Below are 144,179 nucleotides of genomic sequence, written 5' to 3' on the forward strand. Positions count from 1 at the left end.
AGAGCATTAATCCCATCATGAGGCCTGCACCCTCATGAGCTCCTCTAAAATGAATTACTTTCCAAAGGTGCCATCTCTAAATGCTTTCATATTGGGGATTCGGGTGCCAACATAGGAATTTGGAGGGACACAAACATTCAGTGCATAGTAAATATCTAGTTCTTGAATTTTCAAATCACAGAGCATTAATGTGGCTTTGTAATAATCTTCTCTACTGGCTTTCTGAAACACCACATTTCTTTCACAGAGGGAATGTTGTGAGTCAGCTTTTGGCATTTGCTTTTGTTTATATTTTGTCCCAAAGCAATCCTATCTATCAGATTTACTCTGAATGCAATTACTATTTATCTGGACTCCAAAAATGACTCAGGTTTTTCCCTTCTTTTCCTTTGGTCATTTCAATAAGGTTTGAGAAAAAGATGGGGGAAGTTGTATTCTTGGGCTAATATTTTTATTTGATATTTAAAATTAAAAATATTTCAGTATTACAACATATAGAAAAACATAGCTTTCAATGAACATCCAATTTTTCATCAAAATGATAGAAATAAGTAATTTTCATTTTATTTTCAGAGTTAAACTTCTACCATAGATACCACTGGCTTCAATATAGTGTCTTACTTGTTTTCCAGATCAATCATTCACCACATTTCCAAGTATCTCCTAGTTGTTAATTCTTGGTCACATTGTGAGGCTTTCTAACAGAATCAAACATCAGATAATATCAGAAAGAAGGCCAATGAAATTGTTGGTTGGGTGACTGATTTGGCAGAAAATTATTATTAAAAATCTGGATGCTATAAATTATTTCAAAATATCTGACAATATATAAACTGTTTACTCAAAACAGTGAAACACATGATACTGGGTCAATAAGAACATCAAGAAGTACAGATCTATAAAACAGAAAATGGCATGTGCTGATTCTTAGTCACTTATATGTGACAAAGTAGCTAAATCTTAGTTTGGCAGAATTCAAACACTACCAACTCCAGACCCAAAAGAGAAAAGAAAGATGTGACTATTGGTATAAAACTCAGTATGGAAATCAGACAGAGAAACAAGAAAATCCTACCAATTTTCTCATGTAGAAGAAACTGTTTAATCAGTTACAACAGATCCATTTATATAGTTGTAAAATATGGATGGTTCACTTTAAGTTACAGATTCTGAAAACTGTGCTCAGAATCTTATAGGAGTTAAATTTTTTTTATTTTATGCCATTGTGATTATATTTTTCCCTAAGTAGTAACTGTATATGCACAGTCCTCAAAACATGATAAATAAAATTTGAACTATCCTATTATATCCATCAATATAAACAAGGAAGTTAAATGATTTAGTTTTGTATGCATTACCTCTATTTTACTTGATTAGATCAGTTTAGAAGCTGAAACTATCTATCTATCTATCTACCTATGTATCTATCATCTATCTATTTTCCTTCTTCTATGTCATCTGGGTAGGCAAACCCAATTAGCACATGTTGAAAGCTAGCAACACCTTTTTCAACATTTCAAAGTTCTGGCAAACTCTAAAAGTTACTGTGTCACATAAAAGCTCATTTGGCACAATGAAGGGTTTGCAGTATGAATTTATCACATGAAATGATCATTTTTTAAGTGCATTGAGAACACACAGAACAATTGGATTTGGAAAGATCAGTTGAAATAAACTTCATTATTGTGATCCTAGGATCAATCCATTCAATCTCTTTAATGGAGTTCTTCACCTTCTCTACTTATACAAAAGAGAAAAAAAACATGATCCAGAAGAGCCCTGGCCTTGGTCTGAGATGGTCTCATTTCTGGCACTAAATCAACTCACTAAGAGAATCTGGGAAAGGATGGAGATGAAGGCTCCAAGTTTACACTACAGGTTTTATAAAATTCCCAAATTCCTAAGTCTTTCTCATTATGTTAATGGTTTCCAAATCTCCTCAGAGATCAGCAATCAGTTTTCCTCAGTAATTATATACCTGAAACTGGCTGCCAATTGGCCACTAGTTTTTCTCTTCTACTTCAGTAACATGCATTAGAGAAAGTCTCTGGTGTATTAACATTTGTCTGTTTTGATGTATATGCTATATTGCCTTGTTGGCCATTTGTTCCAAATTCCTTTAAGGGTGACTTCCTTTATTCAAGAGGCTGGACAGCAAAATATTACATTTCCCAGATTTCTTTTCACCTGGAGTTCCAGATGTAATTTAGGACCCTCCATTTAGATACACTTGCCTGAGCATTGGATCTATAATTAAGTTAAGTAGGGAGACAAGCAATAGCCCTTGAAACATGCATTTCGCTGTTGCATCTCAAGCAGCCATAACAGGGCTCTGGGGCCACCAGCTCTGACATCAACTCCCTATCCCATTTTCAAGATTCTGGATTGTGGCAGAATTGGCACTTCTTTTGGTACACCAGTTCTATGGTGTTCCTATGCAGGATCTTTCTGTGTATGAATCTCAGCCAACACCCTGCTCTGCCATCATTTCCAGTGATTTGTGTGAGCCCTTACTTCCCAGAATTAAATAGCTTCATGTTTAAAAGAAGTAGTTTTCATCTGTACTGGATTCTGACTTAAAAAGTCGTAGTCTACTACAGTGAGATTACTATGCCCTTGAAATCAAATTACCTTTATGAAGTGATTTAAGCTACATCACATATTCTCTTTTATCTCCTTCTTGCACACACAGAGATGAGAACATGAGGAATTATTTTGGAATTAACAATATCATAGTAATTCAAGAAGATGTCTTATTCTAAAACTAATACTTTTCCAGGTCCCTATCAGTATGAAGGATTATACTAAGAGCATATAACACATACCTTCATATACACATACCCATATTTTAACTACCCACTTCATACACCTGTTTGAAATCTCCGTTGTAAACCAGCCCACTCCTCATAATCTAAATCCAAATGTTCTCTAAAACCAAAAACACAACTGACACTGAAGCTAATGTTACCATTTCTCTACTTATGGTCATATTTTATTATTACTTTTAAATCATCCCTAATATCTAAACAGACTCTATGTCTTACTTACTCTTTTATCACAACCATTCTTCATTAAGGGAAGCATGATAGAATGGAGCCAAACAGGTCCTACTCTGCCACATTCTAGCTCTTTGTGAGTGGCATCCTCTCACTCTCCTTAGTTTCCTCATCTGAAAAATGGGCACACTAATGTCTACTCTATAATGTTTGGAGGCAATTAAATGAGAACACTAATATATCAGTGGTAACTGGCTTGGTAGGTGCTTAATAAATTGTTGCTTCTTGCCTGCTGCCATCATTCTCATTCAAGCTATTATCATTTCATAACCATGTATTGTAATGACCTCTGAATGTTTCTGGCTGGGGCAAAAGATGTTTAGATAGACCATCATATAAGAGGACTTTAGGTGGGAAGAGCAAGGTGCCTTATAGGAACACATGTAATCTTAGGTTTTCTCCATAAACTCCTCCTATAATGCCATCAAAGCAGCTGTAAGCTTTTACTGATAACACAAACCATTGGAAATCTCTTCCTCTTTCAAACATTTGTAATCTTTAACTCATGTAATTCCTACATTTTCACATATTTTTGTTTTCCTAATTATACTATAAGCTGGGCCCAGAGCTAATGCCACAGTGTTCATGCTCCATTACTTGCTGAATATCACACTATAGGTACCTCAAAAAGGTTTTGGTTGATCTAAACTGAAATCTGGAATTCTAGAATAAGCCTCATTCTTGAATCATTATAATAGTTTTAAGTTTCAAAATAATTCCTCATGCCCATATCTCTGTCTTTCATTTTACTTTTTGGTGCACTCTTAAAGTACAACTTCTCTTTTTCACAAATAGATAATTTGTTACTCAGACATTTTGCTACTAGAATTGAAATCTGTCCAGTCTTATAAAAATAGCTATTTCTGAAATTATACTCAGTCTCAAAAATTCTGCTTTACTAGTTCTAAAATGCCATAATTAGAATTATCACCTTGTTAGAGGTGACTAGAGCCATACTGAATGAAATCAGCTCATCATGAGCTTACATCAGACTGTCCCAATATGATCTTTTAAATGACTGATGCATCTCAACTGTGTTAAGTAAGATGTGTTAGTGCATTAAAAAAAAAATAAATAAATGTCAGGAAGATCCTTAAAAGCACAATGCTTGCAATAGATAAAATTTTGTACTGTTTTTTTAAAAAAAATAGATTAGAACCAATGATGGCTCAATATTTTAAAGCAAATATCATTTCTCATAATGTTTAGTGTATGGTTTTATGCGGTTATTAATAAACATTATTTACTGTTAGAGCTTAATAAAATATCACAGTGTCATATATCATCTATATTGTTCTGAAGAGACACAGTCATAGGCAACTCTGATGTGTAAAAGTTGCCTTAATGTTCATTTGGGATTAGCCAGTTTGGGGCTGAAATAACAATTTACCAATTCCACTAGTGGCTTAAGTAATTGAGCATGTCTATAGGGCTATGTCTTTAAAAGTGTCCTTGTTTTTCTTATACATCTTGCAAATACTTATGCAATGTGGGCACTGTTCAAAAGGCTAATTCCCACAGGGAAAAGAAGAAAGCCAAAATTTGAGTTACCAAACTGAATGAAAATGTGTTCATTCCTCCCACTTCAGGGAGGTGTCAAAAAAGACTGTCAGTTTCATAATTATGCCTCTTGAGCAGATGGGCGGTAAGACATTCTGTGACATTTGAGAAGAAAATAATTTTAAAACCCTAAAAATAATAACAAAGGAACTTCTAAATAAAGTGCATGCTCCAACACACAAGTAAAACATCTTAAAGTCGGAATGGAGCTTTTAAAATGACTAGAGATCCATTTGTTAGCTAGACCTTTCTATGTTTACAGTATACACACCATCAGGTTTACAGCAGGTCATAACAAAAGACAACCCTGCAGAATGTTCTGGAATAGCTACATAAGTTTGGAACCAATGAATTTATGTAGTATGAATCCACAGTTTGCTCCCACTTTGAATCAACCACAAGAAATAGCTGCTGCAGTAAACAAGGTTAAAGTTACAATATGAATCTGGGGTTTGAGGAGGGTTGGTAAAACTCACAGCTCAAATTCCTATCAAAACCTGAAGGATACCTGGCTTTCTGAACTGCCGGTCTATTGACAGACAATAAAGATGTCAAATCCCTAAATCATCACACCCTTTCAGAACATAGTATTTTCTTTACAGTGTTTTTTTGGGTACACTGGATGGATAAACACCACAGCTTTAGGTGTGAACAGTCTATCTGGAGAAGCATGAAAAAGAATATTGACAAGTCATTTGTTGCTTCTGTCTTTTGTGTCAGATTCAGAAAACCAAGGAAGAGCAAAAAAGAAAGCAAAAACAAAACCCAAAACAAACAAACAAACAAAACCAAAAAGATTTCAAAGCCCACATCAAATTTTGGTTGTTGAGTCCTGCAACCACCAGAACAGATGACCCTCAATTTTTCAATTTAATACATTTTTAAATTATGAAAGTAATGTATGCTTATTATAGAACAGATAGAAAGTAAAGATAAGCAAAAAAGAATAAAAAAAAAAAAATGTGTTCATAATTCCATTACCTAGTGGTCAGTCAGGACTATAAACACTTGGTGTCAGTTCTTTTGGTGTATTTTTCTATATACACATAACTATAATGAAAATATAAGATCATTTTTATTACTCTTCTATAGGCTGTGTGAAGGTTAAAAAAGAAAAATCTCGCTAAAATAGTCAGGAGACCAGAAGGGGGAGGTCTCACACACAGACCAATCCAGGCCAATACAGATCCCAATAGGAAGAGAGGTACCTTGCATCTCTGGCAAGGAAGTGACACTACTTTACTACCACCAAGAGGAGGAAGAAAGAGTTTTTCCCCTTTGCCTGGCAAGAGCTAAACCAATGAGAGACTGTCACAGCTCAGCCAATTAAAATCCACTATACTTTGAACTCCCAGTTTCTTCCAAAGGCTTTTTTATTTATAAGAGCCTCTTCCAACTTCCCCTTCTCCTCTGTAAAAGAATTTCCTTTCCTTTGTTTTAATGGGCTTGCATGTGGTTCTCCTCCTGTCCTGAACTACAATTCTTTGCTGCTCCTGAATAAACCCATTTAGCTGTTTTGTTTTTTTTTTTTAACCAACTGTCTTACTAGGTTAACAGGTGCTTTTTCCATGTACAGTTCTTGAAAACTGTAAGTGTCATTTGAGTTCTGTAATTTTAACAGCTATATATTGCTTATATGCTTATATAATATACTAACATAATATATAGGTAGTTATAAATATAGATATAGACAATTCCTATTACATTACATATGCATTTAATGTTTTGATATATTCCTACTACATTCCAAACAGCATTAGGTATTTCACTTGGATTATTTCTAATGATTTGATATAAATACTGCTGAAATGAATTTTCTGGTATATACAGCTTTATAAATAAATTTTCTGAATAACTGAAATTGTTTCCTTAGAATTCTTAGGAGTAGAATTGCTTGGTCAAAGAGGATGTATACCCACATTTACAAAGATTTTGATATATATTACTAAATTTTCTTCCAGAAAAGCTGTGCCAATTTAAGCTACCACTAGCAATTATTAGAATGCTCACTCTACACCTTGTCAAACCTGAACTTTATCTTTTCTAATCATATAAGAAAAATGCCACTCATAATTTTTTCTCTATTTATATTATTTGGTTACCAGTGAGGCCAAACAATTATTAACAGTTTTGTTGGCAATCTATTTCTTATTTAATGAAGTCTTGCTCATGACTTTATTACTTAGAATTTATTTGCATATAACAAAATAACTACAGCTCTTTCAAGCAAATGAAATATAATCAGGGTTTTACATGCTTATAAAATCATTAGAAGATCTGGGAACACAGACTGGAGGCTGAACATATACAGTAGAGTGGATGTTACTGATGACCCACATGATTCCTCTTACCAGTTAGGATACCATGCCACAGAAGTTGTGAGGGTTAGTTCACAGCTGCCTACTTCTTTCAAGAATTTTCTTTGGCTGAATGGGAACCACCTCACCCTGGTGGTTAGGTTACCCTACACCCCCAAAGAAGCTGGCAGGCAATAACTGACTAACATTACATATAAAAGGCCAGATCCCTTGCCTCAAGGTGGTGCAATTGATGACCCAGAGTTTCCCCCACAGCCAAAGCTCCCCTTAGATACAGGCAACATCCTTGTTTAGCCTCTCCCCACCTCATCCTGCTATCATAACTCTCCCTTTCCTAGGAGCATTCAATCAGTATATCACTCACACAAAAATCCCCATCTTGGCTCTGCTTCTGCAGATCCTGACTGAACACAATGACTGTGAGGACAATACTGCATAACTGGCCCTCCACGGAGGCTGGTGGACCAATTCAAAAGCTTGGGAGTCAGGAAGGCTGCTTCCCCAGTACTGCTCAAATTCCAATACATAACAGATACCCTGGATCCTGTGTCTTAATGTCTACAAGGCCATGGAGTATCCACTGTGGCCATGACTACTGTTGCTACCATAAAACCAATGACTTCCACAAACAAACTTGCCCACAGAAGCAGCAAGAACAGCAAAAACATGGCTTCCACTTCATTTCTGTACTACTTTTGTACTATCCACCTTCTTCACTGCAGCTTGGACCAAAGCACTAAGAGAGTCTGATGAAGGTGGTCTCTGGCTTCCCGGTCTCTATCCAGCTTTAAGGCTGGCTGCAAGAGTTTGAAAGCATTCCTACAATTCTCAGCTTGCCACTTGTGGCCTAATATTGTTTATGATAATTTTTTACATTCAGACATTTTTTTTTTTTCAAATTTGCTTTTTCCTTATAGTTTCTCTTTGATATCACCCTTAGAATGTCTTTCCCCAGAAAGTTGTAACAAAAATCTTTCCTATACTCAGTTCTAATCTTTTCATGGTTTTATCATGCATATTCAACTATTTGAAATTAGATGAGCATATGCAATAAGATAAAGATTCTACTAAACATTTTTTTCAAATGTAGGCAGCTAAACATATGGGTCCAGATTATTGTACTCACTACTTTGATTTGGCTTGCTTATGCCTTTTGTATTTTTTGGAAGTGTTATTTTTCTTAAACCATTTTATTGCAGTATGATTTATAAACAAAAAGCTGTCTATACTCAATGTATACAACTTGATGAGTTTGCAGATAAGTATACATCCATGAAACCCTCACCACAATCTATGCCATAAACATAGCCATCACCTCCAAAAATTTTGTATTTTTATATTGCCACTCATTCTTTGATTTTTAACCTTTCTCAGTTATTTCATTTAAAATGATGACATATAGTGGGGATTTTTTAACATAATCTAAGATGTGTAGAAAAAAGCAAGCACACTCACTTAACATGACAAACCAAAAAGGAGAGAGGAAAAAAGAGGTAACAGTTTGACAGCTGTGGGGGAACAAAATATTCATTTTGCACAGAAGGAAGTCCATAGATGGATTGTGAATAAAGTTAGAATGTCAAAAAATAACAGTGGAGAAGCACATTACCTAAAATTTTGAAATAGTTTGTCAGAAAAATCAGGTAAAATATTTAAAAGTTTTTAAAGTGAGTACCTCTGAGGAAGAGAATAGCATACTACTGTTCTTTATTATACTCCTTGTAAATAATTTCACTTAAAGTATGTAAATGCTTTATTTTGATAAAAATAAATTAAAAAAACAAAACAAAAGAAAATAAATTGATTGATAGATTGATAATTAAAATATTGCATCATTTAAGATCAAAATGGTAACCCTTTGAAGACTGAGAGACAAAAACCATTAATAGCCTTTGAGGAAAGGAGAGGGGGTAGAAAAATTTGCATTTCACAACTTCCTCTACTCTTTGATTTTTTTACATCATGCACACACATCCATTCCGTAATATGGGTGTTAGATATCTGTTTTTTTTAAGCTTTTAAAAAAAGAAAATGTAGGAAATTTTTAAAATAGAATAAAGGAATTTTGTTGAACTAGAGTAAATAAGCCTATTTAGAGAATTGTACTTTATTTTATGTTGTGGATGTATAGCTAAAATTTGTTCATAGTTTAAATTATTTTAAATAAATTAGGGATCTGAATACTTTAAAAAATTCTGTGTTACAGTGGCTTGGAAGAAACATGACCACAGAAGAATTTTCCTCTGACTAAAAGAAGTTTCAGAAGCGGGCGGGTGAAAGGGTGAGAAAAGCATGGGGAACTTTCATGGTTCCCCAAAGTAGCCCGCAGAGGATGGGGTAAGTTTCCTAAAAGGAACAGCTGCCTGGTGCATCCTGGCAGAGAGAAATCACAAACAGCTTACTCAGATGTGCCTCTGCCCCAGGTGGGCACAGGGCTGCAGAAGTCTGCTGGAGGATAAGGCAGAAATGAAGGGAACATCTCAGTGGGTTCCTGTGTAAAGCACTGAACAGTGCATAGCCCTGGATTGGTGGGGGGACCCCAGGAATGACTGAGGTTTCCTGCAAATATGAAAGAAGGTAGGCTCGCAACTGCAATTAAATTGATTTATAGAAAGTACAAAAAAAAAAATCTGTGATAAACTCAAACAGGAGATACATATCTTCTTATTTGTATGAAATTGCAACTAAGACTTATGACTGAGAGCTGTATTAGTTATATAAACAGTTGACCCTTGAACAATGCAGGGTTTAGGGGTGTAGTAAAAGATCCACTTATAAACTATAGTTGTCCCTCCATTATACAAGATTCCTTTGTATCCGGGGAATCTGCCAACCTCTGATCATGTATTATTGTAGTATTTACTATCGAAAAAAATCTACGTATAAGTGGACCTGCTCAGTTCACACCCATGTTGTTCAAGGCTCAACAGTATGTATGTATTATTATACTTGTCTTCATATATATGTATATATGTATAATATTTATCTTAGTGAACAAATAGATCTAAATCTTCCCTTAATTCTAGTTAGAACATCATTTCTCTGTTCTTGGGATCTTGGGGTCTTCTTTTCCAGTGATTCTTCTTTTCAGCTATTATGCTTCTTCAAATAATGTAGTATGAAGTTTACATAATGGAAAATATCCTAATGGTGTGCATATTTGAGAAGGTTTTTTGCTACCTTTATACTTAAGTAAAAACTTGACCTTTAGAATCTGTCCTGTCACCACTTCACTGAGAGAAAGGGAAATGAAGACAGGGCTGGTTTCTAGTTGTCAGATCTGTCAGCCTTTTGGGAATGGTGGGAAGGGATGAAGGTCATCTCAGCAGGACAGCTTCATTGCTGGGAGATTTAGTTTATGTATTTACAATACTTGTGACTGCTGTCATTTCTGTTGCTACAGCAGACCTACATACTCAAGAAGCACCACTGTTCTTTCCCCTTCCACCCATTTCTTTACTTATAGGCCTAGGGATTGTGAAGCTCCAACTACTTCAACTTCCTCATGCTCAGTGGGCAAATATCCTCTAAATGGGATGTTGACCATGGGTCTTCCTTACCATGGGTCACCATTCTTGTCTCTAGTCTTTGATTCTCTAAGATAGGACCTTGGGGAAAAAATCAACCCCCGTATATTCTCTATTGAATTCTGCTGTGTTATGATGCATTTGGGGAATGACGAGTTTCATGTTCGCTCTGAGTTCTCTTTATATCCTGTACCATTTACACTGCATTTGGTAGAAATTTTTAGGGTTTGGCATACAGATAAAACTAATTCAAACATCAATGCAGGGTTTTCACTCCCTATTTTTTTTTAAAGATTTGTGTTGGAAATAATATAATTGATTCTTTCCGGAAAACCCCTCCCCTCAAATATTTAAGAGCTACATTTAATTTATTTGCAATCTCAGAAGTTAGAAGAAAATTTATTAGATTTCACTAATTAGCTAGGTAAGCAATCTTTTTCATTTATTTACATTTAGATTAATTTATCACCCTATGGAGGTTTTACTTAATATAAGAGCAAAACTTTCATGTAGGAAGTATAAATGAGTTTATGAGGTGGATGGAAAAGGACTCTTAGCTGACTTAATTGTGCATGTGAAGATATTTTGTGTAAATAAATGGCTAGAACACTGTATTTGTTTTCTAGTGCAGTTACAGCAAGTTGCCAAGGGCATAACAGTTTAAACAACACAAATTTATCATTGTATGATTCTCCAATGATTCTGCAGGTCAGAGGTCCAGCATGAGTCTCACTGGGTTAAAATCAAGATGTTGTCAAGGTTAGGCTCCTCTCTGGAGACTCAAGGCAAGGATCTGTTTTTCTGCCGTGTCCAGTTTCTAGAGGCTGCCTGCATTCCCTGGCTCATGGACCCTCTCTCCAGCTTCAAAGGCAGCAACGTAACGTCTCTCTGATCCTGCTTTCATCATCATATCTTTTTCTCTGAGCACAGCCAGGAAGGATTCTTCGATTTTGAGGACTCATGTGCTTAGATCGGTCTCATCTGGCTAATCCAGGATAAGCTCCCCTACCCAATGTTCTTAAATTGATCACATCTGCAAGTCCCTTTTTCCACGTCAGGTAACATAGTCACATGTTTCAGGCACTAGGATGTTGATAGGTATGAAGTTCTACAAATAAATGTCCAAAAAAATTTTAGAAAAGTCTCTTGATCAATCTGCCTTTCAGACCTTAGTATGAATAGTTTTCAGATCATTTTCTCAGACAAAGTTTTAACTTGGAGTTGATGGGATGTTGCATTCTCCCCAACAGGAGAAGGTGGGGCCTTTGGGCACAGATAACATATTGCTCAGTAAATCCATAGTAATATTTCAGAGTTATTTTATAGGTAATCCTGTCCCTTGACAGGACCTCCAAGATTTGTTGATATTTAAAATGGTGCATTGCTCAGTATGAGAAACACTGGTATTTAGAATTTCATATAAATGTTCGTTCCACCACGCAACATAAGACCTGTCATGTTGTGTGGACTCTGATGGAGTTGAGCATGTAATGGTTCTCCAGAAAGACTTACTCCCTAGGCAAAGCAGCTCCCCTGTTGGATGCAGTGGTTGCCACACATATGATATCAACTCCGGAGTCTGCTCTTATGTTTCAGCTGCTATGATTACATTTCCTACACAGGCATCTTTCCAGTTGGTACCTAGATTGAGAGGAGTGTCTCTCTATCTTAAAGCACCCTCTGGAAGATTAACCCTTCATCAACTCCTCCCTCCCAAGCTCTGGGGAAAGCTGAAGGACACACATGCCCTCAAAGCCCTTGCTTAGTATGCCATGTCTTTGCTGCTCTCTTCCTACAACCTCACCACACGTGCCAAACATCGGGCAGATGTGCTCATTCTGCTGCCTGTTTATTTTTCTTGAAGCGGTTTGCACAGCAGATTTTCCAGTAAGTGTTTTCTCCTTCATCTCTTTACAACTTTGCTACAAAATAGAAACTGTACACATGCTATTTCCCTTCATATTTTCAAAGAGAAAACTCTTCACAACCCCCTTTATACCTCAGTGGAAACTACCCTTTTTTTCCTGGGCACAGATGTAACTTATTTGGAGAGTGTGTCCCATCATGCTTATTTCATCAGCATCTTTCTCCACTTCTAGGTGCCTTTCTCTACAGCCTGATTACTGCATAGTTATTTAATTTCAGATTTCTCTGCTTTTTCTAACCCAGCAGCCTGGTTAGCAGAACAGTTTTGTCATATCTGTCCTTTTCATCCTAGCACTATTCTTAGTCCTGCATGCTTATCACCCAGCTTTTGAAAATGGTATCACAAGTTCAGATACCTTAGAAAAAAAAAGCTCATTACATTAAGTGAACATCTCTGTTTATTATAGTAATATCACAATAGTTGTGGTTTAAATGATCATATACGTGCATTTTATATACTATTTTAATCAAAATATCAAATCCATTAAATAAGTTATTGAAATGCATTTACTCAATCATTCTACGAATATTTCATGAGAGGGTGAAGTTCTCAAGTTGAAGAGTCAAAGAGAGCTGAGGACAAAATGTTCATGCCAAGCATGGCTCATGTTAAAGTTAGGCAGAGATCTAAACAGTGAATGATGCTTTAGTATTCTCAAATTTACTTCAAATATTACACAGAACATACTTATACTTATTTGTGGTTTATGTGAAAATCAAATTTACCTGAGAGTACTATATTTTAATGGGCAATCCTACGCTCAGTTTATGAAAAGGTAAGAAAAATGGAAGAAGATGGTCTAGTGTGTTCAGCTGAGTAAGTGGGCTTCCATTAGCATTAGAGTCAAAGTCGTTGCTGATTTGGGGTATCGGATTTTTTGTTTTTGTTTTGCTTTTTGCTAAATCTGGCAACCTATGTGAGGAGGATTCCTCTTAGGTCATTGCTTCTTACCAGTATTAAAGGCATTAATAAAATCCCTTTGAAACCATGTTCATGAACAGAAAACAAGGACCTGGATCAGTGTGGCCTTAAAAACACCTCATGAAAACCATTTGGTTCATCTGCAAGTTCTAAAAAGAAAGTTCCTGAAGTGACTCCTATGCACACAAGTTTTGGAAAACTATCTAGCATGTGAATAAATAAGTTAATATTTTCAACTGTATTACCCCCATTAACCTTCACAAGAATCCCATGTGATAAATACAATTGTTATTACCACTTTACAGGTGAGAAAACTAAGGCAAAGGTATTTTAAATCCCTTGATTTGCCTAGAGCTGGGATTTGAGCCCAAGTTTTAACGTTTGGATTATGTACTTATAAACACTATGCTATTCTGTCTCCAATTAATGTAACTTAAGTAATAATATTCAAAATTTTATATAAAGACAAGAAATCATATCTCTTTCTACTATCTCAAAAATTGCTTGAGTATATTATCTAAGCTCATTCACCAACATGAGCCAGGTGACACAATATGCCAAATTATAATAAATACACTAGAAAATGCTTCAAATTGGTCTTTACTTTTATCAAGTAAATCTTTTGTTTCCACAGGTAAATTAAATTGTAAGTCCAAATTAACTCCCTACTCTCATTTTTTCTTATATTGCTAATTCCCATGCAGAGGGCCTATGCTCAGTCTTGTTTGGGCTATAACAAATGTTGCTTCTTCAGCAATAAGTGATCACTCTAATGCCAAATCACTAATGTCTCCCACATTTCTGAAGTTCCAGTGAATCAACAAAACACATATCATATACAAATATCAGAACATCAGCCCTGAGCTCACAGGAATTCTAAAATATGATCAAATCTCAAACTAGTTTCCTATCAGATCTCTTGAAGATATGTCATTCATTATTCATTTCATCTTTTATGTTTAAAAGCTTTTGTTTTCCCTTTGGCTTCTGCCTTTCTGGCATTTCAGTGCTGGATTGATATGAGCTCTGTATAGGGGAAACAGTCTTAATTCTTCTATTGTAAGAGATCCCCATAATTTGAATAGGCAACCTCCCTGACCTAGTATTCTTGCTTTGAAAAGTCCCCAAGACTTTTGTACCCCAGGCTCTTTCTAAGAGTTACTCCTAAAGCTGTGACCTTTAGTCAAGTACTCTTCTAGAAACCATGCCTATCCTTGGTTTTGGAAATTTGTTACTCCAAAGACAGCACAAGTGTGTCATTCCAATCTCATTTTTCTACTGTAGCATACCCCTTTATTTTTTTCCTGGGTTAACATTTCAGCCATTAGTCCCAAGAGGAAAGGAGAACTTTGAATTCTAAACACAATGTCACCCACTGTTGCCTGGACCCTCCAAGCCAGATCCCTCCAGTGAAGTTCCACAAGGCAATGCTTCTCTGTTTTAGGAAATAAAGCCCTAGCTCCATCAAGGCTTTCTCTCCATGGAGGACTCTGACTGAATAGCAGCTGCCTTGTAATTTGAGACCCTATTTAAGTCTGCCTCAAATCCTAAAATTAAATCTTCCTTCCCAGATCAGATTCCATCTTCTAATTTCTTCAACCCCACATGAGATCGTGTCTGCAAGAAATGCAGTTAGTTGCAATAGCAGCTTGAATTCTAGCAGAAACTTTCCCAGCCTCAAAACAAATATCCCATCCTCATAATGGCAAGATCCTTTTAGGGACATGTAGGCTATTTCTCAAGGAAAATGCTCTGTCAGCAGATTGAGATGTTATTACCTGTTGTTCAGGTAGGGGTTAGCCTCCCAGTTCCCAGTCTACTCCATATATTCTTTTTTTTTTAAATCTTCCAAGAACATTTGTTTATTTAACCTCCTCCTCTTCCTCCCAATAGCACTTAGTATGAACACAGCATTGTTCTGAGGGCTTTAAGAATATTAACTTGTTTAATTCCCACCCATGAAGTAGATCCTAGTATTATCCTCATTTTACAGTGGAGGAGCCTGAGGTTCAGAGAGAGGTTAAGACACTTGCCCAGGGCCACACAGCTGGGATGTGGTGGGGCTGAGAACTGAACCCAGGCAGCCTAGCCCAGAACCTTGAACATACCACACTGAGCTCTGCCCACAGACAGATCCATGCTGATGTGAGCTCTGGGCAGCAGTGGGCCCTGGTGCTCTGTGTGGAGTCATCCTCACTGCCCCTCACACAGACTGGTGGGGCTGGTACTGCCTTTCCCAGCATGCCCCTGCCTCACTGACTGGGCCCCCAAGCCCCTTTGGTCCAACATAGGCCCCTCCAGACCGTTGGCCACCAACAGCTCCACCAGGGGGCGCTGTGGTCCCACGTGAGCCGCTGCGTGTTTCTTAGGCAGCTCCTACCTGCCCGCCCGCCCTTTTCTCCCTCCCTTTGCCAGACAGACTGGCATTTTCCATCCCATTCATGCACCCTGGGTACTCACCCCTTTCATGGAAGGGCAGTGACCTGTGGGAAGCTACAGTCAGATGAGGAGGCTTAGGGCAAGGCTCCCTCCAGGAAAACGGGCTCTCCTTCCATCTCCTCTTTTTCCTTTTCTTTCTAAAGGATCCTAAGGGCAGAGGAGGGTGGGGTGGGATTTGAGGGGTGTTGGGAAAGCCCTGAGATTCCTCCCTTCACCAAAGTTTCACCTGAAATCCCATCTGCACCCCTTTATTTATGTCTTGCTGTCTTTGATCCTTTTTTAAAATGATGTGCAGAAAAGGCCATGGACTGAGTTCCAATTCAAACTGCCACATGTGTGAGTCAGATCCGCTCTCTGGAGGATCAGTTTTCCTACCTGTAAAATGTTTTCTTATCTGTAAAATAGAGGCCAGAGTGGAGAGGTGTGTTACAGCCACTCGTCATCATTACAGTAGAAATAACAAGCGTTTTGTAAATAAGCTCATTTGTACCATTTTTTTAGATTCTACTTATAAGCAAATGAAGTTATTTACAAAACAGAAACTGAGTCACAGATGTAGAAAATAAACCTATGGTTATGGGTGGTTGGGGGGAAGGAGGGATAAACTGGGAGATTGGGATTGACACATACACACTACTGTATATAAAATACATAACCAATAAGAACCTACTGCACAGCACAGGGAACTCTACTCAATACCCCGTAATGATATGTATGAGAAAAGAATCTAAAAAAGAGTGGATATATGTATATGTATAACTGACTCACCTTGCTGTACAGCAAAAACCAACACAACACCATAAATCAACCATAATCCAACAAAATGAATTAAAAAAAAAAAAAAGAACAAGCTCTAACAGCACTGTCAGGTGGGCACTTAGTTAAGTGTGGGCATTGGCCTGGGCCAATGTGGCCCAGGCATTGAGATTTTTTTTTGTTTAACACCTGTATTAGAGTATAATTGCTTTACAATGGTGGGCCAGCCTCCTCTTCACAACAAAGTGAATCAGCTATACATATACATACATCCCCATATCTCCTCCTTCTTGTGTCTCCCACACACCCTCCCTATCCCACCCCTCTAGGTGGTCACAAAGCACCGAGCTGACCTCCCTATGCTATGAGGCTGCTTCCCACTAGCTATATATTTCACATTTAGTAGTGTATATATGTCCATTACACTCTCTCACTTCATCCCAGCTTACACTTCCCCCTCCCCAGGTCCTCAAGTCCATTCTCTACATCTGCATCTCCATTCCCATCCTGACCCTAGGTTCTTCAGAACCTTTTTGTTTGCTTGTTTTTAAGATTCCATATATACGTGTTAGCATACAGTATTTATTTTTCTCTTTCTGACTTACTTCACTCAGTATGGCAGTCTCTAGGTCCATCCATCTCACTACAAATGACTCAATTTCATTTCTTTTTATGGCTGAGTAATATCCCATTGTATATATATGTGACATCTTCTTTATCTATTCATCTGTCGATGGACACTTAGGTTGTTTCCATGTCCTGGCTATTATAAATAGAGCTGCAATGAACATTGTTGTACATGACTCTTTTTGAATTATGGTTTTCTCAGAGTATATGCCCAGTAGTGGGATTCCTGGGTCGTATGGTAGTTCTATTTTTAGTTTTTATAGGAAACTCCATACTGTTCTCCATAGTGGCTGTATCAATTTACATTCCCACCAAAAGTACAAAAGGGTTCCCTTTTCTCCACACCCTCTCCGGCATTTATTGCTTGTAGATTTTTTGATGATGGCCATTCTGACTGGTGTGAGGTGATACCTCATTGTAGTTTTGATATGAATTTCTCTAATAATTAGTGATGTTGAGCATCCTTTCATGTGTTTGTTGGCAATCTGAATATCTTCTTTGAAGAAATGTCTATTTAGGTCTTCAGCCCACTTTTGGATTGGGTTGTTTGTATTTTTGATATTGAGCTGCATGAGCTGCTTGTATATTTTGGAGATTAATCCTTTGTCAGTTGCTTCATTTGCAAATATTTTCTCCCATTCTGAGGGTGTCTTCTCATCTTGTATATGGTTTCCTGTGCAGTGCAAAAGCTTTTAAGTTTCATTGGGACCCATTTGTTTATTTTTGTTTTTATTTCCATTTATCTAGGGGGTGGGTCAAAAAGGATCTTGCTGTGATTTATGTCATAGAGTGTTCTGCCTATGTTTTCCACTAAGAGTTTGATAGTGTCTGGCCTTACATTTAGGTCTTTAACCCATTTTGAGTTTATTTTTGAGTATGCTGTTAGGGAGTGTTCTAATTTCATTCTTTTACATGTAGCTGTCCAGTTTTCCCAGCACCACTTATTGAAGAGGCTGTCTTTTCTCCATTGTATATTCTCGCCTCCTTTATCAAAGATAAGGTGACCATAAGTGTGTGGGTTTACATCTGGGCTTTCTATCCTGTTCCACTGATCTATATTTCTGTTTTTGTATCAGTACCATACTGTCATGATTACTGTAGCTTTGTAGTATAGTCTGAAATCGGAGAGCCTGATTCCTCCAGCTCCGTTTTTCTTTCTCAAGATTGCTTTGGCTACTCAGGGTCTTTTGTGTTTCCATACAAATTGTGAAGTTTTTTGTTCTAGTTCTGTGAAAAATGCCATTCATAGTTTGAAAGGGATTGCACTGAATCTGTAGATTTCTTTGGGTTGTATAGTCATTTTCACAATGTTGATTCTTCCAATCCAAGAACATGGTATATCTCTCCATCTATTTGTATCATCTTTCATTTCTTTCATCAGGGTCTTATAGTTTTCTGCATACAGGTCTATTGTCTCCTTAGGTAGGTTTTTTCCTATGTATTTTATTCTTTTGGTTGCAGTGGTAGATGGGAGTGTTTCCTTAATTTCTCTTTCAGATTTTTCAGCATTAGTGTACATGAATGAAGAAGTTTTCTGTGAATTAATTTTGTATCCTGCTACTTTACCAAATTCATTGATTAGCTCTAGTAGTTTTCTGGTGGCATCTTTCGGATTTTCTATGTATAGCATTATGTCATCTTCACACAGTGGCAGTTTTACTTCTTCTTTTCTGATTTGGAGTCATTTTATTTCTTTATCTTCTCTGATTGCTGTGGCTAAAACTTCCAAACCTATGTTGAATAATAGTGGTGAGAGTGGGAAACCTTGTCTTGTTCCTGATCTTAGAGGAAATTGATTCAGTTTTTCACCATTGAGAACAATGTTGGTTGTGGGTTTGTCATATATGGCCTTTATTATGTTGAGGTAAGTTCCTGTTATGCCTACTTTCTGGAGTGTTTTAATCATAAATGGGTGTTGAGTTTTGTCAAAACATTTTTCTGCATCTATTGAGATGATCATATGTTTTTTCTCCTTCAATTTGTTAATATGGTTTATCACATTGATTGATTTGTGTGTACTGAAGAATTCTTCCATTCCTGGGATAAACCACACTTGATCATGGTGCATGATGCTTTTAATGTGTTGTTGGATTCTGCTTGCTAGTATTTTGTTGAGGATTTTTGCATCTATGTTCATCAGTGATATTGGCCTGTAGTTTTCTTTCTTTGTGACATCTTTGTCTGGTGTTGTTATCAGGGTGATGATGGCCTTGTAGAATGAGTTTGAGAGTGTTCCTCCCTCTGTTATATTTTGGAAGAGTTTGAGAAGGATAGGTGTTAGCTCTTCTCTAAATGTTTGACAGAATTTGCCTGTGAAGCCATCTGGTTCTGGGCATTTGTTTGTTGGAAGAGTTTAAATCACAGTCTCAATTTCAGTGCTTGTGATTGGTCTGCTTTTATTTTGAATTTCTTCCTGGTTCAGTCTCAGAAGGTTGTGCTTTTCTAAGAATTTGTTCATTTCCTCCAGGTTGTCCATTTTATTGGCATATATTTGCTTGTAGTAATCTCTCATGATCCTTTGTATTTCTGCAGTGTCAGTTCTTTGTTCTCCTTTTTCATTTCTAATTCATTGATTTGAGTCTTCTCCCTGTTTTTCTTGATGAGTCTGGCTAATGGTTTATCAATTCTGTTTATCTTCTCAAATAACCAGCTTTTAGTTTTATTGATCTTTGCTATCGTTTCCTTCATTTCCTTTTCATTTATTTCTGATCTGATCTTTATGATTTCTTTCCTTCAGCTAACTTCGTGGTTTTTTTGGTCTTCTTTCTCTAATTGCTTTAGGTGTAAGGTTAGGTTGTTTATTTGAGATGTTTCTTGTTTCTTGAGGTAGGGTTTTATTGCTCTAAACTTCCCTCTTAGAACTGTGTTTGCTGCATCCCATAGGTTTTGGGTTGTGTGTTTTCATAGTCATTTGTTTCTACATATTTTTTGATTTCCTCTTTGATTTCCTTAGTGATTTCTTTGTTATTAAGTAGTGTATTGTTTAACCTCCATGTGTTTGTATTTTTTACAGATCTTTTCCTGTAATGAATATCTAGTCTCATAGCGTTGTGGTCAGAAAAGATACTTGATATGATTTCAATTTTCTTAAATTTACCAAGGCTTGATTTGTGGCCCAAGATATGATCTATCCTGGAGAATGTTCCATGAGCACTTGAGACGAAAGTGTATTCTGTTGTTCTTGGTTGGAATGTCCAATAAATATCAATTAAGTCCATCTTGTTTAATGTGTCATTTAAAGCTTGTGTTTCCTTATTTATTTTCATTTTGGATGATCTGTCCATTGGTGAAGCTGGGGTGTTAAAGTCCCCTACTTTGATTATGTTACTGTTGATTTCCCCTTTTATGGCTCTTAGCGTTTACCTCATGTATTGAGGTGTTCCTATGTTGGGTGCCTAAATATTTACAATTGTTATATCTTCTTCTTGGATTGATCCCTTGATCATTATGTAGTGTCCTTCTTTTTCTCTTGTGATAATCTTTATTTTAAAGTCCATGTTTTCTGATATGAGAATTGCTACTCCAGCTTTCTTTTGATTTCCATTTGCATGGAATATCTTTTTCAATCCACTCACTTTCAGTCTGTATGTGTCCCTAGGTCTGAAGTGGGTCTCTTGTAGACAGCATATACACAGGTCTTCTTTTTGTATCCATGCAGCCAGTCTATGTGTTTTGGTTGGAGCATTTAATCCATTTACATTTAAGGTAATAATCAATATGTGTGTTCCTATTACCATTTTCTTAATTGTTTTGGGTTAGTTATTGTAGGTGTTTTCCTTCTCTTGTGTTTCCTGCCTGGAGAAGTCCTTTTAGCATTTGTTGTGAAGCTGGTTTGGTGGTGCTGAGTTCTCATAGCTTTTGCTTGTCTGCAAAGGTTTTAATTTCTCCATTCAATCTGAATGAGATCCTTGCTGGGTAGAGTAACCTTGGTTGTAGGTTTTTCCCTTCCATCACTTTAAATATGTCTTGCCACTCCCTTCTGGCTTGCAGAATTTCTGCTGAAAGATCAGCTCTTCATCTTATGGGGATTCCTTTGTATATATTTGTCATTTTTCCCTTGCTGCTTTTAATATTTTTTCTTTGTATTTAATTTTTGATAGTTTGATTAATATGTGTCTTGGCATGCTTCTCCTTGGATTTATCCTGTATGGACTCTCTGTGATTTCTGTACTTGATTGAAAACTTTCCTTTCCCATATTAGGGAAATTTTCAACTATAATCTCCTCAAATATTTTCTCAGTCCCTTTCTTTTTCTCTTCTTCTTCTGGGACCCCTATATTTTGAATGTTGGTGCATTTAATGTTGTCCCAGAAGTCTCTAAGACTGTCCTCAATTCTTTTCATTCTTTTTTCTTTATTCTGCTCTGCAGTAGTTATTTCCACTATTTTATCTTCCAGGTTACTTATCCGTTCTTCTGCCTCAGTTTTTGTGCTATTGATTCCTTCTAGAGAATTTTAAATTTCGTTTATTGTGTTGTTCACCATTGTTTGCTCTTTAGTTCTTCTAGGTCCTTGTTAATCATTTCTTTTATTTTCTCCATTCTATTTCCAAGATTTTGAATCATCTTTACTATCATTACTCTGAATTCTTTTTCAGGTAGACTATTTCCTCTTCATTTGTTTGGTCTGGTGGGTTTTTACCTTGCTCCTTCATCTGCTGTGCATTTCTGTGTCTTCTCATTTTGCTTAACTTACTGTGTTTGGGTTCTCCTTTTCACAGGCTGCTGGTGCCTAGTTCCCATTGTTTTTGGTGTCTGCCCCCAGTGGCTAATGTTGTTTCAGTGGGTTGTGTAGGCTTCTTGTTGGAGGGGACTAATGCCTGTGTTCTGGTGGGTCAGGCTGGATCTTGTCTTCCTGGCGGGCAGGGCCGTATCCAGTGGTGTGTTTTGGGGTGTCTGTGACCTTATTATGATTTTAGGTAGCCTCTCTGCTAATGGGTGGGGTTGTGTTCCTGTCTTGCTAGTTGTTTGGCATAGTGTGTCCAGCAATGTATCTTGCTGATTGTTTAGTGGAGATGGGTCTTAGCGTTGAGATGGAGATCTCTGCTAGAGCTTTCACTGTTTGATATTATGTGGAGCCAGGAGGTCTCTGGTGGACCCATGTCTGAACTCTGCTCTCCCACCTCAGAGGCCCAGGCCTGATACCTGGTCAGAGCACCAAGACCCTGCCAGCCACACGCCCAGGTATGTGGCGAGTTTCTTGGCTGTTGGGAAGTGTGAGCTCTTCTGTCAGTATTCAGTAGGTGTTCTGTAGGAGTTGTTCCTCATATAGATGCACCTGTGGTGTATTTGTAGGGAGGAAGGTGATCTCCATGTCTTACTCCTCTGCCATCTTGCAGGTCTCCTATTCCATATATTCTTAATCTGCTGAGCCATGCAAGACCATATTTGGCTGGGGAGATAATTGTATTACATTTGAAACTGAAAATACAATTAATTACAATATCATGGCCTATTATATTTAATACTATTAATATTCCATTATGAAATCAGAGCTTTATAAAAATTATTGCAGAATTACAAAGAATTTTTTATACTTGGTAAAAATGACAGATGGAACACTCATATTAAATTTGAGTCCCTCCTGAATTCCCATATAATATAAATAACAGAATTTTTTTGAAGGCATAATCTCATAAAGGAAAAGGAAAGAAATTAACAACATTCAGAAGCTGAAAGCAGAAGTGTGAGAGGTACCTGACTTAGTATATAGAGCCAAACTGGAAAAAGCTTAGAAATTACCAAGAAGCCCCAGAAGTTGTCAGCAACATGTCCTCTGGAAGTCAGAGTGAAGATGGGGCTAAAAACAGAAAGATCCAAATCTGGAAGAAAAACATTAGGAAAAGTTTTTAAGAACATTAGGAAAAGAAAAACAATATATTAGGGCAAGTAACGAATGTTGGCTTTTAGTATCAATACTGGGTACGCTGGCAATAAAAATTTCCCACCCCAACTCTGCAGCTGAGGGACTGCCCCTTCCTTATCCAGGCAGAAGAGGGTAAGCTAGAGTATGACTATAGAAATCACAGTTGACAGCAGGTATGTGTACTTAAAGAAAGGAATTAAATGAATATATATTAAATAGTGAGACAACCAGCCCTCTTCTCCCTCTCATGTCCACAGAATTACTGGCTAGATCAACACCCTCTTAGCAGGACATTGGATAGGTCCTCTCTGAGGAATCTGATTAGCTCCAGAGAAAGATTTAAGGAACCTGATATCAGAAAGGCCACAACAAAACAGCCCAGAGAGATGATCTTTCAGAGAAACTCATATCTCAATCCATATTTATAGTGCTGCTATGAGCTTTCTAGACAGAAACAAAGCAACTGAGGATCAACAGGAGTACAAGGAAAACCTCTAAGATGAAATTTAGAGGCCAAAACAGAGAAAAAGGCAGTAGGAAATTGGAGAAAACCATGAAGGGAGAAAAAATTCAAAATTTATTGTAATATAAATATAATATAAATTAAACAAATATATTTTAATCTATATACCTATATATAAACTGTATCTAATATAAATATGTAAAATTAAATGTATGAAATATTTTATAAAAGAAAAAAAGACTGACAAATGAAAAAATTACCATGAAGAGTGGGTTCATGGAACCCAATTTTAGAGCTTGAGAGTATTACAGAACTTTTGAATAAGCATGCAGTTCAAATGCCTCCTTCTTTAATCATTTTTTGAGATTGGGAGGGTTAATTTCCTCCTTTGTGTCCCTCATTTGTAATATAAGGATAATATATCTCTTCTCAGTGTTTTGTGGATTAAGTGAGAAATGAATGTAAAAGTCTGAGGATGGCTTTTGTTGAATAGGAGATAGTTTTGATAGCTATTATTTATTATTACTGTTATTGTTATTATTATTAGTCTTAATAAAAATTAAAATTAATCAACTTAATAAAAATTAAAATTAATCAACTTATCATTGCCAGTATAAAAATCCACGTTATCTATAAATACCTGTATATTTCTGACCACAAACAAGAAATCATGAACTCTCTTAGAATAGAGGTAAGTGCATTTTGAGGCCAGGAGAGTTCCTACTCACTGCCATCTCTCCATTCCTCAATGAATGGTGTTAGACTGAATTCTTTAATCTTCAGAGCAGGAAAGGCTGGAGAACACAAGGAATATATGTACAAGATTTAAAGAACACAGAGAATGTAGGAGGGTTCCATCACACTTCAGAGAGCCCACACTTGCCCTCCCTGACTCTGCTTTCACTCTCCACCCATCTTCAGAGCACAGTGGACTTTGAGAAGTGTACATTCATGGAGTGTTCAGCCCCTCACTGGAGTATTCTATTCTACCAGTCCTTCATCAGGTGCTTTGAGACACATTCACAAGTGTAAACTGAATGAGATTATATGGTTGAAACACAACAGATCTGATCAGTACTGAGAATAAAAGCAAAACAAATAAAAAAGTAAAACTCAAAGGAAATGTCCTAATGTAGCAGAATCAGAGATTACTATCTAAAGCACAGCTACAGCTATAGCCAAATGAATTCTGCATGAGTTAAGGTGATTTTTTTTTTTTTTTCCTGCTGGCATTGTTGTCAGGTTTGGCTGACCCACAGCTTATCCCATGATGTTTTGCTACATTAGTCTGCTGCTACTGTCTCACACACCAGAGGTAGCAGCCTTTGAGAAGTAAAACTACTTGACACAATTTGATAAAACAAAACAAACTGTTCCTTTTCTCAGTGTTTCAGGACGTGAACCCAGGCAGGTTTTTAGTCCTATCTGTTCTATTATTCGTTCTCTTTCCTACTCTTTTTGTCCACAGTGTAAAAGATGGATATATATCTATATGTCTATAGATATATGTCATAAACATTTATATAAGTATATTCATATCAATAAAAATATACATTTACATTCAAATACTGGAAAGCATCCCTATTACAGAATACGGTGCAAGTTCTGCTGCAAAGAAAGAAATAGAATTACTAGGTAGGTGTTTAACTTTTCAAACATAAGCAAAAGGGTTATCTTTTTTTCCAAATAGATATGTCCACACGAAGATTTTCTGTTTTGTTAAATGATAAGATTTGCATCACTGCAGGTGACAACAGAGATATCATGGAGGAAAATGGTACATTGGAAGAGAGTTTAGTCACTACATTCTCTTGCAATTTTGAGAGCTCCTTGTTGTGTAAATAAGCACCAATTTGAGAAATAAAAGGTATATTGTAATTTCAGATGCGATTGATACTGAAGAACCCCGTCGTCAGTACTTTTACAATTTGTTTTCAAGGCAAATTATATTTTAAGTTTACATAGGTCCATCGTCCACTGCCCTGGGTAGCAAATGTAATGCTACATCCCTTAATTCAAAAGAAGGAAAGGCAATGGGCTTTATTCACTATTGATTGCCAGCTCATTCTTCCCAAGGCACTGATCTGCTCTTGATACTTTCCAAAATTAAAGTACAGTTGACACTTGAACAACAGGAGTTTAAACTCAGAGTGGTCCACATATACCAGATTTTTTTCAGTAGTAAATACTACAGTACTACACAATCCACAATTGGTTGAATCTTGAATTGGCAGATGTGGAACTGTTGATACAGAGGATCCACGGACACAGAGGGCCAACTCTAAGTTATAGGGTCAGTGCCCCTAAATTCCCCATGTTATTCAAAGGCCAACCAGTAGTTCCAGACTTCTGAGCCTTCCACCACCTGATCATGTCTTCTTATCCAGCCACACATACCCATTTGCTCCAATCTCCCTCCACTGTCTCTTCATCTTGTCTTGCCTTTATATGTTTTAACCACTGAGCTAGATATTTTTTTATAGATTATCATAATACAAAGTCTTACAAAATATACATTTTAATCTTAAATTTCAACTCAGATCTGTCCAAATTTTTCAATGTACTATAGTGTGTCTTACTTATAGCTCACAATTTGTAAGATATCTTGGCAATTTTAGATTTTTCCACTTTTATGTGGTTAGAACATACAGTGAGGATATTAAAGGTAAAAGAAAAATTGTTATAGAAAGTCACAGTTATTGCTGTTATTGGCAAACATGTAAAATAATAGATGTTCATTCAGAACTAAAGAAGAAAAGCCACAGAATAATTTAAAGGCTATTAGTAATCTGGTCCCAAATGACATCACCACAGCCACATGACAGCCCCTAATGATAAAGACTTTTAAAAGCTCTCTACCAGGCATTTACAGGTCACACAACATCCCAGAACCAAGGCAGTCAGGTTTTATATTAAAGGAGAAGTGGAATTTAGTGTTAAGACACAATTCAAAATGATGAGGCTAATGGAGTATTTTCAGATATAAACCTGCAAAAGCCTTGGTCATGCATCTTTGCATTGCTGCAGGGTCTACACAGAGAAAGAGAGAAAAACAACCAGGCTGCAGGTTCAGACACATTCTACAGTTGTGCCCATTAACTCTTGGAGAGAATACAGACTCACCACCTAATGATAGCAACTTCCAGTCAATCTAGCAAAAGACATGACCTGTTCTGGGTTTCCTGGAGGTTATAAGAACATTGACTAATTTACTGAGCCACTATAATAAGATAACCAGATGGAGAAGCTAATGAGCTGAGACAACGACAGTTAAACATTATTTGCTAACATCAGTACAGTGGGAAGTGGAGTATATTATAGGCCAGTACTTACCTTTTAATTAAAATAATACTGTTTTCAGCATTATTTTAATACAGCAGTTAGGCAGCCTGGACTCAGACTACCAGCCTTATTATTATCGTTATTTTTTAAGCCTCTTTTGGGATGACTGAGCAAAGTCAGACAGCCTGAATGTCACAGTATTTTGATCCAGCTGTTTAAAGTCTAGTTTGTTGCTTGTTTAACCCTACCAAGTTAATATTTTAAAGAATAAGAAGCAGTATAGCAATATTCACAAAGATCGAAAATCTGAGAATTGAAAATAAAACCTTTAAGGATCATTAGGTACAATCTCTACATCCCATCTTTGAATACCTTCTAAGAGTTATTCAACAAACCATTGAAATTTAAAATATCCCCTACAGGTTTCTGTTTTTAAGTACTTCTAAGTTGTTTACTAAGCAAGACATGAAGACATTGCCTTAAGCAAATCCATTTCAGTGGCCCAACACTCTTCTACACCCAATTCTGTGATGAATATTACAATCTTGAAAAAAATATTCTCATCATCTTACACCCAGAGTCTGATCAAATCGTACTGACCACATGTGTCTTAGATATTCTCTTGTACCACAAAGCCTTGAAGGTATCTTTCTATCCCCTTCCCTTTACATAGCTTTTTCTTTAATCTTTACCTATGATCTTGTTTCAAACTTTTAGTTTGAACAAATGAAACACATGCTATCCCAGCTTCCCCTTTGTTGACTTATTCTATCCTCCATCGTTTTTCCTGTGTGCTTCATTCACACTTATTTTTAACTCATTCTGTCTCTCTACCCTTACTTTTACTACTTTATCCCTTTCTCTATCCCTCAATTATCCCTTCATTTCTCCCATGAACTACTTTCTCTCTTTTCCTCTTTTTTTCCCCCTTCAGTCTTCTGAATTTACTGTCTCATCACTCTTATTTCAGTACTTGGTTTTACTTTTACTTTTCTGGCTTTAAACTTTGAAAGGCAAACACACACTAGCGAAACCAGTGATAATAAATACACACACACACGAATAAAAAATCTTTATTTCTCTTTCCTCTTTTCCTTCTTCCTAGAGGTAGACAGAATGTGGTAAGAGCCAGTCTGAATTAATCTAACTTTGGCCAACTGAATAGTATTCGTAAGAGTAAAATTATAATTAAAGAAAAGTAGTACTTTTAGAGACTTAGTTTAAGTCGACTATTTTTCTCTGTGCATTCATCCAGTATGGGAGATAATATTCCACTATAGGTACCTTAAATAACAAAACTATATAGACCTTTTGTGTGGTCTGTGCTGCCACTACTGTATTGATTTGTTCTCCACTATTTTTTGTAAGGAATCTGTAAAGTACTCACTCTCTAAGGCTCTGGACCATGAAGCATTAACTCACCTTAAGGAAACTGTCATCTACCAACCTCCGAGTCACTTTGCAACTACTGAAGATTCTTAAACCTGACTGGAAGTATTTATCTCCACTCTTAGTTCTGCTGGTCATTTGTTAACTCTGTGGGTTTAGAGGAGAATGCTGGTTCTCTCTACAAATCAGTTTCTCCATCAGAAAATGGAGAAAAAAGAGTACTTATGTCACAGGATTATTGAATAAGACTTACTTAATGGCAGAATAAGTAATTTAGATGAAGATTTCTGATGAGGACAACTATAAAAGCTGTATAAAATATTTTAAAAATCCACATGAAGTCATCAGAAAACTAGCAAGTTTGTGAATTATTTTTGCGCCAAGATCCAGGAGTGGTGGACAGAGGTTTAGGGAATTGATCTCATTAGGCCCGCTCTTCCCTCTGGAGACAGTTGCTGTTATCAGAGGAAATGGTTGAGAGAGTTAGAAGCTTATAAACACTTTTGAGAACCTCATGTGACAAGTGAGACAAGAATTGGAATTTAGAGTCCACCTAAACGGGGATGTGGTCCTGGAGACACCCCTTTGTTTAGGTTGGAATCTTCAGGGGTTCATACCAGAAGTAAGAGTGAACTGGAAATTAACATCCTATTGCAGGGTACTCCAGTTCAAAATTCTCTCCATCTCTTCAATTGACGTGCAGGTCAATTGTCTAGGAAGGGACTCGCTGGTCATGTGGAAACTAGACCCACTACTGAAGATCTTGCTCTGTCTTTTCTCTATGTGAGTAGAGCATTGTTCTATCCAGTACTCAATTGCATTGTGTTTTCCTTGCTGATTCTGATACCAAGATACAGTAAGCAGAAGCACTCAGACTTTCATTCCTGGTGATAGGCAACAGATGTCCTTTGCCAACAATCCAAATTTCCTCAATTTTTACTTAATGTCCTTCTTCTACTCCAGGATTTTATACAGGATACCACATTATGTTTAGACATCATGTCTTTTTAGACTCCTCTTGGTGGTGACTATTTCTCAGATTTTCCATGATTTTGATGACCTTGATAGTTTTGAGGAGTACTGGTCAGATATTTTGTAAAATGCTCCTTTGCTGAGATTTGTCTAATTTTTTGTCTTGTGCTCATATTCAGTTATAGTTTTTTTGGGGAAGAAGATCACAGAAGTAAAGTGCCATTTTCATCTCATCATATCAGTGATATGTGACTTATCTCTGTTAATGTTGACTTTGATCACCTGGCTGAGATAGTGTTTGTGAAGTTTTCTGTTATAAAGTTACCCTTTTATTCCCCTCTTTCATATCATATTCTATGGAAGGAAGTCTCTATGCTTAGCCCACACATAAAGAGTGGGGAGTTATGCTTTACATCCTTGAGGAAGGCGTATCTACACAATTTATTTAGAACTCTTCATGGGAAATTTGTCTCTTCTCTCACATGTATTTTTGTTCAAAGATTTATTTCAGTATGAACTTATGGATATTTATTTTGTATTTTGGGTTAAATACAGTACTACTATATTTATTTGTTTCTCAAATTTTTTCCATTTTGGCCATTGGGAGCTCTTTTAGCTGACTTCTGTAACCCTTGACATATTCCCTCACTGTGTGTGTGTGAGTGTGTGTGTGCGTGTGTGTGTGTGTGTGTGTGCATTTCCTTACTTTCTGGCACTGAAAGATGCCCAGGCTTATTTTGTATAGTTCTTGTCCCAGCCCTAGAATAATCCATTTCTTCAAAGAGCCCTGATTCTTTTAATTGGAAAATGGTATTAGAGATCAACATCTGGATACTAACTGTGGTTATTGCAACTGAGATGTTGTTTCTAGGCCCTTCAGCTGATTGAACAAGGAATATGTGTATTATATATATGTATATTCATATATACACACCTAGAAATATTTATATATGTAACCATGCATCTATATTAAGATAGGCATGAGTTCATACTGATGTCTCCCACTCTAAATCATTACTACATGAATCATTTTAGATTCTTCCCCTTGCTTATTTGTAAACTTCCAATCCAACAGTGAGAATCACCATCAATTTATTTCATTATTCAATTCACAATACATGTAGAGTAGTATTAGAATTGTTCCCTGTGGGAAACAACTTTGTTAACTAAATACAATGTTTATGTTGTTTCTTTTGCCTTTAGTCTTACTGATTCTATTCATTTCCAAAGTTATTTAGGTCAACATCTTTTTCATTTATAGTACAGTAAAATTTTGCATTTTATTCAATAAAATGGCCAGCTAAATGATTTTTTTTTAATTTGCATACATTAAGATTTATTCCTTGACTGCGTGCATAGCTTCTCAGACCTTGGCCTCAAGGCAGAGACCACCATCACTCCAGGGAGAAGTGGAGGTAGTTCAGATTTGTGGCTCCAGCCCCTTGGGCCATGGTCCCATTCCCAACCAAGGTGGAGACTGCCATTGCTTTGAGGAGAAACTGAGCTCCCTCAGGGTTCATGTCCCTGAAAGGGCAGCAACTGCTGTCAAGCCTGGAAGAAACCCTGGCTCACACCTTGCTCTGGCTCTAGTGCCTCCAATTCCAGCCCTTTGCCTCACCAAGGTGGCTGTAGCCAGCGCACCCTGGTAGAAATCATGGCCAGTGACTTCAATCCAGCTATCCCCCCGAAACCATTGAACATATGCAGACTGCACAGTGATGCTCCCACATAAGAATACACCTCCAAGACCAGGATAGGTAACAGTTTAACTTAATTTTGAAGAGACAAACAGAGAAAGTCAAACAAAATGAGAAGTCAGAGGAATATGTTCCAAAGAAAAGAAGAAGATAAAACCACAAGAAAAAAAAAACTAATAAAAGAGAGATAAATAATTTACCTGATAAAAAGTTTAAAGCAGGAGGGGGATCAAGATGACAGAATAGGAGGATGTGGCGTTCACCCCCCACCCACCAACAAACACATAAAAAAAATACACCTTCATGTGGAACAATTCTCATGGAAAGTTAAGTGGAAACTGGCAGAAGAACTCCTATGCAAACAAACTAGAAAGAGTTCCATGTAATGGGTAGAACAGCAACCAAAAAAGGCATCAGGTCAGGACCTGTGCCTCTGGGAGGGATTTGTAAGGTAGAGGAGGTCTACATGGGTGGACCCTCATCCTGGGGAGTGAGCAGGCTGAGCTAAAATCTGGCATTCCAGGCCTGGAGGCCTGCATTAAGGAAACAAGCCCCCTTGCCTGTTAGGAAATCCAATGAGACAGATAAAAGGGCTGGAGAAGCCCAGATTCTAATCGTGAGGAGTGCACACATGCTAGATTGCTAACAATCAGGGAGGGGAAAGCTTTGTACTATTGGCTGCCATCTCACTGCACTTCCCAGTCTGAAGAGGCAGACACCTCAGCCTCACTCACTCTGCACCAGAGCCTGGCATGAGATCTGGGCAAAGACTTGATCTATCTATGCAGAGACAGACTGGAGCAACATGGGTATGACTCACGCAAATCCATGGAGGCCAGTGCTACACACTGGGCAACAGGTGTAGCCACAGGGACATTGTCAGAGAGCACACAGGGCAGTGCCACAAGGGCTTGCACAGCTAACTGTTGAATCTCCAGCAGACAGGTCCTGGGAGAAGACTCCATAGAGCTAAGCAGAGAGACAGCCTGGAGAGTCTGGGGAGTTTTCCAGCTGGAGCAGCATGAGTCAGCATGCTCAGGAATATACAGTTGTTCCTTTCCCAGCCAGAGCACTCAGATGAAAGCACTCCACACTACAGCTTAGCACTAGATCTGGGGAAGATAGGTCCTGGGAGAAATCTGCCACAGAGGCAGCCCAGATCTCAGGCGACAGCACAGCCACCTCAATGTCTACAGCCACATCACCCTAATCTCTGGCCCAGTCTATTCCACATCACATATTTGCACTAGATCTGGGACAACACAACAGAGAAAGGTACATGGCCATGGGCTGCTTTTGAATGTAACTGCAGATGCCTATACAGCCAGAGTATAGGTCCTCTGTGACTTCATGGGCCTCACTTGCTTCAGCAATCATCTCCTTTGTGGCAGGGCATATGCTCAGGGCAAGGAAGCCTGATTTAACATGACTCTCAGAGCTTCTACCTCAACAACTGGAGAGCAGACACCACCCCTAACAGGTGGTAATAGCCACAGAAGAGAGAGGGAGCCTTACCTCACACCCAGCACGGGTTCTAGATCCTACAACACCAACAGCACCCACTATTAAGGGGATAATGACCAGCACACCCTGAAGAAAGACTTGGCTGGTGTCTATACCAAAATCAGCACTTGCACCAAAAATACTGAACACACACAGGCTGCACAGGGACACTCTCACATAAAAACACCCCTTCAAGACCACAGTACGTGGGACTTCCCTGGTGGCACAGTGGTTAAGACTCTGTGTCCCAATACATGGGGCCCAGGTTTGATCCCTGGTCAGGGAACTAGATCCCACATGCATGCCACAACTAAGAGTTTGCATGTCACAACTAAGGAGCCCACATGCTGCAACTAAGGAGCCCACCTGCCACAATTAAGACCCAGCACAACCAAATAAATAAGTAAATAAATAAATATTTTTAAAAAGACCACAGTAGGTAACTGATTCTCCTTAATTCATAGAGACAGAGAAAGTTAAGTAAAATGAAAAGGCAGAGGAACTACTCCCAATTAAAAGAACAAGTGAAATCCCCTGAAAGAACAAATAATGAAACAGAGCTCATCAGTCTACTACACCCCAAGTTCAAAAAGGAAGTGATAAAAGTGCTAACTGAATTAAGAAAGATTATTGACAGAAATGCAGATCATTGTAACAAGAAACTAGAAGCTACAGTATAAATATGAAACAATGAAAAATAGAAATTCTAATTCTCAAGACAAAAACCAATCAAGATGCAATGAATATCAGACAAAATGACACAGAAGAACAAATAAGTGATCTGGGAAAATAATGGAAATCACCCAATCAGAACAGTAGACAGAAAGAAAAATTTAAAATAATGAAAGCAACGTATAAGATCTATGGAAAATATAAAACATGCCAACCTATGCACAATAGGGGTTCCAGAAAGAGGAGAGAGAGAGAGATGGGGAACAAAAATATATTTGAAGAAATTGTGGCTGAAAACTTTTTAAATCTAAGAAGGAAACAGACACCCAGGTACAGGAAGTACAGAGGGTTCCAAGCAAGATAAACCCAAACAGACCCAGACCAAGACAAATCATAATTAAAATGTTAAAAGTTAACAATAAAGACAGGATTCTAAAGGCCGTAGGAGAGAAAACAGTCAGTTAAAAGGGAAGCCCCATATGGCCATCAACTGATTTTTCAGCAGAAACTTTGTAGGCCAGAAGGGAGTGTCATGATATATTCAAAGTCCTGAACAGGAAAACCCTGCAACCTAGAATATTCTACCCATCATGATTATCATTTAGAAAAGAAGGAGAGATAAAGAATTTCTCAGACAAACAAAAACTAAAAGAATTCAGCAATTCTAAACCTACTCTAAAAGAAATATTGTAGGCTCTCCTCTAAATAGAAGGGAAGCAAGAATACATAGGAAAGTGAAAAATCACAATAGGAAAGGCCAATATATAAAAGGATTGAAGATCACATAAATAAGCAAGGGCACAGATTAAAAAATGATAAAAACTTGTAAAAGTGACTATAACTAGCAATAGAAGTATAAGCATGAAGATGTAAAATAAGACATCAAAATCACAAAATGTGGTGGAAAGGAGTATAAAAATGTAGATCATTTTTAATGTGTTTGAACTTGAATGACTATCAAGTTAAAGCAATTAGATATAGTTATAGGTCAACATACTTGAAAACCAAGGTAACCACAAATTGAAAGCACAAATAGATTCACAAAAACTGAGCAGAAAGGAACTCAAGCATACTACAAAAGAAAGGCATCAAACTGCAAAAGGAAAAACAAAAAGAAGAAATGATCAAAGAAGAACTACCAAAACAGCTGAAAAGCAAGGATTAAAATGGCAATAAGTACATATATGTAAATAATTACTTTAAATGTCAATAGACTAAGCGCTCTTATCAAAAGACAAGTGGCATATTAAGTAAAAAAACAAAAATGTATAATATGCTACCTACAAGGGACACACTTCAGGCTGAAAAGTATACACAGACTGAAAGTGAGGGGATGAAAAAAGATATTTCATTCCAATGGAAATGACAAGAAAGAGGGGGTCACTATACTCATATCAGAAAAATAGACTTTAAAACAATGGCCATAAAGAAAAACAAAGAAGAGCATTATGTAATGACAGAAAGATCAGTATCAAGAAGAGATTATTACTCGTTAACATATGAACACATAATATAGGAGCAGCTAAATATATAACACAAATATTAACAGATATAAAGTGAGAAACTGACAAGAATACAATAAGAGCAGGAGACTTTAACACCCCACTGACATCAACGGACAGATCATCCAGACAGAAAATCAATAAGGTAACAGAAGTCCTAAATGACACTGTAGACCAGTTGGACTTAATTAGTATCAACAGGACACTACATCCAAAAACAGCAGAATACACATTCTTTTCAAGTGCTCATGGGACTTTCTCTAGGATAGAAGAAATATTAGTGCACAAAAAAGGTTCAACAAATTTAAGATAATAGAAGTTATTTCAAGCATCTTTTCTGACCACAATGTCATGAAACTAGAAATCAACCACAGAAAGGAAAATGGGAAAATACTAAACACACAGAGACCAAACAACATGCTATTAAAAGACCAATGGGTCAATGATGAAATCAAATAAATCAAAAATTTAATACTTCAAGACAAACAAAAATGAAAACACAACCTGACAATTTCTATGCAATGCAGCAAAGGCATTTCTAAGAGGGAAGTTCATAGCTATACAAGCCTTCCTCAAGAAATAAGAAAAAATCTCAAATAAGCAATCTAACTTACTGCATAAAAGAATTAGGAAAAGAAGAACAAACAGAACCTGAAGTAAGCAGAAGGAAGGTAATAATGAAGATCAGAAAGGAAATAAATAAAATAGAGATCAAAAAAACGAAAGAAAAGGTGAATAAAACCAATAGCTGGTTTTCTGAAAAGATAAAATCTACAAACATCTAGCCAGGCTCACCAAGAAAAAAAGAGGGAGGGCCCATCTGAACAAAATAATAAATGAAAGAGGAGAGATAATAACTGTTACCACAGAAATTAACAAATCATAAGAGAATACTATGAACAATTAAATACCAACAAATTGGACAACCAAGAAGAAGAACTGGACAAGTTTCTAAAAGCGTACAGCCTACCAAAACTGAGTCAAGAAGAAACAGATAATTTGAACAGACCAATCACTAGAAGTGAAATAGACTCTAATAATAATAACAGTAAAACTCCCAACAAGCAAAATCAGGACCAAAAGACTTCACTGGGCAATTCTGCCAAACATACAAAGAAGAACTTATACCTATTCTTCCCAAATGATTACAAAAATTGGAGAGTCTGAACACTCTCAAATTAATTCTATGAATCCACCATCACCCTGATATCAGAATCAGGCACAGACACTACAAAAAACAAAAATTGCAAGCCAATATCTTTGATGAATACATATGCAAAAATCCCCCACAAAATATTAGCAAATCAAATCCAACAATACATAAAAAGGATCATACAATATGATCAAGTCAGGTTCATTCCAGAGTTGCTAGTATGGTTCAGCGTACACAAATCCATGAATGTGATACACTACATTAACAAAAGGAAAGACAAATACTGAATGATTATGTCCATAGATGCAAAAAAAAGCATTTGACAAAGTTCAACATCCAATTATGATAAAAACTCTCATCAAAGTGAGTATAGAGGGAACATACCTCAACATAATAAAAGCCATTTATGACAACTCCATAGCCAACCTGACACTCAATGGTGAAAAGCTGAAAGCCTTCCCCCTAAATTCAGGAACAAGACAAGGATGCCCACTCTCACCACTCCTATTCAACATAGTATTGAAAGTCCTAGCCACAGCAAGCAGACAAGAAAAAATAAATAAACAAATAAACGGTATTCAAATTGGAAGGGAAGAAGTAAAAATATCATTATTTGCAGATGATATGATATCCTATATAGAAAACTCTAAAGTCTCCACCAAAAAATATTAGAACTAATAAATAAATTCAGTAAACTTGCAGGATAAAAGATTAATATACAGAAGTCTGTTTCTTTTCTATACCCTAGTAATGAACTATCAGAAAGAGAAATGAAGAAAAAATACCATTTAAAATCACATAAAATAATAAAATATCTAGGAATAAATTTAAGGAGGTGAAATACTTATACTCTGATAACTATAAAACATTGATGAAGGAATTTGAAAATGATAGAAAGAAAAGGATAGATATTCTGTGTTCTTGGATTTGAAGAATAAATATTGTTAAAATGTCCATTTTACCCAAAGTAATGTACAAATTTAATACAATTCTTATCAAAATATGCTTGCCATTTTCTCATAGAATTAGACAAATAATCCTAAATATATATGAAACCATGAAAAATCCAATTGCCAAAGCAAACTTGAGAAAAATGGACATAGCTGGACGGATCATGCTCCCTGGCTTCACGCTATAGTACATCAAAACTGCATGGTATTGCCACAAAAACAGACACACAGATCAATGGAACAGAATAGAAAGTTCAGAAATATACCCATGCATCTGCCATCAATTAATCTACAACAAACGAGGCAAGAATATACTATAGAGAAAAGACTGTCTCTTCAATAAGTGGTGCCAGGAAAGCTGGACAGCTACACATAAAAGAATGAAATTAGAATACTTTTTCATATTATAGACAAAATAAACTCAAAATGGATTAGATTTAAAACCTAAATGTAAAACTGAAAATCACAAAACTCCTAGAAGAAATAGGCAGAACAGTCTGACATAAATCATAGCAAAGTTTTATTTTTGGATTCATCTCCTAATGCAAAAGACACAAAAGCAAAAATAAACAAATGGTACCTAGCTAAACCTAAAAACTTTTGCACAGCAAAGGAAACTGTGAACTAAGTGAAAACACAATCTACTGAATGGGAGAAAATATTTGCAAATGGTATGACCAATAAGTGATTAATATTCAAAACATGTAAACAGCTCAACTTGGTTAAAAAAAGTTTAGGGGAGTTGGATAGATATTTTTCCAAAGAAGACATACAGATGGCCAACAGGCACATGAAAAATGCTCAGCATCACTAATTATCAGAGAAATGCAAATCAAAACCACAATGAGATATCACTTCACACCTGTCAGAATGGCTTTCATCAATAAGTCTACAAATAACAAATATTTGGAAAGGACGAGAAGAAAAGGGAATCCTAGTACATTGTTGGTGGGAATGTAATTTGGTGCAGCCACCATGGAAAATAACATAGAGGTTCCTCAAAAAACTAAAATACAACTACCATATGATACAGCAATTCTACTCCTGGATATATATCCAAAGAAAATGAAAGCATTAATTCAAAAAGACACATGCACCCTAATGTTAATAGCAGCATTATTTACAATAGCCAAGATAGGGAAGCAACCTAAATGTCCATCAACATACAAATGGATAAAGAAGATATACATACAATGGAATACTACTTAGGAATAAAAATAATGAAAATTTGCCATTGTAACAATGGGAATGGACCTGGAGGGTATTATGCTTAGTGAAATAAGTCAGATAGAGAAAGACATATACTGTATGTTATCACTTATATGTGGAATCTAAAAAATAAAATTTATGAATGTATGAGAAAACAGAAACAGACTCACAGATACAGAGGACAAACTAGTGGTTACCAGTGGAGAAAGTGAAGGATGGATGGGCAAGATAGGGGTAAGGGATCATGATATACAAACTACTAGGTATAAAACAAATAAACAACAATGATATATTGTACAGCACATGAAAATAAAGCCATTATTTTTAATAAATTTGAATGGAATATAAAAATATTGAATCATTATTTTATACACCTGAAACTAATACAATATTGTAAATCAACTATAGTTATAAAAAAAGAGTTTTTGTGCATCCTTGCCAAAATTGGTATATTTAGGTGTTTCAATTTTAACCATCACAGTGGGTGGTGGTAACTCACTGTTGTTTTAATTTTCAATTCTTTGATACATATGATATTAAGCACTTTTTCATATGCTAACCTGCCATCAGTATATGTTCTTTGATGGGGTGTCTGTGGAGATATTTTTGCCTATTTTTAGTTCAATTATTAGTTTTCTTATCATTGAGTTTTAAGAATTCTTTGCATATTTTTGGTATATATTGTTTATGAGATGTGTGTTTCTCAAATATTTTCTCCCAGTTTATCTCTTGTCCTTTTATCCTCTTAAACATGTCTTTTGCATATCAGAAGTTTTTTATTTTAATAAAATAAAATTTTCTTTTATTAATCATGTTTGGTGTTTCAGCTAAAACTCATCACCAAACCCAAGTTCATTTTTTCTTCTATAATTTGATCTAGAAGAATTATAATTTTGCATGTTACTTTTAGGCTTATGATCTATATTTAGTTAATTTCTGTAAAAAAGTGTAAGATCAGCTTCTACGTTTGGTTTTGTTTTGGGTTTTTTTTGCATATAAACACTGAATTTTTCCAGCACCATTTGTTTGTCAAAGATCAACTGATTATATTTGTGTGGGTCTATTTCTGGGTTATTTTGTTACATGATTCTGTTCTATGTGTCTATTATTTGTCAGTATGACCCTGTCTTAAAAATTATAGCTTTACAGTAAGCCTTGAAATTGGGTGGCACATATTCTACAACTTTATTCTTCTTCAGTATTATGTTGTATATTCTAGGTTTTCTGAATTTCTAAATAAACTTAGACTCTGTTTGCCAATATCTACAAAACAGTTTATTTAGATTTTGATGGGATTGCATTAAATCTATGTATCAGAGTGGGAAGAATTGAAATCTTAACAAAATATCTCCTTTTATTAGATCCTCTTTGATTTCTTTCACTAGTGTTTAATAGTTTTCCATATGTATATCCTGTATAAATTATACTAAATTTATACCTAAATACATCATTTGTATGTGTTTGTGTATACTAATGTAAATGGCATTGTTTTTATTTTCATATTTTATTTGTTCATTGCTGGCATATAAGAAAGCAATTGAGTTTTGTACATTAACATTGTATCCTGCAAACTTGCTGTATTTGCTTATTAGCTCTGGAATATTTTGTCAATTCTTTGAGATCTTCTACATAGCAACCATATTATCTGAGAATAAAGAGAGTTATAGTTCTTCCTTCTAATCTGTACACTTTGAATTTCCTTTTTTTGTTTTGTTTTGTTTTGTTCTACTATCTAGGTCTTTCAGTACCATGTTGAATAGAAATGGTGAGAAAGTCATCTTGGCTTGTTCTTGATCTTAAAGGATAACATTTTTCACTTTAGTTAGTGGATTATAAAACTTATATGCTAAACAAACACTCAAATTGGGTCAGAAACAAAGCACAAATCTGTAGTTTAAAAGACTCAAAGTTAAAAATAAAATCTTAGAAAGATTAAATATAAAATAATGATTTTTAGAGAGCAATGTTAGGTAATTAGGAGATGCTCTTACCTTCTAATCAGAGAAAAAAATCAATGCTAGTGTCACCTCTTGCAGAGAGTAGCTGATCCATCTACTGCCTCTTCTGAAATCCCATGTTTACTCTGAAAGGAGAAAAAAAAAAATCTAACTCCAAAATGATTGAAAACTTTCTCTAACTCTCAAAAACATCTGAGTTTTCTCTGTGACCTGGTTCTATGAGAAAAATTTTAGAAAATTTAATGAGAACTTCTGTTGGAATAAGTGAGTCACAGTGAAATAATACCTATGATTAAAATATTTAAAAAATAAAAGCAAGCCAAGTACACAATTCAAAAGTAAATTTCCAGTAGTTTTATTTCTGTCACTATTCATGAGGCCATCATTCATGAACCAGAAAAACCTAAAAAAAGAATAATTTTTTATGTTTAGGCTAAAATACTTATACTGTAAAGTTACCCCTCTCTTCCCCAATTTTTCTTTTCTCGCTGAAGATAAGAATGTACAAGATTTTTAGATCATCGGGGGCAAGATGGCGGAAGAGTAAGACGCGGAGATCACCTTCCTTCCCACAGATACAGTAGCAATACATCTACACGTGGAACTGCTCCTACAGAACACCCACTGAACGCTGGCAGAAGACATCAGACCTCCCAAAAAGGCAAGAAACTCCCCACGTACTTGGGTAGGGCAAAAGAAAAAAGAAATAACAGAGACAAAAGAATAGGGACGGGACCTGCACCAGTGGGAGGGAGCCGTGAAGGAGGAAAGGTTTCCACGCACTAGGAAGCCCCTTCGTGGGCAGAGACTGCGGGTGGCAGAGGGGGGAAGCTTCGGAGCCATGGAGGAGAGGGCAGCCACAGGGGTGCAGAGGGCAAAGCAGAGAGATTCCCGCATGGAGGATCGGTGCTAAGTAGCACTCACCAGCCCAAGAGGCTTGTCTGCTCAGCCGCCGGGGTGGGCGGGGGCTGGGAGCTGAGGCTCGGGCTTCGGTGCTAGCCGGGAGGGAGGCCGGGAAAAAGTCTTCAGCCGCTGAAGAGGCAAGAGACTTTTTCTTGCCTCTTTGTTTCGCGGCATGCAAGGAGAGGGGATTCAGAGCGCTGCCTAAACGAACTCCAGAGACGGGCGCTTGCCGTGGCCATCAGCGTGGATCCCAGAGGTAGGCGCGGGCCGCGGCTATCAGCGTGGATCCCACAGCAACAGGGGCGCAGAGGGAAAAACGGACAGATTCCCGCACAGAGGCTCGGCGCCAAGCAGCACTCACCAGCCCGAGAGGCTTGTCTGCTCAGCTGCCAGGGTGGGCGGGGGCTGGGAGCTGAGGCTTGGGCTTCGGTGCTAGCCGGGAGGGAGCCTGAGAAAAAGTCTGCAGCCGCCGAAGAGGCAAGAGACTGTTTCTTGCCTCTTTGTTTCGTGGCGCGCAAGGAGAGGGGATTCAGAGCGCAGCCTAAACGAACTCTAGAGACGGGTGTGAGCCACGGCTATCAGCGCGGAACCCAGAGGCGGGCGCGAGCCGCGGCTAACAGCGCGGACCCCAGAGACGGGCAGGAGATGCTAAGGCTGCTGCTGCCGCCACCAAGAAGCCTGTGTGCGAGCACAGGTAACTCTCCACACCACCCCTCCCGGGAGCCAGTGCATCCCACCACTGCCAGGGTCCCGTGATCCAGGGACAACTTCCGCGGGAGAACGCACGGCACGCCTCAGGCTGCTGCAACGTCACGCCGGCCTCTGCCGCCGCAGGATTGCCCCGCATCCGTACCCCTCCCTCCCCCCGACCTCAGTGAGCCAGAGCCCCCAAAGCAGCTACTCCTTTAACCCCGTTCTGTCTAGGCGGGGAACAGACGCCCTCAGGCGTCCTACACGCAGAGGCGGGTCCAAATCCAAAGCTGAAGCCTGGGAGCTGTGCGAAAAAAGAAGAGAAAGGGAAATCTCTCCCAGCAGCCTCAGAAGCAGCGGATTAAAGCTCCACAAACAACTTGATGTGCCTGTATCTGTTGAATACCTGAATGGACAATGAATCATCCCAAATTCAAGAGGTGGACTTTGGGAGCAGGATATATTAATTTTTCCCCTTTTCCTTTTTTTATGAGTGTATATGTGTATGCTTCTGGGTGAGATTTTGTCTCTATAGCTTTGCTTTCACCATTAGTCTTAGGGTTAGGTCCGTACGTTTTTTTTTTACTTAAAAAAATTTTTTCTTAATAATTTTTTCCTTATTTTCTATTTTTAGAAATTAAAAAAAATTTTTAAATAAGTTTTTTCATATTTTTTATTTTAAAAAATTAAAAAAATTTTTCTTAATATTTTTTTTTATTTTTTATTATAAAAAAATTAATAAATCTATTTTTAAAAATTAAAAAAAAAATTTTCTGAATACATTTATTCTTAATAATTTTTTTTTCTTATTTTTTATTATAATAGCTTTATTTTATTTTATTTTATCCTTTTTCTTTCTTTCCTTCTTTCTATTTTTTTCTCCCTTTTATTCTGAGCCATGTGGATGAAAGGCTCCTGGTGCTCCAGCCAGGCATCAGGGCTGTGCCTCTGAGGTGGGAGAGCCAACCTCAGGACACTGGTCCACAAGAGACCTCCCAGCTCCATGTAATACCAAACGGTGAAAATCTCTCAGAGATCTCCATCTCAACATCAAGACCCAGCTTCACTCAACGACCAGCAAGCTACAGTGCTGGACACCCTATGCCAAACAACTAGCAAGACAAGAACACAGCCCCATCCATTAGCACAGAGCCTGCCTAAAATCATAATAAAGCCACAGACACCCCAAAACACACCACCAGACGTGGACGTGCCCACCAGAAAGACAAGATCCAACCTCATACACCAAAACACAGGCACTAGTCCCCTCCACCAGGAAGCCTACACAACCCACTGAACCAACCTTAGCCACTGGGGACAGATACAAAAAACAACGGGAACTACGAACCTGCAGCCTGTGAAAAGGAGACCTCAAACACAGTAAGATAAGCAAAATGAGAAGATGAAAAAACACACACCAGGTGAAGAAGCAGGGTTAAAACACACCAGACCTAACAAATGAAGAGGAAATAGTCAGTCTACCTGGAAAAGAATTCAGAATAATGATAGTAAAGATGATCCAAAATCTTGGAAATAGAATAGACAAAATGCAAGAAACATTTAACCAGGACGTAGAAGAACTAAAGAGGAACCAAGCAACGATGAAAAGCACAAAAAATGAAATTAAAAATGCTCTAGATGGGATCAATAGCAGAATAACTGAGGCAGAAGAAAGGATAAGTGGCCTGGAAGATAAAATGGTGGAAATAACTACTGCAGAGCAGCATAAAGAAAAAAGAATGAAAAGAACTGAGGACAGTCTCAGAGACATCTGGGACAACATTAAACACACCAACATTCGAATTATAGGGGTCCCAGAAGAAGAAGAGAAAAAGAAAGGGACTGAGAAAATATTTGAAGAGATTAGAGTTGAAAACTTCCCAAATATGGGCAAGGAAATAGTTAATCAAGTCCTGGAAGCACAGAGAGTCCCATACAGGATAAATCCAGGGAGAAACACGCCAAGACACATATTAATCAAACTATCAAAAATTAAATATAAATAAAACATATTAAAAGCAGCAAGGGAAAAACAACAAATAACACACAAGGGAATCCCCATAAGGTTAACAGCTAATCTTTCAGCAGAAACTCTGCAAGCCAGAAGGGAGTGGCAGGATATACTTAAAGTGATGAAGGAGAAAAACCTACAACCAAGGTTACTCTACCCAGCAAGGATCTCATTCAGATTTGATGGAGAAATTAAAACCTTCACAGACAAGCAAAAGCTGAGAGAGTTCAGCACCACCAAACCAGCTTTACAACAAATGCTAAAGGAACTTCTCTAGGCAACAAACACAAGAGAAGGAAAACACCTACAATAACAAACCCAAAACATTTAAGAAAATGGGAATAGGAACATACATATCGATAATTACCTTAAATGTAAATGGATTAAATACTCCCACCAAAAGACACAGACTGGCTGAATGGATACAAAAACAAGACCCATATATATGCTGTCTAAAAGAGACCCACTTCAAACCTAGAGACACATACAGACTGAAAGTGAGGGGATGGAAAAAGATATTCCTTGCAAATGGAAATCAAAAGAAAGCTGGAGTAGCAATTCTCATATCAGACAAAATAGACTTTAAAATAAAGACTATTACAAGAGACAAAGAAGGACACTATATAATGATCAAGGGATCGATCCAAGAGGAAGGTATAACAATTGTAAATATTTATGCACCCAACATAGGAGCACCTCAATACATAAGGCAAATACTAACAGCCATAAAAGGGGAAATCGACAGTAACACAATCATAGTAGGGGACTTTAACACCCCACTTTCACCAATGGACAGATCATCCAAAATGAAAATAAATAAGGAAACACAAGCTTTAAATGATACATTAAACAAGATGGACTTAATTGCTATTTATAGAACATTCCACCCAAAAACAACAGAATACACATTTTTCTCAAGTGCTCATGGAACATTCTCCAGGATAGATCATATCTTGTGTCACAAATCAAGCCTTGGTAAATTTAAGAAAATTGAAATCGTATCAAGTATCTTTTCCGACCAGAATGCTATGAGACTAGATATCAATTACAGGAAAAGATCTGTAAAAAATACAAACACATGGAGGCTACACAATACACTACTTAATAACGAAGTGATCACTGAAGAAATCAAAGGGGAAATCAAAAAATACCTAGAATCAAATGACAATGGAGACACGACGACCCAAAATCTATGGGACGCAGCAAAAGCAGTTCTAAGAGGGAAGTTTATAGCTATACAAGCCTACCTCAAGAAACAGGAAACATCTCGAATAAACAACCTAACCTTGCACCTGCAGCAATTAGAGAAAGAAGAACAAAAAAACCCCAAAGCTAGCAGAAGGAAGGAAATCATAAAGATCAGATCAGAAATAAATGAAAAAGAAATGAAGGAAACAATAGCAAAAATCAATGAAACTAAAAGCTGGTTCTTCGAGAAGATAAACAAAATTGATAAACCATTAGCCAGACTCATCAAGAGAAAAAGGGAGAAGACTCAAATCAATAGAGTTAGAAATGAAAAAGGAGAAGTAACCACTGACACTGCAGAAATACAAAGGATCATGAGAGATTACTACAAGCAACTCTATGCCAATAAAATGGACAACTTAGAAGAAATGGACAGATTCTTAGAAATGCATAACCTGCCGAGACTGAACCAGGAAGAAATAGAAAATATGAACAGACCAATCACAAGCACTGAAATTGAAACTGTGATTAAAAATCTTCCAACAAACGAAAGCCCAGGACCAGATGGCTTCACTGGCGAATTCTATCAAACATTTAGAGAAAAGCTAACACCTATCCTTCTCAAACTCTTCCAAAATATTGCAGAGGGAGGAACACTCCCCAACTCATTCTACGAGGCCACCATCACCCTGATACCAAAACCAGGAAAGATGTCACAAAGAAAGAAAACTACAGGCCAATATCACTGATGAACATAGATGCAAAAATCCTCAACAAAATACTAGGAAACAGAATCCAACAGCACATTAAAAGGATCATACACCAGGATCAAGTGGGGTTTATTCCAGGAATGCAAGGATTCTTCATTATACGCAAATAAATCAACGTGATACACCATATTAAGAAATTGAAGGAGAAAAACCATATGATCATCTCAATAGATGCAGAGAAAGCTTTTGACAAAATTCAACACCCATTTATGATAAAAGCCCTGCAGAAAGTAGGCATAGAGGGAACTTTCCTCAACATAATAAAGGCCATATATGACAAACCCACAGCCAACATTGTCCTCAATCGTGAAAAACTGAAACCATTTCCACTAAGATAAGGAACAAGACAAGGTTGCCCACTCTCACCACTATTATTCAACATAGATTTGGAAGTGTTAGCCACAGCAATCAGAGAAGAAAAAGAAATAAAAGGAATCCAAATCAGAAAAGAAGAAGTAAAGCTGTCACTGTTTGCAGATGACATGATACTATACATAGAGAATCCTAAAGATGCTACCAGAAAACTACTAGAGATAATCAATGAATTTGGTAAAGTAGTAGGATACAAAATTAATGCACAGAAATCTCTTGCATTCCTATATACTAATGATGAAAAATCTGAAAGTGAAATTAAGAAAACACTCCCATTTACCATTGCAACAAAAAGAATAAAATATCTAGGAATAAACCTACCTAAGGAGACAAAAGGCCTGTATGCAGAAAATCATAGGACACTGATGAAAGAAATTGAAGATGATACAAATAGATGGAGAGATATACCATGTTCTTGGATTGGAAGAATCAACATTGTGAAAATGACTCTACTACCCAAAGCAATCTACAGATTCAATGCAATCCCTATCAAACTACCACAGGCATTTTTCACAGAACTAGAACAAAAAATTTCACAATTTGTATGGAGACACAAAAGACCCCGAATAGCCAAAGCAATCTTGAGAACGAAAAATGGAGCTGGAGGAATCAGGCTCCCTGACTTCAGACTATATTACAAAGCTACAGTAATCAAGACAGTTTGGTACTGGCACAAAAACAGAAATATAGATCAATGGAACAGGATAGAAAGCCCAGAGATAAACCCACACGCATATGGTCACCTTATCTTTGATAAAGGAGGCAAGCATATACAGTGGAGAAAAGACAGCCTTTTTAATAAGTGGTACTGGGAAAATTGGACAGGTACATGTAAAAGTATGAAATTAGAACACTCCCTGACACCATACACAAAAATAAACTCAAAATGGATTAAAGACCTAAGTGTAAAGCCAGAGACTATCAAACTCTTAGAGGAAAACATAGGCATAACAGTCTATGACATAAATCGCAGCAAGATTCTTTTTGACGCAGCTCCTAGAGGAATGGAAAGAAAAACAAAAATAAACAAATGGGACCTAATGAAACTTAAAAGCTTTTGCACAGCAAAGGAAACCATAAGCAAGACCAAAAGACAACCCTCAGAATGGGAGAAAATATTTGCAAATGAAGCAACTGACAAAGGATTAATCTCCAAGATTTACAAGCAGCTCATGCAGCTCAATAACAAAACAACAAACAACCCAATCCAAAAATGGGCAGCAGACCTAAATAGACATTTCTCCAAAGAAGATATACAGATGGCCAACAGACACATGAAAGAATGCTCAACATCATTAATCATTAGAGAAATGCAAATCAAAACTACAATGAGATATCATCTCACACCAGTCAGAACGGCCATCATCAAAAAATCTACAAACAATAAATGCTGGAGAGGGTGTGGAGAAAAGGGAACACTCTTGCACTGTTGGTGGGGATATAAATTTATACAGCCACTATGCAGAACAGTATGGAGGTTCCTGAAAAAACTAAAAATAGAACTACCATACAACCCAGCAATCCCACTACTGGGCATATACCCTTAGAAAACCATAATTCAAAAAGAGTCATGTACCAAAATGTTCATGGCAGCTCTATTTACAATAGCCAGGACATGGAAGCAACCTAAGTGTCCATCATCAGATGAATGGATAAAGAAGATGTGGCACATATATACAATGGAATATTACTCAGCCATAAAAAGAAATGAAATGGAGGTATTTGTAATGAGGTGGATGGAGTTAGAATCTGTCATACAAAGTGAAGTAAGTCAGAAAGAGAAAAACAAATACAGTATGCTAACACATATATATGGAATCTAAGGAAAAAAAAAAAAAGGTCATGAAGAACCTATTGGCTAGATGGGAATAAAGACACAGACCTACTAAAGAATGGATTTGAGGATATCAGGAGGGGGAGTGAGATGTGACAAAGTGAGAGAGTGTCATGGACATATACACTACCAAATGTAAAATAGATAGCTAGTGGGAAGCAGCCACATAGCACGGAGATCAGCTCAGTGCTTTGTGACCACCTAGAGAGGTGGGATAGGGAGGGTGGGAGGGAGGGAGATGCAAGAGGGGAGAGATATGGGGACATATGTATATGTATAACTAATTCACTTTGTTATAAAGCAGAAACTAACACACCAGTGTAAAGCAATTATACTTCAATAAAGATGTTAAAAAAAAAAAGATTTTTAAAATTATTAATTAAATGATATTTTGTCTAAATGACTATGTTAAGCATTTTATGATTATCACTATACGTGAGAGCTTCTTATTAACTAACTTGTTTTGAAAGATTTATGTACTAATATTACAATGGGTAAACCAGATGTAATCTGTGTTCTTAATTTAATTTTAGGTTTCTTCTTGTATTGAAAAGATTCTGCACTGTTTCTTGTTTTTAAGAACTGTTTAAAAAGATATTAACAATAATATTGAAAAAGATTAAGTAAACCAAAACAATTACAAGGAGAGCAAACTATGTCTCTGTCTATAAGGTGTTTATACATTTGAAGAAAGAAGGAAGGGAGGAAGGAAGGAAGGAAGGAAGGAAGGAAGGAAGGAAGGAAGGAAGGAAGGAAGGAAGGAAGGAAGGAAGGAAGGAAGGAAGGGAAGACTTAGAAGGTTGGAATAAAACTATCTTTTGTTATAAAAGTCCCAGACTTGGAAAGGGCCAGACCAGTTTAAAATGGTATCTAACCCAAACTTCTACTGTTCACTCCCCTGACTTCTCATTAAATTACCTATAGAGATGGGAGAAGGGACCACAACGTAAGCAAGAACTAAGACTAGCAGGCATACCAATTTCAACTTCTGAGAAAAAAGTAGCAGAAATCATAAAACTGATTAATTTATATAGGGAGTGCACTTATCAAACTAACATGTACTGAATCTTTTTGTGAAACAACGTAGCAGGCATTTGTCTATTCTCCATCATCTGCTGTCAGTGTCAGAGATACAGAGTTTCTATCATCCAAAGAAACAGGCAACTCTGTTACTATCATTTTCGTTGTTGCTATCATTTTTTTTTTAATAGATCTTTATTGGAGTATAACTGCTTCACAATACCGTGGTAGTTTCTGTTGTACACCAAAGTGAATCAGCCATATGCATACATATGTCCCCATATATGATCCCTCCTGAGCCTCCCTTTCATCCTCCCTATCCCACCCCTCTTGGTCATTGCAAAGCACCGAGTTGATCTCCCTGTGCTATGCTGCTGCTTCCCACTAGCAAACTATTTTACATATGGAAGTGTGTATATGTCGATGCTACTCTCACTTTGCCCCAGCTTCCCCCTCCCACCCCGTGTCCTCAAGTCCATTCTCTATGTCTACATCTTTATTCCTGCCCTGAAACTGAGTTCATCAGTACCACTTTTTTTTTTTTTTTTTTTAGATTCCATATATATGTGTTAGCATACGGTATTTGTTTTTCTCTTTCTGACTTACTTCACTCTGTATGACAGACTCTAGGTCCATCCACCTCACTACAAATGACTCAATTTTGTTTCCTTTTATGGCTGAGTAATATTCCATTGTATATATGTGCCACATCTTCTTTATCCATTCATCTGTTGATAGACATTTAGTTTGCTTCCATGTCCTGGCTATTGTAAATAGTGCTGCAATGAACATTGTGGTACATGACTATTTTTGAATTATGATTTTCTCAGGGTATATGCCCAGTAGTGGGATTGCTGGGTCATATAGTAGTTCTATTTTTAATTTTTTAAGGAACCTCCATACTGTTCTGCATAGTGGCTGTATCAATTTATATTCCCACCAACAGTGCTGAAGGGTTATATTTTCACCACACCTTTTCCAACATTTATTGTTTCTAGATTTTTTGATAATGGCCATTCTGACTGGTGTGAGGTGATACGCCAATCAGAATGCATTTCTCTAATAATTAGTGATGTTGAGCATCTTTTCATGTGCCTCTTGGCCATCTGTATGTCTTCCTTAGTAAAATGTCTATTTAGGTCTTCCACCTATTTTTTAATTTGATTGTTTGTTTTTTTGATATTAAGCTGTGTGAGCTGCTTGTATATTTCAGAGATTAATCCTTTGTCAGTTGCTTCATTTGCAAATATTTTCTCCCATTCTGAGGGTTGCCTTTTCATCTTGTTTACGGTTTCCTTTGCTGTGCAAAAGCTTTTAAGTCCCATTTGTTTTTATTTCCATTACTCTAGGAGGTGGGTCAAAATTATCTTGCTGTGGTTTATGTCAAAGAGTGTTTTTCCTAAGTTTTCCTCTAAGAGTTTTATAGTGTCTGGTCTTACATTTAGGTCTTTAATCCATTTTGAGTTTATTTTTGTGTATGGTGTTAGGGAGTGTTCTAATTTCATTCTTTTACATGTAGCTGTCCAGTTTTCCCAGCACCAATTATTGAAGAGGCTGTCTTTTCTCCATTGAATGTTCTTGCCTCGTTTGTTGTAAAGTAGGTGACCATATGTGTGTGGGTTTATCTCTGTGCATTCTATCCTGTACCTTTGATCTATATTTCTGTTTCTGAGTTCTTTTTCCCAGATGTTTTGTGATGGTAAGAATATTATTTCTACACATAGGGCCTTAATCCTGCTTTCTCTTATCTACAAATAAACCAGTAGGATCACCAAATTCCAGAAAGCACTGGGTAGGATATGACTAGGGCAGAGTTGGAAACAGGGCTGTGGGAAGACAAGTTATCCATAACCCAACCAAAGTTTAGTCTAAAAGATAAAAATACTAAAGACTGGATAGAATAAAAGTATCTGCTTTAGCAACACACCCTAGTATTACAATTGTTAATATCCCAAATTTGTTTAGGGTATTAGACAATTAGGTAATGTATAGCAGGAACATTTGATATGTGTGCAGTGAGTATATACAGTGAGGTTAAACTTTGTCAGAAACCAGAATTTGAACACAGAATGGTGGATGGCTTATTATAAATCCAGTCAGTGAGACAAAGAAATAAAAACTGATTTTATCTGTAGAATTCAGAAGAAAAGTTCATGAAAGTAATGTCTTCAAAACTATATAAGAAGAATTAATGTGATTTGAATTTAAAAATATGACTAGCTTTTCTTAAAACATGGTAAAGATAATTATTAAAGCTTATTTTGAATAATAAATATCTTAGGCCAGTTGTCCTCAAAGTGTGATCCCCAGACCAGAATTATTAGCATCACTAGGAACTTGTTTGAGATGTGAATTCTCAGGCTCCCTACCAGACTTCCTGAATCAGAAACTCTGGGGCTGAAGCCCAATATTCACTGTATTAAAAAGCCCTTCAGGGTATTCTGATATATATTCAATCTGTTTTGATACATATTCAGTTTGATTTAGATTATTTACTCTAGGAGTAAAGAAGTATAATGTAAGAGGCATCACATGTCCATATATCTACACATGTGCTTGTGTGTGGTCAGCCATACTAATTAAAACAGCATGGAAATAGCACTGAAATAGAAAGACATTCACAGAAAGAGAAATATGTCCAAGAAAAGATTCAAGAATATTGGCAAAATGAAGCTGAATCTTTATCTAAAACCATATACAAAAATTAATTAAAAATGTATCAAAACCTAAACATAAGAACTAACACTATAAAACTCTTAGAAGAAACCATAGGGGAAAAACTTCATGTTATAGGATTTGGCAATGATTTCTTGGATATGACATCAAAAGCACAGTGTGATGGTTAATTTTGTGTCCACTTGACTGGCTTAAATGATGCCCAGATAGCTGGTAAAACATTATTTCTGGGTGTGTCTTTGAGGGTGTTTCTGGAAAAGACTAGCATTTGATTCAGTAGACTGAGTGAAGAGAATTACCTTCACAAATGAGGGTAGGAATCATCCAATCTGTTCCTCCCAAATGGAGCAAAAAGGTGAAGGAAGGACAAATTCCCTCTCTCTTTTTGAACTGGGACATCCATCTTCTCCTGCTTTCTGACATCAGAGCTCCTGGTTCTTGGACCTTTGGATTCCAGGACTTATACCAGTGGCCCCATTCTCAGGCCTTTGTACTAAAACTGAATCATACCATCAGTCCTCCAGATTCTCCAGCTTGCATACAGCAGACTGTGGGACTTTTTGGCCTCTGTAACTGTGGAAGCAGTTCCTATTTTATATATTTATATCTATTTATCTATCTATCTATCTATCATCTATCTATTATACCTCCTATTGATTCTGTTTCTCTATAGATAGAATCCTAAGGCAGGAAACAACAACAAAGTTGATAAATTGGACTAAATGAAAGTTCAAAACTGCATCAAAGGACATAATCAACAGTGTAAGGTGAAAAGGCAACATATAGAATAGGATAAAAATTTTCAAACCATATATCTGATAATGGACTATTATCCAGAGTATATAAATAACTCCTACCACCTAATGACAACAACAACAAAATCTGATTAAAAAGTGGCCAAAAAACTGTAATAGGCATTTCTTCAAAGAAGATATACAAATGATCAATTATCACATGAGAAGATGCTCAACTTCAGGAATCATTAGAGAAATGCAAATCAAAACAAAATGAAATATCACGTCATTCCTATTAGGATGGCTATTAAAAAAAAAAAAAGCCAGTGTTGGTGAGGACGTGGAGAAACTGGAACCTTTATACACAGTTGGTGCAAATATAAAATGGTAAATCCACTATAGAAGACAGTATGGTGGTTCCTCAAAAAAATTAAAAGTAAAATTGCAATATAATCCAGCAGTTCCACTTCTGGGTATATATCCAAAATAATTGAAAACAGAGTCTCAAAGAGATATTTGTACAACCATGTTTATAGCAGCATTATTTGAAGTAGCCAAAAAGTAGAAGCAACCTGTGTCTGTTGATAAATGAGGGGATAATCAAAACATGGTGTGTACATACAATAGAATATTATTCAGCCTTAAAAAGGAAGGAAATTCTGACAAATGTGACAAGATGGATGAACCTTTAAGATATGTTACGTAAAATAAGCTAGTCACAAAAAGAAACAAATACTATAATTCCACTTACATGAGGTAGTGAGAATAGTCAAAATTATAGAGACAGAAAACAAAGTGGTGATTTCCAGGGGCTGAGCAAAGGGGAAATGGGGAGCCATTGTTTAGTGAGTACTGAATTTCAATTTGACAAGATGAAAAGTGTTATGTATGAGGGTGTGATGGTTGTACAACATTATGAATGTACATAATACCACTGATGCACACTTAAAAATGGTTGAGATGGTAAATTTTATGTTATGCATATTTTACCACAATTCAAATAATATAGACAAAATTAAAATATAATAAAGTGGCAGTTTGAATCAGTAAAGATTATTTATCAGATGGTATTAAAAATTGGTGCCTATTTGTGAAAACATAGTTGTACCTCTAATTCAATCTAACCCCCGCTATAAATTCTAGATATGTTAAAGAGTGAAAGGTGAAAGAGATTGAAACTGTAAAAATGTTAACAGAATATCTTATGAACATTTGTATAAGCTTTGAGTGAGGTAGGTTATTTAAAATCACAACAGAAGAAACTACAAAGGAAAAAAGAAATATGTCTGAGAGGACAAATAACATTTAAAAAATTAGGAAAAGAGAAGTGCCCTCCCCATGGAGGTCTGGGTAGCTCAGTATAAACTCTCCTCCAAGATGCTGAGGTACCAGCTGTTGATCTGCAGTGACCGTCCTAAAGGATCAGAGTCCCAATTCCGTGGAACACTTCTCTCAGCTTCTAGAATCTGATAATCTCAGTCTTTTCCTTTTGTCCTCCCAACCCTATGGGTAGAAGCTACTTCCTGCAATTATTAGCTCTGCAAATTCACTATCCCTTTTTCCTTTTTTTATTTCTTCAGAATCTGCTTTTGTAATTCCTTGTATTATCTGTTAAAATATCTGATAAGTTTTGTTTTCTTCATGGACACACATTTTAAATACTTTTCTTATATTAATAAAACACTTCATAATAATTTTATATTATAAATTAAATAAGAAGGATTATGTTAATTAAGTCTCAAAACTGTATGAAGAGAAGAGATAAGGATTTGTTGTGCAAGAAAAATCCCTTTGTAGTTGCCATCTGTCATGCACTAAGGCTTGGGACAAGCCATATTACATGAGTTAAGAAGTTAGTATTGTTTGGAAATCTTATAAACCTGGGGTCAACAAGAAGAGAAAGCAATTGTTCCACAAAGCCTTCATTTTCTACAGACATAGGCATGCCAGGGTTTTATGCAGCACATGAAGTATGGGTTTATAATCCAGGGCAGATTCCCGTATCCCTCTTTCTCTCCCTTTTTAGGACAAATATGAAAACAACTGAGTCACACGGCAGGATGAGGTGGGGGATATGCATATTATTGGGATGTCAGGCAGACATGTCTTGAAGCCTGCTCTACAGGAGTTGTCTGAGAAAGCCAGCTTCTCACTGGTGACTTTGGGACCTTTGGGAATTGTAGACCCTTCTTATCAGGTAAAGAAAGATCTGATGATAAATTGGATTCAGATATAGTCCCTCTGCAAGGAGAGTAGGAAGAGTCTATTCCAAGCTTCCCTGTTGTCTAGGAAATCCAGAATAAATATATTTGTTGCTCTACATGCCTGACTCTTCTACATTTCTTTTATAAAATATATATATTGCCTGTTAACATACTATATAATTTGCTTACTTATTATGTCTATTGTCTTCTGTCTTTCTCTTTGCACTAGAATGTATAGTACATGTGGGCATAGTTTTTGGTTTGTTCACTGATGTTTCCAAGTGTCTAGATACAGTTTTCATATTATTAGGTAGTCAATAACCACTTGTTTAATAAATCAATAAAGGCTGGAGTTGCTTTCTTCCAAGTGTAGCTGCCTTTCATTTTCCTTTTCTGCTCACTTTCTTATCTAGACCACCAGTCCCTTAGCTCTATGAAACATTTTCACGTTCTACTCTCTAAAACAGGTTTCAACTTTTTTTCACACCATCATCTTTTCCATACTTATCCATGTTTTTTCCCTCTTCACTACTTTCCCTCTCAAATTTCTTTAAGGAAAAAGAGTAAATTGAAAGAAAATAAGATGACATGTAGTAGTATGAAGAAATGGGAAAACTTTGAATGTATAATTAGAATGATCCAAGTTTATGAAAACAATAAAAGGAAAGAAAAATAAAGGGACCAAAAAAAGAATGGTGTTCTCCATGAGTCTCAAAGCACAGGATGGGTAAGAGCTAGGGAGTTAGAAATGTGGTAAGGTGGGTAAGAGTAGTCAGAATTATATGTTAAAATTGAAGATTTTTGAAATGGAGAGAAAACCAAAAGATGGCAAAATTTATGCTGTTGCTACAGGTGTGGGTGCTATAGGGAGGAGAGGATAAAAGTTTCTGAGGGAAGGGTAAAGGATCTCTGAGGCCAGCATGTTGGATGGGCCACAAACACATAGGTTTAAGTCATAGATACGGTCTCAAAGGAGATCTTAAATGTGGAATTTTGCAGGTAACAGCTGCAGAGATAATAACTGAATAGTGTCAAGGGGGAGAAGTTATTTTCTCTCTTTCTTCTTTTTTTAATGAAAGATTATAAAACAATTGTAGGGAAGCTGCAGAGAGGGGCCAAGAGTGTGCTTTCTCCTTTCTCATGTCCCTGAGATAGAGGGGAAAGGAAGTTTTAGCTGGAGAAGTTAGTGAGACCATACCAACCAAACTCCATTGATAGAAATGTCAGGAAAGATCTGACGTGAAGGAAATGTCTGTGCTTCTGCTCATTATGGCCAAACCTTGGTTAATTTTAGAATGCCCTATCTGCCACAGGTGAATCAGTTTGTTTTCTCTAGCCCAGGATTTGGCTCAAAGCCAGATTTCAGTGAATGCTTTTTTTAACATAATGTTGATTTATAGATATTTCATTTGTGTAATAAGAAGCATATTCTCACACTGAAAGAGATACGACCTGTAAACACATCAGCACAGTGTTCAGTCCTTAGGGTGTCTTTGGCATTTAGGCAGAATTTGAAGTTGAATGTCACAGTGCTTCCCATTTTGATTTTCTTATTGAATCCTGATACACTTGTTTTCAAAATTCAAAATCAAACTAAATTTATTATTTGATTACCTACTATATCATCATAGTTATGCTTTATATGCAACTTATTAAAATATTTTCTACATTTGTCTTGTCTTTTAATTGGCCATAATACTTGAACTTAGGAAACATCAAGGTTAAGCTGCTCACCTAGATATAGAAAAAGAATGAAAAATTATGACAGCAGGAATTGTATACTATATGCCCTTCTATTCAATGATGCGCAACATGTCACTTCTCGTCCAACTTATCATGAGAGCCATTGAATGTATATGACAGGACATATATTTGACTGCGGGAATGATGGACGTCTTTGAATGTGTGGACCTGGCTTGATGAGAGAAGATTATCAATGTGTGGCATCGAAGGCAGGTTCCCAGCAGAGGAAACGGAATTTCTACCTGATGCTGCACCGAGGTTCGGGGACATTTGCCTTAATATGATAGCTGACAGTTTGCATGTGTTTTAACTCTGGCAGTCAGTCAACCTGCTCTTGATGGGTAATTGCCAGCAGGAACCTAAGTTTTTCACATCAGTTGTCACTCATGTCTCTAATATTCTTATTCACCATTAACTAGATTGACGATGTTGTTTCAGACAAGAAGGAAGGAAAGGTTTCACTTTCTTCCTAGAAAGACACATTAGTTCAGCTAAATTATATACGTAAAAAGCTAACAAATCTTTGGAGTAGGCACTGAAGATTAAAATAAATGATAATGTCTAATGTCACATTCATGCATTGATCAGTATAAAATTGCTACATATTTTGTTGATGTACACGAAGTCAAGTTATTTTAGCTTGTGGAACAGAGATCCATGGATGCATTTTGAAAATAGGATCTTTTGAAAATACATCCACTTGATGTGGATATATTCTCTTTAAGTTTTAAATGCATTTGAAGCTAAAGCAGATTACTTATTTTTCTAATTAAATTATTATTAAGATAATAAATACCTCTATTAAAAAGAATATATGCATGTAAGAAAGTCTGGAAACAAGATGAGAATTGATATAATGAAGAAAATACAAAATATTAATTATTTTATCACAGGATAACTTTTGATATATGAATTTTCAGATATAAATACACACATGCATATATGTTATCATTATACATTATCACGCTAATGCGTGTTTCGTTTCACCAATTTTCTTATTGCACATTTGAGTTTTTGTTAATTTTAAACTTTTATAAATTACGTTTTAACAGATAACCTTGAGATTACATGTATGAAGACACCTTTATTACTTACTTATGCTAAATGACAATAAAAGGAATTTCTGGGATTAAAGATATGCAATTTTAGACTTTTTATATCTGATGTTTAATTTCTCAGAATTTAAACTTCTAGTAGTAGAGTGTAAGAATTTCCACTTTCTCACATCAAAAGCTATTTTTTCTTTGACAACTTAATAAATTAAGAAACAAAAGGTTACCATTGCTGTTTCCATTAGGCTTGATTACTGATGAATAAAACGTGATTATTGGGCATTTTTATTTCTTGTGTGTGTATTTCCATACGAATGTGTGTATGAAATGGTTGTTTTCAAAATCTTGACCATTTTCTTCATATTTTTCTTTGTAATTTACTTTTTAAAGTTTTTGTTTTGAGATAATTATAGATTCCTGAGAAGCTGCAAAAATAATGCAGAGTTCTCATGTAAACTTTACCTTGTTTTCCCAATATTTACATCTTACATAACTATAACACAATATCAAAACCAGGAAATTGACATTAGCACAATATGTGTTTGCAGTTATATACCATTTTTATCATTTTGGGTAAATATCATTACAATCAAGGTACAGAGCTATTTCATCAAAACAAAGATTTCTCTTTTGTTATCTCTTTATAGTCACACCCACCCCTCTCTCTCCTACATTCCTGAACCCTAGACACCACTAATCTGTTCTCCATCTCTATAGTTTTGCCATTTCAATAATGTTATATAAATAGAAACACTAACTTATCTTTTTTGGACTCTTTGTATATTGAAGATATTACATAATTGTAATGATTTCTTTATGTTGCAAATTCTTCTAAAGGACGATTTTACTTTGTGGGTTTTTTTTGAGACATTCCTTTTACAAAGTTTTATATTTTATTTATTAAAATATCATTTTTATGGTTCCTGCCTTTAGTGTTTTCCTAATATCATCCATTTACTCTATATTATTCTTGTGGACTTAATGCATATACATTTAATTTCTTAAATTATTTAAAATTTCATATTTAAATATTTCCACTTTGGTTTCATTTTGACGCATGTTGTAAAGTAGAAATTTTAACTTTATTTTGTTTCTGAAGCAATTTTCCCAATATAAGTAGTTGAATTATGTATATATATATACTTATCTGAAATATGAAGGATATATATATATATATATATATATATATATATATATATATATATATTCTCTAATTTGAAAAAGCCAACTTTATAGAATATTTAATTATATATGCACACACATACATATACATATACACTTCTTTTATTCTGTTGGGTCTGTCTCTAGGTTTCTAAGTTTTATGTGAACTATTTTTCTCTTCTAGCAACAGTGTAGCCTTCTCTTAATTATTGTGGTTTAATTATATTTTAACTTCTGAAGATGTAACTTTACCTTTATTATGCTTCTTTCTGAGATTGTTCTTCTCATGTATTTTTGAATCCTTGTTATGATATTGAAAAATAGAAAAGTCCCATTGGGATTGTAAATAACAATAATACAAATTAAGAACTTAGTTTGGAGAGGATTGACATCAACACAGTATTAAATTCTCTCACTTAGTAGTAACCTCCAAGTCTTCTGCTTTTTTTCAGTCTGCTGTCCTACAATTTATGTGTGGACCAATGTTCATATGAGGCTTATATATTTATTGTTAGGTAAATTCCTAGGTATTTTATAAGTTGTACCCTCTCACCTCACCCTAATAGGCTCTTGCCAGGCAGTGCCACTCAAAGACCCCCAGTCACTTGCACCAAATGGAATCTGAAACGAAGGAGCGTTACCCTGCCATCTGGGTGGAAATTAGACAGCCTTCCCCAAGCAGGGTATTACAGGAACTCAGCAAGCTCATCTTGCTGACTTTGCAGAGTTCCTGCCTTTCAGGGGAACTTACGGGGACAAGCTGGCAAAACAAAGGCCCGGTGTGTGTGTGGGTGGGGCGTGGGGGCTCTCACACAACATAGAAGTGCTGTCTCCTGCTTCTCCTAATTCTCCCAGCAGTTAGGTGGTGTTTCCATAGGGAGCCCTCCATCCAAACTTCACAGTAGCTATTTTTAACCTCTACCTCTATTCTCTTCCCCCTCATTCTCTGCAAATGACCTGTTAACCTACTTCACAAATAAAAGAGAAACTCTCTTAACACTCAACTCCTTTAACTTCCCTCCATGTACCTGCCACCTACCAATTTTCCTGAGTCTGCACCCACCTACTTTTTCTTTTTAACTGCTGTAATAAAAGAGTTGTCCTTCCTTTTTATAGCTTATTTCTTAACCTGGGCTATGGCTTTCTTGGAGACCTTGCTCTATTGATTTCCCTTCTTGTATTTCCTCAATACAGTTCTATCTACTGTCCTCTTTCCTTCAAATTTAGAAAATTTCAAGTGTCTTTCATCTTAAAAAATAATCCAATTTTCACATCATCTCAAAGTACAGGTCTCTGTGGTTATATGACATTTGTAATTATTCATTCTATATAGTGTTTTCTAGCTAGCCTTGTCAGAAGACTGTCTACTATACTGATCTTTGCAAATAACCAGTGCCAATATTTCTTCATCAATTCTTAAGTGTTTGTATTTTCCAATTTGTTAATTTTGTTTTTACTCTTCCTCCTATTTTTAAAGCATTCTCCCCCCACCTATATTTTTAGTTATAGTCTTTAGAAATAGGGATATTGTTGTTGTTTTTCTTCTCACTTATTTAATTAAATGTGAAATTCATTAGTAATTGTTTCTTGTTTTATAATGAAAATGTTTATTGCTCCTCTTTTTCATCTGATTTTACCTTTAGTTGCATCTCATATGCTTTGAAATATAGTCTTGTTATTTTCATTGTCTTTCTTTAAAGCCTGTAATTGCAGCTTTCATCTCTCTTTGACCCAAAAGTTATTAAGGATAGTGCTTTTGGTTTCCAAGTAGTTTGATTATTTTGGTTTATTTCGTTATTACTTTCTAGAATCATCTAGTGGAAGTCAGATAATATGATCTCCATAAGATATTCATTGTTATCTCAATTTTTAAAAACATTTACAGACATTAAAAAACAGTATATATTCTCTGTAGGGTACAACATTTTATATAAAACTATTAAAGCAACATTATTATTAAAGATAATATTCCATCACTCATTTTTTACTTTTTCTTTTTTTAGTTTGTTAAGTCTAACAGAAGTAAGTCAAAGTTTTCCAGTAAAATTGGGGTTTGGGCAATATTTTCATGCATTTGGATGCTACATATTCAATTGTATAAACTTTTATGACAAAACAGTTTCACTCTGTAGAGAAGTTTTAATCAAAAGGATATAATCCTTTTTATCTAATTTGTCTACCTGAATTACTAACTTTCCCATTAATATTGATATTGCTAATATGGTTTGCCTGATATGGTTTTGCTAATCTGTTTATGGTTATTTTTGATAGATGGTCTCATAATTACCATACAGATACATTTTGTATTTTGACTCATTTTGAACTATATTTTAATAAAAATTTACTTACACATGTATTTATTAAATAGCCAACCTTTTGGAAAGTTGCAAAATTCAAAAGATACACATTGGTATAAGTGAAAAAAAATAATCTGTGTCCCTCTCCTGTACCCAAGTACCCTTTTACTGTTCTCAGAAGTCACACCATTAACTCATAACCATCTGTTGTATCTGAGATAGTCCATGCATTTACATACATTTGTGCATGTGCTTCTTTTTTCAAACAAATTGTAGCATATTCTTCACACTGATTTTTTTTTTTAACTGATATATTTTACCTAGCTATATGACTGTACACAATTCCTATCTGTTCATATATAACTACTCTATTCTTTTCAGTAACTACAAAATATGTCATTGGTTTCTTGTGTCATTTCTGCCAGTCTTCTTTCTTTCCCTTCACACATCTAGCTTCCATTAAGATTCTTTTTTTTTTTTTAGTGTAGATGAATTTGGTATGATTAATAAATCTGAAAATAATAATTAAAATTAGTCTAAAATTAACACATGCACAGGAATAATCCAAATGTGTTTTAAACTTGGCACTCTGTCATTCTGAGCTACATAATTGTGTAATCAAATTACTCTTGTACCAGAAACATTGACTGTATTGACTAATTGATGAAGAGGCATAGAAATTTCTCACAGTAACACTTGTTTCTTCAGGCTATTTTGCCACACAGGTAGAATCCTAGCATTCCTCAGGTCAAGATTCAGCAGATGTGAAATCTAACACCATTTGCATGAAACACATGTATCTTAACACTCAAACACACTCACTATTTGTGTTACTGCTACAGAATTTTGCTCTCTCTATAAAATAATTACAATTTATATTACTTTGGTTAATTTCACTATGAAAGAAATAAAAATATGTCTATAATTACAGATACTTCATTTTCAAGTATATTTCGATGGGAGCAAATTTCTATTTTAATTAGACTCCAAGACACCTGAATCCTGGGCATACAGTTTTATAAATCTCAGATTAGAAGTTTTCACAGATTAGCATCTGCCTCCATACTTTTCAAAACTTATTTCTTCTCCACTATTCACAAGTTTCTAAGGACAGGTGCTATGAGGCATGTTCATCTTGTGATTTGACCACTTGCCCTACACCTTCAACTACGAATGAGTCAGCAGAACAGGTAGCTGGAGTATTCTTAGAAGCCATTCCTACTCCGGGGCAAGGTGCTATAACTTAATTGTACATAGAAGCTACTGTGAAACACATAAATATAGCCCTCTAAACCCAACCTACATGTATTCACTACAAAATTTCCTCTTTGCCTAAGTATTTTCAATCTTTTTGTTACCACTGACCTCTTTGGCAATCTGAAGCCTGTGGATTTTTCAGAATAATAAGTGCATAAAATAATATACTAATATTAAAAACTAAATCATTTATATTGAAATCCATATATAAATAATAAAGTTGTAATACATTAATATAGGTGTGTCTTTATTATTACATTACAATTAAAGGATTTAATCCCTATGATTTCAAATAGTGATAAGCAAAGGATATGCAGAGTTAGCTATTATGACTCTATGATGATACAATATATATGTAATGTCAATGAGAAAAAACTAGTCACAGATATTGTTAATTTACTGTGGTTTAATGCTTTCATTCATAAGTAAAGGAAATACTAAGTCATTGTACATAAAGATGTACTTTTTTTCACCCAAATTCACACATAAATTCTGAGTTCTACTCATTCATTTATATGTTAAGACCAAACAGAACCAAATTGTCCATGGCCACTCTAACATGATTAGAAGGAGAAGAATGGAGAGAAAGTTAAAATGGAACAATGTAGTGATTTAACAAATTCCAGTTAAAGTTTATTTTTAATTTTTTTCAGAGTCTTTTCCATTATAGTTTATTATAAGATATTGAATGTAGTTCCCTGTGCTGTACAGTAGGACCTTGTTGTTTATCTATTTTATGTATAGTTGTTTGTATCTGCTAATCCCAAACTCCTAATTTGTCCCTCCTCACCTTTCCCCTTTGGTAAATGTAAGTTTGCTTTCTATATCTGTGAGTCTGTTTTGTAAATAATCTCATTTGTTTGTTACCATTTTTTTGGATTCCACATATTAGTGATATTACATGATATTTATCTTTCTCTTTCTGACATACTTCACTTAATATGATAATCTCTAAGTCCATCCATGTTGTGGCAAATGGTGTTATTTCTTTTTTTTTTTTTTTTTGTAAACATCTTTATTGGAGTATAATTGCTTTACACTGGTGTGTTAGTTTCTGCTTTATAACAAAGTGAATCAGTTATACATATACATATGTTCCCATATCTCTTCCCTCTTGCATCTCCCTCCCTCCCACCCTCCCTATCCCACCCCTCTAGGTGGTCACAAAGCACCGAGCTGATCTCTCTGTGCTATGTGGCTGCTTCCCACTAGCTATCTATTTTACGTTTGGTAGTGTATATATATCCATGCCACTCTCTCAGTTTGTCACAGCTTACCCTTCCCCCTCCCCATATCCTCAAGTCCATTCTCTAGTAGGTCTGTGTCTTTATTCCCATCTTGGCACTAGGTTCTTCATGACTTTTTTTTTTTTCCCCTTAGATTCCATATATATGTGTTAGCATACTGTATTTTTCTCTTTCTGACTTACTTCACTCTGTATGACAGACTCTAACTCCATCCACCTCACTACAAATAACTCCATTTCATTTCTTTTTATGGCTGAGTAATATTCCATTGTATATATGTGCCACATCTTCTTTATCCATTCATCCAATGATGGACACTTAGATTGCTTCCATGTCCTGGCTATAGGAAACAGAGCTGCAATGAACATTTTGGTACATGACTCTTTCTGAATTATGGTTTTCTCAGGGTATATGCCAAGTAGTGGGATTGCTGGGTCGTATGGTAGTTCTATTTTTAGTTTTTTAAGGAACCTCCATACTGCTCTCCATAGTGGTTGTATCAATTTACAGTCCCACAAACAGTGCAAGAGGGTTCCCTTTTCTCCACACCCTCTCCAGCATTTATTGTTTGTAGATTTTTTGATGATGGCCATTACGACCAGTGTGAGATGATATCTCATTGTAGTTTTGATTTGCATTTCTCTAATGATTAAAGATGTTGAGCATTCTTTCACGTGTTTGTTGGCAATCTGCATATCTTCTTTGGAGAAATGTCTATTTAGGTCTTCTGCCCATTTTTGATTGGGTTGTTTGTTTTTTTTGATATTGAGCTGCACGAGCTGCTTGTAAATTTTGGAGATTAATCCTTTCTCAGTTGCTTCATTTGCAAATATTTTCTCCCATTCTAAGGGTTGTCTTTTGGTCTTGTTTATGGTTTCCTTTGCTGTGCAAAAGCTTTTAAGTTTCATTAGGTCCCATTTGTTTATTTTTCTTTTTCTTTCCATTTCTCTAGGAGCTGGGTCAAAAAGGATCTTGCTGTGATTTATGTCATAGAGTGTTCTGCCTATGTTTTCCTCTAAGAGTTTGATAGTGTCTGGCCTTACACTTAAGCCTTTAATCCATTTTGAGTTTATTTTTTGTATGGTGTTAGGGAGTGTTCTAATTTCATACTTTTACATGTACCTGTCCAGTTTTCCCAGCACCACTTATTGAAGAGGCTGTCTTTTCTCCACTGTATATGCTTGCTTCCTTTATCAAAGATAAGGTGACCATATGTGTGTGGGTTTATCTCTGGGCTTTCTATCCTGTTCCATTGATGTATATTTCTGTTTTTGTGCCAGTACCATACTGTCTTGATTACTGTAGCTTTGTAGTATAGTCTGAAGTCAGGGAGCCTGATTCCTCCAGCTCCATTTTTCGTTCTCAAGATTGCTTTGGCTATTCGGGGTCTTTTGTGTCTCCATACAGATTGTGAAATTTTTTGTTCTAGTTCTGTGAAAAATGCCATTGGTAGTTTGATAGGGATTACATTGAATCTGTAGATTGCTTTGGGTAGTAGAGTCATTTTCACAATGTTGATTCTTCCAATCCAAGAACATGGTATATCTCTCCATCTATTTGTATCATCTTTAATTTCTTTCATTAGTGTCTTATAAATTTCTGCATACAGGTCTTTTGTCTCCTTAGGTAGGTTTATTCCTAGATATTTTATTCTTTTTGTTGCAATGGTAAATGGGAGTGTTTTCTTAATTTCACTTTCAGATTTTTCATCATTAGTGTATAGAAATGCCAGAGGTTTCTGTGCATTAATTTTGTATCCTGCTACTTTATCAAATTCATTGGTTAGCTCTAGTAGTTTTCTGGTAGCAGCTTTAGGATTCTCTATGTATAGTATCATGTCATCTGCAAACAGTGACAGCTTTACTTCTTCTTTTCTGATTTGGATTCCTTTTATTTCTTTTTCTTCTCTGATTGCTGTGGCTAACACTTCCAAAACTATGTTGAATAATAGTGGTGAGAGTGGGCAACCTTGTCGTGTTCCTGATCTTAGTGGAAATGGTTTCAGTTTTTCACCATTGAAGACAATGTTGGCTGTGGGTTTGTCATATATGGCCTTTATTATGTTGAGGAACGTTCCCTCTATGCCTACTTTCTGCAGGGCTTTTATCATAAATGGGTGTTGAATTTTGTCGAAAGCTTTCTCTGCATCTATTGAGATGATCATATGGTTTTTCTCCTTCAATTTGTTAATATGGTGTATACAGACTTCACTGGGAGTTTCTCCCTGTCTTTTCAGCTTATTTCTTCCATCTTCATTTACAATCACATCCTGGTCTAAGAGAGACAGCTTTCTTTTCAGCAGAACACCTTTCTCTTGAGCAGAGAGTGAAGGTTCTGAGGACACTCATTTTAAACAATCCTCTCTGGCAGGCATGTCTGTTGAATTTATAGCCTGTGCTGACCGAGCATGGTTTAGGTTTCCTTTGACAGTCTCTGAAGTGACCTCTGCTGCTTCTTCATTCTGCTCTGGGCTAAGCTCACTGGCACAATGAGACTCTTCTATTACTGAAGGAAAACCAAAAGGTTTGTTTTTAATACATGGTAATGAAATACAGGAAGAGTCCTTCAGGCCTTCTTTTAAGCTTTCAGGTGATAATAAATCACATAAAATCTTGTCTACTTCTAGTTTTGCAGGTGCAAAATCTTCATCAAGCATTAAGCATTGAAGAAACAGTTGTAAGGCATCACCTAAAAAACCAGCATCATGGAGGACTTTTCCTTTCCTGAAGTAGACCTCAGGCCAATTTTGCAGTTGAAAGAGAACTGCATTTAAATCTTCTATGGCTGTTTTAAACTCTCGCAGACCAGCATATGATTCAGCTCTGTAAATTTTCAGAGTCAAGTCACTGGGCTCTGTTCGCAGCTCCTCGCAGGCGGCGGCCAGGGCCTCCCCGTAGCACCCCTGGTGCAGCAGATCCCCAAGACGCCTGGCCACCCGGGCTCTCTCCTGCTCGCCCGGGAACCACTTTTCGGCCAGGTGTTTGAGAACGACGCTAGTCCTGAAGCCCGAGGCAACGATGGCGGTGGCCAGAGGCGGTGGCCGCGGGGAGGTCCCCTCAGCATCAGCGGCCATGGCGGGTGGCAACTGGTCTCACTCTTTTTTTATAGCTGAGTAATATTCCATTGTATATATACACTGCATCTTCTTTATCCATTCATCTGTCGATGGACATTTTGGTTGTTTCCTTGCCTTAGCTATTGTAAATAGTGCTGCTATAACCATTGGGGTGCATGTATTTTTTCCAGTTAGAGTTTCTCCAGATATATATGCCTAGGAATGGGATTGCTGGATCATATGGTAGCTCTATTTTTAGTTTTTTAAGGAACCTCCATACGGTTCTCCATAGTGGCTGCACTAATTTACATTCCCACCAACAGTGTACAGGGTTCCAACTTCTCCATACCTTCTCCAGAGTTTATTATTTGTAGACTTTATGATGATGGCTATTCTGACCAATGTGAGGTGATACTTCATTGTATTTTGCTTTGCATTTCTTTCATAATTAGCAGTGTTGAGCATCTTTTCATATGCCTATTGGCCATCTGCATGTCTTCTTTGCAGAAATTTCTATTTAGGTCTTCGGCCCATTTTTTGATTGAGCTATTTGTTTTTTGTTATTGAGCTGCATGAGCTGTTTATATATTTTGGAAATTAAGCCCTGTTGGTCATATCTTTGGCAACTATTTTCTCCCAGTCCACAGGTTGTCTTTTTGTTCTGTTTATGGTTTCTTTTGCTGTGCAAATGCTTATGTTTGATTAGGACATATTTGTTTATTTTTGCTTTTATTTCTATTGCCTTGGGAGACTGACCTAAGAAAACATTGCAATAACTTATGTCAGAGAATGTTTTGCTTATGTTCTCTTCCAGGAGTTTTATGGCATCATTTCATATTTAAATCTTTAAACTATTTTGTGTTTATTTTTATGTGTGCTGTGAGGGAGTGTTCTAACTTCATTGATTTACATGAGGCTGTCCAGCTTGCCCAACACTACTTGTTGAAGAGACTGTCTTTTCTCCATTGTATATTCTTGCCTCCTTTGTTGAAGATTAATTAGCTGTGGGTGTGTGGGTTTATTTCTGCTCTTTCTATTCTCTTCCATTGATCCATATGTCTGTTTTTGTGCCTATATGATGCTATTTTGATTACTGTAGGTTTGTAGTATTATCTGAAGTATGGGAGGTTATGCCTACAGCTTTATTCTTTTTCCTCAGGATTGCTATTGCAATTCTTGGTCTTTTCTGCTCCCATATAAATTTTAGGATTATTTGCTCTAGTTTTGTGAAAAATGTCATGGATAATTTGGTAGGGATAGCATTGAATCTGTAGATTGCTTTGAGTAATATGGCCATTTTAACAATATTAGTTCTTCCAATCCAAGATGGGATATCTTTCCATTTCTTTGAATCATCTTCAGTTTCCTTTATCAATGCTTTATAGTTCTCAGCATATAACTCTTTCATCTCATTGGTTAGGTTTATTCCCAGGTACTTTTGTGATGCAATTTTAAAGGGGATTTTTTTTCTTTTTACTTTCTCTTTCTGATATTTCATTGTTAATGTAGATATGCAACAGATTTCTGTACATTAATATTGTATCTTGCTACCTTGCTGAATTTGTTTATTAATTCTACTATTTATTTTGTGGAGTTTTGTGTTTTCTATGCAGAGTATTATGTCACCTGCATATAATGACAATTTTACCTTTTCCTTTCCAATTTGGATACCTTTTATTTAATTTTTTCTTGTCTGACTGCTGTGGTTAGGACTTACAATACTATGTTGAATAGAAGTGGTGAGAGTTGGCATCCTTGTCCTTTTCCAGATTTTAGTGGGAAGGCTTTCAGCTTTTCACCATTGAGTATTATGTTGGCTGTGGGTTTGTCATAAATAGCTTTTATTATGTTGGGATATGTTCCCTCTATACCCATTTTGGTAGAGTTTTTTTTTATCATGAATGGATGTTGAATTTTATCAAATGATTTTTCCACATCTATTGAGATGATCATGTGATTTTTGTCTTTTCTTTCCTTAATATGGTGTATCACATTAATTGTTTTGTATATGTTGCATCATTCTTGTGACTCTGGGATGACTCCAACTCGATCAGGGTGTATGATCCTTTTTATGTGTTGGATTTGGGTTGCTAATATTTCGTTGGGGATCTTTACAGTATATTGATCAAGGATATTGGCCTGTAATTTTCTTTTTTGGTAGTCCTGTTGTCTGGTTTTGGGATCAGTGTGATGGTGGCTTCAGAGAATGACTTTGGAAGTGTTCCCTTCTCTTCAATCTTTTGGAAGAGCTTGAGAAGGATTGGTATAAATTCTTCTGTGTATGTTTGTAGAATTCTCCCTTGAAACCATTTGGTCCTGGACTATTGTTTGCAGGCAGTTTTTTTTTTTTCTTTAATTACAGATTCTATTTCACTTCTAGTGATGGGTCATTCAAATTATCTATTTCTTCTTGACTCAGCTTTGTGGACTGTATGTTTCTAGAAACTTGTCCATTTATTCTAGGTTGTCCAATTTGTTGGCACATAATTGTTCATAGTATTCTCTTATGGTTGTTTGTATTTCTGCAGTATTGGTTGTTATTTCTCCTCTTTCATTTCTTATTTTGTTTATTTGGGTCCTCTCTCTTTTCTTCTTGGTGAGCCTGGCCAGAGATTTGTCAATTTTGTTTATCCTTTCAAAAAAATAGTTCTTGGTTTTATTGATTTTTTTCTACTGTCTTTTAATCTTTATTTTATTTATTTCCTCTTTGATCTTTATTATTTCCTTCCTTCTGCTGACTTTAGGTTTTGTTTGTTCTTCTTTTTCTGATTCTTTTAGGTGGTAAATTAGGTTGTTTATTTGAGACTTTTCTTATTTTGGGGGGAAGGTCTGTATTGCTATGAACTTCCCTCTTAGGACTGCTTTTGCTGTATTCCATATAATTTGTATGGTTGGGTTTTCATTATCATTTGTCTTAAGGTATTTTTAAATTTCCTCTTTGATTTCATTGTTTACCCACTTTTTTTTTAATATAGCATGTTGTTTGGTCTTCATGTAATTGTTTTATTCTCATTTCTTTTTCTGTGGCTCATTTTTATTTTCATTTCATTGTGGTCAGAAGAGATGCTCGAAACAATTTCTATTCTCTTAAATTTATTGAGGCTTGTTTTGTGAACTATTATGTGGTCTATCCTAAAGAATATTCCATATGAACTTGAAAAGAATGTGTATTCTGGGGGTTTTATTGGATTTAATGTCCTGAAAATATCAAATAAGCCTAACTGTTCTATTGTGTTAGTTAGGATCTCTATTGATTACCTTATTGATTTTCTATCTGAACGTTCTGTCCATTGATGTCAGTGGGGTGTTAAAGTCTCCTATTATTATTGTATTCTTGTCAGTTTTTCCCTCCATGTCTGTTACTATTTCTGTTATATATTTAGGTGCTTCTGTTTGGGACCATATATGTTAACAAGTGTAATATCCTCTTCTTGTATTGATTATTTTATCATGATATAGTGTCCCTCTTTATCTTTATTTATGACCTTTGTTCTAAAGCCTATTTTGTCTGATATGAGTATGCTACCCCTGCTTTCTTGTCATTTCCACTTGAATGAAATAGCTTTTTCATCGCCTCATTTTCAATCTATGTGTGTCCTTCACCCTAAAGTGAGTTTTTGTAGGCCGCATATTGTAGGCTCTTCTTTTGTTATCCAGTCTGCCACTCTATGTCTTTTGGTCAGAGCATTTAGACCATTGACATTTAAGGTAATTATTGATAGATATGTGTTTATTGCCATTTTCAACTTTGTTTTCTAATTGATTTTGTATTTCTTCTTTGTTCCTTTTTGTTTTTCCTTTTGTGGTTTGACGGTTTTCTTTTTGTCATGCTTGAGTTCTCTCCTTTTTGTTTTTTTGTAAATCTATTGTATGTTTTTGATTTTTGGTTACCCTGTTTTTCAAGTATGTAAACCCATTACTATATCTACATGCTTTAGAGTGGTAGTCATATAAGCTCAAACACATTATTAAAAAAAAAAAATCGACATTTTCTTACTCCCCTTCCCCACATTTTATGATTTTGGTGTCCTTTTTTACATCTTCACGTTTATCCTTTTTCCTGTTCATTGTAGTTATAATTGCTTTCCCAAAAGTATTTTGATTTTTGAAAAAAATCTGTGTACAGACTTATTTAAGTGATTTACTTTCCTATTGTAATTTTCTCTTTCCTGTAGATTCTTTTTTTCTTTTCTTTTCTTTTCTATTTAGAGAAGATCTTTCAGTAATTCTTTTAGGATAGGTTTAGTATTGCTCTATTCTTTTAATTTTTGCTTGTCTAAGAAATTCTTTAATTCTCCTTCTTTTCTAAATGATAATCTTGCTAAGTAGAGTATCTTAGGTTGTAGGATTTTCCCTTTCAGGACTTTGAATATATCTTGCTATTCCCTTCAGGCCTGCAATATTTCTGTAGAGAAATCAGCTAATAACCTTATGTGGGTTCCCTTTTAAGTAACTCTTTGTTTTTCTTTTGCTGTCTTTAGAATCTTCTCTTTTTTGCCATTTTAAGTGTAATATGTCTTGGTGTAGGTCTGTTTGGGTTCATCTTGTTTGGGACCCTCTCTGCTTACTCTATCTGGATAGCTGTTTCCTTCTTTAGGTTTGGGAAGTTTTCAGCTACAATTTCTTCAAATACATTTTCTATCTCCCTTTCTCTTTCCTCTCCTTCTGGGATCCCTATTATGCATAGATTGTCTCACTATATATTATCCCATAGGTCTCATATATTGCTTTTTTTTTTTTTAATTAGTCTTTCTGTCTGCTGTTCTGTTTGGGTGATTTCCATTATTCTATCTTCCAGATCACTTATTCCTTCTTCTGTATTATTTAGTTTGCTAGTTATTGCCTTAAGCTAGATTTTCATCTTAGCTAATGCGTTTTAAATTTCAGCTGGCTCCTCTTTATAGTTTCTAGTTCCTTATTACAATGCTCTGCATTTCTGTCAATAGCCTTTCTTAATTCCTTCACTATTTTTATTACCTCCTTTTTGAATTTGGGGTCTGGTAGTCTGGAGAAGTCTGTTTTATTGTTTATTCTTTCAGGGGAATTCTCGTATTTTTTAAATTAGGAGTGGTTCCTCTGCTTATTCATTTTACTTTTATTTATCTGACTCTATAAATTTAGGAGAAACAGTTATCTACTGTGGTCTTTCAGGGCTGTTTTTATGTAGGAGGGTACCTGTGCAGGCTTCATGAGTCTAATATGTTTGGTGCAAGAGCTGTTTTTAATATGGATATCTGCCACATCTTTCCTCAGTGTGTGCTGGCCATTATCCCTTTGATACCCCAATTGTGATTGGTGTTGTGGTGACAAGAGTCAGCATGGGATGTTGAGCAGGGCCTCCTCTTTGCTCTGTGGTTGTCATAGAAGTTTCAGGGACAGGGTCTGCTCCCCAGCTGTTGGAGTAGAAGACCCCAGATCCAGTTCTAAGCTGCAGTGTGAGGTAGGCAGTAATGAAGTGCTCCTGCTTGGAGAGGAGTCACTGAGTACTCCTCCATAGGAGTTGTCCACCAGGAAGTGCACCTTGTGGCATTACCTGTCACCCATTGTGAGAACTCACAAATTACACTGTTTTTGGCATTCCCCTTGACTCTGCCTCAGCCTTGGGAATGCAAGAAATCTGCCCAGATCTCCCTCAGGCACTGTGCTCACAAAGCTGCTGGTGCAGATCCGTTTATGTCCGGCATTGGGACCTGCTGTAGTAATACACATGGACCTGCCCTGGGAGCTACAGAATCAGCCCAGACCCCAGCCCTGCCTCTTCATGTTCACACCCACAAAGCCCATGGCTTCTAACATCAGCCCCAACCCAGCCATGGGAGCACCAGTAATTTTCTTGGATGTCCTGGAGGCACTGTGGTTACAAAGCTATCAGCAGAGTAAATCCGCTTAAGTCACAGAGCCACCGGACTCAGGTCAGATGTTAGCCCTGCTTCAGAACTCCTGATGCCACCAGGGATCATTTCAGATTTCAGCCCCACCTCTGTGTGTGGGCAACCCTCAGAAGCTGTCATGCTCCTGGAGCTTGTAGAGGCAAAGCCTGGCACCCTGTGAGCATGAGGCTATGGTGGGCCCTGCCTCTCTCTTCTCATGTGGTTTAACAATGGGTCTTCTGTGGTGTACCTGAGCTCCATCTTGTGAACACCCCCAGTTGCAGCCTGGACCACACTCCAGTCCTTTCAGGCTGTCTCTGTGCAGTCTTCTCCCCAGGTCTGTTCACTGAAACCTGAGTCTCAGTGCCCAGCCACCGTGCACATGAGCAGATGCACGTCTCTGGTTGTGAAGTGCATGAAGTGGCCAGGACAGTCTGTGTTGGTTTCTGTCTGTTCTGCCTGCTGCAAGCCAACTGCTGCCTCTCCTCTGAATCTCTGAAGTTCCCTGTCTGTCCCCACTGGTCTCCTAGCCGGTGGAGGGGTTTCCCAGGGTAAGGGAGCCTTTCCTCTTTCACAGCTCCCTCCCAGAGACACAGATCCCAACCTGATTCCTTTTTTTTTTTTTCTTCGTCTTACCCAGTTATGTGGTGAACTTTCTTGCATCTTTGGTTGTATGAGCTCTTCTGCCAGCATACAGTAGGTGTTCTGTGAAAATTCTTCCACATGTAGATGTATTTTTGATGTATTTGTGGCAGGAGGTGAGCTCTGCATCCTTCTATTAGCCATCTGATATCCCTACTTAAAATACCTCACTTTTGTAAATTTTATAGAATTCAATGACTATGTGGGCACATTGTTAGATTCTTTAGAAGAGGTCCATAAAAATGTGGAACACTGAAGCTTAAGGTCCATTTAGCTTCTTGGTAAATTCATCTTGACTTAGATTCAAGGCAAATCCACTTGTGCATAATATGTATATTTGATTTCTTTTTCTCTATAGGTCTTACCTTTTGACTCTGTATTTTCATATTTCATGCTGTGAAAATGGCTCTAATTAATCAAAATATTCCAGTTATTGAACATAATGCCATTTTCTGTTTGATCATTTTCACTGAGGTATGTATAAACCGATCCTATAGGAAGCTGAAGTGAACCAAAGGAGGTGTGAGTTAAATTTTGGACCCTTTAGTGCAGAATATGAAATATGAGAATGGTGTAGAATCATTGCAATTTTATTTCCCCAATGAGAAAAATAGCAACCTGTACGATCTTTTCTTAATTGAAATATAGTTTATTTACAAAATTATATTAGTTTCAGATGTACAACATAGTGATACAATATTTTAATAGACTATACTCCTTTTAAAATTATTATAAAATACTGGCTATATACCCTGTGCTGTACAATATATCCTTGTATCTTATATACATTATACATAGTAATTTGTGCCTCTTAATCCTCTACACCTATCTTGCCCTTCCCCCTCCCTCTCCCCACTGGTAATCACTACTTTGTTCTCTATATCTGTGAGTCTGTTTCTGCTTTGTTGTATTCATTCATTTTATTTTTTAGATTCACTTAAAGGGAATAACATACAGTTTTTGTCTTTCTCTGTCTGACATTTCATTAAGCATAGTAACTTCTAGGTCCATTCATGGTGTTACAAATGACAGATTTCATTCTTCTTTAATGGCTGAGTAATATTTCACTGTATATATCTTCTCTACCCATTCATCTGTTTATGGATACTTACATTATTTCCATATCTTGACTCTTGTAAATTACACTGCTGTGAACATTGTGGTACATGTATCTTTTCAATTTAGTGGTTTCCTTTACTTTGGATATACACCCAGGGTGGTATTGTTCAACAAAAAGGTACTTATATTTTTAGTTTTTGAGAAACCTCCATAACGTTTTCTACAGTGGCTGCACCAATTTTCATTCCCACCAACAGTGTATTAAGATTCCCTTTTCTCTACTTCCTTGCCAGCAATTGTTATTAGTGGTCTTTTTGATGATAGCTATTATGACAAGTGTGAGGTGATATCTGCTGGGGTTTTGATTTGCATTTCTCTAATGATTAGCAATTTGAACATATTTTCATGTGCCTGTTAGCCATCTGCATATCTTCTTTGGAAAAAATGTCTATTCATGTCTTCTGCCCACTTTTTAATTTTTTTTTTTTTTTTTTTGCTATTGAGTTGTATGAGCTGTTTATATATTTTGGGTATTAACAGTTTATTGCTCATATCACTGGGAAATATTTTCTCCCATTTTGTAGTTTGTCATTTTGTTTTGTTGATGATTTCCTTTGCTATGAAAAAGCTGTTAACTTTCATTAGGTCTCATTTGTTTATTTTTGTTTTTATTTCTTTTTCATTCAGAGACTGATCCAAAAAATAATGCTACAATTTATGTCAAAGAGTGTTCTGTCCATGTTTTTTTCCAGCAGTTTTATGGTTTCCAGTCTTACACATAAGTCTTTATTTCATTTTGAGTTTATCTTTTTTATATGGTGTAAGAAAATGTTCTAATTTCATTCTTTTACATGTAGCTGTCCAGTTTTCCCAACCCCACATGTTGAAGAGGCTGTCTTTTCTCCATTGTATATTCTTGCCACCTTTGTCATAGATTAATTTTATGGTACGTACATAGGTTTATTTCTGGGCTCTCTTTCTATTGCATTGATCTATGTGTCTGTTTTTTTGCCAGTATCATACTGTATTGATTATTGTAGCTTTGTAGTATAGTGTGAAGCCAGAGAGCATGATACCTCCAGCTTTGTTCTTTTTTCTCAAGTTTGCTTTGGCTATTTCTGTTCTTTTTTGCTTTCATATACATTTTAAGATTATTTGTTCTAGTTCTGTGAAAAATGTCTTGGGTATTTGCATAGGAAATGCATTAAATGCATACATTGCTTTGGGTAGTATGGATATTTTAACAATATTAATTCTTCCAATCAATGAACATGACATATCTTTAAATTTATTTGTATCATCTTCAATTTCCGTTATCAATGTCTTATAGTTTACACAGTAGAGTTCTTTCACCCACTAGCCACCCTTCTGTGACTAGGTTTTCCAATACTATTTTAAATAGAAGTGGTGAAGATGGGCATCATTATCATGTTCCTGATTTTAGAGGAAAAACTTTCAGCTTTTCACCATTGAGTCTGATAGAAGCTGTGACTGTGTAATAAATGTTCTATATTATGTTGAGATATGTTCCCTCTTTGATGAGAGCTTTTATCATGAATGGATGTTAAAATTTGTTAAATGGTTTTTCTGTGCCTAATGAGATAATCATGTGATTTTTTCCCTTCTTTTTGTTACTGTGGTGTATCACATTGATGTATTTCTGAATATCAAACTATTCTTGCATTCCTAGGATAAATCCTACTTGATCATGGTGTATAATATTATATATATATATATATATATATATATATATATATATATATATATATATATATTTAATTTTGTTTACTAATATTTTATTGAGGATTTTTACATCTGTATTCAAAAGAGATATTGACCTGTAATCTTTTTTTTTTGTAGTATATTTGTCTGGTTTGGTATCATGGAAATGGTGTTAAAGTCTCCTACTATTATTGTATTGTCAATTTCTCCTTTATGTCTGTTAGTATTTGCTTTATATATTTAAATGCTCCAGTTTTGGCTGAATATATGTTAACAAGTGTAATATCCTCTTCTTGTATTGATCCCTTTATCATTATATAATGCCCTTCTTTGTCTTTTGTTAAAGACTTTGTTTTAAAGTCTAATTTCTTTGGTATGAGTGTTGCTGCCCAGTTTTCTTGCTGTTTCCATTTGCATGAAATATCTTTTTCCATCTCCTCACTTTGTCTTTGTTTGTCTTTAACTCTGAAGTGAGTCTCTTATAAACGGCATATAGAGTTTTTTTTTTTTTGATTGTTTGTTTTTTTTTTTAATCCAATGAGCCATCTTATATCTTTTGATTGGAGCATTTAGTCTGTTGACATTTAAAGTGATTATTGATAGGTATGTACTTATTGCCATTTTGTTACTTGTATTCTGATTGTTTATGTAGTTCTTCTCTGTTCTTCTTTTAGGCTCTTCCTTTGTGGTTTGATGATTTTCTTTAGTGGTATGCTTGTGTTCATTTTCGTCTAGTTTTTGTGTACCTATTATAGGTTTTTGATTTATGGTTACCATTTGTTCATATATCTTGACCTATAACTGTATCTACTTGTTTTAAACTGGTTTTCATTTAAGTTCAAACACATTCTAAAAGACCTCCATTTTTTTACTCTCCTCCCCAACATTTTGTGTTTTTGATATTATATTTCACATCTTCATCTTTATCCCTTTATTTTTTATTGAACTTATAGTTGCTTTTAAAATTTTGTGTTTTTTAATCCTTGTGTTAGCTTAACTGGTTGATTCACAGCCTTTACTATATATTTGCCTCTTTAGTGGGATTCTTCCTTTTTAATAGATTCTTACTTTTTGATGTAGCATTTTATTTTCCACATAGAGAAACCTCTTAACATTTATTTTAGGATAGGTTCAGTATTGATGAACTCTTTTAGTTTTTGCTCCTCTGAGAAGTATTTTTTTTTAAATCTCTTTGAATTTTAAATAATAATCTTCCTGTGTAGATTATTCTAGGTTGCTGATTTTTCCTTTTCAGCACTTTAAACATATTATGTCACTCACTTAGGCCTGCAAAATTTATGTAGAAAAATCAGCTTATAGCTTTATGGGTGTACCTGCATGTGATTCTCTGCTTTTCTTTTGCTGCCTTTAGAAAGCTCTATAATTAACTTTTGCCAAGAGGGTGTCTATGGGTGTGGGCTCTGTTCACAGTTTTTATGTTCCTCTGAAGTCTTCCCTAAGGTTATCCTAAGTCAAGTGAATCAGGAAAGTAAATGAATTAGTGAGAATTAAGAAGCTTTTGTGGAAGAGAGCAGAGTGGAAGGATGTGAGTTCACCTTTTCTTACAGAAACACCAAAACCACAACTAACTACTGAACAACCATTAAAAAAAAAAAAAAAAAAAAAAACCCTGGAACCTACCAAAAAAGATACCCTACATCCAAAAACAAAGAAGAAGCTACAATGAGATGGTAGGAGGGGTGTAATCACAATAAAAATCAAACCCCATACACACCGGTGTGGGTGACCCACAAACTGAAAAATAACTATACCACAGAAGTTCTCCCACAGGAATGAAAGTTCTGACCCCCATGTCAGGCTCCACAGTCTGGCGGGTCTGGCAACTGGAGGAGAAATACCCAGAGAATCTGGCTTTGAAGGCCAGAGGGCTTTGACTGCAGGAATTCCACAGGACTGGAGGAAACAGAAACTCTACTCTTGGAGGGCACGCACAGGGCCTTGTGCACACCAAGAACCAGGGAAAAAATGGTGACCTCAGAAGAGTCTGAGCCAGACCTACCTGCTAGTATTGGAGGTTCTCGTGTTGAGGTGGGGGACATCAGTGGCTCACTCTGGGGACAAGGACACTGCCAGCAGTAGTTCTGGAGAATAATCATTGGTGTGAGCCATCTTGGAGGCCACCATTTTCTCACCAAGACCTAGCCTCCCCCAACAGCCTGTAGGCTCCAGTGCTGGGACACCTCAGGCCAAACAACCAATAGGGTGGGAACACAGTCCCACCCATTAGCAGGCAAGCTGCTTAAAGTTTTCTGAGCATCATACTCAAAGGTGAAAAGCTGAAAGCATTTCCTGTAAAATCAGGAACAAAACAAGGATGTCCACTCTCACTGCTTTTATTCAACATAATTTTGGATGTCCTAGCCACAGCAATCAGAGCAGGAAAGAAATAGAGGAAATCCAAATTGAAAAGAAGTAAAACTGTCACTGTTTGCAGATGACATGATACTATACATAGAAAATCCTAAAGATGCCACCAGAAAACTACTAGAGCTCATCAATGAATTTGGTAAAATTGCAGGATACAAAATAAATACACAGAAATCTGTTGCATTTCTATACACTAACAACCAAAGATCAGAAAGAGAAATTAAGGAAACAATCTCATTTACCAATGCATAAAAAAGAATACAATACCTAGGAATAAACCTACCTAAGGAGGCCAAAGACCTGTACTACAAAAACTATAAGATGCTGATGGAAGAAATCAAAGATGACACAAACAGATGGAAAGATATACCTATCATGTTCTTGGATTGAAAGAATCAATATAGTCAAAATGACTGTAGCACCCAAGGCAATCTACAGATTCAATGCAATCCCTATCAAACTACCAATGGAATTTTTTTACAGAACTAGAACAAAAAGTCTTAAAATTTGTATGGAGACACAAAAGACCCTGAATAGCCAAAGCAAACTTGAAATAGAAAAAAAGGAGCTGGAGGAATCAGATTCCTTGACTTCAAACTATAATACAAAGCTACAGTAATCAAGACAGTATGGTACTGGCACAAAAACATAAATACAGATCAATGGAACAGGATAGAAAGTCCAGAGATAAACCCACACACCTATAGTCACCTGTTCTATGACAAAGTAGGCCAGAATATACAATGGAGAAAAGACATTCTCTTCAATAAGTGGTGCTGGGAAAACTGAACAGCTACATGTAAAAGAATGGCATTAGAACATTCTTGAACACCATACATAAAAATAAACTCAAAATGTATTAAAGACCTAAATGTAAGACAAATACTATAAAACTCTTAGAGGAAAACATAGTCAGAACACTCTTTCACATCGCAGCAAAATATCTTTTATGATCCATCTCCTAGAGTAATGGAAAAAACACAAAAGTAAAGAAATGGGACCTAATTAAACTCAAAAGCTTTGGCACAGCAAAGGAAACCATACACAAAATGAAAAGACAGTTCACAGAATGGGAGAAAATACTTGCAAATGATGCCGACAAGGGATTAATCTCCAAAATTTACAAACAGCTAATGAAGCTCAATATCAAAAAAAAAAAAACACAACCCAGTCAAAAAATGGGCAGAAGACCTAAATAGACATTTCTCCAGAGAAGACATACAGATATCCAAGAGATACATGAAAAGATGCTCAACATCACTAATTATTAGAGAAATGCAAATGAAAACTGCAATGCATCATCACCTCACACCAGTCAGAATGGCCATCATTAAAATGTCTACAAACAATAAATGCTGGAGAAAGTGTGGAGAAAAGGGAACCTTCCTACACTGTTAGTGGGAATGTAAATTGGTACAGCCACTATGGAGAACAGTATAGAGGTTCCTTAAGAAACTAAAATTGAATTACCATGTGATTCAGCAATCCCACTCCTGGACATATATCTGGAGAAAAGCATGGTTCAAAAGGATACATGCACCACAATGTTCATAGCAGTGCTGTTCACAATAACCAAGACATGGATGCAACCTAAATGTTGACAGAAGAATGGATAAAAAAGATGTGGTACATGTATACAATGGAATATTACTCAGCCATAACAAATGAACAAAATAATGCCTTTTGCAGCAACATGGATGGACCTGGAGATTATCATACTAGGTGAAGTAAGTAAGGCAGAGAAAGACGAATATCATACAATATCACTTTTATGCTGAATCTAAAAAAATTATACAAATGAACTTATTTAGAAAACTGAAGCAGACTCACAGACTTAGAGAATAAACTTATAGGTACCAGGGGGAAGGGTTGTAGGGAGATAGATTGAGAGGTTGGGGTTGACATATACACAATGCTATATTTAAGACAGATAACCAACAAGGACCTTCTGTATAGCACAGGGAACTCTGCTCAACATTCTGTAATAACCCAAATGGGAAAATAATTTGAAAAAGAATAGATACATGTATATGTATTACTGAATCACTTTGCTGTACACCTGAAACTATCACAACATTGTTAATCAACTGTATTCCAATATAAAATAAAAATTAAAAAAAAAAAACTTTTGCTATTTTAATTATGATACGTTTTGGTGTGGATCTCTTTGGGTTTATCTTGTTTGGGACCATCTGTGCTTCCTGTAATTAGATATCTGTTTCCTTTTTTTAGGTTTTGGAAGTTTTCAGCCATAATTTCTCAAAAATAATTTGACCCCTTTCCCTCTCTCTTCTCCTTCTGGGAGAATGCTGGTACTTTTGATGTTGTCCTAGAAGTCCCTTAAATTGTTCCCTCCACCTTTGCTTTAATTTGTTTTTCTTGTTTGTTTTGTTTTGATTGCATGATTTCCACTATTCTATCTTCCTGACCTCTTATGTGTTCTTTTGTATCACTTTGCTGTTCATTCCTTCTAGTGGGTACTTCATTTGAGTTATTGTATTCTTCAATACTGACTGGTTCTATTTTCTGTTTCTTTGTTAAAATTCTCACTGTCTTCATCTATTCTTTTCCCTAATTCACTTAGCATTTTTATTAATAGTGCTTTGAACACTTTATCTGATAAATTACATTTTTTTCTGTTTCATTAGTTGTTTTTTAGGGGGTTTTTTGTTCTTTCATTTGAAATAAATTCCTCTGTTCTCTCATTTTGCTTAACTTTCTCTGTCTTCATGAAATTAGGTGAAACTGTTAACTGTTCTAGTCTTGAAGTCATCTCCTTATATGGGCACATCCCTGTATCTTCTGAGTGTGCTCAGTGGCTTAGGTGGGAGAGCTGGAGTCATGCTTTTCCCCAGGGTGCACTAGAAGCTCTCAAATTGGTAGGAGGTGCAGCTGGAGTTAGAGGGGCTTGAACCAGAGGCAGGTGTGAGCTGAGGCTTCTCCTCTCCTCAGTGGCCAATATCACCCTATTGGGGGTGGGGTCGGGTCCCAAGCTGCTGGAGCAGAAGCCCTGTGTGTCAGGTTCATTCTGGCTGTTTGCTATAAGTGAGTGCTTTAACCCTCCCAACACTGGCACCATTGCACCAAGGGAAGCTATACTGGAGCAAGAGGGGCCAGAACACACACTGGGCATGGGTCAGGGTATGGGCTGTTGTGGCCCCAGCACCAGAGTCTCAGACTACTCCTGACTCTCTGCCTCCATAGGCTCCAGCAAGACTGCCCATGACCCCTTTGTATCCTGTTCTGGGACCAAGCTGGCTCTGTCCCTCACAACTGTTCACTCCCCTCAGTGTGACACCTCTCACCCTACGGCGGAGCTGCATCCTGGAGCAAGAGGGGCTGGAGTATGTGCTTGGCTCAGGCTGGGGTACACGCCATGACAGTCTCAGAAAACTGACCAGGGTCCTGGGAAGTTTAAATCTGCTACCTCCACCTTGTTTTGGGAATAAGCAAGTGTGTGTATGCTCTCCACAAGCAGAGTCTAAGTTTCTTTCAGCCCTGCTGTCAGTCCTACAAGTTTTCAAATCAGCTAAAGAAGACTCATCCTCCTGGTGTTGCACCCTAGAGCTGGGGCACCCAATACGTGGTTTGTACTACTTACTTCCCAAGGAGGATCTCAAAACCCATGTAATTCTCCTCCTCTTCTGTGTCCCCTCCCAGTGGGTGCTTGTTCTAACCTGATGGTTTATCTTCTCTTCCTACGCAATTCCGTGTGGATCTTTCTTACAGCTTTGGTTGTATGAGTCTTTCTGCCAGTCTCCAGTTTGTTTTCAGTGATAAGTGCTCCACATGCACTTATTTTTTGATGTGTTTTTTTGATGTGTTTGTGGGGGCTGGGAGCTCTGCATCCTCCTACTCTGGCATCTTGGTCTCCCCACAATGTGTGCAATCTTGATGGGAACTCCAGGTGGAAGTTGTTGAGGCAAGGCATGTATTCTTCCCACTAAGTAAAAGCTTTTCTGTATTTTTTGGGTTAGCTAAAACTAGATAGGGCCAAGCATCCTCTACTAACTCATACAGTTGATAATGTAAGTGGTCTCCTGTGGTAAATTGAATTAGTGTTCATCCATAATTAGTGCTTCTCAATTCAATTCCCTTCCCAAGGAGAAGATTATATAGTCTCAAGCTGCTGAAATTTGGTCCTGCCATGTGTCTTGCTTTAGGCCAGTGATTTTCAACCAGGAGCAATTTTGTCACCAAAGAGACCATTTGTCAATATCTGAAGACATTTTTGGTTGTCACAATTAAGGGAGGGGTTATTACTGATTCTGAATAGATAGAAGCCAGGGATGTTGTTTAAAATTCTGAAATGTACAGGACAACTCTTTACAACAAATAATTATCCAGCTCAAAATATTAGTAGTGCCAATGTTGAGAGACCCTGATTTAAACAATAAAATGTGAAAATAAATGATGTTTTTTCCTTCCAGGAAGAAGATTTGAGTGTAATTTCATTAGTTATTATATCCCCTGATAATATCTCAGAGACAAGCTGCTCCATCAGCCTGGCTCCTATAGTAAAAACAACATGGAACCGTAACCAATTATGAAGGGTCTGAGCTTTTACTCTACTTGCAAACATACAATTTCATCCTCCCACTGTTTTAGAATAGAAGGTATGAGACACTTGAGTCAGAGAAAAAAATTATTATTACTCACAGTACAGGTAAGCAGCATGAGCATCATGTTTCATGTCAGTTTAACTTGTCCCCAAGTTCCCCTTGGGAGTGACATGGAGGTGGTCAGGTTGAAGAGCACATGCATGGTAACCTCGAGTTAGGAAACCCAAATCTTTTATAATTGATTGAAACAAACATGCAGGGCATTTTTCCTGGAGGGATAAATTAACTTTATTATACTGGGCATTAAACAAGCACTTCTTTTGCTTCAGAGGGAGATACTTTCTCTATCTTCCAAGGCTGTTCAACATACAAACTACTCTGAAAAGATAGTCCAGAGTGATGTCCAACAATGTTTCTGCTCAAAGACAGTGGTGTGAGAGCACCATGGAGGACTGTCTTCCAAAAAGAGTAGAACCTCAGCAAAGCTGCACTGAACCTATAGCATGATCTAGAAATAAACTTGTAAGGTAAGCAGCTGTGATCTGGGCCACTCACTATGTTTACTGGAAATCGTATGACTTCTTACTCTTGATCCATTTACCAAATTGTCACCAGCTAACTAATTCCAACAAATTAATGATCCTTCTACAGCCCAAACTTATAATAGTTGCAGTCAGTCTTCAACAGGAAAATGAAGGAAGAATATCTACAAAGAGGATCCCCTAACACTCTCTTGATATATATTTGTGTCAAGCTGTAAAGTCTCAACTGCCTGGATGACAACTAACTTGTAAATCACTTACAAATTACTTGAATTAATGAGTATAAAATTAATATTTGAGCAATTGATACATTGTAAATATTTTACAAGGGATTTATTTGCTATTCATCATAATTGTATGTATTCTGTTACATGATAAATCATTTCAAAAGACTAGTGTGTCTTGTGAATGATTTATAAATATTTGCAAAAATTTGTCTCATACATTGGCCCATAAATAATTTGTCTTTTCCATGTTACCACATACTTATGATCTTCTGTTTACCATAAATATTTGAATTCCTGAAAATGCATTTAATGCTACTGAGCTCCAAAATGATCTTTTGTAGCTTGCTGTGACTGAGAAGAATAGAAATAGCTTTGTGGGGGTTTGTTTGTTTGTTTTAATTTTAACAATTGCATATATATTTATGCCTCTAAGTGTTTAGAGGATGTGACTATTAATGGCGAGATTGCTAATTTTTAACAATAACAAAGAGTTTATAAAATTAATAAACATCAATTTTCAAACTAACATTTTTGGAGACCTACATTCTTTATCAAGAAATGTTCCTGTTTCAAAATTCACTTCTGAAATCCTCTTTAGAGTAGTCTTCTTCATAAACTTGAACTTTTTCTGTTTTTAGTTTATAAACCTACCAAATTTATTTAAAAAGAAAATTCCCAAATTTCTCTAGTTTCCTCTCCATGTGCTATTTCTGTCACTTACAAATAACTTATTTCCTTATTACAACATTCACTCTTGAACACACTAAACCTGTGTTCCCCATCAGTCTTCCATCAGAAATAGTTTTTTTAAATGATAACAAAATTTCTCATATATATATATATATATATATATATAATATATATATACATATATATGTATATGTATATATATATGGGTATTTTCTGACTGGAAAAGTAACATAGATTCACCATAGAATTTTGGACAGTACAGAAAAATAAAAATAAGCAAATCTTTGCCATTAGAAATATATTCCATTGTTACTTTGATGAATATCCTACATTCTGTAGTCTTTCTGTTTTTTGTAAGTGTAAATGTATATATTCTTACACAAATTTGCAGATGACACCAAATTTTATATTTATTTGCAGGCTATGAAGATGGTCTTTGAGGACATATACTGATTCAGAAACTGGGAATCTAGCAAATCTAGCTGAAGAAACTAGCAAATCTTACACAGTGTATTTTGAGCATTTTTAGCTGTGATCTATATTAAGAAATATGTTTTTCATTGTGATCAATTATACACACATTTATACACACATTTTAAAAAAGTGTCATAAAACAATTCCCATTGTAACGACATCACTTTTAATATTTTCTACTCTATTTTCTATTTTAAAGTAACAAACGGTTTCATTAGTAGGTCGTAGACAGTGGGTCACAAATTAGTAGTTTAGAAAACAATAATCTATGAGATGATTTATTTCCAGATCTGATAATAGACTCCTAAGTACTAATTCTGTTATCTTTGGGCTCATGGCTTCATTCAGTTTATCTGTTATAGCAGTCTCCAGACCTTTGTGACCACCTGGAGTGAATTACCACTGATTCAATCTCTGTTCCAGAGCAGAGTTTCCCAGTATTTGTTTCAGTTTTAATCAGTTTATGTCCTGACCTTACTAATCCATAGGTGTTTTAACAAATCAAAACACTATATCTCAACAGTAGTACTACTGATGTTTTGGGTTGAATAATTTTGTTATGGAGGGCTGTCTTCTACATAGGATGTTTAGTAACATTCTTTTTTTTTTTAAATTTTTATTGGAGTATAGTTGATTTAAAATGTTGTGTTCATTTCTGTGGTATAGCAATATGAATCAGTTATACATATACATATATCGACTCTTTTTTTAGATTCTTTTCCCATATAGGTTATTTCAGAGTATTGAGTAGAGTTCCCTATGCTATATAGTAGGTCCTTATTAGTTATCTATTTTATATATAGTAGTGTATATATGTCAACCCTAACCTTTTAATTTACCCCTACCCCCCTGCTTTCCCCCTTGGTAACCATAAGTTTGTTTTTTACATCTGTGACTCTATTTCTGTTTTGAAAATAAGTTCATTTGTACCATTATTTTTTTTAGATTCTACATATAAGCTATATCATATGATATATGTGTTTCTCTGTCTGACTTACTTCAGTCAGTATGACAATCTCTAGGTCCATCCATGTTGCTGCAAATGGCATTATTTCATTCTTTTTTTATGGCTAAGTAATATTCCATTGTATATATGTACCACATCTTCTTTATCCATTCCTCAGTTGATGGACATTTAGGTTGTTTCCATGTCCTGGCTGCCCTAAATAGTGCTGCAATGAATATTGGGGTGCCTGTATCTTTTTGAATTGTGGTCTTCTCTGGATATATGCCCAGGAGTGGGATTGCTGCATCATATAGTAACTCTATTTTTAGTTTTTAAAGGAACCTCCATACTGTTTTCCATACTGGTTGTACCAGTTTACATTTCCACCAACAGTGTGTGAGGGTTCCCTTTTCTCCACACCATTTCCAGCATTTATGTTTGTAGATTTTTTGATGATGGTCATTCTGACCAGTGTGAGGTGATACAGGTTCTGCCTGTTTCCATCTAAGAGTTTTAAAGTGCCTTACATTTAGGTCTTTAATTCATTATGAGTTTATTTTTGTATATGGCATAAGAAAATATTCTACTTTCATTCTTTTACATGTAGCTGTCCAGTTTTCCCAGCACTACTTATTGAAGAGACTGTCTTTTCTCCATTGTATAGTCTTGCCTACTTGTCATAGAATAGGTGACCATAGGTGCATGGGTTTATCTCTGGACCTTCTATCCTGTTCCATTGATCTATATTTCTGTTATTGTGCTAGTACCATACTGTTTTGATGACTGCAGCTTCATAGTATAGTCTGAAGTCAGGGAGCCTGATTCCTCCAGCCTCATTTTGCTTTCTCAAGATTGGTTTGGCTATTCAGAGTCTTTTCTGTTTCCATACAAATTGTAAATTTTTTTGCTCTAATTCTATGAAAAATGCTATTGAGGGACTTCCCTGGTGGTGCAGTGGTTAAGAATCTGCATGCCAATGCAGGGGACACGGGTTCGAGCCCTGGTCTGGGAAGATCCCACATGCCACAGAGCAACTAAGCTCGTGCACCATAACTACTGAGCCCACACGCCTAGAGCAGGTGCTCCACAACAGGAGAAGCCACCACAATGAGAAGCCCATGCACAGCAACGCAACTAGAGAAAGCCCGCGCACAGCAATGAAGACCCAACATGGACAAAAATAAATAAATAAATAATTTTTTAAAAAATGCTATTTATAATTTGATAAGGATTGCATTGAATCTATAGATTGCTTTGGGTAGTATAGTCATTTTGACAATATTGATTCTTACAATCCAAGAACATGGTATATCTCTCCAACCGTTTGTGTCATATTTGATTTCTTTCATCAGTATCATATAGTTTTTGAGTATAGTTTTTTGTCTCCTTAGGTAGGTCTATTCCTAGGTATTTTATTCTTTTTGATGAGATGGTAAATGGGATTTTTTCCTTGATTACTCTTTCTGATCTTTCATTGTTAGTGTATAAGAATGCAAGTGATTTCTGTGTATTAATTTTGTATCTTGCAACTTTTCCAAATTAACTGATGAGCTCTAGTAGTTTTCTGGTAGCATCTTTAGGGTCTTCTATGTATAGTATCATGTCATCTGCAAACAGTGACAGGTTTACTTCTTCTTTTCCAATTTAGATTCCTTTTATTTCTTTTTCTTCTCTGATTGCCATACCTAGGACTTCCAAAACTATGTTGAATAAAACTGGGAGAATGGACATCCTTGTCTTGTTTCTGATCTTAGAGGAAATCCTTTCAGTGTTTCACCATTGAGAATGATGTTAGGTTTGTCGTATATGGCTTTTATTATGTTGAGGTAGGCTCCCTGTATCCCCACTTTCTGGAGAGTTTTGACCATAAATTGGTGTTGAATTTTGTCAAAAGCTTTTTCTGCACCTATTGAGATGATCGTATGGTTTTTATTCTTCAATTTGTTAATGTGGTGCATCACAGTGATTGATTTAAGTGTATTGAAGAATACTTACATCCCTGGGTTAAATCCCACTTGATCATGGTGTATGATCCTTTTAGTGCGTTGTTGGATTCTGTTTTCTAGTATTTTGTTGAGGATTTTTGCATCTATGTTATCAGTGATATTGGACTGTAATTTTCTTTCTTTCTTTCTTTCTTTTTGTCGTATTGTTGTCTGGTTTTGGTATCAGGGTGATACAGTCAGCCTTCATCTCCCCAGGAGACACTTCAAGACCCCTAGGTAGGTTTAGCCCAGGTTCCTATGGCGGTACTGCCTTGTGTTGGTTCCCAGTTCATGTGAGACCTTGTGTACATCCTCAAAGAGTGGAGTCTCTGTTTCCCCAAGCCCTGTGGAACTCCTGCACTTAAGCACCACTAACCTTCAAGGCTAAATGCTCTGGGGGTTCTTCTTCCTGATGCCAGACCCCCAGACTGTCTTGGAGGGCTATTTTTATTTGGGAATGTCCCTGTGTAGCCTGAGTGGGTTTAATGCTTTTTGGTGTGAGTGCTCTTTTTGCTATAGATATCTGCCACCTCTTTCCTCAGTGTATGCTGGCCACTATCCCCTTGCTAGGAGGTGTGACTGATGTTGTGGTGACTAGAACCTGCCCTGGATCTTGAGCAGGGTCTCCCCTTTGCTCTGTTGGTGTCACTGCCCTGTCAGGAGCAGGGTCTGCTCCCTAGTTGTTGGAGCAGAGGTCCCCAGATCTGTTTCTTAACTGTGTTTCTGATCTGCAGTGTGAGGTAGGTGGAATTGGAGCATTCCTACTGGGAGAGAAGCCACTGAGTGTCCCTCCTTTGGAGCCGTTTACCTGTGGGTGTGCTCTGTTGTGTCACCTTTTACCCATTTTGTGAGTTCTCAGATTACACTGTTGTTGGCACTGCTCTCAGCCCCACCTTAATCATGGAGATGTTGGCAATTGGCCCTGGTGGCTCTCAGGCATTGTTTTCACCAGACCACCAGCTCAGATTCACTGAAGTCAGGTCCTGGAGTTGCAGTAATCATGGATCTTGGATCTGGACATGCTATGGGCTCTATGGGGGCAGCTCAGACTCTGGCCTGGCCCTACCCCTGTGTGTACGTGCCCACAAAGTCTACAGCTGCTTAAGTTAGACCCATCTTGGCTGCAGGAGCACTTGTTGTCTTTTCAGATGTACTGTAGGTGCTGAGTTTACAAAACCAGTTGTGGGTGTGGCAGTCCACAGTTTGTGAAACTGTGAGGAGAGATTTCAGCTTTTCTTCTTTAGTTGTATGGCCCCTGGGGCTCGGCTGTGGTTTCAGCTCCACCTCTGCGTGTGGACCACCCACAGGCATCTGCTCCCAAGGCTGCCCCAGAGCACACAGCCCACCCCGGCGAGGAGGGGGGAACCGGCATCCAGGGCACGAGAGAACCTGCCCCAGTGGGGATGGGGCTCAGAAGAAGAGGCGGCTGCTGCCAGGGTTGCAAGAGCACCTGCCCTGATGGGAGCCTTTTCTAGTGCTCAGGAGGCAGGGGCTGCTGCATGGGAAAAGAAGCTGCAATGGCAGCCCCACCCTTTGTGCATCACTCAACAACGGCACTTCACTTTTATGGCAGTCCCGGTTTCCTCCACAAGCATTCCGGGTTGTGGATTTCCTCACTCCCATCTCCTCAGGCCATGCCCTCACAGCCAACAGCAGTCCTCTCCCTGGGTCTGCTCTCCAATCCCCATGTTCTAGCAACCAGCCTCTGTCCACACTGGTGGACACACCTCTCAGGATGGACTGTGCAAGGCTGTGGTAAGGACCATCTGTGTAAGTTTCACACTGTCCTGCCTGCCACAGATAAGTTGCTGTGCCCTCCTCCAATAGTCCCTGAAACTCCCCTTCTGTCCCAGCTGATCTTCCCACTGGTGAGGAACCTTCCCAGGATATAGGAACCTTTCCTCTCCTTCAGCTCCCCCGCAGGGGTACAGGTCCTGTCCTGCTTCCTCTCCTCTTCCTTTTCCTTCTTCTTTCCTTCACGCTACCCTGTTATGTGGGGATCTTTCTTACCCTTTTAGGTGTGCGAGGTCCTCTGCTAGCGTTCAGCAGGTGCTCTGTGAGAATCGTTCCATTTGTATGTATATTCTTGATGCATTTGTGAGGAGAGATGAACTCCATGTCCTCCTACTCCTCTGACATCTTGACTCTTCTCCTAGCAACATTCTTGTCATCTACCTACTATATGCCTATAATAATCCTTGACATATGCCATTTATGATAATTGAAAATACTCACATACTTTATCAAATGTGCCCTGGGAGGGTGAGAGCAGAGCCATTCCAAGTTGAGAACCATAACTCTATATGGTCAGGCATCTAATCAGGAAAAACTTATAGGGAGACAAAAAATGAAATTCAAAGTCAGCCCCACAGTAGGTCATTGTCATAGCCCCTACCATAACCCCAGCCCTTACCACCTTTTGTTTAGCTCACAAGTACCAGGAGACAATATGTTCACCATGGGCCTATATCATATAATTCTGGTGTGAAAGAGAATAATAATATTAATAATATACATTTATTATGCACAAGACACTGTTCTACATGCTTTAGATAACAACCCCATCCATGACTTGGAAAAGAACAGGGCACTTAAATGTCTTGTTTATTATGACCACAGAGGTCTATTAAGAATGGAGCCAAGATTTGAACCCAGGCAGTATGGCTTCAGAGTTTACACATTTAGCTATCCTAACATAATTGTCTCAAGAATTCTGCACCTATAACTTGATTTTTAACAGACTGGTTTCTAGACATCTGTGCTCTCAAATGATCAGATGTCTGCAGAAGAGGGTTCCTGCAAAAGGGAGACACAATTCTTCCACTATCATCTGGCTATAGATTGTCCCTTTAGCACAATTCTTAACTAAGGTCATAGGGAGTAATTAATTCAGTACACTCTACCCATATTTTACTTAAAACTTTGCCCTCAGTGGATCTCGTTCTCTAAAGAATGTGTGCAATATTAAATTAGCTCCTGGTATGGTAGAATCCACTTTGCTTGCCAACCTCATTCAGCCAACCTTTCACCTCCACATGTATAATCTGACAGCTCACATACAAACCACAGACTGTCTGTGGTCTTAAGAGAAATGTCTGATGGATTCTTGGCTAATTAGTGGACTGGTTGATCCTGAGTGACAATATTTCATGTTTTATTAATTAAGCCTGCGGTGGAGGATGAGTTGGTGTAAGAGGGTTCAAGTGATACATCTCTTCCAGTGTCTGAGCAAGGCAGTTATATTGAACTAACTGTATTTGATTGGAAAATTGATTGTCATGTGCAATTCAGACAGCCATCCCTTTTCCCCCAGTCTGTATTTCCCATGCTTCCTTCTGAATTACATTAAGATCCAATCTCTTAGATCTAAGTTAATTTTTCTAGCCTTAGAGAAAAATACAGTCACAGTTTGGCTAGAAGGCAAGAAACATGTTTGAGTGTCTGTGCTATGATACATGTCATTTTCCTAGGCCGTGTTCAAACTGCCTTCACCTTCTCAGGTGTGTCTCTTTCTTTTCGGATGGAAGATTTTTTGCTTTTGTTTTTTTGGTTTTTTTTCTGACTGTGATAAGTATGTAACTCTATTTTAGAATCTTCTGTTTTATGAGTCTTCCAAAAGCAGGAACACTCTCAAGCATTGAAAATTTCATTTGTTTTAGACTCATATACATTGTTACAGTATATTTTTCAAAAAGATAAATTGTGATTCCAAGGTAAATATCAAATGAATACATGAAAATATTTTACTTAACTCATTAATTAATGAGGAAGCCAGTAAGATGTTATGGCCAGTTCAAAAAGCATTTAAGGAGAAACTTATTTACAGTCTATTTGACAAAGAAGTATCAAATTAAACTGCAAGTTAGATAACTTTGCTAAGTCTGGGACCTTTAATAAAAAATAAACAATAAGATGAACTACATACATAACCCCAGTCACTTCTTGGGTGGCCTTTTCTGCCATATAATATTGAAAGATTGTGTCACCTACCTTTTCTGCCTTATTTCCAATACATGTGTAATTTTTGTATAGTATTAAAGTCTTCTCTATCATGAAATTTCCTATGAATTCCAAACTTTTGGAAATAAAGTGTACACAACTCAAGATTCAATTCCAAGATATAGAATCAAAGATCCAATTACATTTCCTTTCATGCCTTCCTTTTAATTTGTCCTTTGTAACACTTATAAGTATGCTTCCATGACGTATGTATTTTCCCTTAAGCATAGATCTTGCCTTTGAGTGTGGTTCCTGTCTCATCATTATTTGCCCTTCTCAACTCGGTCTCTAAAATGCCATTTTTGTTTAATATTTTATCCAAGCAAGAGACCCAAAAGATAAGTGAGTATGGTATTTGATGAACTTGGACCAGATTGCACAATATAATATTTGGAGTGTTTATGAACATGTATGTGTGTATACGTATTTGTATTACTTAATAACTGGAAGGAAGTATCAGATAAATTGTTATATATAATACCTACTACATTTTTTTACCCTGAATCAGAAGTTTTACATCATACTAGAAGCTGATGCCAAATGGATCTGAGGCTGCTAAAGATTCAGTGGATGGTCGAGTCTTGACCATTTAATCTATATTGGCAGAGATGATCTAAAGCCCCCTCATAACTTATTCTTCTGTAGTAGCATGTCTATAAATGTAAATGCTGTAAATTGGAAATATTGTTAAATGTGTACTTCAGGGACAAAAGAAGTAAATCTGCCATAGCACTTTTTTTTGGGAGTCATTATGTCACACCAACGAATCTGTGATAAACAAGACTTGGAAGCATATTCTGTAGACACTCATGCATGTTGAACAGAAAGTTGCTTTGAGCTGTACTCCAAGTAGAAGGACAAGCACATTATTTGTTCTGAGAGATCTACCCACGTGAAGAGCTGCTGTTTCATACTTGTGACTCTCTTGATCTCCTTCAATTCTAGGGAGTTACTGAAGTTTTTGGTTTTAGCTCTAAGACAGCCAACAATACCAGAGATGGTGGCTGCTCCATCATTCTGTGTCTCTTAGTACCTAATGATTAGCAGAGCCCCCTGCCGGCACGCAATGGGCATACAAAATGAACAAGAAATAAACCTGTGCTGTTTTAAGCCACTGAGATTTGAAGATTTTGTTATTGCAGTATACCCTAGCCACTCCTGAGGTAATACAAAAATGGTTTTATCATTAACTTAAAAGTCAATGAATAAACAAGTAGAAACAGACAAAACAAGCAGAAAATAGTCTGCAACAGTTATTCGTTTCCTTAATGTGTATCAGAATCACCTGGAAGGCTTGTCAAAGCCCAGATGGCTAGGTCTCACTTCCAGAATTTCTGATTCAGCAGGTTTGGGGGTGGGGTCCAGGAATTTGCCTTTTCAACACACTCTCAGGTGATGCTGATGCTGCTGATATGGAAATCACACTTTGAGGACCTCTAGCCATAAATACTTTCAAAAGAATATTAATGATGGTGAGAATGTGCATATATTATCATACAATAAAATTCCAATGATACAAGCAGGTTGGTTCTCTGATACCAAGGAATACATAAGTTAATGAATTGACTAAAAGGAGCAGAACCATATATAATAATATATGTATATGTTTTACTATTGTGATCTAAATACAAAATGATTTTAATTTCCTAAAACTAGTAATAATTGAAAGCATGTTTCCTCTTGAGCAATTGACCTTTTTAATGATACCTTCATCCGATATATTTATTAAAATAAAGTCAATTGAATTTAAAAAATAAGTTGTATATATAATTGAAAGTTTGCTCTCTTCTCCACAACTTTCTCATTCCCAGCTTCAGTCTGAACTTGCGGAGGGAAGGTCATCTCCCCATCAGCAGTCACAAACTTGCTTCCTGGTATCTGCTTCTCAAGTTAGAGTTAGATGGAGTACATTCATTGTGACTGTCTGGTGTGTCAGCTGACCTCTTTTTGTTTGTTTGTAATTGTTGTGATGTGAGCAATTGCATATCTGTGTGGTGGCAATGATCTTAAGATGGTTATCTGTAAGGCATTAGGCTTTGAGTGTTGGTGAAAACCCTATGAAGGATGATTATTAATATGATGGGAAATTTAAACCCAAGCTGCTCAGCTGGTATTTGTGGTTCTTGGTAGTACTCAGCCATCTTCAGGCTCACCCATTCATTTCTTTGAAGCGAGTTTCTCTTCATGTGTGCCACTCTATCAGCCCAGCACACCTGCAGAGCCAGTTTCCACTGTTCCATGCTTTCTTATATGACACCAGGGTAACTTTTGGGGTCTGCTTTGATTTTTTTCTTAAGTTCTAAGTGAAGAGATGATCCTTTTCTTCAAAAGTGTTACTTAAACTTTTCCAGAACTCTTAAAAAGTAATGTAGGAAAGCAGCAATTTTGTCCTGATGAAGGCTGCTACTCCATGGAGACAGTCCACAGAGCTTCATGCCTTTAGAAACGTTCAGACCAGAGAAAAACACTCACTTCTATGTTTAAGAAGAGCCAACATTCAGTGGACACACATTCAGCATAAATGTTCATCACTCTGACCTGGAGAGGGAGTAGGGCTGCTGTAGAGTTTAAAAAAGCAACACTCAATATGAAACTTCTAGGCTCAAAGTATGTCCTTCCTGATTCTGACCTTCTCTCTCAATGTCTCCTTTTTGACTTTTCCTAAGGTCCCTTATATTGCTCTTGAGGTGTATTGGGAGTCATTTTGTCAAGAACCAGACATACATTGAACTTGGCCTTGGAAAATTCGGTAATTTTATTTTCAATAGGCCAATTTTCTCCAAGATGACTCCTATTATACTTTGTAAACTCCCAGAGCAAAAAGAATCTTAGAACTTCACACCATCATGTTATATAGTACAGTTATAGTGCATTACTTGATAAATGTGGTGTTTTTACTTAGTGAGGAAATAAATATTTCATATTGGGTCCTGAAATAATTGATTAACAATTTGAAGAAAAAATATGTATTGAGGGTAGCTAATATTTACTAAATGTTTACAAAGCTCTGTGCTAAAGCCAATACTTTTAATGTCTTATTTGTTCCTCACAGTAAAAACAAGAAGTGAGTCATATAATCAAGGCTACATTGCAAATGAGGAAACTGAGGTTTGTAGAGGCTAAGAAAAATAAACTCTTGGTTCTGACTGCATGTCCAAAGTGCTTAACCAGGTGGTTATAAGTCAAAGTGAGTTCTAGATGAATTTTAGACATAAAAAATGAAGCCCTAATAAACACAGATGCACTTACATGTGAAGATGATCATACTGCTTAGATAGACAGTAAATCAGTCAAATAAACTACATAAAAATTTAATATTAACAAAAAAATACATCTGAATTTCTGTGTTGGCCTAGATCTGGATATAGCTGAAATAGATTTCAAAAAAAGGAAAAAAAAAACATAAACAAAACATTCTTATCCCAGATTTGTCATCATCATTTGTGGAACTCATGAAATGATCATTCTTGACATAAGGTCTTTGAAATAGTGATCAGAATGGTAAGATATGGAACCTCCCTGTGACGACCTGTGACTATAAAAGAATATTATGGATAACTATTTTTGACATAGAAAAATATTAGTAATATGCTAGAAACAAACCAAAGTGAGTATGAAAACCATTTTGAAAATTTTTAAAAATATTTGTACCAAAAGTAAAAGCAACAAAATCAAAAATTTAAGAAGGGACTACATCAAATTAAAAAGTTTCTTTACAGCAAAGGAAACCATCAATGAAATAAAAAGGCAAGCTACTGAATGGGAGAACATATTTGCAAATCAAAAATATTTGTTAATATCCAAAAAAATATATAAAGGACTCATACAACTCAAAAGCAAAAAACCAAACAATTAAAGTTAAAAATGGGCAGAAGATCTGAATAGACATTTTTTTTCCCAAAAAAGACAAACAGATGGCCAACAGGTACATGAATGGATGTTCAATACCATTAATCATCAGGAAAATGCAAATCAAAACCACAGTGAGATATAACCTTGAACTTGTTATAATGGCTATTATCAAAAAGACAAGAGATAACACATGTTGGTGAGGGTGTAGAGAAAAGGGAGCCCTTGTACACTGTGGGTGGAAATGTAAATTGGTGAAGCCACTATGGCAAACAGTATAGAGGTTCTTCAAAAAATTAAAATAGAAATATCATATGATCTAGCAATTTCACTTCTGGGTATTTAACCAAAAATTATGAAAACTCTAACTCAAAAAGGTATAAGCACCCCCATATTTACTGCAGCACTATTTACAATAGTCAAGGTATGGAAACAACTTAAATGTCCATCAACGAATAAATTGATACATAATATATATATATGTGTGTACACACACATTATTCAGCCATAAAAAACAATAAATTCTTGCCATTTGCAACAACATGGATGGACTTTGAGGGCGTTATGCTAACTAAAATAAGTCTGACAGAGAAAGGCAAACACCCTATGATCTAGCTTACATGTGGAATCAAAAAACCAAAAACAAAAATAACAACAACAACAACAAATCAAACAACAGAAAAGCTTACAGATGAAGAGAACATATTGGTTTTTGCCAGAGGCAAGGGTTGGGGGGGGGGTGGGAGAAATGTGTGAATGGGGTCAAAGTTAAAGTAAATAAATAAATACACACACACACACACACACACACACAAACACACAAATCTTAGATGTATTTAGTAGTTTTTTTCTTTTCTGGACTATAGAGATTATAAAGAATTGTTTCTTCTTATTTTCCTTTTTTACCCAAGAGTTCTACATTTCAGTAATAATACTCATAATTAGAAAAAATGATTTTTAAATGCTTACTATATTTGTTCTCCAATGTGTTATTTAACCTCTTTTAGAAATATTAAAAGATAATGTTGATGGAAATGGCAATTATGGTACATGTAGTGGAGGAAACATGAGGAAGATAGGCCACGCATGTCTGACTTACTATACCTCTGCTTTTCCAACACCTGTTCTCAGACACCAATTGAGTGTCCTACCATTCAATTTAATTCAACTCTGGTGTTAACTGCCCAGAGTTAGCACAGACCCCACGGGTCAAGGATTCAGCCCTACAAGACTGCCTCCACTTTAGATGCTAGCCACAACTGGGGTTCCCAGGCTACCCACACTTCTGTCTGACTCATCTACAATTTTAGGGATGCCCACGAATCCCCTTCAAGTTCAATAATTTGTTAGAGTGACTCACAGAACTCAGGAAAGCACCATACTTACCTTTATAGCTTTATTCTAAAGGATAAAACTCAGGAATAGCCAAAGGGAAGAGGTGCACAGGGCAAGGTAGGGAGGATGGTGCAGAGTCAGGTGCTCTATTCCCACAAAGAATCAATGTGTTCTCCAAACAAGAAACTTCCTGAAGCTCATTGTTAAGAGTTTTTATAGAGGCTTTATTACAGAGACATGATTGGTTAAATAATTGGCCATTGCTTACTAAACTCAATCTCCAGCCCCTCTCCCCTCCAAAGGGGTTATTAGGGGGCAGGACTGAAAGTTATTGGTTGTTATGGCAACCAGACCCTATTCTGAAGCTACCTAGCCTCCCCACTCCCCACTGCACAGGAGTTACTCAAGGATTTCAAGGATTTGTGCCAGCAACTGGGAGGCAAGGACCAAATATATATTTTTTGTTACACTACAGCCACAGTTAAAATCTATTAATTATTTGGTGAAAGATATATTTATAATGATTTCTAGAGATAAAACAAGAAAGATCTTAGTAAGCAAAAACAAACAAAATGGGACTTCCCTGGTGGCACAGTGGTTAACAATCCACCTACCAATGCACGGGACACAGGTTTGATCCCTGATGGGAAGATCCCACATGCCACAGAGCAACTAAGCCTGTGCGCCACAACTACTGAGCTTGTGCTCTAGAGCCTGTTAGCCACAACTACTGAAGCCTGCATGCCTAGAGACCATGCTCCACAACAAGAGAAGCCACTGCAATGAGAAGCTTGAGCACCACAACAAAGAGTAGCCCCCGTTCGCCACAACTAGAGAAAGCCCGTGTGCAGCAACGTAGACCCAACACAGCCAAAAATTAAAAAATAAATAAAGTAAGTAAGTGAGTAAATTTATTAAAAAACAAACAAAAAAACAGAAAACAGGATTTCAAGCCTTCTCTGTAACCTGGAAGAAAATCAGTAAAATTTATTTCAGTCTCCAATGTAAAACTTAGTAACGCTGTCCTTCCTAGTCAGCCAAATCACGATGAACTTTGTAGCACAGAAAACACAACTTTGATATGGGTACCATGGAAAATCATTTTTCTCTCATTAAGAGGTTTAACCACTTCACCTGCCATCTAACATCTGATGGACGATTGTGAGTTATTGAATCTCCTCTTTTTAGACTTTGTGAACCAAACAATGTAGGATAGATGGCCTGCTCCCCACTGTGGCCACATCCTCCTTGAACAATTCCTATCTCTTAGCCATTTTGGCCTGTCTCCTTTATTTACAAAATTCTTAAAACCCATTCAATGAATTGATGATTAAAAATTGATACTTAGGTATTCTTTGCATCGTTAAAGCAAGGAACAGTTAAAATGTTACCATCGTTGACTATGTTTGTCCAACAAGTTCTAAGACTGTAAATAATCTTGGCATCAAAACTTAATTGTGATCAACCTGTACGTGGGCTTGTGGGCATATACCTTCGGGGTACTTCATCCATTCTTGGTACAAGCATCTACACAGATTTGTAGAACTATATAAAATTGGGAGGTTGTTATTAGCTATATATTTTATGAGACTTTTTAAAATTACATTTTACGATGCAACAGGCTTTATGTGTTATAGAGATTCTGTTCTGTAAGAGTTTAAACGTTAGGTAGGGAATCAAGAGTTACAACAAAATTATGTTAAATAACAATATAGAATTAATAAATGTCTAAGACAATAATAAAAGGGGCTTATAAATTGGTGTCTGATTAAGTACAAAATGAACAGTACAAAGAATAGCAGGAATTTAGAAGGAGAAAAGAGCATTTAATGTGAATCTATTTTTGCACTCAGAATCTTAAAGTATAACCTTTATCAACAAAAGACTATCACTGATTTGTAATTCAATCTAAAAAAGAGTATAAGTCATATTTTTAAAAATTATTTCCAGTTTTGCAGCACCCAAATGTATCTGTCTCATCAACAAACACTACAATTTATAAACCAACCATAATTCTTGCTTCAAAAGGTAACTGGTTACTACCAAATTAAAGAAAATTTAAGCAGGTGCCACATATAATTTAACAGTTCATTATATTTCATTATTTTCTTGTCTACATCTTGAAGAAATCACATTAATATTTGGATTGATGTTTTAAATTTTTGATGTAGTTGTACTGTTCTCTGTTAAAAAGAGATTGAAATTGAAAGGTTATAAAGTCTTGACAATATATTTTCATAAAGGACAATACTTGGAAAGGAAAATTACTTCATTCATGCAGCAGCAAGTCAATAATTCCCAAATTTCTACACTGAGAGTAGGATAGAGTTACACTTATCCAGTAACAGTACTTCAAATCCTGAAGGATCTAACAAAGCTGATTGCAAAGAAGTAATGATTTCAAATATAGCTAGTTCATTAGCATACATGCAGGCAATTTACTTTGCTCTTTGACATAAGTAATAAGATCTTGAGAATAGACATACACATATTAAAGCCATATTCCAAGCAAAGTAATTTATCTTACTTTTGAGGATACATTATTTTAAGTTCTGTGATTGATCTGGAGATAATTTCTAATGCCATGGCAAGGGAACCTGTGTCTCACCCCTTTTGATAGACTCATATTAAGAAGGCAGATTCTAAAAGGTGAAGTATTCTTTGAAAAACATGGAAGGTAGATAAAAAAGACAAAGAGCTTAAAAATAAATGCAACATTGAGAAAAGTAAGTGTACCTTTGGGATGGGTGAGAGCAATCAAGGGATTTTCTGGGAAGAAAATCAGAAAGGATCGTTATTAAAAAGAGCATTTAAAGATACTACATCAGTGGATGAAAGGGGACTTTCAAGATGGTGGAGAAGTAAGACATGGAGATCACCTTCCTCTTCACAAATGCATTAAAAATACATCTACATGTGACCACAATGTTCATTGAAGCTCTACTTACAATAGCCAGGACATGGAAGCAACCTAAGTGTCCGTTAACAGATGAATGGATAAAGAACATGTGGTGGCACATATATACAATGGAATATTACTCAGCCATAAAAAGAAATGAAACTGAGTTATTTGTAGTGAGGTGGTTGGACCTAGAGACTGTCATACAGAGTGAAGTAAGTCAGAAAGAGAACAACAAATACTGTATGATAACACATATATATGGAATCTAAAAAAAAAAAGTTCTGAAGGACCTAGGGGCAGGACAGGAATAAAGATGCAGATGTAGAGAATGGACTTGAGGACATGGGGAGGGGGAAGGGTAAGCTGGGATGAAGTGAGAGAGTAACAATTGACATATATACACTACCAAATGTAAAATAGATAGCTAGTGGGAAACAGTGGCATAGCACAGGGAGATCAGCTTGGAGTTTTGTGTCCACCTAGAGGGGTGGGATAGGGAGGGTGGGAGGGAGATGCAAGAGGGAGGAGATATGGGGATATATGTACATGTATAGCTGATTCACTTTATTATAAGCAGAAACTAACACACCATTGAAAAGCAATTATACTCCAATATAGATGTTAAAAAAAAATACATCTACATGTGGAACAACTCTTACAGAACACCTACTGAATGCTGGCAGAAGAACTCAGACTTCCAAAAAAAGCAAGACAATCTCCACATACATGAGTAGGGCATAATAAAAAAAAGAAAAAAAAAAAAAAGACAAAGGAATAAGGATGGGACCTGCACCTCTGTGAGGGAGCTGTGAAGGAGGAAAAGTTTCCACACACTAGGAAGCACCCTCACTGGCGGGGACAGTCAGGGGGAGCTTCAGAGCCTCAGAAGAGTGCAGCAACGAGGGCATGGAGGGCAAAGTGGAGATATTCCCACACAGAGGATCGGTGCCAAGCAGCACTCACCAGCCTGAGAAGCTTGTCTGCTCATCTGCTGAGGTGGGTGGGGCCTGGGAGCTGAGGCTCAGGCTTCATAGATCAGACCCCAGGGAGAGGACTGGGGCTGGCTGTGTAAAGACAGCCTGAAACTGGCTAGTGCACCACAGCTAGCCGGGACTGCTACCACTGCCATCATTGCCACCAAGGATCCTGTGTGCAAGCGCAGGTCACTACCCACACCCTCCTGGGAGCCACTGCCACTGCCAGAGTCCCGTGATCCAGGGCCAAATTCCCTGCGAGAACACACAGTGTGCCAGAGGCTGTTGCAACTTCATGCTGACCTCTGCCGCAACAGGCATTCCCCACATCAAAATTGTGACTACCGTACCTCTCCCTCTCCCCATCCTGAGCAAACAAGAGAACCCTAATCAGCCGCTGCTTTAACGCCCTGATGTCTGTGCGGGGAACGGATGCCAGAGGGTGGCCTACATGCAGAGGTGGGGCCAAAACCAAAGCTGAACCCCAGGAGCTGTGCAAACAATGAAGAGAAAGGGAAATTTCTCTGTGCAGCCTCAGGAGCAGAGGACTAAATGCTCTCAATCAGCTTGGTAAACCGTGTATCTGTGGAATACCTGAATAGAAAACAATTGTTCCTAAAATTGAGGCTGTAGACTTTGGTGGCAACTGTGGACTTGGGGTTTGCTTTCTGAATTTGATTTCTTTTTGGTTTTATGTTTATCTTAGTTTCGTTTTAGTGTTTGTTTTCATTTGTGTGTTTTCATTTGTGTCTATTGGTTTGGCTGAACTCTTGCTTTTTTATTTTTCCCTTTTTGGGAGTGTGCGTGTGTATGTTCTTTGTGTGTTTTGTCTGTTTAGTTTTGCTTTTACCATTTGCCTTGGGGTTCTGTCTGTTCATTTTTTTTCTACCTTTTCTTCCATACCATGCGGCTGGTAGGGTCTTGGTGCTCCAGTTGGTTATTGGGCCTGAGCCTCCAAAGTGGGATAGCCAAGTCCAGAACACCAGACCACCAGACACCCCCTGGCCCCATGTAATATTAATCAGCAAGAGCTCTCCCAGACATCTCCATTTCAACACTAAGACCCAGCTCCACCAAATGGCCAGCAAGCTCCAGTGCTAGACACCCCATGCCAAACAACTAGCAAGACAGGAACACAACCCCACCCATCAGCAGACAGGCTGCCTAAGTCATAGTAAGTTCACAGACACCCAAAAACACACCACCAGACATGGCCCTGCCTACCAGAAGGACAAGATCCAGCCCTACCCACCAGATCACAGGCACCAGTCTCCTCCACCAGGAAGCCTACAGAAGCCAATTAAACAACCTCACCCACTGGGCACAGACACCAAAAATAATAGGAACTATGAACCTGCAGCCTGTGAAAAGGAGACCCCAAACACAGTAAGTTAAAAAAATGAGAAGACAGAGAAATATGCAGCAGATGAAGGAGCAAGGTAAAAACCCACGGACCAAACAAATGAAGATGAAACAGGTAGTCTACCTGAAAAAGAATTCAGAGTAATGATAGTAAAGATGATCCAAAATCTTGGAAATAGAAAGAAGAAAATACAAGAAACTCTTAACAAGGACCTACAAGAACTAAAGCTCAAAAAAAAAAAAAATTGATGAACAGCACAATAAATGAAATTAAAAATACTCCAGAAGCAATCAATAACAGAATAACTGAGGCAGAAGAACGGAGAAGTGACCTGGAAGATAGAATAGTGGAAATAACTGCCACAGAGCAGCATAAAGAAAAAAGAATGAAAAGAATCCAGGAGACTATCAGAGACCACTGGGACAACATTAAATGCACCAACATTAAAATTACAGGGGTCCCAGAAGAGGAAGAGAAAGAAAGGGTTCAAGAAAATATTTGAAGAGATTATAGTTGAAAACTTCCCAAACATGGGAAAAGAAATAGTCAATCAAGTCCATAAAGTGCAGAGAGTCCCATACAGGACAAACCCAAAGAGAAACATGCCAAGACACATATTAATCAAACTAACAAAAATAAAATACAAAGAAGAAATAATAAAAGCAGCAAGGGAAAAGCAACAAATACCATACAAGGGAATCCCCATAAGTTAACAGTTGATCTTTCAGAGAAACTCTGCAAGCCAGAAGGGAGTGACAGGACATATTTAAAGTGATGAAAGGGAAAAACCTACAACCAAGATTACTCTACTCAGCAAGGATCTAACTCAGATTTGACGGAGAAATTAAAACCTTACATACGAACAAAAGTTAAGATAATTCAGCACAACCAAACCAGCTTTACAACAAATGCTAAAGAAACTTCTTTAGGGAGAAATGACAAGAGAAAGAAAAGACCTATGAAAACAAACCAAAAACAATTAAGAAACTGGTAATAGGAAGATACATATCGATAATTACCTTAAATGTAAATGGATTAAATGTTCCAACTAAAGGAAATAAACTGGTTGAATTGATGCAAAAACAAGACCCGTATACATGCTGTCTACAAGAGCCCCACTGCAGACATAGGGACACATACAGACTGAAAGTGAGGGGATAGAAAAACATATTCCATGCAAATGGAAATCAAAAGAATGTTGGAGTAGCAATACTCATATCAGACAAAATACACTTTAAAATAAAAACAGTAACAAGAGAAAAAGAAGGACACTACATAGTGATCAAGGTATCAATCCAAGAAGAAGATACAACTGTAAATATTTATGCACACAGCATAGGAGCACCTCAATACATAAGCAAATGCTAACAGCCATAAAAGGGGAAATCAACAATAACACAATGATAGTAGGGGACTTAAACAACCCACTTTCACCAATGGACAGATCATCAAAAATGCATATAAATAAGGAAACACAAGCTTTAAATGACACATTAGACCAGATGGACTTAATTGATATTTATAGGACATTCCATTCCAAAACAACAGAATGCACTTTCAAGTGCTCATGGAACATTCTCCATGACAGAGCATATCTTAGGTCACAAATCAAACCTCGGTAAATTTAAGAAAATTGAAATCATATCAAGTATCTTTTCCGACTACAATGCTATGAGACTAGGTATAAATTACAGGAAAAAAACTGTAAAAAATACAACAGATGGAGGCTAAACAATACACTACTAAATAGCCAAGAGATCACTGAAGAAATCAAACAGGAAATCTAAAAATACCTTGAAACAACTGACAATGAAAACACTGCTACCCAAACCCATGAGATGCAGCAAAAGAAGCCCTAAGAGGGAAGTTTATAGCAGTACAATCCCAGGTCATGAAACAGGAAAAATCTCAAATAAACAACCTAACCTTACACCTAAAGCAATTAGAGAAAGAAGAACAAATGAATAAATAAATAAATAAATAAATAAATAAATAAATAAAACAAAAACAAAAAAGAGCAGAAGGAAAGAAATCATAAAGATCAGATCAGAAATAAATAAAACAGAAATGAAGGAAATGGTCACCTTATTTTTGATAAAGGAGGCAAGAATATACAATGGAGAAAAGACAGCCTCTTCAGTAAGTGGTTCTGGGAAAACTGGACAGCTACATGGAAAAGAATGAAATTAGAACACTCCCTATCACCATACACAAAAATAAACTCAAAATGGATTAAAGACCTAAATTTAAGGCCAGACACTATAAATCTCTTAGAGAAAAACATAGGCAGAACACTTTATGAGATAAATCACAGCAAGATCCTTTTGACCCACATCCTAGAGAAATGGAAATAAAAACAAAAATAAATAAAAGGGACCTAATAAAACTGAAAAGCTTTTGCACAGCAAAGGAAAACAAGAACAAAACGAAAAGACAACCTTCAGAATGGGAGAAAATATTTGAAAATGAAGCAATGGACAAAGGATTAATCTCCCAAATTTACAAGCAGCTCATGTAGCTCAATGTCAAAAAAACAAACAACGCAATCCAAAATTGGGCAGAAGATCTAAACAGACATTTCTCCAAAGAAGATATACAGATTGCCAGCAAACACATGAAAGGATGCTCAACATCACTAATCATTAGAGAAATGCAACTCAAAAGTACAATGAGGTATCACCTCACACCAGTCAGAATGGCCATCATCAAAAAATGTACAAGCAATAAACGCTGGAGAGGGTGTGGAGAAAAGAGAATGCTCTTGCACTGTTTGTGGGAAAGTAAATTGATACAGCCACAATGGAGATCAGTCTGTACATTCCTTACAAAACTAAAAATAGAACTACCATATGACCCAGCAATCCCACTGCTGGGCATATATCCTGAGAAAACCATAATTCAAAAGAATCATGTACCACAATGTTCATTGCAGCTCTATTTACAATAGCCAGGTCATGGAGGCAACCTAAATGTCAATCGACATATGAATGGATAAAGAAGATGTGGCACATATATACAATGGAATATTACTCAACCATAAAAAGAAACGAAATTGAGTCATTTGTAGTGAAGTGGATGGACCTAGAGACTGTCATACAGAGTGAAGTAAGTCAGAAAGGGAAAAATGGATACTGTATGTTAACACATATCTATGGAATCCAAATATAATGGTTCTGAAGAACCTAGGGGCAGGAAAGGAATAAAGACACAGACATAGAGAATGGAATTGAGGACATGGGGAGTGGGAAGTGTAAGCTGGGATGAAGTGAGAGAGTAACAATTGACATATATACACTACCAAATGTAAAATAGATAGCTAGTAGGAAGCAGCCACATAGCACAGGGAGATGAGCTCAGTGTTTTGTGACCACCTAGAGTGGTGGGATAGGGAAGGTGGAAGGGAGATGCAAGAGGGAGGAGATATGGGGATATATGTATATGTATAGCTGATTCACTTTGTTATAAAGCAGAAACTAACATACCATTGTAAAGCAATTACACTCCAATAAAGATGTTTTTAAAAAAATTAAAAAGAAATGAAGGAAGCAATAGCAAAGACCAATAAAACAAAAAGCTGGTTCTTTGAGAGATAAACAAAACTGATAAACCATTAGTTAGACTCATTAGTAAAAAAAAAGAAGACTCAAATCAACAGAATTAGAAATGAAGCAGGAGAAGTAACAACTGACACTGCAGAAATGCAAAGGCTCATGAGAGGCTACTACAAGGAACTATATGCCAATAGTATGAACAACTTGGAAGAAATGGACAAATTCTTAGAAAAGTACAACCTTCCAAGACTGAACCAGGAAGAAATAGAAAATATGAACAGACCAATTACAAGCACTGAAATTGAAACTGTGAAGAAAAACCTTGCAACAAACAAAAGGCCAGGACCAGATGGCTTCACAGGTGAATTCTGTCATACATTTAGAGAAGAGCTAACACCTGTCCTTCTCAAACTCTTCCACAATATAGCAGAGGGAGGAAGACTCCCAACCTCATTCTACAAGGTCACCATCACCCTGATATCAAAATCAAAATTTTCACAAAGAAAGAAAACTACAGGCCAACATCACTGATGAACATAGATGAAAAATCCTCAACACAATACTAACAACCAGAATCCAACAGCACATTAAAAGGATCATACACCATGATGAAGTGGGGTTTATCCCAGGAATGCAAGGATTTTTTGATATATGCAAATCAATCATTGTGATACACCATATTAACAAACTGAAGGATAAAATCCATGTGATAATCTCAATCGATGCAGAAAAAGCTGTCGACAAAATTCAACACCACTTATGATTAAAACCCCCCAGAAAGTGGGAATAGAGGGAATCTACTTCAATGTAATAAAGGCCATATATGACAACCCACAGCCACCATCATTGTCAATGGTGAAAAACTGAAAACCTTTTCTCTAAGATCAGGAACAAGACAAGGGTACCCACTCTTACCACTATTATTCAACATACCTTTCGAAGTTTTAGCCATGGTAATCAGAGAGAAAAAGAAATAAAGGGAATCCAAATTGGAAAAGCAGAAGTAAAACTGTCACTGTTTGCAGATGACATGATACTATACATAGAGAATCCTAAAGATGCCACCAGGAAACTACTAGAGCCAATTAATGAATTTGGAAAAGTAGCAGGATACAAAATTAATGCACAGAAATCTCTTACATTCCTATACACTAACAATTAAAAATCTGAAAGAAAAATTAAGGAAACACTCCCATTTACCATTGAAACAAAAAGAATAAAACACCTAGGAATAAACTACATAAGGAGGCAAAAGACCTGTATGCAGAAAACCATAAGACACTGATGAAAGAAATCAGAGATCATAAAAACAGATGGAGAGACATACCATGTTCTTGGATGGGAAGAATCAACATTGTGATAATAACTATACTATACAAAGCAATCTACAGATTCAATGCAATCCCTATCAAACTACCAATGGCAATTTTCACAGTACTAGAACAAAAAATTTTACAATTTGTATGGAAACAGAAAAGACCATGAATAGCAAAAGCAATCTTGAGAAAGAAAAATGGAGCTGGAGGAATCAGGCTCCCTGACTTCATACTATACTACAAATCTACAGTAATAAAGACAGTATGGTACTGGCACAAAAACAGAAATATAGATCAATGTAACAGGATAGAAAGCCCAGAGATAAACCCACGCATATATCATCACCTTATCTTCGATAAAGGAGGCAAGAATATGCAATGGCGAAGAGACAGCCTGTTCAATAAATAGTGCTGGGAATCTGGACAGCTACATAGAAAAGAATGAAATTAGAACAATTTTTAATACCATACAAAAAAATAAACTCAAAATAGATTAAAGTCCTAAATGTATAGGCCAGATAGTATAAAACTCTTAGAGGGCAAAATTGGCAGAACACTCTATGACATGAATCACAGCAAGATCGTTTTTGACCCACCTCCTATACTAATGGAAATAAAAACAAAAATAAACAAATGGGACCTAGTGAAACTTAAAAGCTTTTGCACAGCAAAGGAAACCATAAACAAGACGAAAAGACAACACTCAGAATGGGAGAAAGTATTTGCAAATGAAGCAACAGACAAAGGATTAATCCCCAAAATATACAAGCAGCTCATGCAGCTCAATATCAAAAAAACAAACAACCCAATCCAAAAATGGGCAGAAGACCTAAATAGACATGTCTCCAGAGAAGTTATATAGATTGCCAACAAACACATGAAAGGATGCTCAAAGTCACTAATCATTAGAGAAATGCAAATCAAAACCACAATGAGGTATCACCTCACACCAGTTAGAATGGCCATCATCAAAAAATCTACAAACAATAAATGCTGGAGAGGGTGTGGAGAAAAGGGAACTCTCTGGCACTGTTGGTGGGAACGTAAATTGATACAGCCACTATGGAGAACAATATGGAGGTTCCTTAAAAAACTAAAAATAGAATTGCCATATGACCCAGCAATCCCACTACTGGGCATATACCCTGAGAAAACCATAATTCAAAAAGAGTCATGTGCCACAATGTTCATTGCAGCACTATTTACAATAGCCAGGACATGGAAGCAACCAAAATGTCCATCTACAGATGAATGGATAAAGAAGATGTGGCACATATATGCAATGGAATATTACTCAACCATAAAAAGAAATGAAATTGAGTTATTTGTAGTGAGGTTGATGGACCTATATTCTGTCATACAGAGTGAAGTAAGTCAGAAAGAGAAAAACAAATACAATATGCTAATACATATATAAAGAATCTAAAAAAAAAAAAAAAAAGGTTCTGATGAACCTAGTGGCAGGACAGGAATAAAGATGCAGATGTAGAAAATGGACTTGAGGACACAGGGAGGTTCAGGGAAGGGTAAGCTGGGATGACGTGAGAGTGTAGCGTTGACATGTATACACTACCTAATGTAAAATAGATAGCTAGTGGGAGGCAGCTACCTAGCACAGGGAAATCAGCTGGGTGCTTTGTGACCACCTAGAGGGGTGGGATAGGGAGAGTGAGAGGGAGGCTCAAGAGGGAAGAGGTATGTTGATATATGTATACATATAGCTGATTCACTTTGCTATACAGCAGAAAGTAACACAACACTCTAAAGCAACTATACTCCGATAAAGATGTAAAAAAAAAAATAGTGTAAAAATAAATAAATAAATAAATAAATAAAAATACTGCTTCAGTGGATGTTAATATGCAGAATTTGTCTAATTTAATACTAAAGTAACTGGCTAAAGACATGTTAAGGTCATAGAGACCTCCTTGTATGTAACTGAGAAAGTAAGTGTTGTTTGTGAATATTTTGGTATTAGTATTAGTCATAAGAAGCTAAGCTTTGCAGCAGTAACAAAGCCCATTCATTCTCGGTGGCTTGGCACAAGATTCCAAATACCAGAGTTGTTGGTTGTGTTCAGGTGGCTGTATTTAGAACCTGCTCCTTCCTTAATGGTAACTCAGGAAGCCAGGATCTTTCCACAAGCCATGGATAGAAAAGAGAGAGGATGAAGAATTCAATGAAGAATTCCAACCTGTTTTTAACTGTCTCAGGCCACAAATAACAGATGACTTTCACTCACTTTTATACTGAGCAGAACCCAATCATATGGTCCAAATTTAACCATTAGGGCTACTGAGAATTGTAGTTTTTCAGCTTTCCATAGGAAAGGAAAATGATGTGGTAAACACATAACATAGTACCTACCACAGTACTCTGGGGAATATAGGAAGAACTAGGTGAGTTACCAAAGGCTTTAAAAAATATACACTTGAAAGGGAAAATTACTTCATCCATGAAGAAACTAGTCAACATTTCACAAATTTCTACACAGAGAGTACAGTATTTTGTTTAATTAGTTGATACAGCATTACAAATTTCCAAAAGCAAGCTTCCTTGGGCCATATATATATTCATTAATTTGTTTTACCTACCAGGAGAAAGTGGACTTAAATATATAAATTTAGACATACAAGTTTACCAGTGAGGAATAAAGGGGAAGGACAGATGAGAATCATTCTTCTAAAAGGAGAAAAATATTGATTATGTAGTATAATATAAAAAAGAGCATTGCTAAGTGCTGTTGTCATAGAAATTTGTGTTAAATATTAGTCATATAATTTATGGGGCCCAGTAGGGGCCCAGAAGGTTTAGTAACCACAGACAATGCTTATTCTGTTTGGGTTTTTGCTTTGGTTTGAATGTTGAGACTGATGACACCTCACACGCACCAAGAGGGTATGAAAAAGTTTATTACTCACATAATGAGACTTTCTGGAGAGAAAAGGGCAGGCTCCCAAGCTGGTTCAAAAATGGTCTTGAGAAAGCAGGGAAAGGAGAGTGGCGTGGGATTTATGGTAGCTACAGGGTGGGGCTGGGCTTGGGTCCCTGCATACAGGATGGGGCTTGCATGGTTTTAACTTCCCACTTGCTCCAAGCATTCAGGCTTTCTTATTAGCTAACCCAGGTGTAGGAGAGAAGGGCAAAGGGGAATGGTAAGAATTCAAAACTATCATCTGTCAAACATAAAAATGGTGTCAGACTTTATGACAGTTTTTCTGGATCTCATCTAGTGTGTTTCAGTCATAAATAAACAGCATCTAATCCTACTCTTACTCAACATTTCATATTGTGTGTGTTTTGGGGGAAGGATTATAAATATTAATAAGATATTGGAAAATTTATTTTTTATGACCTGAAAAGATCCCTTAAGCAAGCTATAGAAATTGTTACAAACATATATATTTAATATTAAAGGTAAAAATTATGAGACTACTCAAGTAATCATTCTTTTTCTGGCAGGCAGGGTCCTTGATATTCTTTGGGGTAAAAACCCACAATGGAATAAATACTGGAAAGTATTATGCAGCTAGAAAATTAAAAAGATCTGTATTCATAAATAGTATCTTCACACTGATTTTAAACATGAAAATTATACCATGGATTTGTTTTATTCTTTCATTTCTAACAAATGTTTATTGTATACCTACTATATGCCAGGCTCCAGAATCTTGGCAAATTTGAAAACACCTGAATAGTTCATATTCAGTTTGAAATAAGTACTGTAGAAATTGCCTAGTCATTCAATATTTAATTTTGAGACTGGAAAGTTTGACAAATAATACATGTTTTATTATACTTATCCCACCTAGCATAACTGCATACCAAATTAAAAATTAGTAGAAATTGAAACTGACATAAATGAACTTCAGGATGTGTTTTCTCATCTCAAGTACTGAAAATAATCACACAGTTTGGGAATCTGGGGATATATATCATTTTGCCTGTAGTGGAAAAATGTACAGCATCATTAGAATTTAGAAGGAACCAAGATGTCATTTAGTTCAAACTCTTAACTACTGCAAACCACTTTATACACTATTGTAGAATTTGGACATCAGATACCCATGTTAATATTTGTACTAACAAGTTTTCACTACTTGCCAAGACAGACCTTTATGTTTTTTGTCAAAGCTGGAAAATTCTCTTCTTCAATGAAATCTATAATTCTTGTTATCCTGATGTTTTTCCAGGTAATCCTTTTGATTCTCCTTTAATGGCACTTTTTCTGTTAACTAGGGTTTTGATATGGTCCCACTTTCCTTCTCGATATACACACAGTCCATGATCCATTTCTTCAATTCCCATGGATTCAATATTAAATGCTAATATACACACCCCTACCATTCTTTTTTTTTTTTAACATCTTTATTAGAGTAAAATTGCTTTACAATGGTGTGTCAGTTTCTGCTTTATAACAAAGTGAATCAGTTATACATATACATATGTCCCCATATCTATTCCCTCTTGCATCTCCCTCCCTCCCACCCTCCCTATACCACCCCTCTAGGTGGTCACAAAGCACCGAGCTGATCTCTCTGTGCTATGTGGCTGCTTCCCACTAGCTATCTATTTTACGTTTGGTAGTGTATATATCACTCTTACCATTCTTGATTTCAGATATATCTATCTCGCTAGTCCCTGAATTGCACTAGTTGAAAATTCTCAAGTTTTTTAAAGTCAACAAGTCCAAAAGAGAATTCATTATTTTCTACCACAAACCATGTCATTCCTTCTGTGGCTGCTATCTTAGATAATAATATCATAATATGTAATAATATGTTCTTAGTTGCTCAAATCAGGAATATGGGCACTATCCTCAGTACCTCCCATTTCCTCAATTTTTGCCTGCTCCCAATTGCATGGTCCTGCTGCTTCTACTTCCTAGAAAGCTCTCATGTGAAGTCCTAAAATGTCATAGAGCATAGGTGCTAACAGAGCCTCTCTCTTGAGGAGACTTTCTGGATTAGAATAATGCTTCTGTGACTTACTACCTTAACTTCTCCATTTCTTGCATTCTTATCTGTAAAATGAAGCTAACAGTAGTGACTATATGTCAAAGAATTGTTGTGGGTCATTAAATACAATTATTGGAACAGTGCATGGTACACAGTAAGCACTTTATGAATCTTTACTATCCTCTCTATTGTTTTCTGCTCTTAACTCCCATTGGCATTTCCATAAGTCATTCATCATCTCTCAAGTGTCATATTGCAGTAGACTCCTAACTGATCTCCAAGGTTCTCGTCTGTCTCACTTCATCCAGTCTTCATACCAAAGCCAAAATATGTTTACTATTCTGATTAAGATCCATTTATGACACCCTTGTTGCTGGAGTATAAATTCTAAACGTAAGTTAAAGCCCAAATGCAGCATAGCTGCCTTCACATTGCATGATCTGGCCTCTGATTACTTTTCTAACTTCACTTTATACCACCTCTTTCTTCACTTACTGCATTCTGTTTCCTTGAACCATTCATGTTCTTCTTACCTCTGAGTACTGTTGCCCTCTTTTGAAAACTCTTTCCATCTTGCCGACCCTCAATGCGGTATTTCCACTCTTGCCAATTGTGTCCCTCTAGTATGTGTTCCAATTCTATCCCATTCTTTATTATAGCACTTCTGACATGGAACTAAAAATTGCCATCCAGATTTTTTGCATCTGGGAAAAGGAGCAAGCACACTTCCCCTTTTTATATTACTATCATCTCAATCATTAAAGACAGGAATGTTTTACCCTACCTGAATCTCTTCTTTATTCTCAGTTCTCCAGTTTATTCCACAATACTGTTATGATTTCCAACATCCCAAGAGTCTACTCATCATACTCTATGTGAATTTCAAAGTGTAAGAAAACACAGTATATCAATTATTTTCAAACTATGATAAAATATTGAGAACTGAGATACTCTGCTTGTGTAGAAATTGGTATTCCATGCATTGTTTGTATAATATACTCTGACTAAAAGCTCAAAATATTTACTTTGATGACAAATTAGATAGCTCATTTTTAGAGTAGAATATCTTCCAGAAAGTTACATTTTTAATGTGAGAATTTTATACCCACACTAAATTCTCCTATTTCTCTTCCCTTCATTGGATAGCTCTTCATTAGGCACAAAATGTGTTCCTAAATGTACTCTGTGTAAAAGTAACTCTACAGATCTCAATAACTGTTATTTTAATGAAGAATATTCCAAAATTCAATAACGTTTGGGAAATAATGGATTCAAGCACCCTCTTTACTATAGACATTCTCAAAGATTTTAATATATCAATGAGCATTGAGAATGTCTGAGAGGGTGGATAAAACATATGGCTTTCCCTTAAGGTTACTTGACCTTGGAACACTTTTGTGCAAAGCACATCATGGGACTCATGTAAAACCAATTTGGGACTTTTTTTTTCGAAGTGATAGATTTCTTTAAGAACTCTAAAATGATATATAAAACTTTCTTAATTACCTCCTCTGATGACCTTATTAAGATCTATATTAATACTTCATGTGGCCAAAACAAAGTAGACCTATATTATCTATTCATACTATTCATACTCACTCAGAACCCCAAATAAACTGCATTCCCCTCAAGAATTCTTCTTCTAGAATAAACTGGCTCTTTTCCATATATAAATAAATAAAGTGATTCAGTTGAATCATTCTAGTAGGTATCCTGCAGCTGATGTTTTTCTTGGTTTGGTTTGGTTTGGTTTCCTGTCTGCTATCGACTGAACTGCATTCCCACCAAATTTATATGTTGAAGTCCTAATCCCCCCAATGAGTCTGTATTTGAAGATGGGGTCTATAAGGAGGTAATTAGGTTTAAATGAGGTAATGAGGGTGGAGCCCTGATCTGATAGGATTAATGTATTTATAAGACGAAACACTAAACAGTACATTCTCTCTGCTGTGTGTACAATATCAAGAAGGTGGCTGTCTGCAAGCCAGGAAGAGAGCTTTCACCCAAAAGCAAATCATGCTGGAGCCTTGAGGTTGGGCTCTTCAGCCTTCAGAACCATGAGAAAATAAATTTTTGTTTAAGCCAAACAGTTTATGGTATTTTGTTATGGCAGCCTGAGCAGAGTAATCCATTGCCTGATTAATCCACACATTAGTCATCCTCCATCAGATTTCCTCCATTATCTAAAATCAAGTGAGTGCCCTGCTAAAGGGGTACAGCAAAGCTCAATAATTTTGATAATATGAATATTTTTGACTCCAGAGAATACTCATCATATAGTTCTTCCATCACTTCCATTAGGGTAGCTTTTATAACATGTACAAAATCTGAACTCATGTCTGATCTCCTTTCAATGCATTTTTATTCTTATATTATTTTGAAAAGCAAACAATAATGAGCATAGGAAATCTAAAATCCTTTTTAACACTGCAATTAATTCCTTGGGTCTGCTAAGGAAATGACTTAGATAAGATGAACCAAGACCCATGTTTGGTCCTCTCACCTCCCCTTCTACCAGCAATCTTATTTCTTGTCTGAGGGTAAACTCTAGCCCAGAAAACACAGATGAATAAATGACATCACCTGAGGCTAGTGACTGATCAGGAACTTGTCAACTCAGATAATAAAGGCTTCCCACATTACTGTGTGCTTTTGTTGATTTATTATGATTTTCCAATGCCTTACACAGCAGAAACAATGGGCCTAATCTCCAACAAGGGAAGAGGAATGTCATATATGGAGAGATCTATTAAATATTTTCCGTTCATGATACCAGGGTCTTATCATATTCACTCTCATTTAATCCAGATGAATTTGACATATGCTTTGTTAGTAGAGAGATTAAAATATATTGTGTTCTTAATTTAAATAAAAGCCTCACTGAATCTCAGAAGTAAAGAGTACATTATGTTATTTGTAAATGTGGAAATAGTTATTTGCAAAGGTACATGCTTTCCTTGATGGGCAAAGTAAGAGCATTCTTTAAATCAACATTTACAAACTCAGTTCTATAGAATATTAGTTCTGAAAGATTTTGTTAGGTAGTAAATTAGAGAAGGATATTGTGTTGGGACACATCTATTGTAGAAAACTGAGGGTTAAACCAAGTGAAATGGGTTTCTTGACCACAATATTTCTGATATCTTTAAATGTTATAGGGCCTTGTGAATTTCCAAAGGGAGCATGTCATATGCAACATTTTATGAATTTAATTTGAACATAGGAATCTCTTTTGTTGTTGTGGTTGTTGCTGATGTTTATTTTTTGTTTCTTTGCTTTTATAGAAACCATCTTCTGTTAGTATTACACAGCACATTATAGAACATGCTCTGTACAGAAAGGTATAGGCCTCTCATGTTACGTGATTGCATAATGTTTCCACTTAAGTCAATTCTTATTTTTAAAGATTCATTTAACATTAAATTCTAAGTAAATATGAAATATAAAGTTTGAGTCCTCACACAGAGTCATCAGCCTACAGGAATATAAATATCTATGCTCTATAGCAAAGTAGTTCTCAAAATGTTGTCCTCACACCAGCAGCACTGACATCACCTACTAGGAATGAATATTATCAGACCTCATCCCAGACTTAATGCATCAGACGTGCTGAGGGTGGGGCCCACCAATCTGTTTTAAAAAGCCTTTCAGGTAATTGTCATACATGCAACATTTGAGAACCTGAGAACCACTGATTTTGCATATTATAATCTAAACAGTGACTCAGACCTTAATCGAGTAGAATGGTCAGTTTTTTTGAAACTGGATTGTACCCCGCCATAGTACAAGCTCAACAATAGTAGACAGGGAATTGAGTAGCTAGCTAGCAAGGCATCATATCAAGAGGATAGAGCACCTGCCCAAGAGGTACTACAAGCAGAAGCAAAGGCTGCAGCAGGGCACATTGCATGTTTGAGAAACTGAGGTCATTTAGAGATCAGCAAAGCAGGTTTGGTAACGAATGACTGGGATTCATAGGCAGAAATCAGGTGCCTAGTAATATGGGCAAGAAAAATACATTGTTCAGCCTTGGAGGAACCTGGGTCCTAGGGATGTACCAAGGCAGGAGGAACTCAGAACTCCAGGGAACAAAACAGAAGGCAGTTACAGAATTTTGTTATAGGAACAATGCCGAGGTCCTGACACTACATGACACTACACTTGGACTAAGTAAAATTAAAACTTAGTTTCAATGATAGATAACTTGAGTTTCTGAACTTAGACTGGTGATGCTGGTTATGCTCTTCTGATTTAAAGGCAATTCAAGGTTATACAACATGCAGTATGGCAAATACGCCTTTATGAGATGCCATGAGGCTTTAGAAATTAGAGAGGTGTAGAGATGAGGAGCTTGACAAGGATCTAGGCTGGTTATTGCCATGAAAGTCTTGGAAGCATCAGCTAAATAATCAATTACTATCACTGTGTGGCTGTCATGGGCCTGTAGAGCAGAATGAATTTTCTTCTCTTTGCTTCTCTTCACTGTTTGATTATCTGTAATTCTTTAATAGCTTCATCCAATGAATGGTCCTGCTTTCAGTGCTTCAATAAGCAAGGATATATGCTATGGATTGCACAAATTTCAATATTCTATTTATTATTCTTGTAGATGTCTCCTTGCTGATATAACACTGATACTGAATTCCAGGTGTGGTTTGACTAGTAAAGCTTAGATTTAAACAATAACATTCTCTATTTTGGACATCTCTATGACTTGTTTTCTTTGGTGGTCTTGTTGTAATTCACATGCATTGATTTCTCAAAAAACACAAGGGTTTACAGATTGGGATACTACATTTTCTCTCCTTTCTCAGTTTCATGACAGGGATCACTTTGTAGTGTAGATCTACCACAACTTCACTCAAGCTACTGGCAAAAGTGTGGCATGAAGGCCAATGGCAGATGCCAGGGGCATCCTCCTAGAGGTCTCCTTCCCCTCACACTGTCTTATTATTGAGTGAAATTATTTGAAATATTATGACTTAGTCTACTTTTAATTTTCAAAGTATTTGGGTTTTTGGCATTCTGCAAATGATGACTCATCATTTACATCTTTAGTCTCAGAAGGTCATATATGAAATATTGTGAGAAGAGCTACAATAGAATGAAAATTTAAACAGATATATACACATATATATATATATACACACACAATATTTATAGTTTCTGATTTTAGATATTTCTTTATTGCATAATACAATAAGTAAAAGCAAACTCAGCATTACTAAGAATATTTATGAAAAATGTAATCAGAATGTTTGAATAATTGACCATTCCAGTCTGTATGTATCACATTCATAATTCCGTTTAGGCATGGTTTTCATGTCCTTGCTCTATAAATACTCCATGATATTCCTCAACCTGCATAGCTTTCAGAGGTTCAATAAATATTATAGTATAAAATCAAATTACTAATCAGGATGGTCTTGAAATAGAGCATAACTTGTTTTAGGGCTCTTTAACATTTTAACATGAAAAATAAGTAAAATCAAAATAATTCCTGTCTTTTAGAAGACAGTAAAAAAAAAAACCTTATGTTAGCTATAAGTAGAGAAAAAAAAATCAAAACGTCTCTAAAGGTGTGATATATTTCTTCCACTGTGCGCTAGGAAAATACTAAGTGTGTCGTTTGACTCATTGAATGCCACCTTATAATGGGGCCACAATCCCAAATTTAAAACTCTCTTCCATGTTGAGGGAGAAGGGGAAATCTAGGGCAATCAGTTTGCATAGCACTTGAATGAACCAGACATGGTGATGAAAGTGACCTGAGGGGACAAGTTTGCTCCATATCATTGAGGAGTCCAGACAATAATTTAGTCTGAGTGGTGACTAACAGAAACCTTGCATCCTCCTTGTTTACACCAGGCTTTCAGCATAGATATGATTGACTTTTGTGTTTAAAGGATGAATAATCCAATATTTGGTTCTTAAGTCATCTGCTGAAATATCACTAATTTTTTCAAGAAGCTGTTTTCTCTAAAAATCTACTTGATCTCTCATACAATATCAAGCTTGAATTTTTCAGTTAAGAACTTTTCTAAGCCTACTTAAGCAAAGATGTTTTTTAGGTTTTTTGGTTTGTTGGGTTGGTTGGCTGGTTTGGTTTTTTGTTTAATCATCAATAGAGTTCCAAAGCTCAGTATAACTTGTTCTGGCATATGTAAATGATATTTAAAAAAAAAATATTTGAAAGTTTTCCTATTCAGAGGGTATAGCATTGTCATAATGTTGTCTGTTTTGTTAGCAGTTCAGTATTTCACATTAGACTTGAGGAAACAGTTGGCCAAATATGGCAGTTTTAAATAACATGAAGAATATTATTAATTTAGGACTCTCTTTTGTTTACAAGAAACAGAAATAAACAGAATAAATTGTTGATTTAAGCCAAATTTGGTCAAGATTTTTCAGGTATGACCTCTAGTAAATCACTTCAGGCAGGGGTGGGGTGGCAGATGGGATATATGGCTGATGTTGGATAAATGGAGAAGGTGGGAAGGGTTAAGAGAATCCTTGTAATTTGGGCAGGCACTCCAAAATGTTCTGCTACAAATCTGTTAAATAATTATTAAATTAAAAAATCAAAATGCCAAAGAACTATCTTTAATTTCTAAACTCATAGTCAATTCATTCTACTTGAATAGTTAGGAAACATGGCCAGATATAATATAATCCAAATTTATAAATGTTAGCAGGAAGGTTATAAGAATCTGAGAGCAACAGCCTGTGTTCCAATGTGAAAAACTTCCTTTGATTTAATTTTCTTTAAATTGTTTAATCAATTAAGATAGAATTTAACTTCAAATCTAATTTAAAATCATAGTAAGACAGAATGACTTTGAGAAAAAAAAATTCTTATACTCTATGCTTGTTTACTTTGATGTGAAAGTAATTGGCAAAACTCTTTTATTATTATTTTAGGAGAATTTGGAATTAAATGGACGCCAGCTATCTATTTAGTTCTTCAGAAAACCCACTAGTACCACCACATACTAGCACCATGCGGAATGCAAAATCTCACTTAATAAAGGATGACATAGACTATATAATTTCAATTTGTTTTAAAATATCAAATCAGACCAGTGGTTAGATCAGGGTAATGTCCATAGTGAATCAGAGAATTGATGAGATATAGCATCACAGAACCAAGGAAGTCAAGTGAAAATGGTTCAACTGATGTGTGCATAGGTATTTCCTTTGTTAAAAAAATGGGTGATCACTATGCTTTTTTCAGATTAGTAATCAATTTCCACACAGTTCTCGCTCTCCTAGAAGATCATTCAACCTCTAACCCTTTCAAGGACACTTACTTTTTTCTCATATTGTTATTTAATTCTGTTTGAGTTACATCATGTCTCCAGAAGTAATTATAAATCCAGTTAGTTCATAAGGTATCTCATACTTCTTTTTTCAGGACTTCCTTACCTGAGGGTGGAACATACAGAAGGCACTTGATAGATACCAACATATTCTTCTTAGATTGCTCTGATATATACTAGAAAGATTCTATAATATAGAGACAAAGCACTCAACATTAGGTGGGCTGTGGTGTACCAACTGCAAAATAATATGTTTATTTTTCTAACATTTTTTTCTTTTATTGATAAAAATTACACAAAAGTTAATTGATAATTAATTTAAAAACCAAGGTTACACATTATCTTCTGTTTAGAAATTTGTAGCTTGGCAGTTTCATTCATTGACCACATGGCCTTTGTTCTTCATATACTCCTAGTCCAGGTGAGAATATTTCTGATTGTCTTCTCATTTGGAGGTCTTCACGTCTTTTTATTCACCTCTCACACAGTGAAAGCTCACAGTGAGGACTGCCAGTAGGAAAAAAAAAAAAAAATCAAAACTCACATTGTATACAATGTGCCTTGAAGGATCATTTGCCCAGATTTTGTTGGATTTTCATTCCAGTAGCTTTGTCAAACTTTGTGGTCAATTTTATTTCTTTGTGGTCTGTGGTACACCAAATCTTCTTTTGGTACAACATAAGTTTGAACACCCATGTTTAGAATTGGGAACAGAATTGCTTGACCAGGAAAAAAAAAATAAAACAAACCAAACATGAACAAATGACATTTTTAAAAGAAAAATGAAATGAAAGCAATTTTAATAATCTGTTACACACACCTAACAAGGAAAACTGTATTGTTTCCCCAACTTCCCACCCACACCTGGTTTGATGCTCCCCCCACCCCCCCCCCCCCACTGTGGTTCTCCAGCCCAGGAACCATGCAGTGTAGAAAAAGCAAAATATACAAACAAACCTATAGGTAACTAAGGTGAAATCTATTTTTATAAGAACTTGACACTTTTACTATTTACATCCAGGAACATTTCTGTTTGTATGTTTTGAAGCAAAGAGAATTCTGTAGTTCTCCAGGTTATGCTGCAGGTGCATCCACTGCCCTCTTTAAGCAGTTTTTTGTTTGTTTGTTTCCTTTCGTCTATGTCATAAATGTCTTAGGAACGATGAGCAGGCTGGATTGCGTGATTTGGACACCCATTCTCCTTTAAAATGAAGGCCCTTCTTCCCCGCGTCGAGTTCCCCAATGAGCAGTTAGTTGCCTTTCACGTTAGTTTGTTATTCTCTCAAGGTAAATGGCTGGGGCTGCAGACCTGGCTATGGTGGCGATGAAGCTGTGGTCGGGCCCGAGCTCCAGGCTGGGAGTCTCGTCCTGCTCTGGAGACACTGCTTCGTAGCCCTTGTTGACATGGAGTGGCTGGTGAGCCTGGCAGTACCTGATCACCGGCTGGTCGTAGCTATAATATGGCAAGGGCTTCACGTGGTGTAGGATCTGGTTATGAGAAAGAAAGATACTGATTATAAAAATGCTTTGGATGAGAAGATGACACTCATAGGATTGTATTTTGTTCTCTTTCATGGTGTTTTAAGTCATCACTTGCTGATCCAACTATAAATAAACATTAAACAAAATAACGCTTGTTAGTATGTAACTCAGTATTGTTTTGTCCATTATATATCATTTTATGTACACAGTGTATATATACCTTGTATATGAAATCATATATAAAGACTTTTCAGTGTGTGTCCTATCATCTGTCCATCCATCATTTATCATCTATCAACATAGCAGAAAGTTAGAAACAACCTAAATTCCCATCAAAATTTAACATAATTATGTTATGTTAAATAATTTTAACATATATTATGTACATGTACATTTGAATGCAGATAATACAAAGATTGGGGAATATCAACCTGTGTAATATGGTAAGATATGATATTAAGTGAAAAAATTAAGTTGTAAAGAATGTATAGTAGGATCCATTTTGTGCGAATAAAACTGTGAACATATAGATTTTTTTTTTACTTTCAAAAATATCTTTATAAATCATTGAAATCTTTATTATGGGCATATATAACTTTTATTTAACTTTTTTTTTAAATTACAGTTTCTCACAGATTATTACTAACAATTCTATAATTTCTGAACAAAAGTACTCTAGAATCATGAAAGTGGGCACATCTTTGCATTCGTAATAGTAATGTTGATTTTAAGCTAATAAGCTAAAATGTGTCTAATGTTAGAATAATAAACCTGAATAATGGTCTATAGAAATCTCTTTAATAGGAAATGCTAAAACTGTTAAAATTACAGTAATTTTGATTCTCTGTACAGCTTTTTATTATATCACAAATTTCCGATAAAGAAAAATATCTCAAAACTAGAAAAAGGAAAATGATGATTGCTTAATTCTTGCTTTCATGCTACAGCATTTCTCATAACTCACTAGATCCAATATGACTCTTGATAACAGTCCACAAATGATAAAATTGCAAACCCTTCACTGTCCTGTAAGGTTAAAGGTAGTAGTGGCCTAAACCATTGTCTCTTGGCTCCAGCCCCAGTTCTGTAGTTGGCTTTATGATGCTGGGCAGGGGCTTTGCAAATCACATTTCTGTTTGACCTGCTGCTCCCTGTTAGACTTTGCCAGTGGGGACCACTGGAGGGAGACAGCAAGACTAGAGAAGATAGAAGGACTGCTCCTATGGTGGGCATCCTCTCTGCTTTTTCCTGCTCCAGATATTTACCCCAACAACACTTCTTCATTCTGGCTGCAGCAGTGCCTTTCCATAACAGCAGGTGATTCTGGTTTGTAATCTTTTCAACATTTGCATTTCCAACATTTGATCTCATCATGTGCCCCACAGAGACTCTAGCACCAGAGAAATATGAGGTTCATCTCCACAAAGCTCCTCCTCCAAGTGTTTGATTTTTAATGATTCCAACATGTTCCTTTAGTTCCTTAATTCTATAGGTGGTAGGAGTGGCAGTATTTCCTGAAGTTGCTGTCTATGTTATACTATGACACTGTCTTTTAGCCTTTGCATGAACTTAGCAAAAATTCTGTATTTACTTAGCACTACTTTATAAAATTCTTTGTGAAAATCTCTGATAGGTTGTCTGTCTCCTGACTGGACTATATCTGGCTCTTTCTGTAGGTTAAACTGTGGAAAATGATAAGTTGTTATACTTTTATAATTTAGTAGAGAAGTTAACTGTGGCTTAATTGTTCTGTAGGAAGTTAACTAGTCTTATATCTCACTTAGCCACCTTATTTTCAGAATCCATTCCTCCAATTACTATATAAATACTTCAAATGCTCTTTAAACTAGGTCTTGTGTTTTCTTCCTGATATCCTCATTAATGTGTTGAATAAAATTTTGACACAAATTCACTGTCTGTTTGTATGAGAATTATGTTTTTAACACTCTATACTTATTAAGATAAAAGTCACCTCCTCACATTTTTAAAGATATAGATCAAAGCCATGTTTTCTATGGCAGATCACAACTCATTAGTGAGTTATAAAATCAATTTAGTGAATCCAGATAAACATTTTAAAAATAGAATTAAGTAGAATAGAAAGTATCAGAGTATATCATATGAGTAAAGGTAAGTTGTTTCATAAAACTTTTGTTTCACATTTGTGTGTACATATGAGTATGTGTCTACTGAATCATACTGTGATTTTTTAAAAAATTGGGAATCACCATAAAAGATGCTTTTTAAAAATAATCAGAAAACATATTCAGATTACAGATTATTATAATGTGATTAGCAATAGCCTGAATAAATTTCCATCCTGCTTTTAACTATTCTTTTTTTCCTAACTCATAATTCACTGTTTTTCTCAATGAATGAGAAAATTAAACTAATATATATTGCTTTGTTTCTATGATGAGGCATATTTACTTCTAATGAAAAGCAAACACTATTTTCATCAAGTCTTTTAAGAAATATTGAGGAAGAGGTAACTTCTTTATATTTTGATATAACCTGAATATACAATTCCATCCTCAAAAAAAATCTGAAAAAAATACATACTAGGTCAAAATTGGGATTTATATAGAGATTTTTGTAGACATTAGACATTAATTTCTCTGCTCATAGTGAAAGCAAGGAACAAATTATAAGACAACATGGCCGAATTACCAAATACTAAATATAAAGTTAGGTCTTCCCCAAATCAATAGTTTTTTTTTTTTTTTTCTTTATTTTCTTCTTACTCATATAGACCTGTGTTTGTCAGCAAGTTCTATTTTAGGAAACCTCATTGGATTTTGAAGTGTGTTGGATAGGTTGAGATATCTGTGATTGGTGTCATGGGTCACCAAAACTCTGAAAAAGTGTAGAAATCAAATCATATTATTCTGACATTTCAGCAGGAAGAATTTTCTGAAGAAGACCTCCTTATGAGTTACATAGTCCACTCTTACTTTTGTTGTTGTTGTTGTTGTTGATAGGTGAAATAGTATTACTTGAAAATATAAAAACTTTCACCAAATCATTTCCAATGACAGCAACATTCACTGGGTATAGAACATTTTTTGCACACTTTCATTTAAAGGAATGACTCATTATCTCCAAATTAACCAAATACCAAAAGACATCAAAATAAACGTTAAGCATGGATTGTGATCTTGTTCACCATCTTGTATCCTCATGTATAGTCTTTCTCCAGTCATTGCAGTGAGAAGACACTTGAATCTACAAACATGTATGAGCAGAGAATGTGAGAATAAGACAGGGTCTTAAAGACCCTTCTGAAAACCAGGTTAATCTACAGATGAAAACCATTAGCTCATTTGTGAACATGGTTGAATTTCCAGTATAAAATAAAATCCCTAAAGTTGAACTATAATAGGAAAGAGCAATCCAATATCTAAGATACTGTGGTATTTGTCTTCAAACGTGTCAAGGGACTTCCATTAATTTCAGAGGCTTAGGTTTACATATTGCATCACCTCTGAACTCAGAAAATTTGTTTTGCTGTTACAGTTGCACCAGTTTATTTTTATGTCAATGAACAAGGGCTTCTGCCATTTTCTCTATTGTTTTTGAGACAAGCTTAAAACCTCTAGCAGAGTGAAAATATTGTAAAGTTATCCTGCACAGCAGCCCAATATCAAGACTTCAAAAGCCAAGTGAATTGGCAAGCTCTGCAAGAGTATCTGTGATGTTTGCTCCTTTACATTTAAAGTCTATTCTGTAGGGCACTGTGTAATCAACTCACTTTGTGGTTTCTGAGGAACTGAGAGACTGAGGTTTTGTACTTCATAATAATAATGTACAGTACATTAACCACCTGGGTCCCTGTGTGTATCGTTGTTTCCAGCAGTCAAAACAAAGTATGCTTAAGTTCCTCTTAATGTGTATTTGGTATTTTTGTAAATGTGTTCTTAGAGCTTTTCCAATGGTCCCTGTGTTCCATCAGCTCTCTGATGGACTCCACTCTGTAGCACAGCACAACAACATTGCTTAAATATGGCCTCATTCACATGCTTGATTGCTCATTGACTGCCTTGGAAGCTGCACTTTATTTACAGATACTGGGTGTGTTATGTGGAATGAAGGGAACTCATTGGGGGAAATATAATAAAATTCTGTTTGTTTCTCTCGAGAATATGAATATTTCAACTCAATTGCATTTAAACTTTTATAGAGACATATAAACTTCTATAGAGACATATTTCATAACTAAATTTGAGGTAGGTTACAAAGGGGAGGAAACATTATTATCACTAATTATGTCTCTTTAATTATTCCAAGTTTCCTGTGAATCCACTGAAAGAGGGAACAGTAATGACACCTCCTTTACCTCTATAAATTTCAGATAACTCTGAAAGTACTCCCTGGTTCTCAAGAAAGAAGAATATACTGAAAAGGCATATTCCTACACAAATTTTACTCAACTTTGATAGTGTCTTTCCTGGAAACTGTGCCCTGTCTTTTGTTTCTATTCAGAGAGATGCAAGGACATGAAGGGTCACAGAGTGGCTCATTAACAGGGGCTTTCATTCCTACTTTGTGCATTCAGAAGCCTAACATCCTTAGTCTGTGTGCCAGTTTCCTAAAAACATTATTTACCTTTTGCCTAGAATATGTTTTTCTTCCAACATACTGAAGGGAATATAAAAGGACACACTTGTCTCAATTACAGTGGCCCATAGTGTTAGAGATTCAAAGAGGGAAGAGGAAAAGGGGATATTTTTAAATCTTAAGAGAAAGAGCAAAATTATAGAAGGATATGTGGCATTTCAAAAGTCTGAAAATTGCTTCAGATCCCAGAGTTTTACGTCCATAATAATTATATTTAAAATGAGAAATGAATGTCTCTAGATAGTGAATGTGAGAGCAACGTGGACTCTTGATATATGTGATCATGAAAGGCTTTTGAAGTTCAGTTTGGTTTTGAGCATGAAATTCCAATATCATTACCCTCTTTTCTCAAAGGTATTAACATTAGTTACAAGTAGTTTAATAGCCTGATCATTCTAAAATTACTATGCACTATCATTAGTTTTATTTATTAACTTTTCATGAACATTGTTCACATTTCAGTATGAGTTCTTTCAATTGAAGCCATAAAAAGTTGATTTTCAATTTCCTAAATGACGTTTGGTCTCTAATTTTTAGAATTAAAGTGTAGTGTCTGACTACTCAGACCATCTAAAAAGTACCATCTTACAAATCTGGATGAGGAATTAAATATAGTTGAGTTGCTTAATGAAGATGGACACTTGGTTTATTGGAAATAAAATTGAAAAATGAAGGGCAATAGCTAAATGAATATATAACTTAGCCTTTATTCTACTTAATATAATAGTATTAGACAAGAATGGACAGGGAATAAGAAAATGTAAACAAGTTTGGGTACAGGTTTTTTGCAGGATTTTGATACAAGCTGATAGAACCTCAACTCATTTAAGTTAGTTAGGTAAAATGGAGACAATTGACTCGTAGACACAAGAAAGGATTTAACAGCAACACTGAGGGAAGTTCAAGGTTACCACTAAGTCTCAGGAGCAACTGAAACTAGGAACACAAATGTTACCAGGGTCCTCTCAGTCAACCATGCCTTATAATCTCTGCAAGTTATCTTCATGTCCTATCAGTTTCTCCTACGTGACTATGACAGCTCCAAAGCTGTACATGTTCCAGACATAGTAGATTCCATAAATGACCACAGTTCTTAGTAGCTCCTTTCATCCAGAAATTAGAGCCTGTTTCTCTTTGCCTTTAATACTGGCTGTCCTTGTAACTTTCTTTGGGCAATAGAAAAGTGGCGGCAACACTGTTTGGGTTGCAAGGCACTTAGGATCCTGGCCAGGCTAGCCACCACCATGAGAACAAGCCCAGGTTAGACCATTGAAGGATGGAAGGCCTTGTGGATCAACTGAGGCATCTTAGACTAGCTAGCACCTGCTACAGCCCAGAGAAGCTCATCACAGGCACATAAGCCAAAGAGCAAAAATCCCAGAGGAGGTTATGAGCATCTGACTGAGCTGTAAAATTAATAGTTCCTACAAACCTGATTCCATCCTTCACGTCTCAATTGAGAGAATTAACAATTACCTTTTCATAAATTTTACCTCCTTGGGTTTTGAATATCTAAAGACATTTATAATATAAAAGAAAAGAGACACGATAAGTAAAGAACCAAAATAATTTTATCAAATGACATTTTTAATCCCATTCTACAATGAAACATTCTTATTCATTTTTTTTTTAAATACAGGCTTGCTTCTTCATTAGAAAACACTGATTATCTAAGCATTTAGTTTCTGCTAATTAAAAAGTAAAACTTTTAATATCACATGACATTAAAAAAATAGAGATGTTTGTGTTTTTCTATCACCATATCAAAGACTCTGAGAAATTCCTGCAAGACAGACAGGAGAATGGATCAAAAGAAAACTTTACTAGCATATAATTCAGTGCAACTGGAGGAAAGCTAGTTTGGGCTGGGGAAAGGTCCTTTGCAAACCTATGAGACACTCACCAGCTTTGAGTATCCAGGATGGTAAGGAAGGAAGAAAACTCAGGATTTTGAACAATTCCTTGGCCAGGAGTAAAACCAGAGAGAGATGCAAGAAGAAAATAAGCCGTCACTCCCAGGATTCACAGCGTGGGACACGAAGTCAAGCAAGGGTGTGCCTGAACCAGAAAATTCACCTTCTATTTTAGAAAATGGTGAGTTTTTCAAGTGACAAAAGTGAAACAAAACTCTGCCTGCTGTTTTATTTCTTGTTGTTCAGCTGCCTTCACCAATAGCTTCTCTCTCTCTCTGCGACCTACAAACTTCAACTAATTCACTAATTAATCAAAATCTATACACACACACAAAGACCTTCCTCCCTAAGCAGTAACTATAACAGTGAAGAATCTCCAGAAACAAGAAAGATTCAAGAATTCAAGAGAAGATGATAAATCAAGGGATTAAAGGGCAAGATTTGCTAAAAATGAATAAAAATAATTTTAAATGCATTCTTATTGAACTTCATCATCTAGACACTGATTAGGTACGTAGTAGGTATTCACATATTGATTGAATGAAAGAACAATAAGAATCTTATCTTTCCCCTACTTTGTTTTAAAGATTAAAATAAGTCATAAATGTGAAAAACGTAAAATAATCTATTAATATTTGTTAACTACACTCATTAAACGTATGACCTTTGTTTTAGAAAAACTTTAAAGGAAAACAAAATGATAATGGTGCAAATTAATAACTGCCCCACTTCCATTTTGTTTACAGGCTTTAGCCTGTACACAAAGGCTTGTACACAGAGTTGTACACAGAGTTGTGTGTACAGCAACTCTGGCATGTAAAATGCACAATGCTAGACACACTGCATGTTGACTTTTTATATTGACTGGACTCTTTGGACCATTTCAAACTTAAGTTCTGACAAAATTTACATGGTAGCATTTGTTTTTCTTTTTCTGGTCTTATTTAAAAGTGGGAATGTGTAGTATTTGTGCACTCATGGTTGTCCAAATTCTAACTTTTAAGTCAGTGATGGGAAAACAGAACAGAACATCCACTTACAGCTTTATTGCTCTCTTACCAGGATGCCATGTTTGTGAGGTGTCCAGAGAGTTGATTAAGTTAATGAATGAGTACTAGCCATTCTTTGAAGTTCACTTTGACTCCATTAACAGGGAAGATTATTACATTAGCAGCACTCTCAGCATTCACTGAGGTTTTGGACTAAAAAGCTGGGTTAAGTAGCTAATATTAACATCTAAAGGCTTTCCTCCTGTAGCTCTGGCCCCTGAATTTGAAAAAGTAAGGTGTCCCCAATAGTGCAATGAAAATGAACATACTATTTAAGTGAAATCTATATAAATTTGCTTCCAAAACACTTAAGTAAAAAATAGAGACAATAAAATATCAAAACCCACATTTTTCCCCTAAAAAAATATGGAAGTTTCAACGATATACAATGATGTGCAAAAGACAAGTCTTTTCTATAACAGAACTTGAGTCTGAATCTACTTCCCAAAACTTGAAAACAAAACTATACAAAAGAAAACAAACAAAAAGAAAAACAAAACATCAGCTCATGAAACACATTCAATTTAAGATTTACTTTGTAATCCTTTCTCAGAAATTTGGAAAAGGAAATAAATAAAAGGCAGCAGGAATGCCAATACTAGGAAGGTGCAAGCAACAGGCATTAGATCCATTTTCTTTCCAAGTTCACTTCCAGTTTCTCCACACTGTTCAGAGTAGCTTATTTCTAGTTTCCATATGAAATTTTGTAGTATGTATTTTGTATGTTTTTTTTGTTAAATCATTAATAGTGTCTTTAACTTGCTTTATACAAGAGTGTATCTCTTCCAAATGTGACCTGTTCTGTTTTTGAAGATATACTCACTTTGTGATCCTCCCAAATAACCAATTCAAATAGTGCAGTGAGTATTCAGTAAAAGCTAGAATATGTTTAAAAATGTAAAGATAAAATGAAATGAAATTCACAAATAAGGAAGGTGATTGAGTTTCTTGCAGTCATGTATCTTTTCAGAGCAGAATTGTGTATCACAGGGTAAAATGTTAGAACCAAATGACAAAAGCAGAAGGAAGAAAACCCCAGAAGGACATACACATACTTGATAGAATGAGATGAGCAACCTGAGATGAGTAACAGAGTTTAAATAGAACTTTTGGGGGAACTGGCCGATCCTCATGAAAAAGAAGCATGGTGATGTATGTTTACTTACAAAAATCAGAGAAGCCCATTTAGAAAACAAAAAGGTTTTATTCTGGTTGAATTTTAGACTAGCACAGCAGAGTGATGCACAAGTCATACTGGTCTCATATTTTTTAATAAAATGTGTTAAGACTGAAATTAATGCCTGGATCTCTGCCATGGAGTACTTCTGAGGAGTAATTACATAAAAAGTAAATTTGCCATTATAGTTCATTTATTTATGTATTCATTCATTTACATGAAAATTACTTGTCACAGAGGTTGGCAAACTTTTTCTGTGAAAGGCCAGTAGTAAGTAGTAAGTAAGGCTTGTAACCCATATAGTCTCTGCCATAAATAGTCTACTCTGCCATGATAACATGAAAGTACATAGGCTTTGACAAAATGTAAATGAGTGAGCATGGCTCTATTTCAATAAAATTGATTTATGAACATTGAAATGTGAATTTGATATAGTTTTCAGGTGTCACAAAACATTTCTATTCTTCTGTTTTTTTCAACCATTAAAAAAGTAAAAATATTCAGGTAGTGATCAATTTACTGGATACTATGCATTGTAGTAAGTAAGTATCTGCGAGGTATCTGAAGAGGAATAAAATAAGGATATTTTACTCAAGGAGCTTATTCAGAACTGATAGAATGAGGCAAACCCAATTCCACTTCCCTGTGTTTTATATTGCATAACCCAAATCAAGAAAGCAGAGGGAGAAAATTGTCCAGCCAGCGGGAATTGCAGGTTTCCTTGTGAAGATCCAGGTCTTCCACTTAACAGCAAAGCTCTCAGCTGATCCAAAGAGCTGGACTTACACAACCTCGGTACTTAGAAGTCAGACTTAAACCTCCAGGTGGGAGTTCTGAAGTCACCATTCAAGTCATTTAGAGCAAACATGCTTGGGCAGAATAAACACCCAATGACCCTTTAGTGAAGACCTTAAGCAACACTCTTAAGCCAGTGAACATGCCCCTAGGTGTATGATGGTTTATATTGCAAAGCCCAAAAGAACTTTGGTGATTTTGTAAAAGAGGTTAGGTTCACAGGTCATCTAATTATAAACAGGTTTTTGTTTTGTTTTGTTTTGTGAAAAAGTTAAAAAGCCTTCTTTTCATTTCTCAATCTCACCAAGCCTTTTTCCATATCTGGGTCTTTGTACTCACCGTACCCTTTGCCTGGGATATTCTTCTTCCAACTCTTTGCAGTGAAATTATGTTAATCTCTTGGGGCACAGTTTAAATGTCATGTTTCTAGAGGGGCCTTCTCCAATCACTTTGTCTAAAATGCCATCCCATCCTTATTCACATACGTAAGCCATACCTTGTTTCAATTCTCTGTTGTTGTTGTTTTCCCGTCACAGCATTTATCAAAATGTTAAATATCCATGATTATATTTTATTTCTGTGTTGGGAACCAGCTGCAAGCTGACACAGTTCTTGCAGCTTAAAGCATGGCAAAGTCCTGCTTAATTCTTGACAGGACCCGAAAGAGTTATTAGAGAAGATATGAGTCTTGGCCCGTGAGGTTGCTTGAGGTTTCTCTAACTATAGTTTGTCCTTGGCATGTTTCGGTAATCACAGTCTGTTCTCACGCATGTTTATATTCTGGTTCGCAGAATGTTTTGTACTATAACTTCAACATTAAGGAAATACTGTCTGATGATTCTGTCTTGTGATTTTAACAAAAACATGTATTACCCACTGCAATCTATAAAAAGGGTTTTGATGGGAAATAATGTGTGTGTGTGCTTGTACACCACCCTCCTGACCCCGTCTCTTCTTAATCCCCTCACCTGCTCTCAGGACTTGTTCCTCAGTCTTACAGCGACTGACATTTCTGTACTGTACTGTTTTCCCCCAATACTGTCAGAGAGCTTTTCTGATTGGTTTGCTGCTTTCTGGCTAGAATATTCCAATAAATAAATGGTAAAAGAATGTATGAATTTATGAGAAGTATTAGAGAATTGGGTTTTATTTGGAAGAGGTTTGTCTCAGAAACTGTGAACTCCTCCCTTTCCTTTCTCTTTTTCCACTGTCTGTCATCCATTCTCAGCTTTGAATATAAAAGAGATGTAAGATAACACACGAACATTTCTATCTACAAAAATTTGCATGCCTGGCATTGTGCTGAGACCTAAAGGTATGAGTATGACTACAGGTATCCATGACCTTAAGGAATCTATAGCCTAATATGGAAGACAAATGTGAGCAGATTTACAATGTAACATCACTTGTGGTAAAATGCAATACTGGAGGTGTATGAACAATGACAAGGAAGGAAAGAAGAGAGAATAAGATGCTTATCAAGTGGTTCCTGATTCAAAGAACAAATGTTTATGGAGTCACCAAGAGAAAGCCTGGTACCACATGTAGCTTCAATATAGAGTCAGCACATACATATTGCCATGGCACATGGCTTCCTAAGTGCCATTGAGAACCTACTTCCCAAGTGGTGTATAACAAAAAGCTACTCTTTTAAAAATCTTAGCAATCTACCCAACTTACCCACACTTGCCCTTGTACAGAATGGGTTCCTCACCCTCAGTCTCTTCAGCCATTGTCCACACCTCTCAGGTCAACACTGCAGATGAAGTGTTGCAAATGAAGCATCCCAAAGTTATATTAAGCAGTGAGACTTACCATACCTCTGGAATATGGAGACAGCAGGGCATTGCTACAAGCTGCTTTCTCAGCTGTTGCTGAGAAACAAAACAATCAACCCAAGCCACCCTTAATGGAAGCCAAAAAGTACTGCACTTAAAGCAGTAGTTCTCAGGCCTGGCTGCAACTTTGACATCTGTGATGATTTTTAAATACTTATGTCTCATCCCTACCCCAGATCAACTAAATCTGAATTTCTAGGGTATGGCCTATTAAAAAACAAACAAACAAAACAACAACAAAAAACAACAAAACACCTCAGGTGATTCAAATGTGCAACTACGGTTGAGAACACTGCTTCTTTTTAAATTTAGAAGCCTTTCCTTTAAAGAAGTAGGCCCAACAGGGAATACACAGTTTGATTTAACTAATTTCCCACACCTGCCTGGCTCAAAACAAAGCTGATTACTTCCCAATCAGAAGTTGACATACATGTGCACATAGGTGTGCCTTCTTTTTTTTACCTTTCCAATTAAGTTTTTCTTAAGTTCAATTCATTACTGCTAATTATTCTGTCTCACCAATTTAAGCTTCTTCACTTGGCCCTATTCATATTCTTGTTGGTGATTATTCTGTCATCCTTTTAGTTATCATCAATTTGGCTATGTATATATTTTACTCTTTTGTCTAAAGTTAGGTGTAATTCAGTTAGGTAGGTTTAACAACTATCATTATACACATGTTTTTTAAATAGCTACTTGTAGGGTGAATTTACCTTGCCTTGATGGCGAAGTGCCCATAAATGTTCAGTCAGCTGGAGAACTCCTTTGGCTAAACATTTTCACAATCTATTTATTTTCTTTTTTTAAAGTAATTTAATTTACTGGGATGGTAGTAATAGCCCATTCCACTTTGCACTATGGGTAAGAAAGGATAATTTTATCTATACTTAAAAGATAATAAAGGCTCCCACTGTTGAAAAATATCCACACCTCCCAATTGTTTCCATCAAGTGATAAATTTAAAAGAAAAGAAAAAGAATTAAAACTCAAAAGTGTTAGCAAGTAAGCAATAATGACTAAGAAAAATCTTTGGGAAGAATCATTAAATTCATCTTTGCTTTAAAGCAACCTGATACTCAATTACATAGGGGGTTGTAAAAGGGGGTCTTCTACTGCTGAAATTAGTAAAAGTTGACTTATAATTGATGAAATTCACTATCTGTGGTAGTAAATCAGAGGAGGAAATGATCTGCAGGTATGAGACTACAGGCATCAGCTTGAAGAAGCTGTTCTTCCACCCTCCACCCATCACACCCACTGTCAGCTGCCACCCACCCCAAAGATCACAGGACTTATTTACTTGCCTCTTACTACCATGTTCCACCATGGGCCACCAGGTACACATGCTTATGGTTTCCCAGCACTATGGAGTATTAACTTTTATAGACTACCTCCATAGGTCCTTATTTTATTTATTTATTTTTTAATTTAATTTTTTAAATTGAAGTATAGTTGATTTACAATGTTGTGCCAATCTCTGCTGTACAGCAAAGTGACTCAGTTATACACATACATTCTCCTTTTTATATTCTTTTCCATTATGTTTTATCACAGGATTTGAATATAGTTCCCTGTGCTATACAGTAAGACCATGTTGTTTATCCATCTTATATACAGTAGTTTCCATCTGCTACTCCTACACTCCCAGTCTTTCCCTCCTCCATCCCCCTCCCCCTTGGCAACCACAAATCTGTTCTCTATGTCTGTGAGTGTGTTTCTGTTTTGTAGATAGGTTCATTTGTGCCATATTTTAGATTCCACATATAAGTGATATAATATAGTATGTCTTTTGCTTTCTGACTTACTTCACTTAGTATGATAATCACTAGTTGCATCCATGTTGCTGCAAATGGCATTATTTTGTTCTTTTTTATGGCTGAGTAGTATTCCATTGTATATATGTAACACATCTTCTTTATCCTTTCACCTGTTGATGGACATTTAGGTTGTTCCATGACTTGACTATTGTGAATAGTGCTGCTCTGAACATAGGGGTGCATGTATCTTTTTGAATTATAGTTTTGTCCAGGTATATGCCCAGGAGTGGGATTGCTGGATCATATGATAATTCCATTTTTAGTTTTCTGAGGAACTTCCACAGCGTTTTCCATAGTGGCTGCACCAACGTACATTCCCACCAACAGTGTGGGAGGGTTCCCTTTTCTCCACATCTTCTCCAGCATTTGTTATTTTTAGACTTTTTAATGATGGCCATTCTGACCATGGGAGGTGGTACCTCACTGTAGTTTTGATTTGCATTTCTCTAATAATTAGTGATGTTGAGCATCTTTTCATGTGCCTACTGGCCATCTGTATGTCTTCTTTGGAGAGATGTCTATTAAGGTATTCTGCCCATTTTTTGATTGGATTGTTTGGTTTTTTGTTGTTGAGTTGTATGGGCTGTTTGTATACTTTGGAAATTAAGTCCTTGTCTGTCCCATCATTTGCAAATATTTTCTCCCATTCCATATGTTGTCTTTGTTTTTTCTTTTTAATTTTTTAAAAATAACTATTTATTTTATTTTATTTATTTTTGGCTGTGCTGGGTCTTCGTTGCTGTGGGCAGGCTTTCTCTAGTTGCGGTGAGCAAGGACTACTTTTCGTTGCAGTGCACCAACTTCTCATTGTGGTGGTTTTTCTTGTTACAGAGCATGGGCTCTAGGCACACGGGCTTCAGTAGTTGTGGCTCACAGGCTCTAGAGCGCAAGCTCAGTAATTGTGGAGCATGGGTTTAGTTGCTCCGCATCATGTGGGTTCTTCCTGGACCAGGGCTGGAACCTGTGTCCACTGCATTGGCAGGCGGATTCTTAAGCACTGTGCCACCAGGAAAGCCCTGTTTTTTTATGGCTGCCTTGCTGTGCAAAAACTTGTAAGTTTGATTAGGACCCATTTGTTTACTTTTGTTTTTATTTCTGTTACCTTGGGAGACTGCATAGGTCCCTATTTTAGAATGAAGCTAAATTGAGTAGCTGAATTGACACAATCCAGAGGAGTTGGGTGAATCCATCATGCTGTGGTTCATTTTTTTTTTTGACCAACACCCAAAATCTAAACTCTTCTGGGTGTCTAAACCCACTCTACACCATGACTATAATAGTATTTTCCCCAACCCAAATTTCTTTTCTATATTTCCTAAAAAATTCCACCCTGGCTTCTTGAATTCTGATTTGATCATTAACTACCCTTTATCTTAAACCACTTCAGTGAATTGCATGTAGCTTCCTCAGCTGTTTATTATAATTCACATACCTTTTACTTCTGACTATCTCAGCAGATCACTTCTAATCTACTGTTGTGTTCTAGTTTTATCTGTTTCTCCTAGATCCTGATTTCTGGGTGCTTGAACCTAGTCAAGGTATTTAGCCTAGATTCCTAATTTCCCACTGCTCTTAATAGTTCGATTTGAAAGCTCTTATTTCTGAGCTGTATCTTAATACAGATAAATCATGACATTTAACAAGGAGGCTGACACTTAGTGAATATGACTAAGAATGCTCAATAGAATGACTAATTTTTTAAGTGCCAACTTAATTGTGGTTTACTGGTTTACTGTTATCACTAATAATACTTATTATTTATAATAGTGTTACAAATAAGCTTATATATAACATATTAATATAAGTTGTATTATTATTTCATCATGAATTTAGACCCTCAGAGAAGCTCTAGATGCCTGGAATGGAGTCTAGCGTTGAGAATTTGGTAAAAAAAAAAAATCACAATATTCTTGGAAACATTTAAATATTATTATTATTTTTTTTACATCTTTATTGGAGTATAAATGCTTTACAATGGTGTGTTAGTTTCTGCTTTATACCAAAGTGAATCAGCTATACATATACATATATCCCCATATCTCTTCCCTCTTGTGTCTCGCTCCCACCCTCCCTATCCCACCCATCCAAGTGGTCAAAAAGCACTGAGCTGATTTCCCTGTGCTATGTGTCTGCTTCCCACTAGCTATCTATTTTACATTTGGTAGTGTATATATGTCCATGCCACTCTATCACTTCGTCCCAGCTTACAGTTCCCCCTCCCCACATCCTCAAGTCGATTCTCTACAACTGCATCTTTATTCCTGTCCTGCCACTAGATTCTTCAGAACCATTTTTTTTTTAGATTCCATATATATGTGTTAGCATACGGTATTTGTTTTTCTCTTTCTGACTTACTTCACTCTGTATGACAGATTCTAGGTCCATCCACCTCACTAAAAATAACCCAATTTCGTTTCATTTTATGGCTGAGTAATATTCCATTGTATATATGTGCCACATCTTCTTTATCCATTCATCTGTTGATGGACATTTAGGTTGCTTCCATGTCCTGGCTATTGTAAACAGAGCTGCAATGAACATTGTGGGACATGACTCTTTTTGATTTATGGTTTTCTCAGGGTATATGCCCAATAGTGGGATTGCTGGGTGACTCTTTTTGATTTATGGTTTTCTCAGGGTATATGCCCAATAGTGGGATTGCTGGGTCGTGTGGTAGTGCTACTTTTAGATTTTAAGGAGCCTCCATACTGTTCTCCATAGTGGTGTATCAATTTACATTCCCACCAACAGTGCAAGAGTGTTCCCTTTTCTCCACACCCTCTCCAGCATTTATTGTTTGCAGATTTTTTGATGATGGCCATTCTGACTTGTGTGAGGTGATACCTCATTGTAGTTTTGATTTGCATTTCTCTAATGATTAGTGATGTTGAGCATCCTTTCATGTGTTTGCTGGCAATCTGTATATCTTCTATGGAGAAATGTCTATTTACTTCTTCTGCCCATTTTTGGATTGGGTTGTTGTTTTTTCATTATTGAGTTGCTTGTAAATTTTGGAGATTAATCCTTTGTCAGTTGCTTCATTTGCAAATATTTTCTACCATTCTGAGGTCTGTCTTTTTGTCTTGTTTATGTTTTCCTTTGTTGTGCAAAGCTTTTAGGTTCCATTGGGTCCCATTTGTTTATTTTTGTTTTTATTTCCATTTCTCTAGGAGGTGGGTCAAAAAGGATCTTGCTGGGATTTATGCCATAGAGTGTTCTGCCTAAGTTTTCCTCTAAGAATTTTATAGTGTCTGGCCTTACATTTAGGTCTTTCATTCATTTTGAGTTTATTTTTGTGTATGGTGTTAGGGAGTGTTCTAATTTCATTATTTTCCATGTAGCTGTCCAGTTTTCCCAGCACCACTTATTGAAGAGGCTGTCTTTTCTCCATTGTAGGTACTTGCCTCCTTTATCAAAAATAAGGGAACCATATGTGTGTGGGTTTATCTCTGGGCTTTCTATCCTGTTCCCATGACCAATATTTCTTTTTGTGTGCCAGTACCATACTGTCTTGATTACTGTAGCTTTTTAGTATAGTCTGAAGTCAGGGAGCCTGATTCTTCCAGCTCCATTTTTCGTTCTCAAGATTGCTTTGGCTATTCGGGGTCTTTTGTCTTTCCATGCAAATTGGGGAATTTTTTCTTCTGGTTCTGTGAAAAATGCCATTGGTAGTTTGATAAGGATTGCATTGAATCTGTAGATTGTTTTGGTTAGTAGAGTCATTTTCACAGTGTTGATTCTTCCAATCCAAGGACATGGTATATCTCTCCATCTGTTTGTATCATCTTTAATTTCTTTCATCAGTGTCTTATAATTTTCTGCATACAGATCTTTTGTCTCCTTAGGTAGATTTACTCCTATGTATTTTATTCTTTTTGTTGCAATGGTAAATGGAAGAGTTTCCTTAATTTCTATTTCAGATTTTCATCCTTAGTGTATAGGCATGCAATAGATTTCTGTGCATTAATTTTGTATCCTGCTATTTTACCAAATTCATTGATTAGCTCTAGTAGTTTTCTGGTAGCATGTTAAGGATTCTCTATGTATAGTATCAAGTCATCTGCAAACAGTGACAAATTTACTTCTTCTTTTCCAACTTGGATTCCTTTTATTTCTTTTTCTTCTCTGGTTGCTGTGGCTAAACCTTCCAAAACTCTGTTGAATAATAGTGGTGAGAGTAGACAACGTTGTCTTTTTCCTGATCTTAGAGGAAATGGTTTCAGTTTTTCACCATTAAGAACGATCTTGCCTGTGGGTGTGTTATATATGGCCTTTATTATGTTGAGATAAGTTCCCTCTATGCCTACTTTCTGGAGGGTTTTATCATAACTGGGTGTTGAATTTTGTGAAAGTTTTTTCTGCATCTATTGACATGATCATATGGTTTTTCTCCTTCAATTGGTTAATATGGTTTATCACATTGATTGATTTGCGTATTTTGAAGAATCCTTACATTCCTGGGATAAACCCTATTTGATCATGGTGTATGATCCTGTTAATGTGCAGTTGGATTCTGTTTGCTAGTACTGTGTTGAGGATTTTTGCATCTATGTTCATCAGTAATATTGGCCTATAGTTTTCTTTCCTTGTGATATCTTTGTCTGGTTTTGGTATCAGGGTGATTGTGGCCTCGTAGAAGGAGTTTGGAAGTGTTCCTCCCTCTGCTATAGTTGGAAGTTTGAGAAGGATAGGTGTTAGCTCTTCTCTAAATGTTTGATAGAATTCTCCTGTGAAGGCATCTGGTCCTGGGCTTTTGTTTGTTGGAAGATTTTTAATCACAGTCTCAATTTCAGTGCTTGTGATTGGTCTGTTTATATTTTCTATTTATTCCTGTTTCAGTCTCAGAAGGTTGTGCTTTTTTAAGAATTTGTCCATTTCTTCCAAGTTGTCCAATTTATTGGCATATAGTTGCTTGTAGTAATCTCTCATGATCCTTTTTATTTCTTCAGTGTCAGTTGTTACTTGTTTTTCATTTCTAATTCTATTGATTTGAGTCTTCTCCCTTTTATTCTTGATGGGTCTGGCTAATGCTTTATCAATTTTGTTTATCTTCTCAAAGAACCAGCTTTTAGTTTTATTGATCTTTGCTATCATTTCCTTCATATCTTTTTCATTTATTTCTGATCTGATCTTTATGATTTCTTTCCGTCTGCTAACTTTGGGTTTTTTTTTTTTTCTTCTTTCTCTAATTACTTAAGGTGTAAGTTTAGGTTGTTTATTTGAGATGTTTCTTGTTTCTTGAGGTAGGAATGTATTGCTTTAAACTTTCCTTTTAGAACTGCTTTTGCTGCATCCCATAGGTTTTGTGTCACCCTGTTTTCATTGTCATTTGTTTCTAGGTATTTTTTGATTTCTTCAGTGATGTCTTGGTTATTTAGTAGTGTATTATTCAACCTCCATGTGTTTGGGTTTTTTTACAGATTTTTTTCCTGTAATTAATATCTAGTCTCATAGCGTTGTGTTAGGAAATATACTTGATATGATTTCAATTTTCTTAAATTTACCAAGCTTTGATTTATGACCCAAGATATGATTTATCCTGAAGAATGTTCCACCAGCACTTGAGAAGAAAGTGCATTCTGTTGTTTTGGGATGGAATGTTGCATAAATATCAATTAAATCAATCCTGTTTAATGTATCATTTAAAACTTGTGTTTCCTTATTTATTTTCATTTTGGGTGATCTGTGCGTTGGTGAAAGTGTGGTGTTAAATTCCCTACTATGATTGTGTTACTGTTGATTTCCCCTTTTATGGCTGTTAGCCTTTGCCTTATATATTGAGGTGTTCCTATGTTGGGTGCATAAATACTTACAATTGTTATATTTTTTTCTTGGATTGATTCCGTTATCATTATGTAGTGTCCTTTGCATCTTGTCTTTATTTTAAAGTCTATTTTGTCTGATATGTGAATTGCTACCCCAGCTTTTGATTTCCATTTGCACGGAATATGTTTTTCCATCCCCTCACTTTCAGTCTGTATGTGTCCCTAGATCTGAAGTAGGTCTCTTGTAGACAACATATATACGGGTCTTGTTTTTATATCCATTCAGCCAGTCTATGTCTTTTGTTTGGAGCATTTAATCCATTTACATTTAACATAGTTATCGATATGTGTGTTCTGATTACCATTTTCTTAATTGTTTTGGGTTTGTTATTGTAGGTCTTTTCCTTCTCTTGTGTTTCCTGCCTAGAGAAATTCCTTTAGCATTTGTTGTGAAGCTGATTTGGTGGTTCTGAATTCTCTTAGCTTTGCTTGTCTGTAAAGGTTTTAATTTCTCCATTGAATCTGAATTAAATCCTTGCTGGGTAGAATAATCTTGGTTTTAGGTTTTTCCCTTTCATCATTTTAAATATGTCTTGCCACTCCCTTCTGGCATGCAGAGTTTCTGCTGAAAGTTCAGCTGTTAACCTTATTGGGATTCTCTTGTATATTATTTGTTGTTTTTCTCTTGTTGCTTTTAATATTTTTTCTTTGTATTTAATTTTTGATCGTTTGATTAATATGTGTCTTGACATGTTTTTCCTTGGATTTATCCTGTATGGGACACTCTGTGTTTCCTGGACCTGATTGACTATTTCCTTTCCCATATTAGGGAAGATTTCCACTATAATCTCTTCAAATATCTTCTGAGTCCCTTTCTTTTACTCTTCTTCTCCTGGGACAATTATAATTTGAATGTTGGTGCATTTAATATTGTCCCAAAAGTCCCTGAGACTGTCCTCAATTCTTTTCATTCTTTTTTCTTTATTCTACTCTGCTGTAGTTATTTCCACTGTTCTATCTTCCAGGTCACTCATCCATTCATCTTCCTCAGTTATTCTACTATGGATTCCTTGTAGAGAATTTTTAATTCATTTATTGTGTTGTTCATCATTGTTTGTTTGCTCTTTTTCTTCTAGGTCCTTGTTAAACGTTTCTTGTATTTTCTCCATTCTATTTTGAAGATTTTTGATCATGTTTACTGTCATTACTCTGAATTCTTTTTCAGGTAGACTGCCTATTTCCTCTCCATTTGTTTTGTCTGGTGGGTTTCTCCTTGCTCCTTCGTCTACTGTGTGTTTCTCTGTCTTCTCATTTTGCTTAACTTACTGTGTTTGGGGTCTCCTTTTCACAGGTTACAGGTTTGTAGTTCCCATTGTTTTTGGTGTCTGCCCCCAGTGGGTAAGGTTGGGTTGTGTAGGCTTCCTGGTGGTGGGAACTGGTGCCTGTCTTCTGGTGGATGAAGCTGGATCTTATCTTTCTGCTGGGCAGGACCATGTCTGGTGGTGTGTTTTAGGGTGTCTGTGACCATATTATGATTTTAGGCAGCCTCTCTGCTAATGGGTGGTGTTGTGTTTCTGTCTTGCTAGTTGTTTGGCATAGGGTGTTCAGCACTGTAGCTTGCTGGTCTTTGAGGGGAACTGGGTCTTAGCATTGAGATGGAGATCTCTGGGACAGCTTTCACCATTTGATATTATGTGGAGCCAGGAATTCTCTGGTGGACCAATGTCCTGAAGTCAGCTCTTTCACCTCAGAGGCACAGGCCTGACACCCAGCTGGAGCACCAAGACAGTCTCAGCCACACGGCTCAGAAGATAAGGTAGAAAAAAAGAAAGAATGAAAAACATAAAATAAAATAAAATAATTAGAATAAAAAATTACAAAAAATATTAAAAATAAAAAAATTAAAAAGTAATTAAAAAAAGAAAGAAAGAAGCGAGCAACCAAGTCCAAAAACAAATCCACCAATGAAAACAAGCACTGAAAACTATACTAAAAAACAAAACAAAACAAAAACGGATAGACAGATCCCTAGGAAAAGTGGTAAAAGCAAAGCTATACAGACTAAATCACACAAAGAAATATACACATACACACTCTGAAAAAAAGGAAAATGAAAAAAATACATATCTTTATACTTAAAATAAAAACGAAGAGAGCAACCAAATCAATAAACATATCTACCAATGAAAATAATCTCTAAATACTAAACTAAGAAACATAAAACCAGAAACAAATTAGATACAGAAAGTAAACTCCAAGTCTACAGTTGCTCTCGAAGTCCACCACTTCAATTTTGGGATGATTCATTGTCTATTCAGTTATTCCAGAGATGCAGGGTACATCAAGTTGATTGTAAAGATTTAATCCACTGCTCCTGACGCTGCTGGGAGAAATTTCCCTTTCTCTTCTTTGTTCGCACAGCTCCTGGGGTTCAGCTTTGGATCTGGCTCCACATCTATGTGTAGGTCAACTGAGGGTGTCTGTTCTTCTCTCAGACAGGATGGGGTTCAGGCAGCAGCTGATTAGTGGGCTCTAGCTCACTCAGGCTGGGTGGAGGGAAGGGTACAGAATGTGGGGTGATCCTGTAGTGGCAGAGGCTGGTGTGACATTGCAACAGCCTGAGGTGTACTGTGTGTTCTCCCCAGGAAGTTGTACCTGGATCACAGGACCCTGGCAGTGGCAAGCTGCACAGGTTCCTGGGAGGGGAGGTGTCGATAGTGACCTGTGCTTGCACACATGATTCTTGGTGACTGCAGCAGCAGCCTTAGTGTTTCATGCCCGTCTCTGGTGTCTGCGCTGATAGCCATGGCTCACGCCCATCTCTGGAGCTCGTTTAGGCTGTGCTCTGTATCCCCTCTCCTCTCGCACCCTGAAACAATGGTCTCTTGCCTCTTAAGCAGTTCCAGACATTTTCCTGGACTTCCTCCTGGCTAGCTGTGTTGCACTAACCCCCTTCAGGTTGTGTTCATGCAGCCACCCCCAGTCGTCTCCCTGGGATCTGACCTCCGAAGCCGGAGCCTCAGCTCCCAGCCCACACCCACTGGTGGGTGAGCAGACAAGCCTTTCAGGCTGGGGGGGATCTTCTATGTGGGGATCCTCTGTGCGGGGATCTCTGTGCTTTGCCCTCTGCATCCCTATTGCTGTGCTCTCCTCCATGGCTCTGAAGCTTCCCCCCACCACCTCCCATCTCCGCCAGTGAAGGGGTTTCCTAGTGTGTGGAAATTTTTCCTCCTTCACAGTTCCCTCCCAATGGTGCAGGTCCCATTCTTATTCTATTTTCTCTGTTTTTTTCTTTTTTCTTTTGCCCTACCCATTTACGTGAGGAGTTTCTTGCCTTATAGGAAGTCCTAGGTCTTCTGCCAGCGTTCAGTAGGTGTTCTGTAGGAGTTGTTCCACATGTAGATGTATTTCTGATATATTTGTGGGGAGGAAGGTGATCTCCATGTCTTACTCCTCTGCAATCTTGATGGTCTCTTGGAAACATTCAATTTTATATGGCCTCTTTAGGCAACCTAAGTACCATTTTCCAGGATGATAGCAAATTTGTGTTTAACTAACTAAAAACATGAAAAGGCCCATTATTTTTTTAGCTAAGCATGTAGTAAAACCTCGTTGATTCAGATAAATAGATGATCACTTAATGAGAATTATAAATTATGTAGCATTTTTTAAAATGTAGTGAAATTCATTGAGTGAAACGGAAATTTGTTTCACTAACCTAAGGTCAACAAGCTACTAGTGTATGTAGACCATGCACTTTCCTACCTCCATCACCTTGATGGATAGTGAGTTTATGTTAAGGTTAATTAAGATTAAATGAGCTTATAATGGTTGGGGTCCTGAATTCATAAGATTAGTGTCTTTATAAGAAGAGATGCCAGAAAGCTTGCTCCCTTTTGCTTCATGTGCACATAAAGAAGAGGTCATGTGAGCACACAGTGAGAAGGTGGTCACCTACAAACCAAGAGAAGGAGCCTCAGAATGAAACCTACCTTGCCAGCATATTTGACTTACCAGCTTCCAGAACTGTTGTTTAAGTCAACCAGTCTGTGGTATTTTGTTATGGCAGCCTGAACTGACTAATATAGGCACGGTCACTACAGAATGGTGAGGTTTTGCATGAATATTGCTGGATGCTCTCACAGTGATGGAAGAAATGTGGCTGTAGTTGATGGATCATTTTGTGAGAAAATATTGTTAATTCTTCTACAGAGATCCAGAAAAAATTCTTAAGAGAGATGAGTGAAATCCTGCTATTTAATAGCAGAGTACATGGGCTTTAGTTGTATTTATCTGATTTCTCAATGCTGGACTGCAAAGATCAATATATTGACTCTCACAAGATGCTGAGATCTCTCTCCTAGAAAAATATCTATGAGTTTAGGACAGAAATAACAGGAGCATGATGATTTGTATTCTTTTTTGAACATCTTCTCCCTTCCTCCATTATATAATGTTAATCTTTGTACTATTTAAGTGAAGCTAGAGGTGGGAGGGGGTTATATATGAGGGGATTTTTTTCCCTTCCTTCTGCCTTATTTTTAATGTTCGCTTGGAATCCAAGCTGAAGACATTTTTATACATCTAAGCTGTAGTTCTCATAGTGTCCAGCTGGGGACCTGACATCGATACAGTTTCCTAGGAACCTACAAGTCATGGTGCTCCTTGTCTTTTCATGTTACACCAAAGGCTCATGACTACTGCAAAAGGGACCAGGTAACTCTAATTTAATGCATGCCTTTGGACTGTAAATAGATTATTTTCCTTTTGTCCCCTCAGAATTCTTTCTGCTCTTCCATACTCTGCTATACCCAAATAATCTCAATTTATAACTAGACTGCTTCACCAAGCTCTCTTGCTTTCCAGCTTTGATTAGTTTCAGTAATGAGAGGTATCCAGTTGTGGTGGGAATGGTAGGTCAGAGTATTTCGTACTTGACACACATTCTGGCCTTACTACAGTTCTGCAGTGTCTGGTTCTTCTACAGCAGTGGTTTTCAACCTGGAGGAATTTTATCCCCCACCCTCACCCCAGGAATATTTAGTGGTTAATATCTGGAGGTATTTCTATTGTCGAGACTGATGCAAGACAAGA

This window comes from Eschrichtius robustus, chromosome 15 (assembly GCF_028021215.1).
Source record: "Eschrichtius robustus isolate mEscRob2 chromosome 15, mEscRob2.pri, whole genome shotgun sequence".
Classification (NCBI taxonomy): Eukaryota; Metazoa; Chordata; class Mammalia; order Artiodactyla; family Eschrichtiidae; genus Eschrichtius; species Eschrichtius robustus.